Below are 144,179 nucleotides of genomic sequence, written 5' to 3'. Positions count from 1 at the left end.
GAACTCCTCCCAGACTCGAGTTTTTGCCTCTGTGACCGCACGGGCTGCGGCACGCTTGGCCTGCCAGTACCTGTTAGCTGCCTCCGGGGTCCCACCTACCAACAAAGATAAGTAGGACTCCTTCTTCAGCTTGACGGCATCCCTTACTTCCGGCGTCCACCACCGGGTTCCACATCGACAATGGAGGTGGAGAACATGGTCCACTCAGACTCCATGTCTCCAACCTCCCCCAGGATCTGGGAGAAGCTCTCCCGGAGGTGGGAGTTGAAGACCTCGCTGACAGAGGGTTCCGCCAGTCGTTCCCAGCAGACCCTCACTATACGTTTGGGCCTGCCAGGTCTGACCGGCTTCCTCCCCTCCCTGTGGATCCAACTCACCACCAGGTGGTGATCGGTCGACAGCTCTGCCCCTCTCTTCACTCGAGTGTCCGAGACACCTGGCCGAAGGTCAGGTGATACGACTACAAAGTCGATCATCGACCTCTGGCTCAGGGTGTCCTGGTGCCACGTGCACTTATGGACACCCTTGTGCTCAAACATGGTGTTTGTGATGGACAAACTGTGACTAGCACAGAAGTCCAACAACTGAACACCACTCGGGTTCAGATTGGGGAGGCCGTACTTCCCGATCACCCCCCTCCAGGTCTCACTGTCGCCGCCCACGTGGGCATTGAAATCCACCAGGAGAACAATGGAGTCCCCGGTCAGAGCTCTATCTAGTACCCCTCCCAGGGACTCCAAGAAGGTCGGTGAGAGACCTGTCCCCAACTCAAAGGCGTAGGGACGCGACCCTCTCGTTCACTGGAGTGAACTCCAACACATGGCGACTGAGCTGGGGAGCAATAAGCAATGTGACCCCAGCTCTCTGCCTCTCCCCGTGGGCAACGCCAGAAAAATGAAGTACCCAGCCCCTCTCCAGGAGTTGGGTACCAGAGCCCAAGCTGTGCATGGAGGTGAGCCCAACTATCTCTAGTCGGTATCACTCAACGTCCCGCACAAGCTCAGGCTCCTTCACCCCAAACGAGGTGACATTCCACATCCCAACAGCCAGGGGCTGTGAGCATGGACCGGGCCGCCAGGCCACCCGCCCTTGACCGCCACCCAATCCACTCTGCACCCGACCCCCATGCCCCCCTCTGCAGGTGGTGAACCCACAGGAGGGCGGGCCCACGTCGCTCTTTCGGGCTGAGCCCGGCCGGGTCCCAATCCAATCAATCAATCAATCAATCAATCAATTTTTTTTATATAGCGCCAAATCACAACAAACAGTTGCCCCAAGGCGCTTTATATTGTAAGGCAAGGCCATACAATAATTATGTAAAACCCCAACGGTCAAAACGACCCCCTGTGAGCAAGCACTTGGCTACAGTGGGAAGGAAAAAACTCCCTTTTAACAGGAAGAAACCTCCAGCAGAACCAGGCTCAGGGAGGGGCAGTCTTCTGCTGGGACTGGTTGGGGCTGAGGGAGAGAACCAGGAAAAAGACATGCTGTGGAGGGGAGCAGAGATCGATCACTAATGATTAAATGCAGAGTGGTGCATACAGAGCAAAAAGAGAAAGAAACAGTGCATCATGGGAACCCCCCAGCAGTCTACGTCTATAGCAGCATAACTAAGGAATGGTTCAGGGTCACCTGATCCAGCCCTAACTATAAGCTTTAGCAAAAAGGAAAGTTTTAAGCCTAATCTTAAAAGTAGAGAGGGTGTCTGTCTCCCTGATCTGAATTGGGAGCTGGTTCCACAGGAGAGGAGCCTGAAAGCTGAAGGCTCTGCCTCCCATTCTACTCTTACAAACCCTAGGAACTACAAGTAAGCCTGCAGTCTGAGAGCGAAGTGCTCTATTGGGGTGATATGGTACTACGAGGTCCCTAAGATAAGATGGGACCTGATTATTCAAAACCTTATAAGTAAGAAGAAGAATTTTAAATTCTATTCTAGAATTAACAGGAAGCCAATGAAGAGAGGCCAATATGGGTGAGATATGCTCTCTCCTTCTAGTCCCCGTCAGTACTCTAGCTGCAGCATTTTGAATTAACTGAAGGCTTTTTAGGGAACTTTTAGGACAACCTGATAATAATGAATTACAATAGTCCAGCCTAGAGGAAATAAATGCATGAATTAGTTTTTCAGCATCACTCTGAGACAAGACCTTTCTGATTTTAGAGATATTGCGTAAATGCAAAAAAGCAGTCCTACATATTTGTTTAATATGCGCTTTGAATGACATATCCTGATCAAAAATGACTCCAAGATTTCTCACAGTATTACTAGAGGTCAGGGTAATGCCATCCAGAGTAAGGATCTGGTTAGACACCATGTTTCTAAGATTTGTGGGGCCAAGTACAATAACTTCAGTTTTATCTGAGTTTAAAAGCAGGAAATTAGAGGTCATCCATGTCTTTATGTCTGTAAGACAATCCTGCAGTTTAGCTAATTGGTGTGTGTCCTCTGGCTTCATGGATAGATAAAGCTGGGTATCATCTGTGTAACAATGAAAATTTAAGCAATACCGTCTAATAATACTGCCTAAGGGAAGCATGTATAAAGTGAATAAAACTGGTCCTAGCACAGAACCTTGAGGAACTCCATAATTAAATTTAGTCTGTGAAGAAGATCCAATGATGACATGGATTGAACATGTCATCAATTACTGAACTGTGCGGAAAACAAGGGACAAAGTGGGAAACCTTTGGTATCAAATGTTAATTTGATGCTTCTGTTACAAGTCTGTAAATAAAATTGTCGAATAAGTTCTCATTTCAAAAACTTGTGTACAATCAAAAAATGGCAACATTTTATTGGCCCACCCTGTGTGTGTGTGTGTGTGTGTGTGTGTGTGTGTGTGTGTGTGTGTGTGTGTGTGTGTGTGTGTGTGTGTGTGTGTGTGTGTGTGTGTGTGTGTGTGTGTGTGTGTGTGTGTGTGTGTGTGTGTGTGTGTGTGTTGAAAATAAAACCAGGATATGTTGTGTTGAAAATTCCTTGCTCTGTCACTTGGGAAAATTTTGAAGAAAACATTAAATGTGATAAGGAAGCTAATAATTTTGTCTTTTTTGTCCTTATCTGTATAGCCACGTACGTATACGTGATGCAGCTTTTACTCTACTTGGTCCCATATGTTTACAAAAATGCAACACAAGTATCTCCACTCCAAGTACCTGCTTTGTTTTTCCTCTTTGTCCTGATAGCTCTTTGCAATTAAGCAAAAAGGTCATTAATTAATCCCTGCAGGCGACAAGACAGATGAGGAGTTAATCAGGCTGGGTGGATGGACTGCTGGGATTACGTGACACACAGGTGCGCGGGTAATTCTACGGTAATAGGGTTATAATCAGGGCAAATTTTTAATGGTAAGTTAAAATATGACCAGACTTTGTGGTTACCGTAGAATTGCCCACACATGCTGCATGCACATGCCCACTGTTAGAAAGTATTGACATGTGTGAGAAGTGAGGGTCCAGTAAGATGTGAAGAATAAAATTACAGAAAATGTAGCTGACTTGTGTTGTGAAACTCCTCTTACAAGGAAACTTTGGTTGAAACATTGCCTCAGGTGATCAAATTTCTGAGCATTTTATCCCCCCCACTGTTGCCATAACACACAGATCAATTGTCTCGACTGAAGACTGCTGACGAATCATCTTCATAGTGTGTACAAATAAGTCTGTTGATGAGGAGCCCACGCAGCATTCGTAAATGCTCTGTCTGTACTGACTGAAGTGGTGTGATCACCACAGGGCTGGTACCAGGCGCTTCCAGGCACAGTGCTGAGACATCACTTTGGCTGTTGAGACAAAGACTGATTGTCACCGCAGATGTACAACTTTGATATTTTCTGGTAAAAGGTATATTTCTCTTAAGACATACAAATTTTTCTGTCTTCCTCTCTGATACGTTCTATTCCTGTGGTTTGTACAATATGAGCAGTGACAACACTGACCCTGGGCTCCTGATATTATGCCAGGATGACAAAAGGTACTTTTGTTCATAAAAATCACAAAATGAAACCTTTTGATGTTGGATTATTCTGTGGTGCCCTACAGTCATCACCCAATCAATAATTTAACAAGAAATGTAGTGTAGTGCAAGTTGTATGATGAAGACTAAGATTCCAAGCATTCAATCTGACTCACCTCATTACTAAGAGCGATATCTCTAATAATCATCAACTCACGACCCATTGGAAGCACACATCATAGGTGTCAACCTGACTCCAGAAAGGGCAAAGAGGGTGCAGGTTTCCGCCAACTCCACCAGACTATTTCAATGATGAGCTCATCCTGACTGCTGTTAATCAGTGAAATCAGCTGGTGGAGTTGGTGGTTTCAAAGAAACCTGCACCCTCTTTGCCCTTTCTGGAGTCAGGTTGACACCTATGATGCATGTTATTTAAAAATGTTTACCTCTGCTATTTACAGTTGCTGACCAGGAATGCAACCTCCTCCACCCCACCACCACCAGCTGGTGTCCGTCTGATACCTGCGCTAGGCTCTACCCCTGCCTTCTTCCAACAGCAGGATTTGAGGTTACCGTATCCTATTACTGTCGTGACTGACACCTTCCTTACAATATCAGTGTGGAATAAATGTTTAACTGGTAGAAATGCAGCGCAGCATAAATGCTCAGATTTTTAAATAGTCACCAAGAACTGGATAATTAACATAAGCTTTATCTAAACAAAGAAGGTGTTTCCATTATTCATCAGCTCTCAACCAACAGGAACCACACACATTCCTTAAAACTGGCGTGCCCAACCAGTTGATCGATCGCGGGCTGAGTTCCAGTTTTTTTTTTTTTTTTACCAAAAATAAAACAAAAACCACATTCCTGCCATGAGCAACTGCTGAGTTTGAAATAACAAAAAAGTCCTGTAATTTCCAACGGTACCTGAATGCAGCAGCATTCTGCGTGACGTTCACATGGACTGATCAGTTTACTGCTCCAATGATATATTCAGTCATCTTTACACTTATCTCTATTACCCTTTTGACAGTTTTGTGTTATAAATCTATATATATGGCTTAGTAATGTAATACAATTGATACAGGAGCCGCCACGGCACACAGGCGGGGTTTTTTCAGGTCCAGCCCTTTCTGGAATGGTCTTTTGCCTGAAATTAAAGAATTTCTGAAACGTTCACATCATGCTGAATATACACAGCTTTTGGATTTGAAAGCAAGTTTAAAAGCAAATTACACGTGCTATCAAGCAGGTTGCAACAGTGTGACCTGCAGAACTTTCCACACATGAACACAGAACTTAAGCACCAGGACAAAGACTGTGGAGCCTGAGAGTGCACGTTATGATGATCACGTGCACATTTTGTCAGAATTTGACAGGCGCTTCACTCACTTTGCATCCAAAGAGCCTGTTGCCTCTGTTTTCCATTTGGGGAAAATATAGATGTGGACTGTATATCGTCCAAAGTGGCATCACTCTTCATCCTGGATCCTCACACTGAAAAATGACAATGAGCTCAAATCCAGAGCAACACCTGACATGAATGTCCAAATCTGGAATAGAGAGTGTCTGAGTGCCTGCTTATGGCTGCACTCAGCTCCTACTGTCCGCCCTATCAGAGACCAGCTTCCTCCTCTCAGGGCCAGAAGTCCCACTAATCCCACAACTTTTCCAATTTGAGGCCAATCCTAGGCCTACTTGTGCTTATTCTTTTCCACCCTACACATTTACTTCAATGATGCATCGTTATCGTTAAAACCTGCCAGAAAATTGTGTTATTATATTGGTGCACAATATATTGCGGCTACGCTGTGGCGTTCCATATGGCTTGGTAGATCTCGATACACTGTCAACTTTAAAAGTAGATTGCCCTTGTAGCACTTTGAGGTTTGGTATCAAACAAAAAGTGCAATAGAAATAAAATTTATTATTATTATTATTATTATTATTATTATTATTATTATTATTATTATTATTATTATTATTATTATTATTATCTCAGTTCAAAAAGGCTGGGCACCCCTGCCTTAAAACATCAGTATTGTCACTCACCTCTCCCTGTTTAGAGATCACTGTCAGGACATCCCCTCCTCCACCCCACTACTGCCATTTGGTCCCCAGTTGGTCCCAAGCAGGCTCCACCCCTGCCATTTCACCATCTCAGCTTCAAATCTAATTCACCACAGACTATAACTTTCTGTGCATTATCTTGTCCATTAAAATTATTAACTTTAATTTCCTTTCTGAGTCCTTCTGGTGGAACGTATATGACAAGATTTGCATACCTAAATCAAGCATCCAAAAAAAAGAAGAAACATTGCTGAATAGCATCACATACCATATTTTACAGAGAATAAAATGCATTTTTCCCCTAGTTGGGAAGGCAAGACCTGCATCTTATTATTAATAATAATTGTAATAACAATTTTATAGGGCTTTTCTGGGAATCAAAGCACTAAACAAAATAAACTCCAATAAGAAAAGAAGAAATGCCAGTAATTAAAAGCGCACAACAAAAATCCCAAATTAAAAAGCAGATGATAGAGAAAAAAGGTGCAACTTACATTCCGAGGCCACTTACATTAATTTTAACAACTATTCAACATGATATTTAAAAAAAAAAATCAGTAATTACATTATATCACAGATAATATTAAATGGAGAAAGTGGTCTTAGTGTCATGATTTGAATAAAACTGGGACCTCCTGAGTAGGATGGTGAGTGAAAAATTCTATTTTCCAAATCCAAGGACACTGTAAATGGGACATGGACTGCATTTATGTAGCGCTTTTTCATTCTGCATCAGATGCTCAAAGCTCTTTACAAATAATACCCCATATTCACCCCGATGTGATGGTGCTGTCATACAAGGCGCTCACTACACACCGGGAGCAACTACGGGATTATGGACCTTGCCCAAGGGCCCTCACTGATTTTCCGGTCAGGCTGGGATTTGAACCAAGGATTCTCTGGTCTCGAGGCAAACGCTTTAACCACTAGACCAGGGGTGGCCAAGTTCGGTCCTTGAGAGCCACCTTCCTGACACTCTTATGCCGCGTTCACACTGGGCGCAACACGACCAAATGCAGCCACAGGTTGCCATGTAATCCCTATGTAAGGACACGTTTTGGTGCCAAACCACGCAGCGCGACGCGATGGATGTGAGTGAAGCGATTTTGAGCATTTTGCGCATTTGTGGTGTGATATTGTGTGGCATCACGTCGCGTTGCCCTCCTCCCCAAGTTCAGAAATCTGAACTTTTTCATCTCTTCATGCCGCGATGACCAATCAGGGACTGAATATGTAGTGATGTGGAGATGTCTGGAGTTTGACTAAAGATGTGAACATGTCCTGTATCTGGTAGCAGCCTGTGAGCAGGACTTATGTCTCTTTTGTCCTTTATTTCACAATTATGACAGAGTTTTTGGAGCGAGCAGCAGCCCCACAGCAGCGGGGAGTGGAGTTTTTTCCTTTCCTTTACTTTACGTGCGCGCGCGAGCAAATCGTCTGTGGAGAATATTTTATTAATTAACTACACAGATGTATAATAAAACAAATGGTGACTGGTTTCTAAAAACAATTATGACAGGTTTTTTTTGGAAAGATCGAGGAGCAGCCCCGTGGAGTTTCTTTTTCTTTTTTTGATTTTACGTGCGCACGCGAACGAATCGTCTGTGGAGAATATTTTATTAATTAACTACACAGATGTATAATAAAACAAATGGTGACTGGTTTCTAAATACAATTATGACAGAGTTTTTTGGGGGAGGAGCGAGCTGCAGCAAGCAGCGGAGTTTCTTGTTTTTTTTTTTTTTTTGTTTACATGTGCGCGCGTGAACTGGACAGTTGGTCCTCAAACTGGGTCCCTCAGAGGCAGAAGGACCGCTGAAAGTGGCCGTCATCCAGATGCAGCTCCTGCAGCAAATAATGATACTCTCTGTATTGGGAGATTTTCACAACAACTCGCTCCGTGTGATCAAGGTCCGTCATGATGACTTGACGCTGAGTGGAATGGAAGCTCCTCCTATTTGATGACGCATTGGAGTGAATTTTCACTGCGAAAGTCCACCCAAGCAGAGTGACACACCGGGCGAAGGAGGCGCGTCCGTCGCCTGGCAATCCCCGCGAATTTGTAGCATCTGATCGCGCCCGGTGTGAACGCGCCATTAGTTGTCTCCCTGCTCCAACACACCTGAATCCAATGAAAGGCTCGTTAGCAGACTTTTAATGAGCCTTTCATTGGATTCAGGTGTGTTGGAGCAGGGAGACAACTAAAAGTGTCAGAAAGGTGGCTCTCGAGGACCGAACTTGGCCACCCCTGCACTAGACAATCACCTCCCATGCAATCAATCTGAGAAATCATGAGGTTCTACGATGGAAAAACACGGAGGCAGGTCCATGTTACAGGCAGGAAATCAGTTCACAGAAGCCTACCAGACATCAGAGTCCAAAGGAGCAAGCTAAAACATGAAGTCAGGGAGAGATAGGCCACAAGAGCATTACACACAAGACGTTCTGGCACAGGGGAGACACAGAGAAGGTCTTAAATACACTGGAGAAATAATCAGGTTAATGAGGAACATCAGTGGAGAAACAAAGGAATAAAGTGACAAAAACAGACAAGGGAAGGAAATGTCAAAATAAAACAGGAAGTGATTCAAACAGAGTGGGAGCGTGACAGTAGAGCTTTTGTGTTTTGTCTCACCAGGTGTACAGTTTCATGGCAGAGGGGCACTGAGAAAGATTTTAATACAGGAAAGCAGACTGAGTCTAGGCTTAAGTCTCACCATGTGCCTTCTGAGAAACTGTCACTGAATTTTTTGGGGAAAAAAATGGGTGACAGTTTTTGGAAGTGTCTACTTGAGACATATTTACCATACAGTACCTACTGTGTGTATTTCTTAATGATTGATGTACAGTAAATAAAGTCCAAGATATATTGTGTTATCAACTGGCTGTGATGATTTGTATGAACAACAATTCTTAGATGTAGTTTGCCCAGTGGCTTAAGGGTTCTGAAAAGCAACGACGGTGCATACAATTGGATGTGATTCCAAAATGGTTAATGTAATATTTTTTGTTAAACCCCTTGAGTTAAAGGTTAAAGTTTCCTGTTTCATTTCAACTGCACTGTCGTACAGAGGCAAGAATTGCAAAAATCATTATGGCCCAAATACTTTTGGACCTGAATGTACCATTCTGTGGATTTCAAAGGGCCACAGATGAGCTGTTTTGTTCTCCTCCAGTTCCAAGTGTTGTTTCTTACTGTATGTGGTCTCCTGAATGGTACTGATGCTTAGCATGGTTGAGAAGCTCCAAAGACAACAGTTGAGGTGTTAACACCAGTATCAGTCCAGGTCACATTTTTTTCTGAATGCCAACATATAAAAACTGTCATTCCTCCTTATCCAAGTCTCACAAGCCATTACAACTTAATACAGATCGCTTGAATGACACAACAAAGCACTGCATTTCTAATTGTAAGTATGAGGAAATTCATCATCTTCTTCTTTTATCTGCTACCATTAGGAATTGCCACAGTAGACCATCAGTTTCCACCTCACCCTGCATCTTCTATCTCCCTCCATCACACCATCGACTTGCAGGTCCTCCTTAACCACATCCATAAACCTCAACGACAGCAGATCATAATCCTTGCAAATCTACACCTACACTATGGATGACAAGTAATTGCCTCTATTATTTAAAAATATTATCTCTCATACACTCATGAAGAAAGTTACTCTGTTGTAATTTTACTTTATTTGTATTAGTGCCAAATCATGTCACCTCAAGTTAGGTCTGGACGTTACTTTACCATGTGAGCAAATATACTGGCAACAGCGGTATCGGGGGAAAAAGAAATCTTTAAACTTATTTTGTTTTATTTTTCATATTATTAGGGGGGGGGGGTTATTTAAAAAAAATGGAAATCTATAAATGTTTGCATGGAATATGGAAATATACACGGAATAAACCATAGCAGGATAAATTTTTGGTCATTTGGTTCCAAAAACCCATATGGACGGAGCCAGTGAAGATATCGGGTTCAAAAATATTGACGAAAATGTCATATCTTGAGAACTGCTGCACCTAGAGACTTGAAATTTGGCTCCAAATGTTGCTTGACCCCACGTTTATATTCAACTTCTATAGCAACAATAAGCCTATCTGGTGTTTTTTAAGGGTAATTGACAAAAACCTAATTTCAGTACATATGTTACAATCAATTGTAACAAACAAAATCTATGTAGTTTTTATTTCAGGAACATCAGTTGAGTATAATCATCACATGTAAAGAATGACATAGCCACAATGAACTAATTATAAGCAACAGAGTGGTTTTCTACGTCAACAGCACATATACGACACACGCGTTACTTGAAATTTTCAAACACTCCGTCCATATGGGTTTTTGGAACCAATTGACCCAAAATCTATCCTGCTATGGTTTATTCCGTGTATATTCCATATTCCATGCAAACATTTATAGATTTCCAATTTTTTTGAAATAACACCCCTCCCTAATATTATTGTTGTTTTTATATTTTACAGGAAGAAACCTAAAGCAGGCCAGACTCAGTGAGGTTACCATCTTCTTTGGCCATTATAATAAGACAAAATAGAATGCACAGAACAAGACTGACAGAACACACAGTAACGTCACAAAATTATATTTGAATGTTTTTTTATTAATGTTTATTTTTTCATCTTTATTGTTGAGTTAGTGTAAGCTTTACACAGTTGGTATATTTAAATGTTGCTCATAGTCTGTTTAAAGTTATGCTTCTTGAACTAAAGCTTTATCATCTGTATTTCAGATAATATAATACAAAAAGAGGAATGTGATATTTCATCCATATTCATACGTCTTGTCTCACGTGCAAAATTAATATTCAGAAACATTTTGGTTAAGGTTAGGGTTGCATTTTGGTTGAAGATTAGGGTTAAAATAATATTTGTAAAAAATAATAATGACACCACATTTACTGTTCAGTCAGATGATCCACCATCTTGTTGGTGGCTACATCATCACCATCTTTTGGTGAAAAATATGTGGGATATGTATGACGTCCTGCTGAAGAATATGTATGTACAGTATATGTCCATTATTTTACTTATGAATTTTTTGTGAGAATAGCCTGACCAGGTTGTCAGTTACCAACCCTTAAAAACGCCTTGCTACTACAGCTGCCACACCAACTTTGTGCAACAAAGACTCAACAAATTGATGCTAAAATTGTGATGCTCAGGTAAATGGGTAGCAAGCATGTTATTTAACACAGTCTAGGCAAATTGTGAGGGGGGCATATGAGATCCCAGCTAACAATCTGACGTTGCCGGAACGTTGCACAGAAGTTGCAATGACGTTGTAGCAATGTGAATTTGTAGACTCCCCACAATGTTGCTGCAACGTTGTCAGCAACGTTGCTGACAACGCTGTAGCAACGTGAATTTGTAGACTCCTCACAACATTGCTGACAACATTGCTGACAACGTTGTGGCAACGTTGTGGGGAGTCTACAAATTGACGTTGCTACAAAGTTGTCAGCATCCTTCCAGCAACGTTGCATTTACGTTGTGTGTTACCCGAGATAGACATTAATTCAAAATGGATTTTATCACCAAAAAATAAGAAACAAACAGCTCTGCCACGGTGTGGTGCCATAACTGCCACACTGGCCTTCTACAGAGTTGTTTGCAGTCCTGATCACACACAACAACTGCTAATGGCTTTTGTTCCTGCTAAATGTTTGTGTGGGGTTGCCAACTTCCACTAGTGGAAACACAGAATGGCTGTCGATAGACAGCGGCAGGGTTGCTTTGTTGAAGCGTGTTTTGTTTAGTAAGTTGCAACAAGGGACAGATTAAACCTGACTAAGCCCAAACGCTTATGAGGATCTCTGGATTCCCTGCAGCTACCAGCATCTCTGAAACTGCTCATTGTGCAGACATACGTCCAAATTTCACAACAACAGTCAACAAAGTGCAAGATTAAAAAGCAGTAAACTCACTTGCTCAAAGCCTCTTCCAAAAATGCCAGTATTATTCTGCAATACATGAATTCACTCCATTTTCTGTCCCCACTTATTCCAAATAAGGGTCAAGGCCAGCAGAGCTGGACCTATCCCAGCAGTTACTGAGTGAGAGGCCGGGTACACCTGAAACGCCAGTCTGTCACAGAGATTCTACAAGATAGTGACAGTTTATTGAGACCTCAGGACCTGAGGAGTCTTATAAACAGACAGGGAGAAATTATAGCAATCACAATCAGTTGCATAATTTTGTGTCTGTAAACCAACACACTGTAGAGCAGGTAGCTCAGTGGGATTAGGAGCTGGACTTCCAATATGTAGGCCAGGGTTTGACTCCCAATCATGCTAACTTTCTGGGTCCTTGGACAAAGACAGCTCATCTGCATTGTCTCAGTACATGCAGCTATAAATGGGTGTCAGTCTGAGGAGGGTAAGTAAGCTGCATCAGATGTCCAACAGTGGTCTCCCATGTTCCACTCAGGCAGTGATGGCTCCAGAGATTTTTTTTCTGCAGATGCTATGGGGGAGCTTGGCATTCTTATGAGGGTGCTATGGGCTCAAGTGTCAGTTGCGACGGCTCTCTGCTACGACTCTGTCACATTCATGGGCATGTGTACTCACAGCCACATTCTGATCTACGACAGTCACTAATGACATACAGAATGACCAAAATCACACACACAAACCTAGGCTGCTGTTCAATACAAATATTCACAGACCTACACATGTAGCCTATAGCCTCAGGAGCAAAATGCTAAAGGCAGGCAGAGAGAAAATCTTTCACCTACCATTGATATCTTCATAGCAGCACAATGTGCATGTTGTTGTGGTTAAGAGCAAAAGCGTAAATAATTTGGTTGCTGTCCAGAGGCCGTGTTCTCTGAGGGTTAATTGCCAGGAGTGACACCAGGTCACTGGTTTGTCTGTGCCTACTGCTGTTCCTCAGGTAGTTCTTTAGGTGACACAGACTTCACTTCTTTCCAGTTCCACTCATGGATATTTGGGCAGCAAAAACCGAACCATTTCAGCAACTTGAAACTACACTCACTACAGCACAATGTCATCATTGATGCTGGAAAAACTCATCCATGCCTTTGTCTCCTCAAGGCTTGACTACTGCAACTCCTTGCTCTCATCACCCATCCATGGCAATGCCCCCACTTACCTTAAAGACCTCCTCACTCCTCACACATCCTCCCGTTCCCTCCATTCATACAACACTAATCTTCTCCGTCCCCTTCGCACCACACTTCACACCATGGGAGACAGGGCCTTCTGTTCAGCTGCCCCTCATATTTGGAACTCCCTCCCTGGCCACCAGAGGGCTCCACAAACTGTTTAAGCTTTTATAAAAGCCTCAAGACATACCTGTTTAGACAGGCCTATCACAGGTCTCAATAATTTGAATCTGTTGTATCTTAGTCTTTTTATTCTATTTTGTTATTTTATTTTGGATTTATTATATTCTGTGACTGTTTTTATCTTAAGATTTAATTTTTTTTATTCTCTTATTTATCCTTGGTTGTATTTTTCCCTGTAGCACTTCAAGATTTGTATTAATGAAAGGGGCATTATAAATTAAATTTATTATTATGATGACATTGTTGAACGTGATGTCATTGAATGTCATGTTACACTCATTTTGTGTAAAACAATCAGTTCTGTTGATGAATGTTTATTTTCATTTATGAGTGGAATATTTATCTTAGTGGTCTCCAAACTATTCCAGAAAGGGCCGAGAGGGTGCAGGATTTCGTTCTTTGAACTCATCCCACCTGTTCAAAGGGATGTTAATCAGTGAAATCACCTGCTGAAGTCAGTGGCTGCAAATGTAATTAAATTAAAAGAATAAATTAGGAATTATTTTCTTGGGGGTGCTATGACAAATCCAGGGGGAGCTCTAGCACCCCCTAGCGGCCCCTTGGCGCCACCTATGCACTCAGGCTTCTCTTGCTTGATGGTAAGGGATATTTAGAATGGCTGTTTCAACCACTTGGTTCCAGATGTACTTATGGTTACTGTTAAACATGAATTTGAAATCACATATGACCTTTTCTTTGGGCCTATGGCCTTTGACACGGTGTAACTTTGAAAGCTGGAATTAAATTTGAATGGCTATTTTAAGGAAATGGTTACAAATATGCCAAATGGTTGCAGTTAAATATGAACATTAAGTCATATATCGAGGTCATAACTGTGTAACTCATACAGTCATATATTGACTAAACACGGTGGAAGGGTTGTGTGTTTCTCAAGTCATAATCAAATGTCAATCCCAATTAGTGCCAAATAGTCTCACTGGATGACAAAGAATTTCATTGTATGATTTGGCATCAATGCAGCGTTGTTGTATTCTGAGTGCCCATAACAGGTAATAGCTTAAGGACATTTGTTGTTATGTTTGTGGTATTTATTTAGTTTAGTTTATTTATTTATTTAATATTTAGGTACTGTGGATTCCTACAAGTACCTTGGGCCCTGGCTCGGACTGGTAATCTGTGATTTTGGGCATTTTCCCGGTGGGCCGCTGCACGTTTAGACGTGCATGGGCCGGCCCTCCGATATTCATAGAGATTATGGAAATATACAGTGTTCTCGAACGGCATGCTGCTGTCAACACGAGGAAAGTCCGTGATCGGTGAAGCTACAGCATTTAATCGGCGCAGCTGCAGAACCACTTCCTGAATTTGTGTCAAAATAAAAGTTCTGTAGTGTTTCATACATGGCGCAGTCTTATTCTAGGATTCAGTTTTGTTTCCGTTTGATCACACAACGTAGACTTACATCGAGCACAGTGATTGACATGACCAACAGCCAATGACAATGGAGAAGCATACAGGGTGGCCAATCAGATTGCAGGAAGAGCAGGCGGCCGCTCCTGCCCCTGTGAATGGATTGAGTCCTCGGTGCCTGGACTTCTCTCCGCTCTTCTACTGATTACAAGGCTGGAATCGTTTCTTTTATCTTAATTAAGTGTGCTTTACTTTTGTTAATCTTTAAATACAACAGCTACGGACTTCAGCTCCTTAATTTGCTGCTGTGTGAATCCTAGCAGTGGTTACACATTACCCCTCTCTCTCTCTCTCTCTCTCTCCCTCTTTCTCTCTCTCTCTCTCTCTCTCACTCACACACACTTTGGAGACACAAAAACTTTTTTCCGCTTGTGTGCTTTTGCTTCTGTTTTGTCAGACCCGGCGCCAGAAAAAAAAAAATCACAGGGGGCGGGGTCGCTCCCCCCCACCCCAAAAAAATAGTGCGCACCGGAGGAGACGTGCGCTCCTGGAAAGCTCGTGTATTTACGCTGCACCGTTGTAAGAGACTGACTAAGAGTGAAGAGTGATGACAGTATTTTTTTTTTATTATTATTTGAATGTATAGACACTCGGTCAAGTGATCTCCTGCATACCACAGAGCCAGTGTTCTGTCGAGATGAGGTGTGCCAACTTTCGACACTCTGAGCTGTGACGTATCTTCGCATTGTCCACTAGGAACGACCCGTCGGGCCAAAACACGGAAGACTCGTGGCAGAAACCACTGAGCTCTACAAAATGGATTGGACCAATCCGATTGGTGCAGAAACCACTGATCTGTACAAAACATTAACGTGTGACAGGACTGCTCATTTATAGAGCAGTTTTCTGAAACAAAATCATTGGAAATGTTTTTTTGTTGCTGTTACCTCAAAATTTCTGATTACTGTTAAAAAAAGTTTAGAACACTTGTAATTAAAACAGGTAAATAAATCAATAAATGGTTCTTTAGAAACCTTTCATCTGTATTAAAACCACCTGTTATTTCAGATTAAATAATTTCTTGTTTAACATAAGGAACCTCAGACATTTATTTTTAGACAAATAAAATAACATGGAAACTTGTATATTTTTTGAAGTCTGGTAGATTATTTATATCTTATTTCAACCAGAAAAACAAACACTAAATAAATACAAATGTTTATTATAAATGCAAAAGGAAATAATTTAACAATGACTGCAGTGTGATTGTAAAGCAGGATTTCTGTGACATAAACCTCATGATGTTATATATATATATATATATAATTTCGTCAAAATAGCTAATTGCCTTTAATGTTATCAGGGTGCCCCCTCGTGGCGCCGGGTCCGCGTTTTGTACTATGATCAAGGTGAAATGACAGTGAAAGTGTGTGTTTAGGTGTGTGTTCATGGTGTTTAGGTGTATAGTATTTGTTCATTGGGGGTTTGGTATGGACGGGTGGGTGTGCATGTTTGGGGGTGGATTCGTCGGGCCAATAGTGGGCTGGTCCAGAGGAAAAATGCCAGGGCCAAAATTTGTTCCCAGTCCGACCCTACCTGGGCCCACACCAACCGCCTGTACAGGAAGGAATAGAGCAGGCTGTACTGTCTGAGGAGGTTGCGGTCATTTAACATCTGTGGATGTTTTACCAGTTTGTCGTAACCAGTGTCCTCTTTTACACCGTGGTGTGCTGGGGGGGCAGCACATCCAAGAAGGACACATCCAGCCTGGACAAACTGATCAGGCGGGCCGGCTCGGGGGCTGGCATGAAGCTGGACTCTCTGGTGACGATGGCAGAGAAGAGAACACTGGACAAACTGCTGAACATTATAGACAATGCCAGTCACTCTCTGCATACCGTCATCAGCAACCAGGAGCCTCTTCAGCCACAGACTGCTCCTTCCCAAGTGCAGGACCAACAGACTGAAAAACAACATTATCCCTCAAGCCATCAGACTGTACAACTCCTCACTCAGGGGGAGGAGGAGTAACAGGAAGACAGAGGAGGGGAAGGAGAGGAACAGTCATAGCCAGTAAACTAGTATTGATCATTATTATCACTTTATCGGGGCGTTGCCAGGCCGGTAGCGTAGATTTACGTCGATGCTATCCGGCTATACCCGCCCGCTGTGCATAAACAAATGACATCATAGCATGCGCGCAACTGTCCGCAGAGGAAAAGATGAAAAGTCAAGAAGTGTGTGTTGGTCCCAAATGGATATTCCAGATGATTTTCTCATGGATAGTATGACAATGAACAGCAGCCAAAGCAGCCAGCTTGATGAGGACGCACTGGCGAATTTGGAGAGCAGCACGTGCCAGGCTATACCTGCTCGCTGTGCGTAAACAAATGACGTCATAGTGCACACGCAGCCCAACAACTGTCCACAGAGGGAAACATAAAAAGGCAAGAAGTGTGCGCTGGTACCAATATGGATATTCTGGATGATTTTCTCATGGATAGTACGAACAGCAGCCGGAGCAGCCAGCTTGATGAGGACGCACTGCCGAATTTGGAGAGCAGCACGTGCCAGCCGACACGACAAAAGTTAAAGTGAGCCAACTCTTTATGTACACGTTATGTGTTGTGTATCTCAGTAAAGTGATAATAATGCAAATAACATGCTGTTGTCGTGCGGTATGCATTTTCAGAGTCCCTCTGTCCATGCCGTCACCCATAATGACAGATATTCACTCGAGTTAGACGAGTTAGATGGGCGACTGGGCGTGGACGTCGGGCCTCTGAAAATGCATACCGCCCTCCAAAAGTATATTATTGTGTTAATATATCTGGTATTAATATTGTGTATTTATATTACAAACTGTTTTTCTTTTTCATTTTCACTTTTGATACTCTGTGTGCTTCTTATCCTGTGTGCTGCTATGCAATGCTGCTGGAACCTCAATTTCCCTGAGGGAGTCTTCCCAAGGGATCAATATAGTTCTATCTCATCTAATCTAATCTATAAAGATACAGAAAGAAATGTGGATGTGACAAGAAGTTTGCCACTACCAATCAGAAGCAGCCTGCTGTATCCTTGACTCTCCAGTTCTTCTTGTTCATGGATTGGTTCAAACATATGTGGTTGCAATGCTGTGGGGGGTTTCTGATTTCTCCCAGGGTTCACAGTCCCAGCTGCCATGTTAGCACACAGCCATATGCATGCTGTCACACCTTGTGGAGGAGGGGAGTGGGGTGAGCACGGGTTCATTATCATCTCGTTGCAGTTAACTGTGAAAATCTGCACTTCATTCACAGCTTGTTTCATTTCAACTCTGTTGGTGGTGCACAGAAGCAAACTTACACCAGAAAATTCAATGTCCGAATATTTATGAACCTGGCTGTATGTATGTGGATTTGCTCTGTAACTGTGATTTTATCTCAACAGCTTCCAGGTGCATTCTGTGTAGATGCATGAGGGTGAAAAATGAATACTTGACTGTGTCTCCCCTCACCAACACAAATACATAAAAATGTGCAAATTTATGCAAAACCACTCGAAGACACAAATCTGCTCCAAAACACTGCTTTACAGAATTGCACAGAATTGCTTTGTGTGTCAAAGAGGATCGATCGCAGTGACCAATGGAAGCTGTGGAAAACTTCAAATACATCCCTTGAAAACAAAAGTATTTTTGATTTATTCATTACAATGCTTTAACGGTGTCTCACCAGCAGATAGCAGAGTTTTAAACATTCAGGCACATAAGTTTATTCAGTGCTGAGTTTCAACCAGAAGACGTGACGCAAAACATCAAACAAAAGTTCAACTTTCATTGTCATCAAGTAGGTGCAGGCACCGGATCATATGACATCACTTCCTTCCCACGCCAATGTACTTGGAGGAAAGGTTGTTTTTCCCTGGAGATCACCGCTGTTCCTCTAACTGTGCAAACTTGTCAAAGACATTCTTTTGCTATGTACCAGCAGGAAAAGACAACCATTAAGGGTGAGACAGCCATCCTGCATCCAAGCAAAAGACAAGATATGGCAGACATAACAATGATACAGGGTGAGAGGTGTTTTTGTCCACCTCATTCACATCAGCCAGGTGGAAACCAACAACAATGAAGGGGATCCAGCGAGGTGAACAGACACAGTCATGTGGAAGTCACAAGTTTCACCTGTACAAACCTCAATCACTGTGACTGTGTAGTGGATATACAAATATACAAGCTGCCTGTGTTACACAGACTATACAGTACCTCAGCCTGTAGGGAGGTACTGTGACTCACATTCTGATGTAGAAGGTGGCAGTAACGCACAATTAAGCTGGATACCAACTGCTGTAAAACAAGAAGAAGGCCTGGTTGAAAAAAAACACCTTTGAAGGATGTGATTTGGCACCAAATATTGACCTGAAAAATGTTCTGAAGAAGAAGAAGCGCATGAACTCAGCCACATGGGGTGTGCAGCCAGTACATTCTGAGTGCAGGTCACAGGCATGGATACATGAGTAGGATTGTGTCAGGACAGGCTTCCGATGTAAAACAAGCCAAAATAAAGATGCAGAGTTCAAATCAGATTTCCATATCAGATCAGTCGAGGCCTGGGCTAACCACGACTGCCACCGTTGCTGTTGCCCAACAGGGTGCCAGCCTACTGCTAGGCAAAGAAGAAGAGAAGGAGGAGAACGTGTCCAGAGACAGTAGGAGAAGAGGGAATCTAGAAGGGTGGAAGTGAGAATCGGAACACTGAATGTTAGCAGTGTGACTGGTAAAGAGAGAGAGCTACCTCACATGATGGAGAGAGGAAGGTAGATATATTGTGTGTACAAGAGACCAAGTGGAAGGTAGCCCAGGTAGGCCAGGAGGATAGGCGGGGGGTTCAAGTTGTTGTATCATGGTGAGGATAGGAAAAGAAATGGTGTTTGTGTAATTTTAAAGAGTATGTGAAGAGTGTGTTGGAGGTTAAGTGAGTGTCTGAAGCGGTGATAATGAATATCATCAGTGCATATGCCCCACAGGTAACCTACCTGTGAGCTGAAGGAGAAAGAAGATTTCTGGAGTGTGTTAGATGAGGTGGTGGAGAGTGTGACCAAGCACGAAAGAGTAGTGACAGAAGCAGACTTCGATGGGTATGTTGGAGAAGGGAACAGAGGCAATGAGGAATTAATGGGTAGAGATGGTATCAAGGACAGGGATGTGGAAGTGCAGATGGTAGTTGATTATGCAAAAAGAATGTCAATTAATGTGGTGAATACCTACTTTAGGAAAAGGGAAGAGCACAGGGTGACATATAAATGGAAAATGGACTGCATTTATACAGCACTTTTCCATCTGCAGAAGCTCAATGTGCTTTACAATGATGCCCCACATTCACCCATTCACACAGACACACACACACACCGATATGTGCGTGTGTCTGTGTGAGTGGAGGAAGGTGCACACAGGTGGACTACATTCTTTGTAGGAGATGCAAGCTAAAAGAAAGTGGAGAGGGGAGAGTGTAGCTAGACAGCATAGGATGGTGGTTTGTAGGATGACTTTAGAGGTAAAGAAGAGAGAGAGTGAGACCTCAACAAAGATGGCGTCAGCCGAAGGAGGAAGACTATTGTGTGAAATTCAATGAGCAGGTGAGAGAGGCATTAGATGGAGGAGATGTTATGTGTCGGACGCAGGACGGAGAACCGACCAGCGTTTGAAGGACCCAGTATAAAATAAGCAGAGCACGGTACAAAGGATAACTGAATTTAATAACATAACAGTGATGTGCTACAATATAACAAATGAGTGCGCAGTCTGGCGTGGTGGAATGACGGTGCGCTCCCAGCAGCACAAACGGTCCGGAGCCAGAAACAGTTCGGACCCAAGGACCCCGCCGACACCCCCCAGGTGGCCGTGACAACCGAGTCTGTGAAAGAAGAAACCATCATGTGAGTCCACACTCCACACACAGAGAGACCACTCAAAGGTGTACATAAACAGCAAACACTTCCTGGCTTAATCACTAATCAGCTTCCCACCCTGCAGGCATGGAACACCCAGTTCACATTATCCACTGCAGTGGAAGCTGATTAAACGACTAACATAACAGCTCAATATAATAAGGTGTGAGGGACACCACATTTACTGACTGTACTAATGTTACTCACAAAACCTAAAGTACCTCAGGAAGTGTGCTGACCTGCATGAGACCTCACCCCCTCCTCTTTCACAGACCATGGCATCAAACCTGGATGGTCTCTGCATCCATGATGATGAGATGGCTCTCAAGACGACGATCTCACCCGTCTGGTCACAAGGTCGAGTCTCTGGCAAATACACACTGTGTACTCCAGACTTAAATGCCACCATGCCCCAATCCATGTAGATGCACCACAGCTGTGAGTCCTGACGAGCTGCACATGACCAGCCTCAGGTGATCAGGGTGAGGTCCTGATAGCTCAGCCACACAGCCACTCAGTCCTGAACACAAGCCACCTGGAAGGAAAAACAAAAGACAGAACAGAAGACAGAAACAAAAGGCAGCCAGGCACCCCCAGCCATACAACAGGAGAAGCAATTTTGGACAACTGGAAATGCAGATGTTTTGACGGAGACAGCTAGGAAGGTATTGGGTGTGACATCTGAACAGTGGAAGGAAGCCAAAGAGACTTGATGGTGGAATGAAAATGTTCAGGAAAGCACAAGAAGAAAGCGGTAAAAAGAATTGGGATAGTCGGACAGATGAAGAACGTAGACTGGAGTATATGGAGATGTGGTGTAAGGTGAAAAAGAAGTGGCAAAAGCTAAAGAAAAGGCATATAGTGAACTGGACAAGAGGTTGAGCAGTAAGGAAGGAGAAAATTACTTGTACTGATTGGCCAGACAAAGGGACAGAGCTGGAAAGGATCTGCAGCAGGTTAGCGTGATAAAGGATACAGATGTTAAGTACTGACAAGTGAGGGAGGGTGTTGAGAAGGTGGAGGGAATATTTTGAGGAGCTGATGAATGACAAAAATGAGAGCGAGAAAAGGCTGGATGATGTAGAGAGAGTAAATCATACTATGATGTTTGCAGATGACATTGTGACAAGGATGGACAGAATTAGGAATGAACATATCAGAAGGACAGCTCAGGTAGGACGGTTTGGGAAGGAGCACAGAAGAAGATGGAGGCCAAAGAGGATCTATATGGATTTGGTGAGGGAGGACATGCAGGTGGTTGTTGTGACGCAAGAAGATAAAGAGGACAGGGTGAGATGGAAACAATTGATCTGCTGTGGCAACCCCTAACAGGAGCAGATGAAAGAAGAAGTCCATATCTATCCCACTTTTCCAACGAGCAAATGCTCAAAGTGCTTTACAATGATGCCTTCCGAGCTAAGGCAATCTAGTTTTATAGCTGGGTGGATTTTGTCTTATATAAACCAAGTAAATTTAATAATCATGTTCCCAAACTGAAAGATCATGCTCTGGTGTCCATAATGAGCCGATGAAATTCATTTTGCTTCTTGTTGCTTGAAGTGGTAGCACCATTTTTCAAAAATTAATGCAACTTCTATATGTTCTTCCCTCTTCATGATGCCATTTTGAGCATTGAGACATATCGTCCAAAAAAATACAGAAACTGCCTACACATCCAACTGGATGAACACATTTCAACTCACAGAGGAACGAGGAAGAAAATAAATGTCGTGTACTGTGGTTATTGACTAAATTGATTCATTAGCTTCTGACTATACTTTTGTAATCAAATTTCCCTCCTTCATTAGGATAATTATTCGGAGTCTGGGCCCAGACCAGCTGCTATAATTTAATTTGTGACTTTGTTTGGCTGAACTGAAGCTGCAGCAGCAGCACACAGTGTTCCCACTCATACGAAAGCCAGTACAAATGATACATGCAGTAGACTGTGAGCATTATATGTGTTATATGTGTGTGAAAAATGTATCAGAATAATATTTTTGCGAATTTTGTGTATGTTGTCATTAGAAACTGTTTTGAAATTCAAGTGACAGATACTGCATATAAAATAAACATGGGAATTGTATGTCTGTTTTGCACTAACATGATGGAGTCACATTAAAATCATTAACAAAACTGTAATTGACAGAGTTCAATCCACAGTTAAGCATTAACTCGACAGACACGTCTTGTGGCGGTTGATTGTCACATGCTGCACTTCATCATATCATCCAACACAATGAAAGTGTACACAAATAATAACAAGTAATAATATGGACACAACATTTGTGTACATATTGTATATACTTTTTATTTATTTATTTATTCCTGTAGCACTTGGAGATTTTTATTAATGAAAGGCACATCATAAATAAAATTTATTGTGTGTGTATAACTATATATATAAAACAATAAAATGTATTGTTTATATATATATATATGTTACTATTGTTTATTTATTTATTCCTGTAGCACTTCAAGACTTTTATTAATGAAAGGTGCATTATAAATAAAATGTATTGTTTATATATATATATATATATAATATATATATATATATATATATGTTACTATTATTTATTTATTTATTCCTGTAGCACTTCAAGATTTTTATTAATGAAAGGTGCATTATATATATATATATATATATATATATATATATATGTTACTATTATTTATTTATTTATTCCTGTAGCACTTTGAGACTTTTATTAATGAAAGGTGCATTGTAAATAAAATGTATTGTTTATATATATATATATATATATATATATATATATATATATATATATATATATATATATATATATATATATATGTTACTATTATTTATTTATTTATTCCTGTAGCACTTCAAGATTTTATTAATGAAAGGTGCATTATATATATATATATATATATATATATATATGTGTGTGTTACTATTATTTATTTATTTATTCCTGTAGCACTTCAAGATTTTTATTAATGAAAGGTGCATTATAAATAAAATGTATTGTTTATATATATATATATATATATATATATATATATATATATATATATATATATATATATATATATATATATATATATATATATATATATATATATATATATATATGTTACTATTATTTATTTATTTATTCCTGTAGCACTTTGAGACTTTTATTAATGAAAGGTGCATTGTAAATAAAATGTATTGTTTATATATATATATATATATATATGTTACTATTATTTATTTATTTATTCCTGTAGCACTTCAAGATTTTTATTAATGAAAGGTGCATTATATATATACATATATATATATATATATATATATATATATGTGTGTGTGTGTGTGTGTGTGTGTGTGTGTGTGTGTGTGTGTGTGTGTGTGTGTGTGTGTGTGTGTGTGTTACTATTATTTATTTATTTATTCCTGTAGCACTTTGAGGTTTTTATTAATGGAAGGTGCATTATAAATAAAATGTATTGTTTATATATATATATGTGTGTGTGTGTGTGTGTGTGTGTGTGTGTGTGTGTGTGTGTGTGTGTGTGTGTGTTACTATTATTTATTTATTTATTCCTGTAGCACTTTGAGGTTTTTATTAATGAAAGGTGCATTATAAATAAAATTTATTGTTTATATATATATATATATATATATCAAATCAAATCAAATCAATTTTATTTATATAGCGCCAAATCACAACAAACAGTTGCCCCAAGGCGCCTTATATTGTAAGGCAAGGCCATACAATAATTACGGAAAAATCCCAACGGTCAAAACGACCCCCTGTGAGCAAGCACTTGGCAACAGTGGGAAGGAAAAACTCCCTTTTGACAAGAAGAAACCTTCAGCAGAACCAGGCTCAGGGAGGGGCAGTCTTCTGCTGGGACTGGTTGGGGCTGAGGGAGAGAACCAGGAAAAAGACATGCTGTGGAGGGGAGCAGAGATCAATCACTAATGATTAAATGCAGAGTGGTGCATACAGAGCAAAAAGAGAAAGAAACACTCAGTGCATCATGGGAACCCCCCAGCAGTCTAAGTCTATAGCAGCGTAACTAAGGGATGGTTCAGGGTCACCTGATCCAGTCCTAACTATAAGCTTTAGCAAAAAGGAAAGTTTTAAGCCTAATCTTAAAAGGAGAGAGTGTCTGTCTCCCTGATCCGAATTGGGAGCTGGTTCCACAGGAGAGGAGCCTGAAAGCTGAAGGCTCTGCCTCCCATTCTACTCTTACAAACCCTAGGAACTACAAGTAAGCCTGCAGTCTGAGAGCGAAGCGCTCTATTGGGGTGATATGGTACTATGAGGTCCCTAAGATAAGATGGGACCTGATTATTCAAAACCTTATAAGTAAGAAGAAGAATTTTAAATTCTATTCTAGAATTAACAGGAAGCCAATGAAGAGAGGCCAATATGGGTGAGATATGCTCTCTCCTTCTAGTCCCTGTTAGTACTCTAGCTCCAGCATTTTGAATTAACTGAAGGCTTTTCAGGGAACTTTTAGGACAACCTGATAATAATAAATTACAATAGTCCAGCCTAGAGGAAATAAATGCATGAATTAGTTTTTCAGCATCACTCTGAGACAAGACCTTTCTAATTTTAGAGATATTGTGCAAATACAAAAAAGCAGTCCTACATATTTGTTTATATGCGCATTGAATGACATATCCTGATCAAAAATGACTCAAAGATTTCTCACAGTATTACTAGAGGTCAGGGTAATGCCATCCAGAGTAAGGATCTGGTTAGACACCATGTTTCTAAGATTTGCGGGGCCAAGTACAATAACTTCAGTTTTATCTGAGTTTAAAAGCAGGAAATTAGAGGTCATCCATGTCTTTATGTCTGTAAGACAATCCTGCAGTTTAGCTTTTTGTTGTGTGTCCTCTGGCTTCATGGATAGATAAAGCTGGGTATCATCTGCGTAACAATGAAAATTTAAGCAATGCCATCTAATAATACTGCCTAAGGGAAACATGTATAAAGTGAATAAAATTGGTCCTAGCACAGAACCTTGTGGAACTCCATAATTAACCTTAGTCTGTGAAGAAGATTCCCCATTTACATGAACAAATTGTAATCTATTAGATAAATATGATTCAAACCACCGCAGCGCAGTGCCTTTAATACCTATGGCATGCTCTAATCTCTGTAATAAAATTTTATGGTCAACAGTATCAAAAGCAGCACTGAGGTCTAACAGAACAAGCACAGAGATGAGTCCACTGTCTGAGGCCATAAGAAGATCATTTGTAACCTTCACTAATGCAGATGATCAGTTAGCTGTTTATATGTATATATATGTGTGTGTGTGTGTGTGTGTGTGTGTGTGTGTGTGTGTGTGTGTGTGTGTGTGTGTGTGTGTGTGTGTGTGTGTGTGTGTGTGTGTGTGTGTGTGTGTGTGTGTGTGTGTGTGTGTGTGTGTGTTACTAATATTTATTTATTCCTGTAGCACTTCGAGATTTTTATTAATGAAAGGTGCATTATAAATAAAATGTATTGTTTATATATATATATGTGTGTGTGTGTGTGTGTGTGTGTGTGTGTGTGTGTGTGTGTGTGTGTGTGTGTGTGTGTGTGTGTGTTACTAAATAAGTTACTAAATAAAATGTATTGTGTTTATATATATATATATATATATATATATATATATAAACAATACGTTTTATTGTTATACACACACAGTGTCCAGAAAACACACAAAAAAAGGACTATGCAGGTTTTTTTTTATTTTTTATCTTTGCTAAGCATTGAATGCAAATTCATTGTGAATAGTCATTTTCTCCATTAGGGGGTGCTGTGGCACTTTCATAAATATTAAAAAGTTAATCCACTACCCAATGTTGGATATAAAGCCACTCCAAATAACATGTCTCACGTCTTCCCCCTTGTTTGTTTGTTTGTTTTGTTTTAACACCAAACCGGAGTCACTTTGCTATATTTAGACAGTACATGAGCAAATAAGATCACAAGCCACTACAGTAAGCAATTCCACTGTGTTAGACTCTTATGTGGGACTGAAGGTCAAGTGCAGTATTAGAGTACAGCTACCTACAAGCATGTCATTAAATGAAAACCTTCTGACTCAATTTTCTTTTGAACAGCTGCAATAAATCAGAGAAGCACCGCCGCTGAGCTGAGTGTGCCTCTAACTCAGGGTGTGCCGGTTCTTCCCGGCCTGGTCAGTTAGTTCTCTATCGATTTGCTGTCCTCCTGCAATGGCACTGTAACTATCTGACCTATGAGCTCACAGCCTGAAATCCAGCGCACGCTAGCAGCAAAAGACAGTTCGGCGGGGGGACACCACGAGATAAAATATGCCGCTCACCTTTTGGGCTCCATTTATACTGCTCTCACTCGTGCACCTCTGCTGGGGCCTTGACTTGCTGTTGGAGTTCACCTACAACAACACATCTAAGGATTTCAATGAAATTACATTGGCAGTGAAGGTGGCAATGCAGAGAACCACAATGAAGAAAGGTTGAACACCAGGTCTCCTCTGGTTGATTGGTCACCCAGAGGAGAGCATTACTAGAATTACTGGATTACTACATTGCTTGTTTGGGGAAAATTGTTGCTTTGTGGGGGACCCCTAAACAATGTCAAATTACAATAAAATTTGACATAGATCTTTTATTTTATTAGTGGAACAAGAACAACATGTGGCCCAAAAGATTTTGTAACATTTGACATTTTGAAAAGGTCTAATGGACTCTCATCAATTGTTGTTGTGTTGTGTTGTGTTCTGTATTGTAAACCTTTTTGGTAGAATGGCCTAAGCAGAGGGTCACCCCTTTGAGTCTGGTCTGCTTGAGGTTTCTTCCTCAATATCATCAGAGGGAGGTTTTCCTTACTGTTATCGCCTGTGTAAGGACCTTACTTGTGTGAAGCATTTTGAGGCAGCTTTGTTGTGATTTGGTGCTATATATACTAAATAAATTAATTAAATTGACTGAATCTAAAACAGAATTAAATAATGAAGAGAACCTTTATTAGGCAAATGGTCCCAAAATGTTTCATCGGTACTGGAATTTCATGACGACTAGCTCAAAACACTCCTCAACATTTCAAAACGATGTTCTGAACATTGTTCCAGCGCCCGCTTTAAAAAGAAGAAATAATATGTTGTGATGCCACTCGATGAACACTGGCACCTGCTGGACAGTTTAGGAATTTGTATTCATATCAAATTAAAGGGTGCAGTCAAATCTCAGTCAGTCTGTGCAGTAGCATGTGTCTTCTTGTTTATATAGTTATTATACCATAAAATTATTATCATGACTTTATGACACAGCAGAAGCAGCCATCGGAATGTCATAAGGCAATAACCATCATACAAGGCAGCACAAAGCTCTTGTCAAATGTAGCCATGATAGAGATCAAATCAAATCAAATCAAGTTTATTTATATAGCGCCGAATCACAACAAACAGTTGCCCCAAGGCGCTTTATATTGTAAGGCAAAGCCATACAACAATTATGGAAAAACCCCAACGGTCAAAATGACCCCCTGTGAGCAAGCACTTGGTGACAGTGGGAAGGAAAAACTCCCTTTTAACAGGAAGAAACCTCCAGCAGAGCCAGGCTCAGGGAGGGGCAGTCTTCTGCTGGGACTGATTGGGGCTTATAAAGACCTCAACTGGACACAACCCATAAGGAAACCCGAAAGAGAGACGTTCATAACTCATTGTGTTGTTTAAGATGAAGCGATGGCGCACTAACAGGTTCCTATTGATTTACACTCCACGCTTGTCTAAATGTCAGTAGTGATGTAACGATTGACATTCAACCCCCACAATGTGTTGAGTAATGATGGACATAATCTGGTTCGGTTTTATCTGTGCCCCTGCACAGAAGCTTGCATCAAAAAGACACATGGCTGATGACAAATGAGACCTTGTGCACTGTGGAGTCATACATCCGTTTCCTTCCTTGCTTCCAGTTTTTAGCATGTTGCTTGTGAACATTACTGGGAACTTGACAGCTGCTGATTGAATCACAATATTTTTCCCTACAGTACTTATCTGAGACAAATAGGTGTGTCATGCAACCGTTTGTACGAGGTCTGTGAGAAAAGTAACAGACCTTATTATTTTTTTCAAAAACTATATGGATTTGAATCACGTGTGATTACATCAGACATGCTTGAACCCTCGTGGGCATGCAAGAGTTTTTTCACGCCTGTCGGATACGTCATTCGCCTGTGGGCAGTCTTTGAGTAAGGAGTGGCCCACCCTCTCGTCGTTTTTTTCATTGTTTAGGAATGGCTCAGAGACTGCTGCTTTGTTTGATAAAAAATTTTTCAAAACCTGTAAGGCACAACTGAGTGGACACCATTCGATAAATTCAGCTGGTTTTTGGTGAAAATTTTAACAGCTGATGAGAGATTTTAGAGTTTTACTGTCGCCGTAAGGAAGGCCCATGGCGCCTGATGGCGATCTGCGCTCCAAGGCGGTGTCATCTCGCTGTTTCAAGCTGAAAACTTCCTAATTTCAGGCTCTGTGGACCCAAGACGTCGTGAGATAACAGAGAACTTTCGGAAGAATTCGGGATCAGGAGTTTATGCGGACATTCCACTGTTAGATTTTGTAATGAAAGAACGTGCGGACAGATTCGCATGTCGGGCCGGACCCGACCGAGGGGGGTCGCGACAGGAAAAACACCTCCGTTGGAAACCTTAACGGACAAGTTGGAACATGCCCAAGCTGTTAAACAATTTCTCAGATACTCACTTGTTGAAAGCCATCAAAAGCCGCCTGAATTTTACAAATGGTTTTCAACACAGAGGTGTTTTTCATGTCGCAGCGCAGAAGGATTTGCCATATCGTCACGGATCCGACTCGGCAAATTCGTCCACACGTTCTTTCATTACAAAATCTCCTTTAACAGTGGAATGTCCGGGTAAACTCCTGATGCCGGCTTCTTCTGAAACTTCTCTGTTCTCTGACGACGTCCTGGGTGAACAGAGCTTTAAATTAGGATGTTTTCAGCTCGAAACAGCCAGACGGACGCCACGTCCGACCACGCCGCGCCGAGCTGCTTTGTGGGCTATGCTTAAAGCGAAAGAAAATCCACAATCTCTCATCAGCCGTTAAACTTTACACCGAAAACCAGCTGAATTTCTCGAATAGTGTCCAAAAGGATATCCCTCACCGGTCCTGAAAAAATTTGATAAAGCAACGCGCGCCGTCTCCAGCAGCGTCTAAGACAAAAAGATTCCGACAGGAGGGGGAGTCCACACCTCACTCAAAGCCTGCCCACAGGCAAATGACGTCATCGACAGGCATGACAAAACTCATGCATGCGCACGAGGGTTCAAGCTTGTCTGACGTAAAAACATATGAATCAAATCCATTTATTTTTTGAAAAAAATAAAAAGGACCGCTTTTTATATCACAGACCTCGTATATTTTTTTGTTTCCTCTGTTCCACTGTTTTTTGGGAGTACAGGGGGGCTGGAAGTTTATTACTGCAGTATGAGTCTAAGATGACTCCAATGTGTGCAATTATTTTTTTAACTGCATCTTAATTTTTTCTTTATGCTGGAGGCTCAGCACCATAACTGGCCTGACAGCACGGCATCAAGCCCACCCGTAGGCCAACACACATTGTCCAGAAAGCCTGTCAACCTGACTTATCTTTTAAAGTAGACCTGCACTGAAATAAATGTGGTCAGATCTCAGAAAGAAATAGCTGATATGTATTTATAAGAACCTTATAAATGCAGTAAAGTAAATCTGCAAGCCCAAATTTGTAATTCAGCGGAGAAATCTTCATTTAAAAATGACAAATTTGAAGCTAAAATTTGTCCCTCCGCAAAAACAGTTTGTACATCCGGGACATTGCCGTGACGTGAGGGAGAAGACGGCGCGTGAGCGCATTCAGTCCGATCCCACATTGAAATTGATTTTATCTGTTAGTAATGTTACTGTTATACACATCCTGGTTTCAACATCCAAAATTAAGCTGCAATAATGCGAGATACAGCTCTGCATGCTCAGATCAGCGGCGACATCGACAGCGGGCGACGTTCTTCCCGACCCTTACGTCTTGCTCTCACTGCCTCGGATGCGCTTACCAAGTCTGCGGGCTCGGCAAACACCGCAGCGGGTCACTCACACCGCCCCCGTGTCTGCTGTGCAGAGCTGCGGCCAACTCCGGCACCACCTCCCTGTCTACTGAATGGAGGTGTGGCCAACTTGGCAACAAGTCCAGAGACTACGCTCGCTGTTTTGATGCGGAGCACTGCGGCCGCCCGCAAGACTTCTTGCGGAAAAATCCGCAGCGCTGCAAGGTCTCGTAATCACAGCCGCAGAGCTCTGTGGCCACTGAGAGAGGTTTTTTTATCTTTTTAATGACTTGGATTTTTTGCCGATCCCGCATCTGTACCCCGCAACAGTAGCACAGGAGGCTAAAGACAGTAGATTTTCAATGCGACACCACTCAATCAAATGGGCGTATGAAAAAGTCCCCAAAAATCATTTTCAGGCAAAAATAAAAGAAATGTACACTCACCAAACATACCGCAAGACAATATGAAGTTACATTTTGTTTAAAAAAATCACAACAGTTGTATGACATTGAATACCCAATTATGTTTTGATTATTTTACTGATATTTTATTCAGAGATATTTTAAAACATTAGAAAAAACGTTTCTTTACCATTCATTTTTATCATTGAAGATCAAAAGTCTGGGTGTGGGACAAGCACAAAACGGCAATATTTGCATATAATGATGCTGAAAAAAGGTGAAAAAGTCATATATATATATATATATATATATATATATATATATATATATATATATATATATATATATATATATATATATATATATATATATATATATATATATATATAATAGCCAAGTGTGTGCATGTGTGTGTGCATGTGTATGAAAATGAAAATGAAAATGAAAATGAAAACTGTTTATTTCGAACATTTGATACAACAACAAATACAAGATAGAGCAGTGAAAACAACAACAAAAAAGTTCCTACTGTGTACCCAACATGTCCGAAAAGGGGTAGGGTGAAGCATCAGCTTATTTATCCCTACCCCTTCTTCCCCACAACCAGTAATACCCTTTGCCACATATACACATAGGCTTCAATTACACAAAATTGAGGAGAGCTGATATTTGCCGTTTCGCAGGCTTATGTATTTTCGGTCAAGGATGAAATGTAAAGTTGATTGGACAAATATTTTTGATAAATTTGCAATTTTAGCTCACCAATAAACAATGGATGTTGTGCTGTTATGCACCATGGGAGTTTGGGGTTTTGAGGTTTTTGTTATTGTGGTTCATGTTAGTTTCACAGTGTTGTTAGTGTTAGTGATTTATTGCGTTTTTGTAGCTCAACTGGTTTTGTCAGTTTACACAAGTCTCATGTTGCTGTTACCATGAGTGACTTAAGTTTCATGTTGGTACCATTAGTGAAATGTTTAGTGGTTATTATGTCTTCAGCCAGTGTCTTTGTTTGTCAAATTAAAACCACCTGCTTACATGGAATGCTGCCATGGAGTGGCTCCAGCAGATTGCAGGCAGAACGTCAGAGGTCGCTCTCCAGAAGAGTGTAGTCCGAGGAACAAGTAAGATACAGCACAGAACCTTCAAACACCCAGGCCTCTATGAGAGGACTTGACCTTAAAGGGCATATCCAGATTAATCATTACTTCCAACTCTTGACCTTGTGCGAGTTGTGATGTAGCTGATAAACATAAAATTAGCCATACAGCATCTGAAAAATGCACACAGATTCAGAGCTATTTTAACCATAAAAGTGATGTAACCTCAGGTTCTGAATATTACCTGCCTGAAGGTCACTCCCCCACTTCATGAGTTACTCCAGGGTTTTGTTTTTAGTTGTTGTTGTTGTTTTGTTTTGTTTTTTGTCTCAAAATGTAATATGGCTTTAATATATGGCCAGTTCAATCAATCAATCAATCAATTTTTTTATATAGCGCCAAATCACAACAAACAGTTGCCCCAAGGCGCTTTATATTGTAAGGCAAGGCCATACAATAATTATGTAAAACCCCAACGGTCAAAACGACCCCCTGTGAGCAAGCACTTGGCTACAGTGGAAAGGGAAAACTCCCTTTTAACAGGAAGAAACCTCCAGCAGAACCAGGCTCAGGGAGGGGCAGTCTTCTGCTGGGACTGGTTGGGGCTGAGGGAGAGAACCAGGAAAAAGACATGCTGTGGAGGGGAGCAGAGATCGATCACTAATGATTAAATGCAGAGTGGTGCATACAGAGCAAAAAGAGAAAGAAACAGTGCATCATGGGAACCCCCCAGCAGTCTAAGTCTATAGCAGCATAACTAAGGGATGGTTCAGGGTCACCTGATCCAGCCCTAACTATAAGCTTTAGCAAAAAGGAAAGTTTTAAGCCTAATCTTAAAAGTAGAGAGGGTGTCTGTCTTCCTGATCTGAATTGGGAGCTGGTTCCACAGGAGAGGAGCCTGAAAGCTGAAGGCTCTGCCTCCCATTCTACTCTTACAAACCCTAGGAACTACAAGTAAGCCTGCAGTCTGAGAGCGAAGCGCTCTATTGGGGTGATATGGTACTACGAGGTCCCTAAGATAAGATGGGACCTGATTATTCAAAACCTTATAAGTAAGAAGAAGAATTTTAAATTCTATTCTAGAATTAACAGGAAGCCAATGAAGAGAGGCCAATATGGGTGAGATATGCTCTCTCCTTCTAGTCCCCGTCAGTACTCTAGCTGCAGCATTTTGAATTAACTGAAGGCTTTTTATGGAACTTTTAGGACAACCTGATAATAATGAATTACAATAGTCCAGCCTAGAGGAAATAAATGCATGAATTAGTTTTTCAGCATCACTCTGAGACAAGACCTTTCTGATTTTAGAGATATTGCGTGACATATCCTGATCAAAAATGACTCCAAGATTTCTCACAGTATTACTAGAGGTCAGGGTAATGCCATCCAGAGTAAGGATCTGGTTAGACACCATGTTTCTAAGATTTGTGGGGCCAAGTACAATAACTTCAGTTTTATCTGAGTTTAAAAGCAGGAAATTAGAGGTCATCCATGTCTTTATGTCTGTAAGACAATCCTGCAGTTTAGCTAATTGGTGTGTGTCCTCTGGCTTCATGGATAGATAAAGCTGGGTAAAGCTGAGTCCACTGTCCGAGGCCATAAGAAGATCATTTGTAACCTTTACTAATGCTGTTTCTGTACTATGATGAATTCTAAAACCTGACTGAAACTCTTCAAATAGACCATTCCTCTGCAGATGATCAGTTAGCTGTTTTACAACTACCCTTTCAAGAATTTTTGAGAGAAATTTTTGAGAGAAAAGGAAGGTTGGAGATTGGCCTATAATTAGCTAAGATAGCTGGGTCAAGTGATGGCTTTTTAAGTAATGGTTTAATTACTGCCACCTTAAAAGCCTGTGGTACATAGCCAACTAACAAAGATAGATTGATCATATTTAAGATCGAAGCATTAAATAATGGTAGGGCTTCCTTGAGCAGCCTGGTAGGAATGGGGTCTAATAAACATGTTGATGGTTTGGATGAAGTAACTAATGAAAATAACTCAGACAGAACAATCGGAGAGAAAGAATCTAACCAAATACCGGCATCACTGAAAGCAGCCAAAGATAACGATACGTCTTTGGGATGGTTATGAGTAATTTTTTCTCTAATAGTTAAAATTTTGTTAGCAAAGAAAGTCATGAAATCATTACTAGTTAAAGTTAATGGAATACTCAGCTCAATAGAGCTCTGACTCTTTGTCAGCCTGGCTACAGTGCTGAAAAGAAACCTGGGGTTGTTCTTATTTTCTTCAATTAGTGATGAGTAGAAAGATGTCCTAGCTTTACAGAGGGCTTTTTTATAGAGCAACAGACTCTTTTTCCAGGCTAAGTGAAGATCTTCTAAATTAGTGAGACGCCATTTCCTCTCCAACTTACGGGTTATCTGCTTTAAGCTATGGGTTTGTGAGTTATACCACGGAGTCAGGCACTTCTGATTTAAAGCTCTCTTTTTCAGAGGAGCTACAGCATCCAAAGTTGTCTTCAATGAGGATGTAAAACTATTGACGAGATACTCTATCTCACTTACAGAGTTTAGGTAGCTACTCTGCACTGTGTTGGTATATGGCATTAGAGAACATAAAGAAGGAATCATATCCTTAAACCTAGTTACAGCACTTTCTGAAAGACTTCTAGTGTAATGAAACTTATTCCCCACTGCTGGGTAGTCCATCAGAGTAAATGTAAATGTTATTAAGAAATGATCAGACAGAAGGGAGTTTTCAGGGAATACTGTTAAGTCTTCTATTTCCATACCATAAGTCAGAACAAGATCTAAGATATGATTAAAGTGGTGGGTGGACTCATTTACTTTTTGAGCAAAGCCAATAGAGTCTAATAATAGATTAAATGCAGTGTTGAGGCTGTCATTCTCAGCATCTGTGTGGATGTTAAAATCGCCCACTATAATTATCTTATCTGAGCTAAGCACTAAGTCAGACAAAAGGTCTGAAAATTCACAGAGAAACTCACAGTAACGACCAGGTGGACGATAGATAATAACAAATAAAACTGGTTTTTGGGACTTCCAGTTTGGATGGACAAGACTAAGAGTCAAGCTTTCAAATGAATTAAAGCTCTGTCTGGGTTTTTGATTAATTAATAAGCTGGAATGGAAGATTGCTGCTAATCCTCCGCCCCGGCCCGTGCTACGAGCATTCTGACAGTTAGTGTGACTCGGGGGTGTTGACTCATTTAAACTAACATATTCATCCTGCTGTAACCAGGTTTCTGTAAGGCAGAATAAATCAATATGTTGATCAATTATTATATCATTTACCAACAGGGACTTAGAAGAGAGAGACCTAATGTTTAATAGACCACATTTAACTGTTTTAGTCTGTAGTGCAGTTGAAGGTGCTATATTATTTTTTCTTTTTGAATTTTTATGCTTAAATAGATTTTTGCTGGTTATTTGTGGTCTGGGAGCAGGCACCGTCTCTACGGGGATGGGGTAATGAGGGGATGGCAGGGGGAGAGAAGCTGCAGAGAAGTGTGTAAGACTACAACTCTGCTTCCTGGTCCCAACCCTGGATAGTCACGGTTTGGAGGATTTAAGAAAATTGGCCAGATTTCTAGAAATGAGAGCTGCTCCATCCAATGAAAGCTGCTCCATCCAGTTCCATGCTTTCAGGAGAGGAAACACACTTTGTTAAGAGTTCACAATGGGAAAGGATAAAATCTCTGTTTAGTTTTTGGTTTTATGAAGACCATTCTCACACTGTGGTCGGCTTCACATCTGCTCTGTCGCGGAGAGACTCCTTTAAAAAATATCTCTTTCCTCTCAATTTCAATTTCTTTTCATTTATATAGCACCAAATCACAACAAAGTTGCCTCAAGGCACTTCACACAAGTAAGGTCTAACCTTACTAACCCCCAGAACAAGCACACAGGTGGCAGTGGTAAGGAAAAACTCCCTCTGATGATTTGAGGAAGAAACCTCAAGCAGACCAGACTCAAAGGGGTGACCATCTGCTTGGGCCATGCTACCCACACAATTGACAATACAGGAAATTATACAGGAAATTTTGGGAGATTTTGGGAGTCCATGCTGGTGCACAAGATGGGAGACCTGCAGAAGAAGAAGAAGAAGAAGACACCCACTCCCATGCCTGGATGGAGCTGCACCTCAAACAAAGAGAAAAAACAGAATCAGACAACAGAAAGACAACAAATACAGTATAATTTGTCAGCATTAAGCAACAAGAAAAACAGAAGAAATTAGGTGACTAAGGTGGCCACTAGTCCTAACCTTCACTAAAACACCCAGACTTTAGATAAAGTTGAGGCCACGGCCCGCTCAGTTACCTAATAAAATTAATTTAAAATGGTAGGAAGCATAGTACCATACTATGCCAGTATGCAAGCCATACGAAAGGGAAAATAAGTCCTTCTTAAGTCTGGACTTGAAAACCTCTACAGAATCTGACTGTTTTATTGATGCAGGGAGATCATTCCACAAAGCAGGTGCACAGTAAGAGAAAGCTCTGTGACCCACAGATTTTTTATTCACCCTAGGGACACAAAGTAGTGCTGCACTCTGAGAATGCAAAGCACAGGCCGGTACGTAGGGATTAAGTAGGTCATCTAAGTAGGGAGGTGCTAGTCTGTCGATAATTTCATTGGTTAATTACAGAACCTTAAAATCTGTTCTCACTGGGACAGGAAGCCAGTGAAGGGACGCCAAAATGGGTGTAGTGTGGTCAAACTTTCTGCTTCCTGTCAAAAGTCTGGCTGCAGCATTTTGAACCAATTGGAGAGCCCTAATGCTGACTGTGGTAATCCAGAAAATAGAACATTGCAGTAGTCCAGTCTAGAAGAGACAAATGCATGAATCATGGTTTCACTATCAGCCATAGATAGGATGGGATAAATCTTCACTATATTTCGCAGGTGGAAGAAAGCAGTCCTCATAATATCTCTGATGTGGAGGACAAAGGACAATGTAGGATGAAAAATTACACCAAGGTTCCTCACTTTGTCAGTGTGATGTAAGACACACAAGCCTAGGCTAAGCGTTATCTCGTCAAATTAATGCTGATGTCTCACTGGACCAAGAACTATCATTTCAGTCTTGTCAGAGTTTAAATGTAGGAAATTGTCAGACATCCATCTTTTCACTGATGCAAGGCAACCTTCTAAGGATTTTATGTGGATGAGATTACCAGCAGTTATCGGCATATATAATTGAGTATCAGCAGCATAGCAATGAAAAGTAATCCCAAAATGCCTCAATATGTGCCCAAGGGGTGCTACACAAAGGGAAAAAAACAGGGGGCCTATGACAGACCCCTGTGGAACCCCAAATTTCATGTCACTAAAGTTAGTGGTAGTGTTATTGTACAAAACACAGTGACAGCAACTGGTCACGTATGATGTCAGCCATGCACGGACACTCCCAGTAATCCCAAAATGATTCTCCAGCCTGTTGAGTAGAATATGGTGATCCACCGTATCAAACACAGCACTAAGATCTAACAGCACCAGAACTGTAGTGGTGTGCAAGCAGAAGATCATTCACCACTTTAGTGAGCTCCGTCTCTGTGGAATGATATTTTCTAAAAACAGACTGCAGTGGCTCAAAAAGATTATTCTCAGTAAGATAGTCCACAAGCTGCTGTGAAACCACCTTTTCCAGAATTTTAGAGCAAAATGATAGATTTGATATCGCCCTCTTCAAAATATTATCTTTGGAAAATCTGTCCACCTAATAAGCAACAATAGTCATGTGACTCCATGGTGGTTTTATTTAGTAAATTCATTGTAAGTACATAATATAATTGTAAATATATTAAAAATGCATGGATGATATAAGAAAGTAAAATCACTTATTTCCATTGTGGTCCATTTAAAAATCAAATGACAAAACAGAAGTAATAATAAAATAAAATAAAATAAGAATAATACTGATGATAATAATAATCATAATGCCGCATTCACAACGGATGCCACGCGAGCAACGGCAGCAACAGGTTGGCATGTAATCCCTATGGAAGGACACGTGGCGCCACAAAAGTTCAAGCCACGCAATGCGACGCGATGGACGCGAATCAAGCGACACGAATGAAGCGATTTTGAGCGATTGGCGCGTATGTGGCACGATATTGCATTGCATCGCGTTGCGTCGCCCTCTTCCCCTAGTTGAAAAATCTGAACTTTTTCATCTTGTCGCACCGCGATGACCAATCAGGGATTTATTTAACAAAATTATGACAGAGTTGGAGAGGAGAGCGAGGAACTGCAGCAGCAGCAGCCAGTTTTTTTTTCACGTGTGGTGCGAACAAATCGTCCGTGAAGATAATTTTATTAACTACACAGATGTATAATAAAAAAATGGTGACAGGTTTATAACACAATTATGACAGAGTTTGAGGGGAGAGCAATGAACTGCAGCAGTGGCCAGCATTTTTTTTTCTTTGTTCACATGTGCGTGTGCGAACGGGACAGGAGGTCCTCAAACTGGGTCCTGGAGAGGCGGAAGTACCGCTTAAAGCGGCCGTCATCCAGACGCAGCTCCTGCAGCAAATGATTAATTTGTGGCGTCGCGTGGGGTCCGGTGTGAACGCAGCTGAAGCAGAGCGACACACCGGGCGATGGTGGCACGTCCATCGCCAGGCAAAGGATGCGAATTTGTGGTGTCGCATGGCGTCCGGTGTGAACACGGCATAATAATTATGATAATAGCGTGCATATGATAATAAGAGCTTAAACAATTTATAAATACATTAAGACAGTAAATTAACATTTTTAAAAATTACATACTTAACAGGAGAAAAAAAACTGTTGAGGTCTAAGGTTCTAAAACATTCTGGACTCACACACCATTCCAACTCATTGTCGAAACTTTGTATAATTTATTACCACCCTTGAAAAATGTCAGCTCTCTATTTTATGAACACTAACCAATCTAGAGCCCGTGGATCCCCACGCTAGTATGATAAGAATGAGAAATAAACAGAGTCAGGATTCTGACTTGCTTGAATGGCTGGATTGTGTCGCTGTGATGAGGATGAGTTTAATGCAGAGGACACATTTCATTGTTGATGTGTACGGTGACAGTGAAGGCTCTTCCTTTATATGACTCATGTTTACATTTATAACAAGACCTCAGGAGGAAAGCAGTGCCCGGGAAACAGACTCCGAGCATCTGAAGCAGCTGGGGAGGTTCCTGAAATTTCAGTGAGGTATCACAGAATTTGCCCTATAAGCGATGTAATTGTATACAACCTCACTTTGATATATATTTAAATGATGATACGAGGCACAGTTTATAGAGGAATATAACAATTCAGTAAAAATATTGCCTTGCCACTACAAAACAAGAAGACAAGCCAATATCTTTGCTCTTTTTATTTAAAAACACCTATCGAGGTCCAGTTAGTTATTCTTTCTTTATGAATGTGATATTGTTGGTGCACATTCACTATAATGTACCAATTAATGTGTGGTTCAATTCAATATTTAATTTATCATATCTATAAGAACAAATGTGGTAGGGGTGGCGGTCAAGCGGTTAGTGCACTTGTTTCCAGTGTGGAAGTTTCCTGCTTCAAACCCACCCCTGCACATCCTTCATGTAATATAGAGTTGCGTCAGGAAGGGCATCCAGTGTAAAACTTGTGCCAAATCAACATGCAGATCCACCAGGGACCTGCTGTGAAAACAAAGGAGCAGCCTAAGAGATGTACCTATGGACAGTGAGGCAAATACGTATTTGATCCACTGTCGATTTTGCAAGTTTTCCAACCTACAAAGAATGGAGACGTCTGTGATTTTTACCGTACATCCACATCAACAGTGAGAGGCAGAATCTAAAAAAACATTTTAAAAAATCAGAAAATTACATTATACAATTATAGACTTTTGATTTCGGTGTACCCGTGATTATGCGGACCTGGTCAGGATGGGGTTCACCTGACCAGGTCCGCATAATCATGGGTACACCGAAATCAAAAGTCTATACCTGCTTTATTATATGGTAAACAAGAAAATTGGGAGTTTGTCAAATATACTAAAACTGAAAAATCAATCTCTAGTTTCAACTCTTTGTTATTAGTCATACTGCACCAACTGACATCCCATCGATCAACTGGAGATGCCTCTTAAGTCCGTGACGAAGAATCATCGGGCTTGTTTTCTTATAAAGTTCGCCATTCCCCTGTCTAGCTTCCAAGTAAAATCGACCGAGTACTTCATCAAGCATCCGTCTGTCATAAAGTTGTTTCAAAGTTGGGCGCATTTCCCTTTTCAGTGACGTACTTGCGAAACAGGTTGGCTGCTCACTGTGTATTTCTGCAGACACATTCTTCATATCTTTTTCATGTAAAATTTGTTTTAAGTCAGTGCCGCTAACAGACGCAAACCTGTCTTCTGCCATCTTCTCAACAAACTGACAGCCAAAGTAGGCGTCGTATCGCATTATCTGATTGGTTGTTATTGATAGAAGGCGTTGCTCGATTAGCTAGCGCTACGCTGCACGCGAGGTGTACTCGTTTCGCACGCGCGGTCTACTCTGCTCCACCAGCGGTCAACTCGGCATGTGGTACAGCCCAGAAAGTAGCGAATGTGCCCATCAGAAGTTGGCAAAATTCCATACCATGTAATAATGTATGTGGTGGTCAGTAAATCTCACTCACCAACAGCTAAAGGACTCTCTGGCCACAGAGGCCAGAGCCAAGGTTTTAGCTTTCTGGTTAGAAGCTGGTCCACCTCTCATGCTGAAGATCGTGATTTTGCAAGTTTGAAGTGAGACATGTACATGAAAATTCAGTAAGGTATGTCTTCTATAATGCATTCCAATTCTAAGGTAGAACTCTACTAGTGTATCCTAAGATATATCTAAATATCTAAAAAAAAGAAGAAGAGTAGAATATTAATAATTAATAATAATAAAATTCATGATTTCAAAATCTTCACGAATGAAAGGTATCAGAAAGGTGATGCATAGCCTGCACACAGATATAAGTCTATATTATGAATTACTATAAATCCTTATTCTCAGGAGTACATGCAGTGAGCTATGATTGTCAAGGACGGTTTTTTGTTTTATTTTTTACTACATGATTTCATATTATGACATGTTTTTGACTTACACCAATCAATCATGAGTATTTTACTCATCAACATAAGCTTTTCATCAATTCTCTAGCCAAACTGGTAGCAGAGATATTAGGGGAAGCAGTTTTTTTTTTTATTGTTGGGGATAGAGGGTGGTTTTACATGACCTTGACTTTTGTTCCAAAAGCGAATCATCTGGAGACATTAAGTATTATACAACGGCTGAGTGGATCCTTGTCATTTGATTGGTGCTTTGTATGTCACATGACATGGATTAATTCATCCCATTTGTGTTGCATTGCATTTAGAGTGTGGCTTGGTTCCATTTAGAGTGCAAATTTGGTTCCATACATTTGGTACCATTGCACTCTGCACACACACACGCGCACACATCTTCGTGCATGCAAGCACACGTGAAAATGTAAGTCCCTTTTCTGCAGTTTATAAATTAATAACATATCAAATGACAAGGATCGATTTTAGCTTTTATATAAAATAAATAATTAATGTTTTTACATTCTTTCAATGGAACAAATATTTAGAGGCGAAGCCTCGTTGAATGGTATGTTCCAGCCTTCACCGAATTAAATATTCATACCATTGAACTCATAAACATTCATTATTTGTATAATATCCACTTATATACGTGACAGGAGGGGTGAATTCTCAAACCTGGGGAAGAATATTGTGCTGAAGTTTTTTTAGATGTAAATATACCCAACTTCCATAACAAATGTGATTCAAGTCACTGACAGTCATTTTTGGGAAGTCAAGCACAGGAGAAACTAAGTGAAAAGTTTGAAGGGCAGAGTGAGCTGTAATATGACATTTGTGAATCAAATTTAAAAGTGCGGAATAGTTCAAGTTTGTACTTTGTAAGCGGCAGTATTACAGAAAGAACTGGGGGAAGAAATAACACATACATGAATAAAATGAATCAAACCAGTGCATCCTGACCCCACTCACATCTGATTTACTATCAGTGTTTTTCCAGGTATATTCAGCTTATGAAGAAACTCAAAGACGATGAATGCACCTCAGTTGGGATTTCGGAATATGACTGTTAGATTTACAACGGACGTGGAAAAAACATCCATCAAAATATGACGTACGTGAACAGAATTCCATCAAATTTGACATACGTGAAAGCATGCAGATAAATTTTTCTGATCTCCTAACAAAATGTGTCTGCCAATTGAAAATGTAAAATGGACACATTTAAAATATTTGTTCTACAGAAATCTTAAACAACGTACCTCTTTTCCTGTGTGAAAATTTGCATTGAAAACATCACATACAGGGTGAGCCAATAAAATGTTACCACTTTTGTAATCCAAAGAAGAGGAGCGTGAATTGAACATGTCATCAATTATTGAACTGTGCGGAAAATAAGAGACAAAGTAGGAAACAAATGTTAATTTGATGCTTCTGTTACAAGCCTGTAAATAAAATTTTCGAATAAGTTCTCATTTCAAAAACTTGTGTACAATCAAAAAGTGTTAACATTTTATTGGCCCACCCTTGTATGTTACAATTTGTTTGTCAGTTTTTGGACAGAACCATGTGTGTGTGATGGTGGCCTTTGCAGAGGTTCTTCACAAAAACTGATGACATTATCATGTTGTGTGCACATTGAGCTCCAATCCTGCTGAGTCATACTAGCATTTTCCTGCTTATGCACTTGATAATAAAGATTGTGTTCACATATGTTAAATCTTAAAGGGATTTGGAGGTAGTAATTTGCAGTGAGCATTAAATATTGTTCCGGCTTAGGTATGTTGAGGAGAGGATTGGACTTTATTTCTAAGTATGTATCACTGCAATATTGATAATCAGACTACTAGATTTGGGACAACTTGGATTTTGAGATATTTTTTGACAGAAATTAAACATACCCATGAACATCAATCAATCAATCAATCAATCAATTTTTTTATATAGCGCCAAATCACAACAAACAGTTGCCCCAAGGCGCTTTATATTGTAAGGCAAGGCCATACAATAATTATGTAAAACCCCAACGGTCAAAAACGACCCCCTGTGAGCAAGCACTTGGTGACAGTGGGAAGGAAAAACTCCCTTTTAACAGGAAGAAATCTCCAGCAGAACCAGGCTCAGGGAGGGGCAGTCTTCTGCTGGGACTGGTTGGGGTTGAGGGAGAGAACCAGGAAAAAGACATGCTGTGGAGGGGAGCAGAGATCGATCACTAATGATTAAATGCAGAGTGGTGCATACAGAGCAAAAAGAGAAAGAAACAGTGCATCATGGGAACCCCCCAGCAGTCTACGTCTATAGCAGCATAACTAAGGGATGGTTCAGGGTCACCTGATCCAGCCCTAACTATAAGCTTTAGCAAAAAGGAAAGTTTTAAGCCTAATCTTAAAAGTAGAGAGGGTGTCTGTCTCCCTGATCTGAATTGGGAGCTGGTTCCACAGGAGAGGAGCCTGAAAGCTGAAGGCTCTGCCTCCCATTCTACTCTTACAAACCCTAGGAACTACAAGTAAGCCTGCAGTCTGAGAGCGAAGCGCTCTATTGGGGTGATATGGTACTACGAGGTCCCTAAGATAAGATGGGACCTGATTATTCAAAACCTTATAAGTAAGAAGAAGAATTTTAAATTCTATTCTAGAATTAACAGGAAGCCAATGAAGAGAGGCCAATATGGGTGAGATATGCGCTCTCCTTCTAGTCCCCGTCAGCACTCTAGCTGCAGCATTTTGAATTAACTGAAGGCTTTTTAGGGAACTTTTAGGACAACCTGATAATAATGAATTACAATAGTCCAGCCTAGAGGAAATAAATGCATGAATTAGTTTTTCAGCATCACTCTGAGACAAGACCTTTCTGATTTTAGAGATATTGCGTAAATGCAAAAAAGCAGTCCTACATATTTGTTTAATATGCGCTTTGAATGACATATCCTGATCAAAAATGACTCCAAGATTTCTCACAGTATTACTAGAGGTCAGGGTAATGCCATCCACAGTAAGGATCTGGTTAGACACCATGTTTCTAAGATTTGTGGGGCCAAGTACAATAACTTCAGTTTTATCTGAGTTTAAAAGCAGGAAATTAGAGGTCATCCATGTCTTTATGTCTGTAAGACAATCCTGCAGTTTAGCTAATTGGTGTGTGTCCTCTGGCTTCATGGATAGATAAAGCTGGGTATCATCTGCGTAACAATGAAAATTTAAGCAATACTGTCTAATAATACTGCCTAAGGGAAGCATGTATAAAGTGAATAACATTGGTCCTAGCACAGAACCTTGTGGAACTCCATAATTAACCTTAGTCTGTGAAGAAGATTCCCCATTTACATGAACAAATTGTAATCTATTAGACAAATATGATTCAAACCACCGCAGCGCAGTGCCTTTAATACCTATGGCATGCTCTAATCTCTGTAATAAAATTTTATGGTCAACAGTATCAAAAGCAGCACTGAGGTCTAACAGAACAAGCACAGAGATGAGTCCACTGTCCGAGGCCATAAGAAGATCATTTGTAATCTTCACTAATGCTGTTTCTGTACTATGATGAATTCTAAAACCTGACTGAAACTCTTCAAATAGACCATTCCTCTGCAGATGATCAGTTAGCTGTTTTACAACTACCCTTTCAAGAATTTTTGAGAGAAAAGGAAGGTTGGAGATTGGCCTATAATTAGCTAAGATAGCTGGGTCAAGTGATGGCTTTTTAAGTAATGGTTTAATTACTGCCACCTTAAAAGCCTGTGGTACATAGCCAACTAATAAAGATAGATTGATCATATTTAAGATCGAGCAGCCTGGTAGGAATGGGGTCTAATAAACATGTTGATGGTTTGGATGAAGTAACTAATGAAAATAACTCAGACAGAACAATCGGAGAGAAAGAGTCTAACCAAATACCGGCATCACTGAAAGCAGCCAAAGATAACGATACGTCTTTGGGATGGTTATGAGTAATTTTTTCTCTAATAGTTAAAATTTTGTTAGCAAAGAAAGTCATGAAGTCATTACTAGTTAAAGTTAATGGAATACTCAGCTCAATAGAGCTCTGACTCTTTGTCAGCCTGGCTACAGTGCTGAAAAGAAACCTGGGGTTGTTCTTATTTTCTTCAATTAGTGATGAGTAGAAAGATGTCCTAGCTTTACGGAGGGCTTTTTTATAGAGCAACAGACTCTTTTTCCAGGCTAAGTGAAGATCTTCTAAGTTAGTGAGACGCCATTTCCTCTCCAACTTACGGGTTATCTGCTTTAAGCTACGAGTTTGTGAGTTATACCACGGAGTCAGGCACTTCTGATTTAAAGCTCTCTTTTTTAGAGGAGCTACAGCATCCAAAGTTGTCTTCAATGAGGATGTAAAACTATTGACGAGATACTCTATCTCACTTACAGAGTTTAGGTAGCTACTCTGCACTGTGTTGGTATATGGCATTAGAGAACATAAAGAAGGAATCATATCCTTAAACCTAGTTACAGCGCTTTCTGAAAGACTTCTAGTGTAATGAAACTTATTCCCCACTGCTGGGTAGTCCATCAGAGTAAATGTAAATGTTATTAAGAAATGATCAGACAGAAGGGAGTTTTCAGGGAATACTGTTAAGTCTTCTATTTCCATACCATAAGTCAGAACAAGATCTAAGATATGATTAAAGTGGTGGGTGGAATCATTTACTTTTTGAGCAAAGCCAATAGAGTCTAATAATAGATTAAATGCAGTGTTGAGGCTGTCATTCTCAGCATCTGTGTGGATGTTAAAATCGGCCACTATAATTATCTTATCTGAGCTAAGCAGTAAGTCAGACAAAAGGTCTGAAAATTCACAGAGAAACTCACAGTAACGACCAGGTGGACGATAGATAATAACAAATAAAACTGGTTTTTGGGACTTCCAATTTGGATGGACAAGACTAAGAGTCAAGCTTTCAAATGAATTAAAGCTCTGTCTGGGTTTTTGATTAATTAATAAGCTGGAATGGAAGATTGCTGCTAATCCTCCGCCCCGGCCCGTGCTACGAGCATTCTGACAGTTAGTGTGACTCGGGGGTGTTGACTCAGTTAAACTAACATATTCATCCTGCTGTAACCAGGTTTCTGTAAGGCAGAATAAATCAATATGTTGATCAATTATTATATCATTTACCAACAGGGACTTAGAAGAGAGAGACCTAATGTTTAATAGACCACATTTAACTGTTTTAGTCTGTGGTGCAGTTGAAGGTGCTATATTATTTTTTCTTTTTGAATTTTTATGCTTAAATAGATTTTTGCTGGTTATTGGTGGTCTGGGAGCAGGCACCGTCTCTACGGGGATGGGGTAATGAGGGGATGGCAGGGGGAGAGAAGCTGCAGAGAGGTGTGTAAGACTACAACTCTGCTTCCTGGTCCCAACCCTGGATAGTGACGGTTTGGAGGATTTAAGAAAATTGGCCAGATTTCTAGAAATGAGAGCTGCTCCATCCAAAGTGGGATGGATGCCGTCTCTCCTAACAAGACCAGGTTTTCCCCAGAAGCTTTGCCAATTATCTATGAAGCCCACCTCATTTTTTGGACACCACTCAGACAGCCAGCAATTCAAGGAGAACATGCGGCTAAACATGTCACTCCCGGTCCGATTGGGGAGGGGCCCAGAGAAAACTACAGAGTCCGACATTGTTTTTGCAAAGTTACACACCGATTTAATGTTAATTTTAGTGACCTCCGATTGGCGTAACCGGGTGTCATTACTGCCGACGTGAATTACAATCTTACCAAATTTACGCTTAGCCTTAGCCAGCAGTTTCAAATTTCCTTCAATGTCGCCTGCTCTGACCCCCGGAAGACAATTGACTATGGTTGCTGGTGTCGCTAACTTCACATTTCGCAAAACAGAGTCGCCAATAACCAGAGTTTGATCCTCGGTGGGTGTGTCGTCGAGTGGGGAAAAACGGTTAGAGATGTGAACGGGTTGGCAGTGTACACGGGGCTTCTGTTTAGAACTACGCTTCCTCCTCACACTCACCCAGTCAGCCTGCTTTCCCGGCTGCTCGGGATCTGCCAGGGGGGAACTAACGGCGGCTAAGCTACCTTGGTCCGCACCGACTACAGGGGCCTGGCTAGCTGTAGAATTTTCCACGGTGCGGAGCCGAGTCTCCAATTCGCCCAGCCTGGCCTCCAAAGCTACGAATAAGCTACACTTATTACAAGTACCGTTACTGCTAAAGGAGGCCGAGGAATAACTAAACATTTCACACCCAGAGCAGAAAAGTGCGGGAGAGACAGGAGAAGCCGCCATGCTAAATCGGCTAAGAGCTAGTAGCTACGCTAAGCTAGCGGATTCCTAAAAACACGCAAAGTGAATAATGTGTAAATAATTTAGAGGTGATTCAGCAGAAGGAGTGCTTTAGTTAAGGCACGTAAAGATTACACTGGGAAACAAATCGTAATCTAGATAACTAGATCAATCTAACTGCGCAGATTAAACAGCTAACAGATACAGAAAAACACCGCTGTGCTCCGGAACAGGAAGTGATACAATACCGCAGTGAGAGCCAACCACCAGTAGAGGCAAGCAAGTGATCAAAATATATGACCTTACAAAAAACAAACCAAAGCCAATATACCATTCATTTAGCAATTAATAGATTTGTATGATCCATACAGTATCTGTATAAATATAAACTGTATCCATTTAACCAGACCAACTAAATGACTCAACTTTGAAGCTTGAAAATTGGGTGTCCAGGTATGTCACAAAATAAACATGTCTGAGTACCTTTTTTTTCAAATGTTTTTGTTGTGTGTTCGGGGGTTTGGCTGGATGTTTTTGTGTTGTTTTCTTTTCTTTGCTCTCCAGGTGGTATGCAAACTGGTTTTTGTCTGTGGAGAAGGTGCTGGCAGAAGAATCCTTCACCCTCATCAACATTATTGGCTGCACTTGTGGCGGATGTTCACGTACAGGCCTAATGACTCGCAGCACCTGTGGATGATGCTCACGTGCAAACTTAAAGACTTTCAGCTGAAGCAGATAATGAGATGGCGTTCTGCATTTAAGCCATGAGTGATTCAAGCAGAATTGCCGGGAACTCGACCTTGTGACGTTCGTTTGTGAGACGCTGAGGACCGCGCCTGGGTTTGACACATCATGCCTGTGAAGGAGAACGGGTGAGGGACACATGCTGTCAGCACACATCAGAGGTGATGATTGTCTGAATAAGTGTTAATAGTAATTTGGTATTTTGTTACACAGTATATTTGAACATTGATGAGAATTGTGCAGCTCGCTTCTCACGGCCGTGGCGTGCAGAATGATGATCCTCCACCTGTTGTGAGAAGCTGCTCATTTACATAAAGCTTAAATTCAGACCTGAATGTGTTGCTGATAGTGTGTGCCTTTGAAGGATGTTAGTTGTAGCTGTTGACTTACCTCACCTCTTCTATCCTTCACAGAGTCAGTTTGTCGTGTCCACCTGGGGGGTGTTTGGCGGTGAATTTGAGTCCAGAAGCGCCGGGCTTCGATCCCTTTGGGCGCTGGAGAGCGCGCCGTCCTTCACTCCGCCAGACAAACCATATATTATGTTGTACACAATTATTGCACAGAAAGGGAAATAAATGTTTTGTTTTTGGAACCGCTTTCTGGTTATTTAGCACTGGGTTCAGTCAGACGCAGGTCCGCTCCTCAACCCGCGTCGGCACATAACAGTTTTGTTAAAATAAAAAGCTATGAAAGATTCTGAGGCAAGACTGTTTCTGTAGATATGCAATATAAAACTGAAGAGATAGACTAAAAGAAATATATTTTTATTTGAAGATTATTTACAGAAGCATAGCACAAAATAACACATTAGCAAATTGTGACTCATATACAGTATATATATATATATATATATATATATATATATATATATATACTGTATATATAATACGTACATATATTTAAACAAGTTTTTGTGGTGTATAAGATGTCTTGTTTTTCTTTTTTTTGTGGTGTAAAGTAGCTCTGCGGGAGCACCCACAAGTTCAATTCAATTTTAATTCAATTTATTTCCTTTATATAGCGCCAAATCACAACAGAGTTGCCTCAAGGCACTTCACACAGGTAAGGTCTAACCCTACCAACCCCCAGAGCAACAGTGGTAAGGAAAAACTCCCTCTGAGGAAGAAACCTCAAGCAGACCAGACTCAAAGGGGTGACCCTCTGCTTGGGCAATGCTACAGAACAATTCATGGATGAATATACAAGAATTGCTGTTGGTGCACAGGACAGGAGGGTCGCCAACACAAAGACAACTCCTATCCCTGGATGGAGCTGCACCTTAAACAGAGAAAAAACAGAATCAGGCAACAAGTTCATTGTACTTCCCCCCCCACCGTACAATGACAATAAAGACTTTCTATTCTATTTTATTCTATTCTATTCTATTCTATTCTAATGTAAGTTTAGTGAAAATCTATCCAGAGGAGCGATCATAATAACCTGCTAGTGCAGCAGCACACAAGATATAATTATTCTGTGTGCAACATACGTCCACTTATAAATAATTGAATGTATGTTGCATTTGTTTCACTCACCCATTATTTTGGACATGAGTGTTAACAAAATTTGATTTCAAAACAAGAAAACCCAAACCCCAAAAATCTTTATGACTAATTACGATTACGAATTACGACAGCAATGACGCAAATGAAAATAATCATCTTTAATTTCTGGAGGCCATAAAGTTGCATTTCTGTGTTTGTTCAGTCAGGCCTTTCTGGGACAATGATGATTCAGCACACGGTGTGTGAAGATCACTTCCTCTCCTCACCTACAGTCAAAGAGGACATTTACTATTACGAACATAAGACTGCTCAAGACAAACTCACACACACACACACACAGAGAGAGACCCCAAAACACATGTTCATAAAGTTGGCCTCATTTTGAGGAATTTATTGCATTCTAAGCATCAATGTGATTTAATACAGCAAGTAGTATTATGTTTTACAGAACAACTTAATCCTGCAATCTGTAAAATTGTATAGAAAATATACATGAAGTACCACAATCCCCACCACCAAACAAAGAAATAAAACTAATCTGTTGCCCTCTAATTTACAGAGGATCACACTGTATGAACAATATGTACCCATGTGGGAGTACAGAGGCTTTCCTGACAGATTGGATGAAAATAATCCCAAGAAAAAAACAAAATGTGTGGAAGACTTGCTCGAAATTAACAATTTGTGCCATTTACACAGTAACATTCTGTTTAGAAAAAGGAATGTATTGCCTTATTCAGGACAGATCACTTAACCTTTTTTCCTGAACCAGTACACATAATAATGATAACAGTGATGAGGATCATTTTCTGCAATCCAACGCTCCAGATGCATAATTTACAGCTCCGACAACAGATATAGAATTCACATTTTGTTCCGCAGAACTTTGTCCATCACTGAAGCGGGCATGATGGGCTTTCTAAAATATGATTTCATGTAAAGTGAATGTAACCTAAAATAAAGTAAAATATAATAATAATAATAATAATAATAATAATAATAATAATAATAATAATAATAATAATAATAATATAAAGCATTAAAACAAATGTCATTTAAATTATATGTTCATTTATCTGATCTATTTCAACTATATATATATATATAAGTAGGTATTTTTACATTTGACTAGAAATTTAACTACAAATAGTATCTCTGACTATGTTGAACACTCATCCCAGTGCTATGTGCATCATGCCACATTTCCAGTACAGGGCGTGTTCAATAAGGGCATGTTCAATCGTTACAGGCTGGAAAGCTCAAACAATAAACTGCATTGTCATAAAGACACGGCAAAATCCTTTGGCCCAATTCTTGTGCTGTGAATTTAATGAAATTTCTGTTCTTCATGTAAAACTAAGTTGCAATATACAAGCGATTTTGAACGCTACTGGCTATTTTGAAAGCCGTTTCAAACAGATGTTTAAGTGTTCTGGTGCTGTGCCTCCCTAACTAGTGGAGGCTTAAATGTGCACTCTATGCAAAACAGGTTCAGAGTGTATTCTCGCGACCTCACACTAACACACCCTCTAATTACTGCAAAGACAGGCCCACGACAAAAAATATAATGCATGCAAGCTATTCACCCTGGGTCCATTTGACATTCAGATCATTTTTGATATTTCATTTCATCATGACTGCAATGATTTTCTTTCATCACAATTTGACTCTTGTGTTTCATTATATCCCAGAAAAACAAGTCCAGTTGTTTCACTCAGGGACTCTGGGTCGACAACGGTTTGTCATGGTCACCGTTGTTCATAATCGAACAGCCTCGGCTTCTCCCTCGAAGGCCCTGTTGTCATAGTGATGCTCTGGGTCAAGGTTTGATGTGTCAGTCAAGGGGACTTCATAAATGGCATCGCTGGCTGCAACCGTGATCACAGTGACATCTGGTGGTGATGAGAAAGTAGTGTTCTCTTTGCTCTCCTCTTCTACCCCCAAAGACTTCAGGATGTCACACTTGCACATGGGGCAGGTCCTCCTCTCCAGCAGCCAGGGCTCGATGCAGGTCTTATGGAAGAAGTGGCTGCACGTTAGCACGGTCATAACATCGCCTGCCTTGTAGGATTCGATGCACACAGCACACATGTGAGAGTCAGAGTCGATTTCCATGTCGCTTTGCTTCAGTGTGCGCATTTGTAGCTGACTGATCGCCTTCTTAGCCTCCGATTTAAGCCGTCTGTTGGCGCGCCTCTGCATGCGCAAGCCGTGGAGACGATGCGCGGAGATGAACACAAAGTAGGTAATCGATGCCACTGTCACAATGAAGAAAGCGATGGAGAGAAAATACAGCCAGTATGTATCTATCCACGGCCCGTGAGCAGTGCCTACTTCAATCAGCATCTGCACATCCAAACCACGCTTGATCAGGTTGACAATTTTCATGCCCTGGATGTTGCCAATCATGATAGCCACAATGTCAGGGACCTCTGGATGTGACATAGAAGAGGTGCTGTTTCCACTTCCATCTAAATTATACACCACAACACCAGCTGCTCCATGTTGTTTGGCGACAAAGAACTTCTCACTGAACGTGCAGTTGCCCCTTTTAACCAGAGCTATCCAGGGTGGTGAGCTGGAGTTGCGGTTGTAGAAAGAATCCAGGCTACAGCCTCGGGGGTCCCCGGCAGGAAGTGTAGCGATGCCGGAGGCACTTTCCAAAGGAGAGTTACGACCGTACACACCACAGTCACAGTACTCGTCCACAGTCTTGTTGTAGTCTAGGTTTGAATAGCTTATTTCCACCACAGACGTCCAGAATATGAACGCTGCTGAACATTGAAACAGCCCTGACAAAAACAGCGACAGCAGCAAGTACTGTTGTGTCTTCTTACCCATGGTAACGCTCTTCTGAAAACAGGAAGCACTGTTCAGTCTTTTAGTACTCCTTTCTTAGTTGCTGTTCCTGGTTGTTTGAGCAACAGCGACCTGAATACAGCGGCAGTTTCACCCAACCTGCTGTCAAAGGTAATTTGAGCCGAGTCTTTGGTAACACAACTCGAGGTATGCGTCAGCCACTCACCTCTTGTTATCTTCCTGAACCTTGAACACTGAGCCCTCCCCGTAGAGGGCAGGGTGCTGGCATTCAACAAGTTTAAGTACACAAAAAGTACAGACCTCTGCTGTTCTGAGAGCCAAGGAACAGAATACAAGAAGGTAAAAGCGATAAGAAAATGATAAAGATAATACCATGGGCATAGGTCAGTAATACGGTGTAAACACATGAAATAATAAAAAAAAAAAAAGTTGCTGACTGACTCAACCTGTTTTTCTAGTTGGACTTGAAATTTATCATTTTGGTGTAACTGAGTTGGCGCTAAGACCAGCACGACTGGTACACCCTGCCTGTGTTTATTCACCCCGCAAAGCAAAATGCAGTGTTGACCTTGTCAAACAGTCTGCTCTCACACATACAACCACAATACGGATGCATTATAAATTAGATTAGTTCTTTACAGATCAAAGGAAGGACAAACACAGCAAAGGTTTGCTGTGCGCAATACACAGAGAGAAGATCTGTTTAGCCAACACAGCCTGCATATCAGCGAAAACTGAGACGCAACAGGCTGTGGTCAAGTTTCCACTGTATCTTCTTACATAGTAGTGAAAGCACATAGGTACAGATGAAGGGAGAGACTATGAAATGATGGAAGTGACAAGGTCTCTGGCACAGCTGCTATTTTATTTCAAATTTACGTTGCACACAACCACAAACGGTAATTTCCAAGTCAAATTATCAGCTGATACCTGATACAGACTGAATGCCAACTTTTTTAACGCTGGTTAGAGCAATGGATGTGGACAGCAAAAATGTCAAAAAAAAAAAAAAAAGTGGGTCAGTAGGCACGTGATTTAGTTAATCTCAACCAACTAAGAAAAACAATGAATGCCACTATCTTATAAATCATCAAATTACAACAAGAGTGTTTCACACTGCAAAATCCAGGGATAAGCATCAGGATCAATCGCCTGTAAAGCCTATATAGGACTTCTTCATCGTGCGTTCATCACTCCATTACACCCAACATTTTAACATAGCAACCATGGAGAGAAACATGCTGTCTGCTATGTGAGCAAATAAGGGCTGAACTTCATTCATTTTTTTATACCCGCTTACTCCATTGAAGGGTCGAAGGGGAGGACCGGAACCTATCCCAGCAGATATAGGGCAAGAGGCAGGGTACACTCTAGACAGGACACCAGTCTATCGCAGGGCGACATATCAGATTAAACACATTCACACCTGCATGCACACCTACGGACAATTTAAAGTCTCCAATTCACCTAACCTGCATGTCTTTGGATGTGGGAGGAAGCTGGAGCACCTGGACACAGAAGAGTCCCAGGTGGGAAGCGATCCCAGAACCTTCTTGCTGTGAGGCAACAGATAGAACAGACTGTTGTCAAGTTTCCACAGTATCTTCTTACGTACATAGTAGTGAAAGCACATAGGTACAGATGAAGAAAGACACTATGAAATGATGGAAGTGACAAGGTCTTTGGCACGGCTGCTATTTTATTTCAAGTTTACTTTGCACACGGACACAAACTTCAATTTCCAAGTCTAAGTGTCAGCCGATACCTGATACAGATTGAATACCAGCTTTTTTTCCCACTGTTTAGAGCAGTGGGCATGGACAGCAAAATTGTCAAAACAAAAAAAACTGGGTCAGTTGGTACGTGACTTAGTCGATTCCAGCCAGCTTGTGTCAACAATAAATCAAATCAAATCAATTTTATTTATATAGCGCCAAATCACAACAGTCGCCCCAAGGCACTTTATATTGTAAGGCAAAAGCCATACAATAATTATAGAAAAACCCCAATGGTCAAAATGACCCCCTATGAGCATATGAGCAAATCAAATCAAAATCAAATCAATTTTATTTATATAGCGCCAAATCACAACAAACAGTTGCCCCAAGGCGCTTTATATTGTAAGGCAAGGCCATACAATAATTACGGAAAAACCCCAACGGTCAAAACGACCCCCTGTGAGCAAGCACTTGGTGACAGTGGGAAGGAAAACTCCCTTTTAACAGGAAGAAACCTCTAGCAGAACCAGGCTCAGGGAGGGGCAGTCTTCTGCTGGGACTGGTTGGGGCTGAGGGGAGACAGTCAGGAAAAAGACATGCAGTGGAAGAGAGCAGAGATCAATCACTAATGATTAAATGCAGAGTGGTGCATACAGAGCAAAAAGAGGTGAATAAAAAGAAACACTCAGTGCATCATGGGAATCCCCCAGCAGTCTAAGTCTATAGCAGCATAACTAAGGGATGGTTCAGGGTCACCTGATCCAACCCTAACTATAAGCTTTAGCAAAAAGGAAAGTTTTAAGCTTAATAATAATAAGAAAAACAGTTAATACCACTATCTTATAAATCATCAAATTACAACAAGAGTGTTTCACACTGCAAAATCCAGGGATAAGCATCAGGATCAATCACCGGCAAAGCCTATATAGGACTTCTTCATCGTGCGTTCATCGCTCCATTACACCCAACATTTTAACATAGCAAGAAACATGCTGTCTGCTATGTGAGCAAATATGGGCTGAAATTCATTCATTTTTCATACCCGCTTTCTCGATTCAAGGGTAAAGGGGAGGGCTGGAACCTATCCCAGCAGATATAGGGCAAGAATTGGGGTACACCCTGGACAGGGTGCCAGTTTATCGCAGGGACACATATAGACAGATAAACACATTCACACCTGCACGGACACCTTTGGACAATTTAAAGTCTCCAATTCACATAACCTGCATGTCTTTGGATGTGGAAGGAAGACGGGGCACCTGAACACAGAAAAGCACCAGGCGGGAAGCGATTCCAGAACCTTCTTGCTGTGAGGCAACAGTGCTAAAAACTAAGCCACCATGCAACAAAATGTGAAAGTAAAACGGGAACTAAACAATGACTATAACATGGCGGTACTGCAAATTATTGATGGCTAACGTGAAACACTGATTCGGATTGTATCAAAACCTTTACAACCTTTGTTTTGGGAATGAGTGAGTGAGTGAGTTATGCTAGCTTTTGTAATCAAGAACTCATAAAGAATAAATGCGATCATCTTGTAATTCCAGCAAGCAGTAGGTGTATTACGGGCAGCACGGTGGCTATCTGGTTAGCACTGTGGCGTTACAGCAAGAAGGTCACGGGTTTGATTCCCACCTGTGGCCCTTCTGTGTGGAGTTTACATGTTCTCCCCATGTTTGCGTGGGTTCTCTCCAGGTGCTCCGGATTCCTCCCACATTTAAAGACATGCATGTTAGGTGGATTAGAAACTTTATAATTATCCAGGTCTCTCTTGCAAAAGAGGTCTCGATCTTAATGGGACTAACCCAGTTAAATAAAGCTTAAATTAAATTATCATAGTGTTGTAATGTTATCATTTTTGTTGTGCTCTTATTCCAGGGTAGAACAGGCAGCTGAGTGTATAATTAGCTGGCCTGCTGATATGTAAGCCTGGGTTTGAATCGCTGCTACTCGTCTCAGTCCACGCAGCTAGAAATGGAAAGTGGCCAAGTATGAGGAAGTAACGTGCATCAGACTGGTGTCCCCTGCAACAGGAGTTGCAAATTCTCATCCGCTTCAAGCTACGGAATCCAGAGAAAACCACTGACTGGGCCTCAGAACTTATATAGGACTTACTTAGTCCAGTGAGTCCTGAACAAATCAAGGAATTTATTAAATCCTGGGAAAACAAGGAGCAAGTCACAAAGAAAATGTGCTTTCAAACAATTGTGGCAGGGAGTGACCTGACCTGTATTAGTTTACCAATTTTTACATATCTGGAGCAAGTATTTCGACCACGACATAACTATTGTCATTTCACTGCCTTTGCACTATTAAACTGTATGTGACAAACACAGTGTGACTGGAAAGTATTCACAGCGCTTCACTTTTTCCACATTTTGTTGTTACAGTCTTATTCCAAAATGAAGCAAATTCATTTCATCAAAAAAATTATCCCAGGTTACACTTTATGGACAAACAAGATATATACAGTGCACCACTTTTCCCACATTTTATGTTCCTACCTTATTCTAAAATTGAGTCAATTCATTTTTTCCCCTCAGAATTTTACTCACAATACCCCACAATGACAACATGAAAAGGTTTTTTTTTTAATTTTTGTAAATTTATCAAAAATAAAAACAACTAAGAAGTCACATGTACGTAAGTATTCACACCCTTTGTTGATGCATCTTTGGCAGCAATTACAGCTTCAAGTCTTCTTGAATATGATGATATTCAAGGAAGCTTGGAGCACCTATCTTTGGACAGTTTTGTCCATTCCTCTTTCAACACCTCTCAAGCTCTATCAGGTTGGATGGGGAGCATCGGTGCACAGCCATTTTCAGATCTCCAGAGATGTTCAATCAGATTCAGGTCTGGGCTCTGGCTGGACCACTCAAGGACATTCACAGAGTTGTCCTGAAGACACTCCTTTGATATCTTGTCTGTGTGCTTAGGGTCATTGTCCTGCTGAAAGCTGAATTGTCACCCCAGTCTGAGGTCAAGAGCACTCTGGAGCAGGTTTTCATCCAGGATGTCTCTGTACATTGCTGCATTCATCTTTCCCTCAATCCTGACATCAGACCAGAGAATTTTGTTTCTTATGGTCTGAAAGTCCTTTAGGTGCTGTTTGGCAAACTCCAGGTGGGTTGCCATGTGTCTTTTACTAAGGAGTGGCTTCCATCTGCCCACTCTACCATACAGGCCTGATTGGTGGATTGCTGCAGTGGTGGTTGTCCTTCTGGAAGGTTCTCCTCTCTCCACAAAGTAATACTGGAGCTCTGACAGAGTGACCATCAGGTTCTTGGTCATAACGCCAAACATATCATATGTGATACATGATCTTTTTAGCCCACCACATGAGCAGTGGTACAATTTTTTCCCTGAAAAACCCAATGTATATAATGAGGTACATGCAGTGCACGGATAATTCAACAGGGGGCAGTAATTCGTTCACTAGAAGGTTTTCCAGTGATGCTAGAAGATTGCTACGTATTAGCAAGGAACAGGACACAGGTGGTTTTTGACGAAGAACTTTGCCAATTTTGAAAAGGTTAAGGTAAGCAAATGATGATTTTTTTTTTTTTATGAAACATCAATAGGAACAGTTACAGGGTTGATGTAACGTGAAATTACTTACTATTTCATGATTTGTGTTTTAGTAAAACCGTGTCGAAAATTACGTAGCAAATTTGATACAGCCAGTATATAAGGTCATGTAACTCTAAATCACTCGGTTGTTACTTTATTGTATTTCATGCATCATACATTCCGTTTTACTTACTGATTTTCACTAAAAACTGACCAATTCAAAGAAAAAATACACAATAATCTGTTTTTGTGTTTTTAGATGGCAAAAAAAATACAATGTTGAAGATGTTCTGAAGATGATGGATGGGAATTCAAGTGACATGGAGCAGCTAGAGGAAGATGATGATGATGATGATGATGAGGAGGAGGAGGAGGAGGAGGAGGATTGGGGAAAACCCAGCTAGCAATGATGATGAGGAAGAGGAAAACCCAGATAATAGTGATGATGAAGAGGAAAAGCCAGATAATAGTAATGATGATGAAGGCTCAGAAGAGGACACAACATCAAAGCAGTCTGCAAGGGACAAAGTGAAAAGGAAGGAGTATCTGTGGAAAAGAAAACAGTTTGAACCTCCATCTGTTGAGTTTGTGGAATGTGTTGCGGAAGACTCTGAAGAGAGGCTTGACTGGACACCATATAAGTATTTCAAAGACTTTGTGACTGAGGAAATGCTACAGGAAATTGCAGAAGAAACAAACTTGTACAGTATGCAGAAAAATGGAAAATCTGTGAACACAAATGCCCAAGAAATTGAGCAAATTCAGGGAATGTACATGCACATGGGGTTAGTGCAGATGCCCAATGTACGAGCTTACTGGGAAATGGAGACAAGGTACCCCCCAGTTTGTGATGTGATGTCACGGGTCGATTCCTGAATTTGCTGACGCTGATTCACTTTCAGGACAACCTCAATGTCTGAGGATGCAAAAAAACATAAATTGTGGAAAATCAGGCCATGGTTAGAGTACCTACGTCAACGCTTTCTTTGCATACCTCTGAAAGAATGTCACGCTGTTGACGAAATCATGGTGCCTTTCAAAGGAAAATCACATTTATGGTGCTACATGCCAGGAAAACCTCACAAGTCGGGGTTCAAGATGTGGGGACGTGCTGGGCAAAGTGGCTATCTCTATGACTTTGACATGTGTCAAGGGGGAGAAAATCGTGACAAAAAGAAGTCTGATGTTGGTGGTACAGGAGATGTTGTCCTGAAAATGACCTCAACCCTTCCAGCAGGAAAAAATCACAAAGTTTTGCTGACAACTTCTTTACATCAGTTCCATTGGTAGAGCGCTTGAAACAAAGAGGAATCTACTACATAGGCAGTGTCCGAATGAACAGGGTGAAGAACTGCCACCTGATGGATGAGAAAGAACTGAAGACAAAGGGAAGAGGGTCTCTGGATTTAAGAGTAAACCAGGAAGACAACATAATTGTGAAATGGTATGACAACAAAGCTGTGAGCCTGCTCTCTTCTTTTGTTGGCATTGAACCACTGGGCAATGTGAAGCGTTGGGATCGGAAAACCAAAACCTACATAATGGTTCCCAGACCAGCCATTGTTGACACATACAACAGGTTCATGGGAGGTGTTGACCTTCTTGATATGCTATCTGCACTGTACAAGTTCAACTTCAGATCCCGAAGATGGTACATCTACATTTGATGGCACACCGTTACAGTGGCAGTAATCAATGCATGGATCCGCTACAGAAGAGACCTGGAGAAACTGCAGCCCAGGCAGAAACCCATGCCCCTGCGAAGATTTCAGGCTTCTGTTGGCATCAATATTAACATCATTTTGAGCAGGTGAAATCAGTTAATCAGTGAAATCACCTGCTGGAGTGGGTGGTTGCACAGAAAGCCTGCACCCTCTCGGCCCTTTCTGGAACCAGTTTGAGATCTCTGCCTTATAGACAGGTGTGTGTCTTTCCAAATCATGTCCAATCAACTGAATTTACCCCACGTGGATTCCAATTAAGCTGTAGAAACATCTCAAGGATGATCAGTGGAAACAGGAGGCACCTGAGCTCAATTTTGAGCTTCATGGCAAAGGCTATGAATACTTATGTACATGTGATTTCTTAGTTGTTTTTATTTTTAATAAATTTACAAATTTAAAAACCTTTTCATGTTGTCATTATTGGGTACTGTGAGTAGAATTTTGAGGGGAAAAATGAATTGACTCAATTTTAGAATAAGGTAGGAACATAAAATGTGGGAAAAGTGGTGCACTGTATATCTTGTTTGTCCATAAAGTGTAACCTGGGATAATTTTTTTGATTTATAAAGAAACACGATTCTGGACCACATGACTTCTTAAAAACGAGATCAACATTCAGTCCAAATACTTCTCCTTCACCTTCATGGAGTACCTCATTTCTTTACAGAGTTGAAGGCAAATGGTAGTCTTGCCCTGCCCATAGACCTCCAAACAGAGGGATTTCAAATGCAGGCTTCACACCAAGTTTACGAACAATCCCAGAATGCTTTTTGTGAATGGAATCGCTCATAAAATGAAGACGCCCATTGGTGCTGTGAAATATGCCCATAAATGTAAGTGACTATGGCAAATAACTGCAAAAAATAAGAGTAAAAAAGAATATCTTTCTTTAATATTGATGCATTTCATGTTTAATTTATTTGTCACAACATGCACGTCAGAGAAATTGTTAATCAAGATGTCAATAGAACTTTGTGCAAAGAAAGATTTGTGTGAGACAGTACGAAGCTGGTTTAAAATGAATCTAACATCAGTGTTCTGCTGCTTCCTTGTTCTTCTGATAACAGCACAAGGCGGAAAGTACCACAGGCAGCCCTTTACTGTAATAGCCTGTGTGTTAAGTAAGGATTAAACAACTCAAAGCCATGCATTATACGGTCTGAATGCACAACGTGGAGTCTAAAACACCACGACACGAAGCGGAGTGCATTCAAACCGTATAATGCACGGCTTCGAGTTGTTTAATCCACTTGTACCATGGTCCCACACAGTGAGCTAACACACAAATATTTATTTAACAGAACTTGATAAAAATGCATAAGTATTTGGGACTATTTTATGCCAGTCTCAAGATATTTTCATCCTTGGTAACCGTTCTCTTCTTTCCCGTCTTCAGTGTTGTCCAGTTCATCCAATGTTAAATCTTTATGCTGTTGCTTTTGCTGTTCTTCTCGTTTGCTCTCCTCCTCTTCCCATTCCTCAAATATTTTATTTTGGCCAAAAATATTAAAATTCACGTGGAAATCCATGTTTTATCACGTTTCTGTCACTCACCTGTCAAAACACAGCTGCTCCGCGCCAACTGATTTGCGCGTTGCTATGGTGACGACCAGAGTGGAGTGATATTACAGTGACTTAACTCGCCGAACTACGTGTGCGTATACACGAAAATAATGCACGGCAGTTAGACATGGAATTCTCACTGACCATGGTATAAACTAATATAAATACATCCAACTTGTTTTTTTTTTTAGCTTGTTAAGATTTTAATGAAAGCAAGTAACACAGCAACATGATATCATATATTAACATACAGTACGCTAACACACCTATCAGCTCAACAACGGTTTGACTTATCAAGTTATTACTTTCAAAATCCTTCAAAGTCAGAAGGTCATTTAAGTTTCATTACACTAGAAGTCTTTCAGAAAGCGCTGTAACTAGGTTTAAGGATATGATTCCTTCTTTATGTTCTCTAATGCCATATACCAACACAGTGCAGAGTAGCTACCTAAACTCTGTAAGTGAGATAGAGTATCTCGTCAATAGTTTTACATCCTCATTGAAGACAACTTTGGATGCTGTAGCTCCTCTGAAAAAGAGAGCTTTAAATCAGAAGTGCCTGACTCCATGGTATAACTCACAAACTCGTAGCTTAAAGCAGATAACCCGTAAGTTGGAGAGGAAATGGCGTCTCACTAATTTAGAAGATCTTCACTTAGCCTGGAAAAAGAGTCTGTTGCTCTATAAAAAAGCCCTCCGTAAAGCTAGGACATCTTTCTACTCATCACTAATTGAAGAAAATAAGAACAACCCCAGGTTTCTTTTCAGCACTGTAGCCAGGCTGACAAAGAGTCAGAGCTCTATTGAGCTGAGTATTCCATTAACTTTAACTAGTAATGACTTCATGACTTTCTTTGCTAACAAAATTTTAACTATTAGAGAAAAAATTACTCATAACCATCCCAAAGACGTATCGTTATCTTTGGCTGCTTTCAGTGATGCCGGTATTTGGTTAGACTCTTTCTCTCCGATTGTATTGTCTGAGTTATTTTCATTAGTTACTTCATCCAAACCATCAACATGTCTATTAGACCCCATTCCTACCAGGCTGCTCAAGGAAGCCCTACCATTATTTAATGCTTCGATCTTAAATATGATCAATCTATCTTTGTTAGTTGGCTATGTACCACAGGCTTTTAAGGTGGCAGTAATTAAACCATTACTTAAAAAGCCATCACTTGACCCAGCTATCTTAGCTAATTATAGGCCAATCTCCAACCTTCCTTTTCTCTCAAAAATTCTTGAAAGGGTAGTTGTAAAACAGCTAACTGATCATCTGCAGAGGAATGGTCTATTTGAAGAGTTTCAGTCAGGTTTTAGAATTCATCATAGTACAGAAACAGCATTAGTGAAGGTTACAAATGATCTTCTTATGGCCTCGGACAGTGGACTCATCTCTGTGCTTGTTCTGTTAGAGCTCAGTGCTGCTTTTGATACTGTTGACCATAAAATTTTATTACAGAGATTAGAGCATGCCATAGGTATTAAAGGCACTGCGCTGCGGTGGTTTGAATCATATTTGTCTAATAGATTACAATTTGTTCATGTAAATGGGGAATCTTCTTCACAGACTAAAGTTAATTATGGAGTTCCACAAGGTTCTGTGCTAGGACCAATTTTATTCACTTTATACATGCTTCCCTTAGGCAGTATTATTAGACGGTATTGCTTAAATTTTCATTGTTACGCAGATGATACCCAGCTTTATCTATCCATGAAGCCAGAGGACACACACCAATTAGCTAAACTGCAGGATTGTCTTACAGACATAAAGACATGGATGACCTCTAATTTCCTGCTTTTAAACTCAGATTAAACTGAAGTTATTGTACTTGGCCCCACAAATCTTAGAAACATGGTGTCTAACCAGATCTTTACTCTGGATGGCATTACCCTGACCTCTAGTAATACTATGAGAAATCTTGGAGTCATTTTTGATCAGGATATGTCATTCAAAGCGCATATTAAACAAATATGTAGGACTGCTTTTTTGCATTTACGCAATATCTCTAAAATTAGAAAGGTCTTGTCTCAGAGTGATGCTGAAAAACTAATTCATGCATTTATTTCCTCTAGGCTGGACTATTGTAATTCATTATTATCAGGTTGTCCTAAAAGTTCCCTAAAAAGCCTTCAGTTAATTCAAAATGCTGCAGCTAGAGTACTAACGGGGACTAGAAGGAGAGAGCATATCTCACCCATATTGGCCTCTCTTCATTGGCTTCCTGTTAATTCTAGAATAGAATTTAAAATTCTTCTTCTTACTTATAAGGTTTTGAATAATCAGGTCCCATCTTATCTTAGGGACCTCGTAGTACCATATCACCCCAATAGAGCGCTTCGCTCTCAGACTGCAGGCTTACTTGTAGTTCCTAGGGTTTGTAAGAGTAGAATGGGAGGCAGAGCCTTCAGCTTTCAGGCTCCTCTCCTGTGGAACCAGCTCCCAATTCAGATCAGGGAGACAGACACCCTCTCTACTTTTAAGATTAGGCTTAAAACTTTCCTTTTTGCTAAAGCTTATAGTTAGGGCTGGATCAGGTGACCCTGAACCATCCCTTAGTTATGCTGCTATAGACGTAGACTGCTGGGGGGTTCCCATGATGCACTGTTTCTTTCTCTTTTTGCTCTGTATGCACCACTCTGCATTTAATCATTAGTGATCGATCTCTGCTCCCCTCCACAGCATGTCTTTTTCCTGGTTCTCTCCCTCAGCCCCAACCAGTCCCAGCAGAAGACTGCCCCTCCCTGAGCCTGGTTCTGCTGGAGGTTTCTTCCTGTTAAAAGGGAGTTTTTCCTTCCCACTGTAGCCAAGTGCTTGCTCACAGGGGGTCGTTTTGACCGTTGGGGTTTTACATAATTATTGTATGGCCTTGCCTTACAATATAAAGCGCCTTGGGGCAACTGTTTGTTGTGATTTGGCGCTATATAAAAAAAATTTGATTGATTGATTGATTTAACCAAAAGAAAGGTGATTATAGGATTTCATATTCATGTTCAATAGTAATTATAGTTGTATAGTCAATTCCTTTGACTATCTATTCTAAATATTCCTTATATATATATATATATATATATATATATATATACTATATTTTTTCAAATTTAAATCATGCTGTTATTAGGATGGTAGGAGAAATTTTGTTGTGTCTATAGTCAATGACAAATTATTATATATCACATTCTTCATCTGGTTTAAAACACATTCTCTCTCTTCCCAGACTTTGAACTGGTTTCCTGCTGGGAAGTTTCTATAGTCGTATCTAGAAACACAGGTAGAGTTTGAAGGTTAGTGTGACTTTAGGAAACTATAACAGGCCACAGAGAGGAGATTAGAAAGCCTACCAGGTTTGGAATCCAGCCATTTAGTGGTGGAAGTTAAAGCAGGAAAACCACCCTGGTGATAGTGTTGGATATGTGAAAAAGAGGGACACTTTCATGTTAGGACTGTGTTCATAAATTGTCCACTGGTCAAAATGATAAAAACCTAAAATCAGACACTCAATTGTCATTAAAACAAATTAGATTCCAAGCTTGACTGCATCACCCACCAAATCCAGCAGGATTCATGTAAATTAAAGTGTATGTGACACCAAAAAATGTGCACAAATAATCACTAAAAATGATGAAATGTTGATAATAAAAAAAAAATCCTGAGCAATAAAAGTTGACGATAAGTGCGCGGATGAAGGCTGAACTGCAGCTGTCTGAAGCCTCACTCTATTTCACCCCATTCAACCCTCAGCTGTGGTCATATTGTTGCTACGTCATCACCAAAATAGCACCTGCTGATTCAAAGCCAAATCAATTGTAAACACGGCGGAGGTCAAACTGTTTTCGGACAATTATTTTTTCTCATGTGGAGCTTTTTTTTAAAAGTCCAGTCTGAAGGTGTTTCTGAAGCAGCTGTGGGGGACACAGAGTTTAAGCCTTATTTAGATGACAAGAATCTTTGGAGAAAAACCTTCAGTCTGACAACAGTGACGATATTGGCAGAGTTCCGAACACAGAATGATTATAATAAATAAATAATACAGGTGATTTTTTTCATACAGGTGGAGATGATAAACTGTTTTGTTTTTTGTTTTTTTGCCAGCTCTTTGGTCGTAAACAACTGATAAAAAAAAAAAAACAGTTTTGCTATCTGTGACATCAGAACAAAAGTTACGAGGAAGTGTGGATTTTCTTTATGTTTTTTCCTTAGAAACAATTTTAAATCTGAAAAAAATGTCACGAGGGACTGAAAATATCAGCTATTTTTAAAATAAATATTGTTTCCTTCTCAAATACATTTAATGTACTGTACATTAGCACTGTAACATGTTATTATTAAATATTAAAACCATTCACACAAGAAGTAAATAATATAGTCTTACCTGTCCATTTCAGTGAGATCATCTTTATACTTATCCACCTTTACAAAACAACATCTGAAAATAATATAATTCCTTCTGTCTTGGCTGAAGAAAAGTCCATTTGTCACATGGGAGTTTGGTGCCAGGTTACAACGCCGGCTGTAATCCATTATTGCGGCTGATGGATTGAGTTTTTGCTCTTAAGCCGCTTTGTGCTGCAAGTTAAAAGACTCGCAGCGCCTCATGTGCTCATAACGTCTCAGTCTGCACGTGACGACATTATCCCATGATCCAGAAAACAATAAAATAATCTGAAAATACTCAGTTTTGTCTGTTTTTTTTTTTGTTTTGTTGAGTGGAGAAGCCGCGGACACCTGCAAGTGCGCGCTCGTCATTATAAGTGTTCTACCTGCCATTCTGCCGGCCAAAATGAACCATTCTGACACCGTAAACAGAGTGCAGGTCTGACTCGAACCACTTGGTGGAAACAGGGCTGTCAGTAGCCTGTAAAAATCCATGAAATAATCCATAAATTAATGGGACTTTTAAGATAATGGTTCTGGAGCAGAAACCACTTCCTCCTCCTTCTTGTCTAATGTTGGCACGCCGAGACGTTCCTGGTTTTTAGTGGTGTGCACTTCAAAATCAGAATATTTATCTCTTCAAGAACTGTGCTCCAGGAAAGGATCAATTTCAAACTATTGTTTAATTTTAGTCTTAAATAGTCATGAAAATATGGCATTACGTGTCACCTACACTTTAAATGCTTGATCACTGCTCGTAACTCCCCTCAGCTGCTCCTTTGGTTTAATTTAGGGTCACTGCAGCAAAACCAAGGTGAATCTGCATGTTGATTTGGCACACGGTTTATGCCGGATGCCCTTACTGACACAAGTCCACATTGACACAACTGGTAGGAACGGGTTTTGAATCGGAATCGTTCCCCACTGAAACCAAGTGCACTAGTCTCTTGACCATCAATGGTGATTCTGGAAATTTTACAAGCTTGTTCACCTGGGTACAAACATTCATGTTAAGCCTAGTTTACACTAGCAAACATTTGTTTGCAAACACCACCAAACTTCATGTTTGGTGGTGTTTGAAAAGTTTTCCGAGTTTGGCAGTGTGGACGTATTGCCAAACACCACCAAACTAGTTTGCAAAAGTTTGGACATGTTCATTCTTGAAAACATGTTGGTGAAGTTTGCCAACAAACAGCCAATCAGAGAAGAGCTGGTGATCACATGAATTACTAGTTGGACAAAATGGCAGCCTCCAAGAAGGAAAGAGTGTGGGGATTTGAAGAGATACAAAATTTAATTGAGGAATATGAGAAACATCCATGCCTATACAACACCATAATCAAGTGTGTGTCTTGCATTTGTATCAGTGGCTCCACCTTCTGAAGGAGTTCCTCGAAAGCTGCCTCATCCACCCTCAGAAAGTTCTTATAACTTGGTTTGTCTGAGGACTGTATTTCTTTAAGAAGGCAATTGTAGGCCCCATACTTATATCTTTTCTTAATCCAGGATCTGCACCACAAGCGAGGCTTGTGTTGTTTTTGGCGGCGGCGGCGATGTTCCACAGCAATTACACATATTACTGCTGCAGATGCCCTGAAGAAAATGCAGCTTTACAAGGTTAATCAAGTGATTCTAAAGATGTAAATTGACTTATCTGCTTTGCTCGTTCAGAGTTGGCTGGCAGTTTAGTGAAGTGATGGAGTGTGCGCGGGTCAGTCGTCGGCAGAGACCGCTGCTCCGCTTCTTTTAGCTCCGGGTGATGGTGTTGCATGTGGATTTGCGGATTTGAAGTGTTTCCGCAGTACATGACTTTCATTTTGCAGATTTTGCACTCTGCATAAGTCAAACCCGGTGAAATAAAGTTTACAACCACAACACAGCAACCATGGAGAGAAACATGCTGTCTGATATGTGGGCAAATAAGGGCTGAGTGTCATTCATTTTTTTATACCTGCTAACTCCATTCAAGAGTCAAAGGGGAGGACCAGAACCTATCCCAGCAGATATAGGGCAAGAGACGGCGTACACCCTAGAGAGGATGCCAGTCTGTCGCAGGGCGACATATCAGGTAAACACATTTACACCTGCACGCACACCTACGGACAATTGTTCCCCACTGAAACCAAGTGCACTAGTCTCTTGACCATCACTGGTGATTCTGGAAATTTTACAAGGTTGTTCAGCTGGGTACAAACATTCATGATAGTCATGATACCAATCAGGGTGGAGCTGTTCCTTTAATCGCTAAATGTGTTTTTAGCCTAATTGCTCAAGGGATGCTAAATTTAGTTCATTTCAACACTCTCTGCTACTCTTGGACTGCTATGAGTAGTTAGCTATAATAAAAAAAAATCCATTATATTATATTTATTATATATATATTATACAGGCCTATATAGTCCAAGCCAAGGAATATTAAATCTTTTAATATTCACATCATATATAAAAAAAAATGAAACCACTTGGACAAACGGTAACAAATACATTTCCTGCAACACAAAACATCCTACTGATTTTGCTTCTCCTGAAGAGGTACACAACAACCACACAGAATATTGTTTTGCTCTCTGACGGTGATTCAGGCTTCACATGGCTTTGTATGTTTTGTGGACTTCAATACTTCTAAGTTCTATGAGTTGGACATGACGGTCAGTTAACATCAGATAGCCATCATTACATTTCTCTTTCTTTACTCATTCATTTGTTCAACCACAGTCAATAAACAGGTCAGCATAGACTTTGCTAAAACGAAGGGATGGTAAACCGTTTCAAGCCCCCTGTCTATGTCACAGCTGTAGTCACCTGCCACTGCTTTACTTCCAAGTCTTCATGGCAGCAGTCTAACAAAACCGGATAAACTTGTGCAGCATTCTCTGCATATCAAAACAAATGCATTCACTACATGAATGCTTTTGTTTTGTTTTGAATACTTCCCAGAACTTTGACTGCTAAAAAAATCCCAGGTGTTGATGATGCAATGTGAGTCAAATTTTGCAAATTTGGGATATGGAGAATTGTCCTAATCAAATAACTTGTCTTTACTCCAATGTGACTGAAATATTGACCAGTGACATTGAGAGAGAGAGAGAGAGAGAGAGAGAGAGAGAGAGAGAGAGAGAGAGAGAGAGAGAGAGAAGCCAGCAGGGGGGCTGAAACTCAAATGTAAAAAAAAAAAAAGAAACAGAACCAACAAACCACACCCTCACTCCATTACACTATTCTTGTAGGCTATGCTGATGGCTCTGACACTCAAGTTGGCTGAAAAAGAACAATAATGCACATAGCCTGCAGACGAAGCTGCACTGTGAGAGAAGTGGGGTCAGCACTGTAGGTCAACAAGGTTCTGTTCTGGGCCTTTCTTTGATTGTCATATATCCTGAATTCTTCCCCTTTTGAGTAGTTTCAAAACTGTTTCCTACTTTTTCTACAATATGCAGATGATATGCAGTTCTCATAATAGTTTGATTTGTGTGGGCGTGAAAAATTATGACCCATTGTGGATTAATTGGTCCCAGTGGATCAAACTAATGATAGCTGCTAAAAGCGCTAACACGGTTCACATTAATCTCAGGTGGACCAAACACTATTAAATAAAAAATGGTATTTACTCTGACTGTGAGCTTCAACGTATAAATTTGAGAACAGGAACAATGGTGCTACTTTGACCTATAAATTCTCGAAACTCAAATATTACAAGCAGGAAAAAAATAAGTCATTGTGAAATATTAAACCTATATTTAAACTAAAGAGAGGAACTGTTCCTCATCTAGTCTGACGTCTTGTCTAGCAAGTACCTTTAATCAACAAAAAAAATCTCTGCGCATTTCTGCACCAATACTGGCACCTACTGGTCAATATAGGATCTTGTGCACAAAAAAAAAAAACTGCTATAGTAAAATTAGGTAGATATGTTGTTGCTTTAAAAAAAGTAAGAGTTATTTATTACACTTTATTTAACATTGCAAGGTTTTAGGTCATGTTGTCAGTGCTGTTTGTCTGTTTGTTTGAGTGTTATGCGAAAACTACTGAACCGATTGTCTTAAAGCTTGGTTGAAGGGTGTACTATAGGCGAGTGATGAAACCATTATCTGTTGGAGTGGATCTGATGAAGAGGATTTATTTATTTTTATTTTTTTTCTGTAGCATTGTGAGATAGGATGACCTGCTTCCTCACTTGGTTTGGGTGAGTATAAGATAACAAAATGCTACAAACATGCATCACATATTGTGTCAGCATATAAACATAATATATATTTATAATATTTATTTATTAGTTAAACCGCTTCCAGGTTTCAGCTGTGGGCACAGCTAATCAAAAAGGTAGCTTCGATAACCATTAAACCACTAACTGAAAAGTGAAGTTTTATAACACTAAACTGATAAATAGCTACAAAATTTAGCGGAAGTTACCGCTAACCACTAACTTTTAGTATTGACGTGGTACACTGTCGGCCACTGATAAGCCACTTTCGAGTTTAAGCATCACAGGGGCTGCTGGGTAATTTCAAAGGCGATCACAAACGCAAAAGGAACACACGAAAAATAAATAAAAAATAAAACCCCAAACACTGTCATCACCTTTATCAAAAACAGTAAATCGCAGTATTAGAAGTCAGTTTATCTCTATATTATATATTTATAAATGGTTAACAGAATTACAGCTCACCAGCGTTCACAAGCACAAAACCAATGTACAAAAAAAAAATGCATAATAAAAATATGACATTTGAGCTGCTTACATATTGTTTTTGTCCACAGTGTAACTTGTCTTCTTACCAGCGCTTGTGTGCTTTGACCTGTGAACTAGAAGTGTTAGCTAGCTCTCTGCATTCATAAACAGGAACTAACATGTATGATTTCAGGGTTTACAAATATTTTTGACCGTTAAATTTACTCACTTTACCAGCAAAAAGAAAAAAATGTTAGCGGACTGAAAGTTAGCGGAATTAAATTTAGCAGAAGCTAATTGATCCTCTGGTTTTCAAAGTTAGATGAAAAGCTAATTCATGAACAAAAATGTTTGCTTCGCTAATTAGCAGTTAGCGGATTAGCAGAACTGTGCCCACCACTGCCAGGTTTAATACTTGGTTTAAGGAAAGGCTGTAAATGATTTTTTTCATTACTCTCTTGACTATATTTACAACTACTTATTCTACAAAATAAAAATAAAAAAAAAACATGCTGAGATAGAGTGATGACTGAAATGGAAAATATAATCTCTCAATGGAAGCATGCTGAAATTGTGGTTGTGATATCATATAGGTTGGGCCAAGGTAGTAAAATGTGGAAGATAACAGCAGACTGTTCAGCACTGACTGTTAAGTACATACTACAAAACACTAATTAACATGAGGAACCATGACAGGAATATAAATGTTTCTTTGCCAAGAACTAGTGGCATACACTGAAGACACACTTTTTCCCTGTTTTATCGTTAGCATTTTATATGATTGTGTGTCGTCTTTTATTCCTTTTACTTATTTTATTCCTTTTACTTATTTATGTTTTTAATTTTTCATTGTGTTTTTAATCTTCATTTCATTTTATTCTGCCTTTTAAATGATGTTTGTGAAGTGCCTTGAGGCGACTTGTCATGATTTGGCGCTATATAAATTGATAAATTTGATTTGATTTTGAAATTTGAAATTTTGATACACCTGAACTACAAAATTAAGCTCCCTTCGTAAATGTCGAACAGTGACAACCAGGCTCATGTTTTAAAATGTGCTCCAAATGACACATTCATGGTGTAAAGTTTTCCATCATTCAATACTACTGAGATATAATGGACCCCAAAACATCATGTTCCCCTCATAAGTATGCAAATCTACAGACATAGGCTCCAAAATCCTAATTAGCTCATTTAATTCTTAAGAATAAGAGCCTTTATTATATGGCTGTGACGCTACGCGTGCTCTGATTGCCTGATTACAGGTCGACTATTTTCCCATATCGTACCGGTTACCATGACAATCGGTCTGCAACATGTATTTTCGTTGCAAACCAGGAAGCAAAAAACACAATTAAAAAAACCAAGTCAGACATAAACATACTCCATAAATATCTAAACAGCATCTGAAAAAAACACACAGATTGAAAGCTTACCAGCTAACAACCGGTGTCGCCGACTAAACCCCAAAAAATCGGTCCACCCCACCTTCACTGCGCGTACGTCATTTTCTGTGCGTCAGTCGCGCTTCACTGATTATCAGCTCATTTAAATGCACTCCAGTTATCATCTATCTCAGCGACAGATATCTGAAGCTTTTTTACAACAATCATTTCCACATAAATTCAGCATTATTTCATAATAAAAGACGGAGGAAGCGATCAGAGCGCAGCAGCCAGTTCACTGTGCCTCCGTCATTTCAAAGTGTCAGGAGTGACTCACCGATTATCGCCTCGTTTCTGCTTAAAACAGCCTCGTTTCTGCTTAAAACTGACTTTAGAATGATTTAAGAGGTTTTACCTTGTCATCTCATGGTTAATAATCACATTATTCCCTTTGATCGCTTTGGATGTCATGGAGGTGAAGCAAACAGGTCTGACTACAAGCCGCCATTAGCTTTCATATTCAAGCCATACTTTGTGTGTTTATATGTGTATATACATATATATATATATATATATATATATATATATATATATATATATATATATATATATATATATATATATATATATATATATACTATGTACACTGACATTTGTCATCTGCATTTTACCCTTCCCAATTATAGTTAGACACAATCCAACCACTAGGAGCAGTGGGCAGCCACAGTGTGGTGCCCGGGGATAAAATCTGGGTCTTGGTTAAAGCTATAGGACCACTACGCTTTTAAGATTGAAGGCATAAAAATAATTTTTACTTGCACCACCAGAATTTTATTTATTAGCCTTTAAATAGGGAATTTATAATATGACATTACCAAAGAGGATCAAAATTGGCATTATCAAGAAAAAATTTATACAAAGTTCCCCTGAAGGGTAAAATAACAAAGTGCTTTGCAATTATGCCTTACAATCACCCATTCACACTCACCAATATCAGGGTACTAGCATGTAAAGGGCTCATTACACACTGAGAGCAACCAATCTGTCTATCGATCTCACTTACAACTTACCCCCACTTGTGAACAAGACCCTGAGATACTTAAACTCCTACACTTGGGGCAATAGTTCTCCCCTGAATCAGAGGGGACAATCCACTATTTTTCAGCAGAGAACCAAGGTCTCAGATTTGGAGGTGTTGATTCTCATCCCAGTCACTTCACACTCGGCCATAAACCTGCTCAGTGTGCATTGGAGGGCACCGCCTGATGAAACCAACTGAACCGCACCCTCCTGTCTTTGACAGCTCCTTTCCATAAACATCACAAACAGGATTGGCGACAAAAGGCAGCGCTGACAGAGTCCAACACTCACACACAACAGGCCGCTGAGAATGCTGAGAACGCGGACACAGCTCCTACTTTACATCAGATTAATGAAGAATGGCCTCCCACATACAAGACGAGAAAAATACTCTATGAGTGTGTGTGTGTGTGTGGTAGAGGTGGGCAGATCAATCCTAATATCGATAATATCGATACCAACTCTGGTATTGATATTGAATGATCCTCATGTAAAAAGGTCGATACTCAATCTTTTTTTCTCTCCCGCACGCACTGACTGCTGCGCACACAGATTCATCAAAGTCTACTCTCTGTCTGTAAGAGCAGCGCTGCGCTGTATCACACAACACAGAGCAGCACACCCTTATATTGTGGTTTGTCAGCCCTCTACCTCAGGAGATTTTAAGTTGTATTGCGTGATATTTTTTAAACAAAAATGTTTATTGTGATAATAAAGTATTTTGTTGTCACATACAATGTTTGGCGAAATTCTATCCTAGGGCTTTTGGATCCTTTGCATCTGTGAAGCTTAAATATGAAAAAGTATCGGTATTGGTATCAATATCGGCGATACTGGGCCTGGATTTATTTGGTATCGGATCAATACCAAAATTCCCGGTATCGCCCACCTCTAGTGTGTGGTATAGCCCTTTTACAAATACAAAGTAATACACAGCAAAACGTCAAACAACAATAAGCATATTAAAAGGATATACAGTGCATGCAGAAAGTATTCACAGTGCTACACTTTTTCCACATTTTGTTGTGTGCCAGCCTTATTCCAAAATGGAGTAAATTATTTTTTTCTCCCCTCAAAATTCTATTTTTTTTTTAAATTAAAAAATAAGAAATCACATGCACAAGAAGAGGACTGGGCAAAACTGCCAAAAGATAGGTGCAGCAAGCTTGTTACATCATATTCAAGAAGACTTGAGGCTGTAATTGCTGCTAAAGGTGCATCAACAAAGTATTAACCAAAGGGTGTGAATACTTTGTACATATGATTCTTAGTTGTTTTATTTTTAAGAAATTTACAAAAATTAAAAAAAAAAAAAACTTTTTTCATGTTGTCATTATGGGGTGTTGTGAGTCAATTTTTTTCTTAAAATCCTCACAGCAATGGACACAAATTTTATACATACAGAGAGAGCAAGAGATTACTAATGTTCTGTGAGAGTAAAAATAAAATATATACAGCAAAAATCCAACCTAATCTGACCACACAGGGGCGCCATTTTACCAAAGCAGGGACACTGTAGTCTTTCATCAAGACCACTACACTTTCACTATCAACAGCGCTGCTGACTCACTGTCTTTGAAGTGGACAGTGAAATATTTTAACATTTCTCCAGATTGTAGATGTGTGTTCCAGGGAACACTTGTGCTGCTAGCTGCTTTGCTAATGGAGAAAATAAGATACATGTCCAGACATGTCCACACACGTGCAAGGGCGCAATGTAGAATTAGAAATTGGGGGGATAAAGTGTGAGGCCCACAGGGCCGAAGCCCATAGGCTGGGGGTCTGGGGGCCCTTCTGGGGGCTTTAGGCCAACACTCACACTGAACATAATTTCACTTGCATAGACTGATTTTGGAGATCAAGCAATAATTGCAGATGGGCTTTCTGGGGTCCCAGATAGCTTTTCTGATTTCCTTTTCTAACTTTCAGAATTTAGTAAATTAGCATATGGTCCATTGATACTTATATGTAGACACTAGTCCCTAGAGGCAACTATTTTTGGTTTCAAATCTGGGCAAATGCAGTCCCAGAAAATTCTGAATGTGACAAACAAGAAACAGGTGTTGTAAACAAGTCAATGCTGCTAAAAATACAAACTTGCAGAAGCAAAGATACTATTCTGACATGGTTTTGCATATAAGACTGGCATAGCATGTTTCAAGTACACACATATATGTCAGAACGTGGGGGAGGGGGGCGTACCATATTCTGTCCCCCCTGGTTGAAAAGGTGGGGGGGACATGTTCGCCCTATCCCCCACCAAATTGCACCCATATTATTCCTGTGAAACATTGACCAGTTTGGCCTCACATTACAACTGAAATAATCCTTTTTTTTTACTACTAACATTTTGAAATACTGTATATTTTAAATATTCTGACAAGATGTTTCCTTTGTGAACACCTCTGCTACCTTCTCATTACGTTACCTCTGAAATTCCTCGTGTCAGATGAAGAAAAATGTCTTATCCACCTTTCAACGCTCAATGTGTGAGCAATTTCAAATTTTACGTGAACTTCATCCACACCTCAATATCACACCACTGGAATGACCATTGCATTGTGGGTATATATTCATTTTCTGGGGTTTCTGCAGTCACAGCCACATAACTCCTTCGTAGTTATCACAGGTGTCTTGGTGGCTTCCCTCACTAGTCTCCTTCTTGTACAGTCACTCAGCTTTTAAAAACTGTCTACATCATTCATCGTTCATTTGCATTTCTTAATTATTGATATAAATGAAGTCCAAAACATATTAAGTAGCTTGGAAATGTTCATGTGTTCATACGCTGACTTGTCAAAAGAAAACTGGCTCCAAAAGTGATCATTTGTACTAACAGTAATCCTAATCTAATTTGTTCAGGTACACTGATTGTAGCCTCTGAAAAATAGAGGTACTGTGTATATATTATTAGTTGTAATTCCTAAATGGTTAATGTGATATTTTGCTCATGGAAATGGGGAGTGTTCTTCACAGACTAAGGTTAATTATGGAGTTCCACAAGGTTCTGTGCTAGGACCAGTTTTATTCACTTTATACATGCTTCCCTTAGGCAGTATTATTAGAAAGCACTGGTTAAATTTTCATTGTTACGCAGATGATACCCAGCTTTATCTATCCATAAAGCCAGAGGACACACACCAATTAGTTAAACTGCAGGATTGTCTTACAGACATAAAGACATGGATGACCTCTAATTTCCTGCTTTTAAATTCAGATAAAACTGAAATTATTGTACTTGGCCCCACAAATCTTAGAAACATGGTATCTAACCAGATCCTTACTCAGGATGGCATTACCCTGACCTCTAGTAATACTATGAGAAATCTTGGAGTCATTTTTTGATCAGGATATGTCCTTCAGTGCGCATATTAAGCAAATATGTAGGACTGCTTTTTTGCATTTGCGCATATCTCTAAATTAGAAAGGTCTTGTCTCAGAGTGATGCTGAAAAACTAATTCATGCATTTATTTCCTCTAGGCTGGACTATTGTAATTCATTACTATCAGGTTGTCCTAAAAGTTCCCTGAAAAGCCTTCAGTTAATTCAAAATGCTGCAGCTAGAGTACTGACGGGGACTAGAAGGAGAGAGCATATCTCACCCATATTGGCCTCTCTTCATTGGCTTCCTGTTAATTCTAGAATAGAATTTAAAATTCTTCTTCTTACTTATAAGGTTTTGATAATCAGGTCCCATCTTATCTTAGGGACCTCATAGTACCATATCCACCCCAATAGAGCGCTTTGCTCTCAGACTGCAGGCTTACTTGTAGTTCCTAGGGTTTTAAGAGTAGAATGGAGGCAGAGCCTTCAGCTTTCAGGCTCCTCTCCTGTGGAACCAGCTCCCAATTCAGCTCAGGGAGACAGACACCCTCTCTACTTTTAAGATCAGGCTTAAAATGTTCCTTTTTGCTAAAGCTTATAATTAGGGCTGGATAAGGTGACCCTGAACCATCCCTTAGTTATGCTGCTATAGACTTAGACTGCTGGGGGGTTCCCATGATGCACTGAGTGTTTCTTTCTCTTTTGCTCTGTATGCATCACTCTGCATTTAATCATTAGTGATTGATCTCTGCTCCCCTCCACAGCATGTCTTTTTCCTGATTCTCTCCCCTCAGCTCCAACCAGTCCCAGCAGAAGACTGCCCTTCCCTGAGCCTGGTTCTGCTGGAGGTTTCTTCCTGTTAAAAGGGAGTTTTTCCTTCCCACTGTCACCAAGTGTTTGCTCACAGCGGGTCGTTTTGACTGTTGGAGTTTTTCTGTAGTTATTGTATGGCTTTTGCCTTGCAATATAAAGCGCCTTGGGCAACTGTTTGTTGTGATTTGGCGCTATATAAATAAAATTGATTTGATTTGATATTTTTGTTCATGTCTTTGATTTAAAGCTGAAAGTCAACACACAAAGCACATCCTAATTGTTTCATTTCAACCCCATTGTGATGGTGTGCAGAGAGGTTCCAAAGATTGGGTGACTGTCCAAATACCTATGGACTTTATGCACACATGTATTATGTGTCCAAGCTTTTTTTTTTTCTTACAAATTTATTGTCCCGTTCAATTTCGTGTCCCATTCAGACCATCTTGATCTTGACATTTGACTAACCTACTCCAAAATCTAATCACCTAATGAAATAGACGGGATCTGTGACCTACCCAACTAAGATACCCATAATGCACTGGGCACAGCATCTCCACACTAAAACCTTCAAAATTAGCGCATTACTTTAAAACTAAAACATATATCTGATATTTTCACTTCATAAAACTTCAGACATGATGTTAATTTAAATAACTTGTGCCGAAATTTGTTTGGTTAAAATTTTAACCGTGAGTTAAAACTGTATGCCTCTGGATGACTTGGGTGATATTGCCAGCCTATCAGTATGGTCAGTATGGGGTCAAAAGAAATGAGGTCCCCCCCACCCCACCCCACCCCCGACCAGTTCTCCTTTGCCTGCAGAGAATAGAGCGGTTTCCTTTAGAACCAGCTCTCGTCTGTTTACGGAGGATAGAACAGGTAGGTACTCACTGATTTTAGATTTCATCAATGTTTGTCACTATTCAGTTTTGTTTACCCACGTCTGCAAAAATATGTTAGCGGTCTAAAAATTATCGGACCAAAACTTATTGGAAGATAATTAGTCCAATAATGGTTTTCAGAGTTATCTGAAAAGCTAATCTGAAAATGAAAACATCTTCAATAAATAGCGGAAATGTGCCCACCACTGCCTGTGGCACAAGAGCCAATATAGCTTCATGCCTCTCTTCAGCTTCTCTCATTTGCTTATGGAGGTCCAAGACCCTCAGATGTGCAGCGTAATGTCAACAGCCATTGGTGCCATCAGCCATAATCCTGTACTGTGCAGTGTGTGTACATTTTTTTGATACGGCAACATTCATGAAAATCATTCAGTATTACAATAAAAATGCCTTTTGTAGACATGACTCATCCTTTTGTTACGAGCCTTTGTTTCTTATTGTTACATGGTAAACAAGGTACCAGTAGATTCAGTAGATTCTCACAAATTCAACAAGGCCAAGCATTCATGATATGCACACTCTTAAGGTTATGAAATCGGGCTATTAGTTAGTAATTAGCTTTTTTAGTAATCCTGTGAATCACTAAACTAGTATTTAGTTGTATAACCACAGTTTTTCATGATTTCTTCACATCTGCGAGACATTAATTTTGTTGGTTTGGAACCAAGATTTTGCTCATTTACTAGTGTGCTTGGGGTCATTGTCTTGTTGAAACACCCATTTCAAGGGCATGTCCTCTTTAGCATAAGGCAACATGACCTCTTCAAGTATTTTGACATATCCAAACTGATCCATGATACCTGGTATGCGATATATAGGCCCAACACCATAGTAGGAGAAACATGCCCATATCATGATGCTTGGCACCACCATGCTTCACTGTCCTCACTGTAAACTGTGGCTTGAATTCAGAGTTTGGGGGTCGTCTCACAAACTGTCTGCGGCCCTTGGACCCAAAAGAACAATTTTACTCTCATCAGTCCACAAAATATTCCTCCATTTCTCTTTAGGGCAGTTGATGTGTTCTTTGGCAAATTGTAACCTCTTCTGCACATGTCTTTTATTTAACAGAGGGACTTTGCGAGGGATTCTTGCAAATAAATTAGCTTCACACAGGTGTCTTCTAACTGTCACAGCACTTACAGGTAACTCCAGACTGTCTTTGATCATCCTGGAGCTGATCAATGGGTGAGCCTTTGCCATTCTGGTTATTCTTCTATCCATTTTGATGGTTGTTTTCCATTTTCTTCTACGCGTCTCTGTTTTTTTTGTTTTTTTTTTTCCATTTTAAAGCATTGGAGATCATTGTAGATGAACAGCCTATAATTTTTTGCACTTGCGTATAAGTTTTCCCCTCTCCAATCAACTTTTTAATCAAACTACGCTGTTCATCTGAACAATGCCTTGAACGTCCCATTTTCCTCTGGCTTTCAAAGAGAAAAGCATGTTCAACAGGTGCTGGTTTCATCCTTAAATAGGGGACACCTGATTCACACCTGTTTGTTCCACAAACGTGACGAACTCACTGACTGAATGCCACACTACTATTATTGTGAACACCCCCTTTTCTACTTTTTTTTACTAATAGCCCAATTTCATAGCCTTAAGATCATGAATGCTTGGTCTTGTTGGATTTGTGAGAATCCACTGAATCTACTGGTACCTTGTTTCCCATGTAACAATAAGAAATATACTCAAAACCTGGATTCATCTTTTTAGTCACATAGCACTACTATTATTCTGAACACTACTGTATTTCTTCCTCTTTGAATGAAAACTCAGATTCTCAGCAACCTACTCATATTTTATATATGTTTTATACACTTCATATATTCATATTCTTGCAGATTTCTGTCCTGCAAAACAAAAGCCAACACTTAAGGAAGTGCGTAAGTAAAACTCTTGTTGCCCCTCAGGCTGGAGTGTGTTCAAGTCAAACGGAATGACTCACAACTCGTGATCCCCCATTCTTGGGAGCAGCAGACCTTGAAAGATCCCCCCCACAGTAATCTCTGTGCAGCTTGTAGTGTTCGATCAGGCTTGGCAATCTTTGGCAGCTTGAGAGGTCACATGACTCCTTGGAATAATTCCTAATTCCACAGTTTTGACTCAGATGACCATGACTAACTTTGTAGTTGTGCAGAAACGGACGAGAAAATATTTTATTCCTTACTTTCTAGGATTTGTACTGTTTTTGTATTGTACAGTTCAGATTGTATCATTCGCTGCGAAAGCAGCTCAGGGGCCCCACTCTGCCAGGGCACGACGGGCTTTAGGTAAGTTGATGCGTCTGAGGTAGTTTGGAGAATTTTTCAGACCCATTTCATGTGTAAATTGTAAATGTCACAGCTCTTTGTGTGTGAAAGATCAGTTGTGCCTCACCGCCTGTGTAACTCTGGGCTTTTATTGGCATGAAACACTTTGTAAAAGTCATTAAGAGTCCAAACACTGGTGCTGATGTTAGAAAACGACACGTCGGTTATTGAGGTTGATTGACACTGATCAGTGTGTCCTGCTGTTTCAGAGAATGAGACAGAGTGTATCTCGCCGCCGTCGTCAGAGTTTCCCGAAGGCTTCTTCACGGTGCAAGAAAGGAAGGATGGAGGGCTCGTTCTTTATTTCATGCTCATTTTCTACATGCTTTTGGCCATTTCATTTGTTTGTGATGATTACTTTCTGCCATCGTTAGAAGTGATCAGTGAGCGTAAGTGATATTTTTTTGTGATGCTGAGGGAGGATTGATGGGGTATTTATGGTGACTCGTTCTCACATGGGATTTCATCGTGATGTTTTTGTGTTCTGAATATAGTGTAACTACAGAAATGTGCAAGATCATTTAATGTGTCTCAGAACTTTTCTTCCTACCGCATATAGAAAAACTCGAACCCATAATGTATTGAGTCGTCAACATCCCGTTTATTTTAGTCAATCAACACACTTCTGGAAACGTTAATACAGTGGCGATTTTTGCTTAGCGGCACCTGGCTAATATGCTTTATTTTGTAATTATTTTGTGTTTATTTACTGTTACTTTCACATGTTCATTCATCTTCTACCGCTTAGTCCAATTAAGGGTTGCAGGGGGCTTGAGCCTATCCCAGCAGCCATAGAGCGCGAGGCGGGGTACACCCAGGGCAGGACACCAGTCTGTCGCAGGGCCACAAACAGACAAACAAACACAGACCCACCCACACACACACACCTACGGATAATTTAAAGATTCCAATCCACCTAACCCGCATGTCTTTGGATGTGGGAGGAAACTGGAGCACCCAGAGGAAACCCACGCAAATACGGGGAGAACATGCAAACTCCACACAGAAAGGCCACGGGAATTCAACCCATGACCTTCTCACTGTGAAGCAATAGTGTTAACCACTAAGCCACCGTACTTTCACGTGTTAGCTCAAAGTCATTCGTCATGGAGGAGCGTGAAAATTTCAGGAATATGACAGTCCTGCAGCTGATAAAATGTATCCCTGTAAGGGCTGTGCATAGTGGCTTAGTGGTTAGCACTGTTGCCTCACAGTGAGAAGGTCATGGGATCGATTCCCACCTGTGGTCTATCTGTGTGGAGTTCGGATGTTCTCCCCGTGCTCCGGGTTCCTCCCACATTTAAAGGCATGCAGGTTAGGTGCATTGAAAACTTTAAATTGTCCATAGGTGTGTGTGCGGGTGTGTGCAGGGTTGTTTGTTTGTCTGTTTGTGGCCCTGCGACAGACTGGTGTCCTGTCCAGAGTGTACTCCCCCTCACGCCCTATGACTGCTGGGATAGGGTCCAGCCCCCCGCAAGCTGATCTTGCATAAGTGATTGACGATGAATGTGTGTGTGTGTGTGTGTGTGTGTGTGTGTGTGTGTGTGTGTGTGTGTGTGTGTGTGTGTGTGTGTGTGTGTGTGTGTGTGTAAGGGCTGTTCTCTGCAGTCGAAAGCTAAGCTGGGAGCTGGTGAATCTTGCATTTATCAGTTTTTGGAGAAGTATGACCACAAAGAGTCAGAGAAAGAAAGTGATGGCAGGTGTGGACAGCAGACAGCTCTGTTTGCAGTCTCAGCGGGAGAACTGCGACGTGGACACGGGACCTGAAACGGCGCCCAGCCGTTCGTGTTAGCAATGTATATGCTTCCCTGTGTATTGACTGTGGATGGACAAATGAAAGAATTAAACACCGTCAGTGGCGGCACCAGGAGATTTTTGTTGGGGGGGCTGAGGGGGGCTGGGGTAAAAGTTGGAGGGTCTCCACAAAATGTCGTCGAAATGAACAATATATAGTAAATTGCTTTATAAATACCAAGGTATATGTTTTAGTCACCCGTGCTCCTCTAAAATGTGGTATCAATGCACACACACATCACTTATAATCACGTGCTTTGTGATCCACAAACACAAATTTCTGATTTGTAACTTGTGTGTGGGTTTTTACAAATAAATGTTTATTTGCAAAACTGAAAATTCTATTTGTGAAGGGTGATTCAGCATTGGTGGATCACCAAACACACGTATTCATCACTTTGCTCAATTACGCAATATTGAGACATTCTCAGCGCAAAACTGCAGTTGAAATCCACAAATATGTCAGTCGCTATTCACATTATTGGCAGAATTATTGGGGGGGCTAAGGGGGAGCTTGGCTCATTATTGGAGGAGCTTAAGAACCCCCAAGCCCCCCCCCCCAGCGCCACCACTGAACACTGTAAATGTGACAATAACTATTGGATGTTTACCATCACGTGGAGCTCGTGCAACTTGTAATTTAATTTCGTTTATTTATAAAGCGCCAAATCTCAACAAAGTTGCCTCAAGATGCTTCACACAAGTAAGATCTAACCTTAGCAACCCCCAGAGCAAGCACACATGCGACAATGTTAAGGAAAAACTCCCTCTGATGATTTGAGGAAGAAACCTCAAGCAGACCAGACTCAAAGGGGTGACCCTCTGCTTGGACCATGCTACCGACACAATTAACAAAACAATTTAAAACTTGGAAGTATCAACAACTTTGTTTCCATACGAGAGGTAAAATCATCCGGAAGCAGATGTGTTTATTACGACTTAGTTTCTGCTTATCCAATTATATTTCAATGTATTTCTAGTTTGTTTTGTTGTTTTTATAAGTTATGCTCACGCTAGATTTCTGAATACACTGCGAGTTACAAAGGAGTCAAAGCCGGAAATACATCTCTAGGCAAAAGAAAATCTAGGAAAAATCATATAGTGCGCCCCCTATGTAAGCACCTATATGCGGTTGGGAGAATTGAAAAGTTGCAAAAAAGTGAATTTTTTTTTCTCAAGCACTCAACTGCATTGTTATTTTTCACTTTCACAAAACACACAATTTCTTTTAGGAGGTCGCCTGCAGTTTATAAGATAAGAACATTGTATTTAATCAGATTTGTACAATCACTTCATTGTTGAATGATCACTGACAAATGTGTTCATGCTGTCATGAACCAGGCAGTGGACCGCCAATGAAGTCATACTCATAAAAATTGAAAATGAGGACTGTAATTTGATGATTGCAGTCATTGCCATCGTTATTCATTATTCATATTATTAGCAGTAGTAGTGTTCCAAGACATGTAACCTATAAAATACGGCCAGTGAATAGATCAACAAATGAATGGCATCAGGGCACTAATTCAGAAACATAATTGTTATAATTTTGTACATGTCCAGATTAAACAGCAGCTGCTCCCATTAGGCATTTCCATCTCACACTGTCCTCTGCGTCTTCTTCTGTCACACTAACTACCCATGCATCCTCCCACAACACATCCATAAACCTCCTATTTGGCCTCAGTCTTCTCCTCCTACATGGTGGCTCTGTCCTCAGCATCCTTCTCCCTATATACCCTGGATCCCTCCTCTCCACATGTCCAAACCATCTGAGATGAGTCTTTAATCTGGATTTAAATAACTCCACAGAATCAGAAAGCAGACTGAATTGATATATGTTTATATTTACGTGATCTTTAAAAAAAAACATATATCAATGTCAAATACTTACACTTCTTATAGACACAAGATTTAAGAGCATCTTTGAGTTCTTGTGTGGGTATTGTTGGTGGTGTTTTACAATTTCACTTTTACTCTAGCGTAGGACCCGTCATTGGTTATACTTTCTTTATAACCTATTGCGTATACTTTCAGAAGGTGGATAAATAATATATCTGTTCAGCATAATGTAATCAAATCCATGTGTTGGTGATAATTGCTATTATTGTGGTTTGTTGCATTGTATGAACTGTGTTTATTGTGTGTTTCTGTTGTCTGTTTCAGGTCTGGGATTATCTCAAGATGTAGCGGGAGCTACATTTATGGCAGCAGGGAGTTCTGCACCTGAACTTGTCACAGCGTTTCTGGGTAATTAGTATAGTGTGGTAACTATTTGTAATGATGCAGTATTAAGGCATTTTGGATCTGGTTACTGCAAGTCAACAATGTGACAATATATCATGATTCTACAATATAAATGACAATATTCGATGAGGAGGGCAAGTTCAGGATTAACTGAGTCAGTCAGTGAATCTGCAAAATATCTAACACTGTAAAAGCAACTGCAATATTTAGTTCAGGGATATTGTGGGACTTTTAGCTACGGTTAAGGACCAGTGGACCTCTGATTTTGTTATCTTGTTGGCATCTTTTAGTCTGTGCAAACAATCAAACATGCAAACCAACTAACAGGTTAATTTTAAGATTTAACGTAAGGATTTCTTTTGTCATGATAGAAAAGTAAAGCTGCGTGCACTGCTGCCTGTGTGTCACTTTTACTATGATTATGTTATGATGATATTACCAGTTATCAAGTTGTTCACCAATGAATATGGATTTTTGAAGAAAACCATACACTACTTGATAATGATTTTATCATATACCTATAAATGATAAATGTTGTATGGTTTTCTGAAGGGTGTAAAAAGCCATATTCATTGGTGAACAACTTGATAACGATTTTATCATATACAGTGGTCCCTCGTTTATCGCGGGAGTTACGTTCTAAAAATAACCCGCGATAGGCGGAATCCGCGAAGTAGTCAGCGTTATTTTTTACAATTATTATAGATGTTTTAAGGCTGTAAAACCCCTCACTACACACTTTATACACTTTTCTCAAACAGGCATTAACATTTTCTCACTTTTCTCTCCTGTGTAACACTCAAAGTTCAAACCTTAGTAGAAAAAAAAAGAGAACGTTTTCCTATAAATAATTATGATGGCTTTTAGAACTAACAAATTTAATTTTAACGATCAACCTACAAGGTTGGACACGTAAGAAATTATTAATAGTGACTCACCAGTATTTCACAGTTCCTCTGACTGCGTCTCTTCGTCAAGGCGCCGTTCCGCTGTCCGGATTGGCTGATTACTTGGTTGGTATGAAAAATATTACCCATCCACGAAAAGGGTGTATTGTTATTTATTCTTTAGTGTTTTATCCAATCATATTGGCGTATCATTTATAGGTATATGATAATATATAGTATTGTAGTAGCACAGCATTACATCAACAGCACATCCAATTCACTTGTGTACAAATAAAAGTTACTAGTTGCTACTTGCGCGGACGGCACAACTCCTTTGCCTTCAGACGATTTTCTTTGATTCCTCTCTGATTCGATCGTTTCCCGGCATACTCGGGAGAGAAACAAACACATGTGGGACACGTGGGTTTTTCCGTTTGACATTGTAAGATGAATCTGCTTTCTCACAGCTGAGATGTGCATGTGTTTATATGTTAGGTGTGTTTGTGACAAAGGGAGACATTGGCGTCAGTACCATAGTGGGATCTGCCGTCTACAATCTCCTCGGAATCTGTGCTGCATGTGGACTCTTGGCCTCTGTGGTACGTATTTATACTTTTCACTTTCCATCTTCCTGTAGCATCACCTTTATTTGATTGAATCGGAAGGACGGCTGTGAACATTGTACCACACGACGAGCTATAAACTTATTTTTGTTGCTTTTATCAGGCGGGGCATCTGACCTGTTGGCCCCTGTTCAGGGACTGCCTGGCATACGGTATTAGTGTCGCAGCTGTAATTAGCATCATCGCTGATAACAAGGTGTACTGGTAAGTGTGTGTGCGCACACACATGTACATGCTTGAAGGCTGTTTAGCTGCAGGGTGCATGTCCAAACCAAAGTTTAGTACAGGTGGTTATTGTGTTTGTGTAACAAAAACAGAACATCAACCAAGCAGCTCTATTTTACTCAATCGTGACTCTGTAAATGTAAAAAAAAAAATGGCAATAGTAGGAATAAGCATTTATGAAACATTTCCACACTGTAAAACTATTGGAAAACTATTTTTATTAATATCAGATGGAATCACAATTTGCAGTTAGATTTTTTTTTATCTCTTTGTCGTTTTTAGGATGAAACAGCACACCGATTCAACTATGTACATAGAGATAATAGTAAAAACAAACTAATTCAATACAAACATTTAAGCATAAAGAAAATGTAATCTGTTAATAATGTTTAAAATGTTTTAAGTTTAAAATGTAACGTGTCAGAGATGTAATCTACTAAATAATGGTCATAATTATGAAATAAGTCAGTGGCATGTGACAAGTCAAAGAAATGCAATCTGTTAAATAATGACGCTGGATATTGAAAGATTGTATTGTAAAAAGGGGCAGAAAACATAAGACTTGTTCTTCTCTCTGCTCCTTTTCATTCAGGTGATTTGTGATGCTTTATTTCTGCTTTTCTGTTTTGTTTTTTTTCTTTTAAATGAATGAAATAAATATTAAAGAAAGAAAGAAAAAACTATTATAGAGGACTTATTTATACAATAAATAATAATCAAAGGGAGAGCAAAATTTAAAAAGAACAGGTGGCATCCTGGCTCATAAGACAGAGTGCGGATATACATAGAAGCATCTGTCAGAGGGCAATCAGTCAGTGTGTGAATAATCAAGTTACTCCTTTTGGCAAGGTTTGTAAGGTGAGTAGATAGGTCAAAAATGTTATATACCACAGGTAAAATAAGTACTGAACACAGCGACATTTTCTCAGTACATATATTTCTAAAGGTGCTATTGGCATGACATTTTCACCAGATGTTGGTAACAATGCACGTAATACCCACATAAAAATAAATCAAACCACAGATGTCCATAAATTATGTGCAATAATGTGAAATGGTACAGGGAAAAAGTATTGGACACCTAAAGAAAAGGAGGTGCAAAAAGACATGGAAAACCAAGACACCAGCTGAAATCTATCAGTAATTAGAATGCAATCCTGCCCCTTATCAGTGCAAATTAATATCAGCTGGTTTAGTCCCAAATGATGACCTATGGCCTATAAAAAGGTGTCTCATAACCAAGGTGTCACACAAGAAACAACCTATGATGGGTAAACACAAAGAGCTTGCTAGTTACACTTTGTGCCCTTGGTGCTCACGGCCAATGGATGGGTGTCCCACATTGGTAAATTCAAATGTTGGCAGGTATGCAGATAACCAATCTTCTGTGAAAATTATCTGAAAAATAATTCAGAAACTGAAAAAGTTGAAAAAAATAAAATAAATCTAACACCACCACACCAAAAACTTTGATTCAAGTGCATGAAATAAATGCATACTCCTGACATTTGATCATATCTACTTTAGCTTAAGAAAAGTCACTTCTAACAGGACTTTGAGCTTGAAAATTTTTTCCAAGGTGAAATTGTCTGGAATGAGAAACTACTCTTGGCGGAGGCTGCTCTAGTTGGAGTAAGCAGTTGAAGATGAGTGAATGGCATTTTGTAAAACATTTACCATGTGTTTACAGAGTGTTAATCTTCTTAAGTACTCAAACACTTTGAGGCAGCTGATTAGTACCGCCAATAAATTAACTTAAATCATTTTTAAAAACCTACAGTTATTCAAATTACAATAACTGAATAAAATTGGATATATATACTGATATGGAGGGGATTAAACACACAAAGTAAATAGTAGTTTCTTTTATGTTGTGGCTTTTAATATCTTCAAGTACACTGTGTGGATTGTGTTGTGTGGGCCGCTGAAGAGGAGGTACTGCTGGCCCACCACCAGAGGGCGCCCTGCCTGAAGTGCGGGCTTCAGGCACGAGAGGGCACTGCCACCTCACGGGAACAGCCAGGAGTGATAGCTGTCACCATTGGAGGTAATTTCCTCAGCCTTAATCTGTGCCGTATCGCACGTAATCATTGTCTGATTCTCTACAGGAGTTCCTGGTAGCTTATGTCAGCTGGAGGCTGAGCTGGTCGCGGACGACAGGGTGACAAGCTGCACTCTTCCCGACCCGTGAAGACAAGCGTCTGTATCAGATCTGTAGAAAGACTGTATTCGTATTTGCGGAGTTGGAGGTGTAATTCCCACCTGCATTATCTGAACAGGGGGCGTAAATGAACGGACAATAGATGAGCCAAAAATACAACACTTTACTGTTGTGAAATGTGCACAACGAAATACAGACAAATGCAGAATTTGGATTATAGTCAAATGTACAAAGGTGACGTGTGGCCAGGCTCGAGGATAGGAGACGTCCGTCCAGAGAAGAGCCGGATCCCACACGATTTCCACTGCCACCGAACCCAGAGGATACTGGAGCCGCCAAGTCCGGAGTCCCCAGGTGGCCACCGTCTCCGGCTGTCGGATGTGGTACTGCTGGCAGGAAACAAAAACAGAAAACGAGGTGAGTGTGGTGACACTCAGCAACTCCTCGCACACGGTTCAGATAATGCAGGTGGGAATTACACCTCCAACTCCGCAAATACGATGTGTAAAAAGCCATATTCATTGGTGAACAACTTGATAACGATTTTATCATATACAGTGGTCCCTCGTTTATCACGGGAGTTACAGTCTAAAAATAACCCGCGATAGGCGAAATCCGCGAAGTAGTCAGCGTTATTTTTTACAATTATTATAGATGTTTTAAGGCTGTAAAACCCCTCACTACACACTTTATACACTTTTCTCAAACAGGCATTAACATTTTCTCACTTTTCTCTCCTGTGTAAACACTCAAAGTTCAAACCTTAGTAGAAAAAAATAGAACGTTTTCCTATAAATAATTATGATGGCTTTTAGAACTAACAAATTTAAACGATCAACCTACAAGGTTGGACACGTAAGAAATTATTACTAGTGACTCACCAGTATTTCACAGTTCCTCTGACTGCGTCTCTTCGTCGTGGCGCCGCTCCGCTGTCCGGATTGGCTGATTACTCGGTTGGTATGAAAAATATTACCCATCCACGAAAAGGGTGTATTGTTATTTATTCTTTAGTGTTTTATCCAATCATATTGGCGTATCATTTATAGGTATATGATAATATATAGTATTGTAGTAGCACAGCATTACATCAACAGCACATCCAATTCACTTGTGTACAAATAAACGTTACTAGTTGCTACTTGCGGGGACGGCACAACTCCTTTGCCTTCAGACGATTTTCTTTGATTCCTCTCTGATTCGATCGTTTCCCGGCATACTTGGGAGAGAAACAAACACATGTGGGACACGTGGGTTTTTCCGTTTGACATTGTCAATCAATCAATCAATTTTTTTATATAGCGCCAAATCACAACAAACAGTTGCCCCAAGGCGCTTTATATTGTAAGGCAAGGCCATACAATAATTATGTAAAACCCCAATGGTCAAAACGACCCCCTGTGAGCAAGTACTTGGCTACAGTGGGAAGGAAAAACTCCCTTTTAACAGGAAGAAACCTCCAGCAGAACCAGGCTCAGGGAGGGCAGTCTTCTGCTGGGACTGGTTGGGGCTGAGGGAGAGAACCATTCATTGTAAGATGAATCTGCTTTCTCACAGCTGAGATGTGCATGTGTTTATGTGTTAGGTGTGTTTGTGACAATATTTCGTTGTGCACATTTCACAACAGTAAAGTGTTGTATTTTTGGCTCATCTATTGTCCGTTCATTTACGCCCTCTGTCGTGGGTCCGTGTCACTACACTTTCCCAACAGGATATCTCGGCCAACGTCATGGATTCCGAGGGGCATCAACCATCGAGTGAACAACCAATGGAAGAGCAGGGTGCACAGGCGCCAGCAGGAGGCGTGGTAGGTGAGTTGCAGCAAATCCTCACCGCCTTCACTGCTCGGTTAGATTTAATGACCGAACAGAACGTCATACTCAGTCGTAGGATGGAGGCTCTCATCGCTCAGGTGGAAACGCGCACAGGGCGCAGCTGCAGCTCCTCCTCCTGCTGTCCTGGTGCCAAATACAGACATTCCACTGGTCGTTCAACGAACTCCCCCCCCCCCCCCCCCCCCCCCCCCCCCCGTCCCCTGAAGCATTCATAAGTCCCCCGGAACTGTACGGAGGCTGTGTGGAGACATGCGCTAACTTCTTAATGCAGTGTTCGCTCGTCTTTGCACAGCGTCCTGTCATGTATGCGTCAGAATCCAGCCGGGTGGCTTATGTCATCAATTTGCTTCGAGGTGAGGCACGCGCCTGGGCTACGGCGCTTTGGGAGCAGAATTCATGGCTCCTAACGACATATTCTGGGTTTGTGAGGGAGTTCAGAACAGTTTTTTATCCCTCAAAGAGAGGCGAGACCGCTTCAACAGTGCTGCTGTCTTTGAGACAGGGGCGTCGGAGTGCAGCCGAGTATGCGGTCGACTTCTGCATCGCGGCTGCGAGGTCCGGCTGGAATACTGCTGCACTCCGCGCCGCCTTCATAAACGGACTGTCATCGGTCCTGAAGGAGCATCTGGTGGCTAAGGATGAGCCGCGGGATTTGGACGGGCTTATCGATCTAGTTATACGATTGGACAATTGGTTAGAAGAACGCCATCGGGAGTGAGACGAAGGACGTGGCCGGGCATGCGCCGTCCCTCTCCCTTCCAAGTCCGAAAAAGTTCCGCCCTCCCCACGCTTCACAGCCTCAGTGCTCCGTGCAACAACAGCTCCCCCTGCTGACGATGCTATGGACACGAGCAGGGCTAAATTTAGAGCTTCCAATAAACAGAGGACACTGGCCGGTGGGGATTGCTTTATCTGCGGCTCGAGCGAGCATCAGCAGATGGTTAAACACCAACTCCCGCTCTTAGAAACTGGGCTAAGAGTGGGCCAGGAAATTCACGTGGGACACACACGCATTTCTGCACGGCTCCCAGTTATGATCCTGAGTGGGGATCTAACCCTTCAAGCCCAAGCACTGGTGGACTGGGGTCGGCTGGGGTCGGCAAGGGAAGTAGGACTCCCTCTAGTGGCGCTCCCTTCACCACTGAAGGTACGGGCGCTAGATGGCACCCTTCTTCCCTTAATTACACACAAGACACAACCAGTAACTCTGGTAGTGTCTGGGAATCATCGGGAGGAGATAGAGTTTTATGTAACTCCTTCTACCTCCCGTGTAATTTTGGGCTTCCCATGGATGATAAAACACAATCCCCGGATTGATTGGCCATCTGGGGTTGTGGCTCAGTGGAGCGAAACCTGTCACCGGGAGTGTTTAGGATCCTCAGTTCCCCCCGGTTTGACTGCTAATGACGAGGTTAAAGTCCCCCCAATCTGACGGCGGTGCCTGAAGAGTACCACGATCTTGCTGATGTTTTCAGCAAAGATCTGGCACTCACTCTTCCCCCTCACCTGCCGTACGATTGTGCCATTGATTTGATCCCGGGCGTTGAGTACCCGTCCAGCAGGCTGTACAACCTCTCACGTCCTGAACACGAATCAATGGAGACCTACATCCGGGACTCGTTAGCTGCCGGGCTGATCCGGAACTCCACCTCCCCAATGGGTGCTGGTTTCTTTTTTATGGGCAAGAAAGACGGCGGACTCCGTCCATGCATTGATTACAGAGGGCTGAATGAGATCACGGTTCGCAACCGATACACTCTGCCCCTGTTAGATTCAGTGTTCACGCCCCTGCATGGAGCCCAAATCTTCACCAAACTTGATCTTAGGAATGCGTATCACCTGGTTCGGATCCGGAAGGGAGACGAGTGGAAGACGGCATTCAACACCCTGTTAGGTCATTTTGAGTACCTGGTCATGCCGTTCGGCCTCACTAACGCCCCCGCGACGTTTCAGGCTTTGGTAAATGACGTATTGCGGGACTTCCTGCACCAATTCGTCTTTGTGTATCTAGACGATATACTCATCTTTTCCCCCGATCCTGAGACCCATGTCCAGCATGTACGTCAGGTCCTGCAGTGGTTGTTGGAGAACTGGCTGTTTGTGAAGGGCGAGAAGTGCGAGTTCCACCGCACTTCTTTCTCCTTCCTGGGGTTTATCATCTCCTTCAACTGCGTCGCCCCTGATCCGGCCAAGGTTGCGGCGGTGAGAGATTGGCCCCAACCCACAAGCCGTGGAAGCTGCAACAGTTCCTCGGCTTTGCAAACTTTTATAGGAGGTTCATTAAGGGATATAGTCAGGTAGTTAGTCCCCTGACAGCCCTGACCTCCTCTAAAGTCCCTTTCACCTGGTTGGACTGGTGCGAGGCCGCGTTTCGGGAGTTGAAACATTGGTTTTCGACTGCACCAGTTCTGGTGCAGCCCGATCCTAGCCGCCAGTTTGTGGTTGAAGTGGATGCCGCTGACTCAGGGATAGGAGCTGTGCTGTCCCACAGCGGGGAGTCCGACAAGGTTCTCCACCCATGTGCCTATTTTTCACGCAGGTTGACCCCGGCTGAACGGAACTATGACATGGGCAATCGGGAACTCCTCACGGTGAAAGAGGCTCTTGAGGAGTGGAGACATCTGTTGGAGGGAGCTGCGGTACCATTCACGGTTTTCACGGACCATCGGAACCTGGAGTATATCAGGACCGCCAAGCGGCTGAACCCCAGTCAAGCCCGCTGGTCATTGTTCTTCAGGCATTTTGACTTCCAGATCACCTACCGCCCCGGGACCAAGAATCAAAGATCGGACGCCTTGTCCCGGGTTCACGAAGACGAAGTCAAAACAGAGTTGTCGGATCCGCAAAAGTCCATCATTCCTGAGTCCACTATCGTGGCTACCCTCACCTGGGACGTGGAGAAGACCGTCTGGGAGGCCCTGGCATGGAGCCCGGACCTAGGAACGGGCCCGAAGAACCGCCTCTACGTCCCGTCAGAGGCCAGAGCTGCAGTCCTGGACTTCTGTCATGGTTCCAAGCTCTCCTGTCACCCAGGGGTGCGAAGGACCGTGGCAGTGGTCCGGCAGCGCTTCTGGTGGTGTCTATGGAAGCCGACATCCGGGATTATGTCCAGGCCTGTACCATCTGTGCCAGCGGCAAGGCTGATCATCACAGAGCACAAGGACTCCTCCAGCCGTTACCTCTGCCTCATCGCCCCTGGTCCCACATCGGCCTGGACTTTGTCACAGGCCTCCCGCCGTCCCAGAGCATGACGACCATCCTCACGGTAGTCGACCGATTCTCCAAGGCGGACCACTTCGTGGCCCTCCCGAAGCTCCCAACAGCCCAGGAGACAGCTGACCTCCTGGTCCACCACGTCGTGCATCTGCATGGGATACCAACTGACATTGTCTCGGATTGTGGTCCTCAGTTCTCCTCACAGGTCTGGAGGAGTTTCTGCAGAGAACTGGGGGCCACCGTGAGCCTCTCATCCGGGTATCACCCACAGACGAATGGACAGGCAGAGCGGGCCAACCAGGAACTTGAACAGACCCTCCGCTGTGTGACGTCTGTGCACCCGATGGCCTGGAGTGACCATCTGGCCTGGATCGAGTATGCACATAACAGCCAGGTGTCTTCTGCCACCGGCCTCTCCCCGTTTGAGGTGTGTCTGGGGTACCAGCCCCCATTGTTTCCCGTGGTGGAGGGAGAGATCGGTGTGCCCTCGGTCCAGGCCCACCTGCGAAGATGCCGTCGGGTGTGGCACACCGCCCGTTCTGCCTTGTTGAAGCCCGGACAAGGGCTAAGGCCCATGCAGACCGCCGGCGTTCCCCGGCCCCTGCATACCAGCCCGGGCAGGAAGTGTGGTTATCTACAAAGGACATTCCTCTCCAGGTGGACTCCCTGAAACTGAAGGACAGGTACATTGGCCCCTTCAAGATCCTCAAAGTCCTCAGTCCAGCCGCAGTGAAGCTCCAACTCCCAGCTTCACTGCGGATCCACCCAGTATTCTACGTCTCCAGACTCAAACCACACCACACCTCACCCCTCTGTGCTCCCGGACCAGCGCCGCCTCCTGCCCGGATCATCGACGGGGAGCCGGCTTGGACGGTGCACCGGCTCCTGGACATCCGTCGAAAGGGCCGGGGGTTCCAGTACTTGGAAGGGGTATGGACCTGAGGAATGCTCCTGGGTGAAGAGGAGCTTCATCCTGGACCCGGCCCTCCTGGCCGACTTCTACACACGACACCCCCACAAGCCTGGTCGGGTGCCAGGAGGCGCCCGTTGAGGGGGGGGTCCTGTTGTGTGGGCCGCTGAAGAGGAGGTACTGCTGGCCCACCACCAGAGGGCGCCCTGCTTGAAGTGCGGGCTTCAGGCACGAGAGGGCGCTGCCGCCTCACGGGAACAGCCGGGAGTGACAGCTGTCACTCATCAACTCATGACAGCTGTCACCTATCTCCACATCATCAACCACTCCATAAAGGCCGGACGACATCTCCACCCCGCTGCCGAGATATCGCCTACCATTGGAGGTAATTTCCTCAGGCTTAATCTGTGCCGTATGGCACGTAATCGTTGTCTGATTCTCTACAGGAGTTCCTGGTAGCTTGTGTCAGCTGGAGGCTGAGCTGGTCGCGGACGACAGGGTGACAAGCCGCACCCTTCCCAACCCGTGAAGACAAGCGTCTATATCAGATCTGTAGAAAGACTGTGTTCGTATTTGTGGAGGTGGAGGTGTAATTCCCACCTGCATTATCTGAACTGTGTGCGAGGAGTTGCTGAGTGTCACCACACTCACTTCGTTTTCTGTTTTTGTTTCCTGCCAGCAGTACCAGATCTGACAGCCAGAGATGGTGGCCACCTGGGGACTCCAGACTTGGCGGCTCCAGTATCCTCCGGGTTCGGTGGCAGTGGAAATCGTGTGGGATCCGGCTCTTCTCTGGACAGACGTCTCCTATCCTCGAGCCTGGCCACCTTTGTCGTCACCTTTGTACATTTGACTATAATCCAAATTCTGCATTTGTCTGTATTTCGTTGTGCACATTTCACAACAGTAAAGTGTTGTATTTTTGGCTCATCTATTGTCTGTTCATTTATGCCCCCTGTCGTGGGTCCGTGTCACTACACTTTCCCAACAGATTGGTGGTAATCCATCTGAGCCCACCTCACTGAAGCTAAAGGGCTGCGCGTAGAGCTGCACAAGTCTCATTGCTAGTGTACCACCATTTCTATCATCATTGTAAGATTTTGTTGTTGTTGTTTGCTTGTTTGTTTGTTTGTTTTTCCTGAGTTTGCTGGTGGGAAGTGTTGACACTTTGGACACAAAACCACAAAACCTTTGATTTCTGAGTGCAACATATTTGGTAGTGTTTATAAAATAGGTAAAGACATTTTTCAGGGGTGGTAATAAATTATGCAAAGTTTCTATAATGATTTGGAATGGCGTGTGAGTCCAGAATGTAATTGTCTATTGTGCACTGTTGTTTTGTAATATATCATTCCACAGAGACGGCTCTCACTAAAGTGCTGAATGATCTTCTGCTTACAATGGATTCGGACACTACTACAGTTCTGGTGCTGTTAGATCTCAGTGCTGCATTTGATACAGTCAGACAGATCATCATATTCTACTTGATAGACTGGAAAATCATTTTGAGATTACAGGGAGTGCCCTTGCATGGCCGACGTCGTACTTGACCAGTCGTTCTCACTGTTTTCTACAGTAACACTATCTCTAACCTTAGTGACATGAAATTTGGAGTTCCACAGGGGTCTGTCTTAGGCCCCCTGCTTTTCTCCCTTTATATAGCACCCCTTGGGCACATATTGCGGCGTTTTGGGATTACCTTTCACTGCTATGCTAATGATACTCAGTTATACATGCCGCTAACTGCTGGTCATCTCATTCACATAAAATCCTTAGAAGAGTGCCTTGCATCAGTGAGAAGTTGGATGTCTAGAAACTGCCTACTTTTAAACTCTGATAAGACTGAAATTATGGTTCTAGGTCCAGTGAGACATCGGCATCAGTTTGATCAGTTAACACTTAGCCTCGGCTCGTGTGTCATACATCACACTGACAAAGTGCGGAACCTTGGGGTAATTTTTGATTCTACATTGTCTTTTGACCTCCACATTGGAAATATTACGAGGACTGCTTTCTTCCACCTGCGAAATATAGCAAAGATTTGTCCCATCTTGTCTATGGCTGCTGTCTATTTCAGTTTCAATTTCAATTTATTTTCATTTATATAGCGCCAAATCACAACAGAGTTGCCTCATAGCACTTCACACAGGTAAGATCTAACCTTACCAACCCCTAGAGCAACAGTGGTAAGGAAAAACTCCCTCTGAGGAAGAAACCTCAAGCAGACCAGACTCAAAGTCTGAAGGTCACAGAGCTTTCTCTTATTGTGCCCCTGTTCTGTGGAATAATCTCCCTGCGTCAATAAACAGTCAGATTCTGTGGAGACTTTCAAGTCCAGACTTAAGACACACTTATTTTCCCTTTCATATGGCTACCATACTGGTATAGTTTTGTTTTACGCTTTTTACTCTTTTAATTCATTTTATTAGGAAACAGAGCGGGCCACGGCCTCAACTTTACCTAAATTCTGGGTCTTTTAGTGAAGCTTAGGGATAGCGGCCGGCGATCACCTTAGTATTTCCTGTTTTTCTTGTTGTTTAATTTAATTTAATTTCTAATATTTAATTTATGTCTGTAGCATGGCCCAAGCAGAAGGTCACCCCTTTGAGTCTGGTCTGCTTGAGGTTTCTTCCTCAGAGGAAGTTTTTCCTTACCACTGCTGCTCTGGGGGTTAGTAAGGTTAGACCTTACTTGTGTGAAGTACCTTAATTCATTTTAATAGGAAATGGAGCGGGCTGCGGCCTCAACTTTATCTAAATTCTGGGTCTTTTGGTGAAGCTTAGGGCTAGTGACTCAGACTCAGACTCACTTTTATTGTCACTCGACCCTGACAGGCAGAACGAAATGCAGTTTCTCCAGGTCTTGGTGCAGTTAAGTGGGACATTTTTTTTAACCTAACCTATTGTATAAACCTTTGCAATATAAACTTTTGCAATGTACAATATGCGCACCCCTGTGGCCTTAGAATATATATACAAGGCACGTCGGCAGCAGTGTTAGAGTATTAAGAAGGTGACAATGTGCATGTAGTGCAATGTTCACAGTTTGGTGGTGAATGTTGAACTGTTCAACAGTCTGACAGTATTCGGGTAGAAGCTGTTTTTCAGTCTGGACGTTTTTGCCCGGATGCTGCACAGCCTCCTTCCAGAGGGAAGGGGTGTGAACAGACTGTGCACAGGGTGGGTGGAGGCTCGGAGGATGCAGGTGGCTTTGTTGAGGATGAGGATGTTGTCTCTGCACCACCGTGTCAGGTTCTCCACTTCTCACCTGTACGCTGTCTCGTCCCCTTGGCTAATGAGGCCGATCACTGCTGTATCATCTGCAAACTTAATAACAAGATTATTCTTGTGCTGGGCTCTGCAGTCGAAGGTCATCAATGTGTACAGCAGTGGACTGAGCACACAACCCTGGGGTGAGCCAGTGTTCAGGATGATGGTGGAGGATGAGGTGGTGTTGATCCTGACACTCTGTGGCCTCCCAGTCAGGAAGTCCAGGATCCAGTCGCACAGTGCTGAGGGGGCTCCTAGTTCAGCCAGCTTGGAAACCAGTTTCTGTGGGATGATGGTGTTGAACGCAGAAGTGAAGTCCAGGAACAGCAGCCTTGCATAGGAGTCCTTGTTCTCTGTGTGGGAGGGTTTTGCCTGTATGCGTACTGGTGATAATCTACAGTCACATTGATGGTCTGCTTCAGGCGCCTCATCACCAGCCATTCAAAGAACTTTGTGGTGATGGTGGTGAGTGCAACTGGCCTGTAGTCTTGGCCTGCAAATGCTTTTTTGCATTTGCGCAATAGCTCTAAAATTAGAAAGGTCTTGTCCCAGAGTGATGCTGAAAAACTAATTCATGCATTTATTTCCTCTAGGCTGGACTATTGTAATTCATTATTATCAGGTTGTCCTAAAAGTTCCCTGAAAAGCCTTCAGTTAATTCAAAATGCTGCAGCTAGAGTGCTAACAGGGACTAGAAGGAGAGAGCATATCTCACCCATATTGGCCTCTCTTCATTGGCTTCCTGTTAATTCTAGAATAGAATTTAAAATTCTTCTTCTTACTTATAAGGTTTTGAATAATCAGGTCCCATCTTATCTTAGGGACCTCATAGTACCATATCACCCCAATAGAGCGCTCAGACTGCAGGCTTACTTGTAGTTCCTAGGGTTTGTAAGAGTAGAATGGGAGGCAGAGCCTTCAGCTTTCAGGCTCCTCTCCTGTGGAACCAGCTCCCAATTCAGATCAGGGAGACAGACACCCTCTCTACTTTTAAGATTAGGCTTAAAACTTTCCTTTTTGCTAAAGCTTATAGTTAGGGCTGGATCAGGTGACCCTGAACCATCCCTTAGTTATGCTGCTATAGACTTAGACTACTGGGGGGTTCCCATGATGCACTGAGTGTTTCTTTCTCTTTTTGCTCTGTATGCACCACTCTGCATTTAATCATTAGTGATTGATCTCTGCTCCCCTCCACAGCATGTCTTTTTCCTGGTTCTCTCCCTCAGCCCCAACCAGTCCTAGCAGAAGACGGCCCCTCCCTGAGCCTGGTTCTGCTGGAGGTTTCTTCCTGTTAAAAGGGAGTTTTTCCTTCCCACTGTTGCCAAGTGCTTGCTCACAGGGGGTCGTTTTGACCGTTGGGGTTTTTCCGTAATTATTGTATGGCCTTGCCTTACAATATAAAGCGCCTTGGGGCAACTGTTTGTTGTGATTTGGCGCTATATAAATAAAATTGATTTGATTTGATTTGTAGTCGTTGAGGCAGGATGGTGCAGAGGTCTTTGGCACAGGGATTATCCTTGATGTCTTAAGGCACGACGGAACTCTGGCTTGGGACAGAGAGGTGTTGAATATATCGGCCAGAACCTCAGACAGCTGGTGTGCACAGTCTTTAAGGACCCTCCCTGGTATTCCGTCAGGGCCCGGGGCCTTTTGGGGGTTGATCCTCTGCAGTTCCTCACCTCAGCTGTAGTGATGTTGCTGACTGAGGGGTCTTTGGGGGAGGGAGGGACTCGGGAGGGGGTGGTGGTGTTGGATGCCTCAAAACACGCATAAAAGGTGTTCAGAGTGTCCGGGAGCGCTGGGTCTGCAGAGCACTGTGCTACATTGTTTTTGTAGTCCATGATGCATTTGATGCCCCTCCACGTGCTCCGTGGGGCGTTAGATTGGAGGTGGCCTTGAACCTTGAGGGCATACGTGGACTTAGCTCTTTTTATTCCCACCGACAGGCTCCTTCTGGCTGCTCTGAGTGCTGTTGCATTGCTTTCTTTGCATGCAGCATCACGAATGTTCAGCAGGGAGCGCACCTTTCCGGTCATCCAGGGTTTCTGGTTTGGCCTGATGGTGATGGTCTTGGAGGTGGTCACATTGTCTATGCAGCTACGGATGTAGTAGTGCACAGTCGATGAGTATTCCTCCAGGTCCACATTGCTCCCTGTTGTTGCAGCCGCTCTGAACATTTGCTAATCGGTGGTCTCAAAGCAGTCTTGAAGCATGGACACAGCACCAGTTGGCCACACAGAGATGGTCTTTGTGATGGTGTCCCTGCTTTTCGACACTGGACTGTAAGCAGGAAGCATGAGGAGTGAGATGTCCAGCATGTTTTCCCCTTATGTGGCGATGTTTACATGCTGGTGGAATTTGGGGAGAATATCTTGCAGGTTTACGTGGTTGAAGTCCCCTGTTACTACATACAGCGCATCTGGATGTTTATTTTGATGCAAGCTGATGGAGTTATGTAGCTGCTTCAGAGCGTCGTTAGCATTAGCTCGTGGGGGGACATAGATGGTCACAATAAACACTGCTGTAAATTCCCGTGGCAGATAGTGAGGGGCATTTTACTGTCAGATATTCTACAGCTTCAGAGCAGTTTGTGCACCAACCTTTGTTAATGTAGATGCTCAGCCCTCCTCCTCTGGTTTTACCGGAGTGCTGATGGTCTCTGTCCGCACGGAAGAGTATCCACTCGTGTAGCTCAAAGACAGACTCCAGCATGGTGTTGTTGAGCCACGTCTCCGTCAGAACATAAACACTGCAGCTCCGCATGTCCCGCTGATGTAATCTCAGTTGTAGCAAGTCCATTTTGTTATCCAGTGCACGGACGTTGGATAGAAACAGTGACAGCATAGCAGGTCTTCCGCCATTAGCTTTTATCCTGTTTAGCAGACCTCTGCGTTTTTCCCATTTTCGCCCGCGTGCGCAGCGCTTCCTCTTGGGTCTGAGCCGGCTCCAGCTGCAACTCGCTGTCAGGATCGGCAATCTGCCGAGCGATGCCTTTAGGTCTGGGTGGATTCGGACATGACGGCAGTTGTTGTTTAGCTCAAGCAAATCTTTGGAGCTGTATTTTATGCTCGTTGTGTTACTTGGAACACTACAGCTGCTAACACTGCTAAAACTACTATTTTTACTAAGGACTACACCGGGAGCTAGAGAAGCCGCTGCGTCGATGCACGCCACCATCTTATCTATCTAGTGGCCAGCAATCACCTTAGTATTTCTTCTGCTTTTCTTGTTGCTTAATACTAACAAATTATACTGTATTTGTTGTCTTTCTGATGCTTGATTCTGCTTTTTTTCTCTTTTCTCTCTGTTTGAGGTGCAGTTCCATCCAGAGATGGGTGTGGGATCTGTTCCGGAAACCATCCTGTGCACCGGCAACATTTCCTGTATGTTCGTTTTGTGAATTGTTTTGTAATTCATGTCTGTAGCATGGCCCAAGCAGAGGGTCACCCCTTTGAGTCTGGTCTGCTTAGGGTTTCTTCCTCAGAGGGAGTTTTTCCTTACCACTGCTGCTATGGGGGTTAGTAAGGTTAGACCTTACTTGTGTGAAGCGCCTTGAGGCAACTCTGTTGTAATTTGGCGCTATATAAATGAAAATAAATAGAAATTGATTCCAACATTACATGCTATATATATATATAAAATAGCATACTGAAATGTAACCCAAGGATTGTTAAAACAGCTCAACACTGAAAACAACAAAAAACACCTGCTGCCTGCTGTTCCACCCTAAAACCTGCTCTTAGTCTATTTCTATGTTAAGAGGTTTTGGCATTATGGAGAGTGATGTTGTTGGCAGTCACCTTGCTTCTTACACACTTGATGCCCTGCACCTGGGTTAGTGCATGAAACAGAGTGCAGATACAGAAGTGTGCATTGTCATGAATCACACTATCTAATTTGGTCACACTTAGAATGCTAGACTGTGGCCGATATGTTTGACACAGATTCATATAAATAATTTCTTTGTGATTCAACGATGCTATAATATAAGGTTGTCTGTGTGGCTTTGTCAGTTGATCATTTGCATCAAAAATTTTATCATTGACTATCACACAACCTGTCCACCATGTTTAGTTGAGATTGGCCCCAAACCTTTATGACTTTGAATTTGACCTTGCAATGTTACTGAAGGGCAAAGCTTCACTTTCCCCACATTTTTTATGTTACAGCCTTCATCTAAAATGATTTTTTTTTCCTCAGAATTCTATACACAATACCCCATAATGACAATGTAAAAAATTTTTTGGAGGTTTTTGCAGATTTATTAAAAATTTTAAAACTAAGACATTACGTGTACGTAAGTATTCACACCCTTTACCATGAAGCTTAAAACTTAGCTGAGGTACATCCTGTTTCCACTGATCATACTTAACTGGAGTTCACCTGGTGTAATTTTTTTTTTTTTTTTGCCAGCTTGCACTCGACTGAGACGGAAGCACTTTTCTCTTCTCCCTCCCTCCTTATCTTTCCTGCTTCTGTGGCGTGTTGTCTGTGAGGCTGCAGCTTTGCTCTTCTGGAAAACGACAAAAATGGATCTGTTAAAGTGGTCTCTGAACGCAATTGACACTATTTTTTCTACAAGACATTCGGGGGCGGAGGACCCAACCTGTCCTGCCGGGACGCATGTGATGGGTTACATGATGGACTCGCAGGTCATGTGCCTTTACACGCTTTCTGTGGAGGACGTCGAAGATGTGTACATATTGGTGGTGACTGGCTTTCTGCTGTGTGGAGCGGGCACTATGCTGGTTTAACGGAAAATCAAGAAAGTGGAAGCAGCTTTGATTGGTCCTTCCAGGCTGCCCTACATGATTGATTCGATTGGGAAGGCAGTGGCTACGCAGCATTGGAAAACATCTAGAATAGAATCGCAGCCCTGGAAACCCACTCTGACCGTCTGTGAAGACCACATTCTACATTCAGATGCATTGAGAGCCACTCTGTTCTCAGAACTGTGGAATCTTTCAGGCGTCTGCTAATCTGGCTATTCATTTGGCTTCCCCAAATACAGCTGCACTTCAAGGTCGCTGTGATAAAACCTCCTCAGAAGATCAACACTTAAGCCTCGCTCCCTGGTCTTCCCCCCTCCCCTCAGCTTCTCCAGCTCTGACGTTGACTGTGCTCAGGACTGCTCAGGACTGCTTAGGGCTGCCCCTCCCCCTCCAGGATTGTCGGACAAGGCCATGACGGCGCCAAACAGGCTGCCTCCGGAGTGTTCTGATAAACTGGACCTTTTCATATCTCGGTTGTCATCCTGTGTCCTTGTTTTTGTCTGTGTGATTATTGTTTTTCTGTGCTGATGGGGATTTTTTTCCTCATTGCTGCTGTGTAATGCAGCGGCTATGAGGGGTTTTTTTTCTCCTTTTCCCTCGTGTTTTGCTTTTCATATATATGTTTATGTACCGGGCCAGCCTATGTGTTGTGTGTTGTGTGTGTGTGTTGTTTGTTATAGGTCGGTGTTGGTTTGCTCAGCCCTGCTGTTGACCAAGGCAGGGATGTACATCTGGAGCTGGTCCCCGGGCGCCTAATGGCGACTTCTGCTCCTACTGGCAATTAGGCTGGGTTAAATGCAGTAGACACATTTCATTGTGCAGGGAACATGTTCTTCTGTGCATATGACAATAAAATTCCTTTGAATCCTTGAAATTCAGTTGATTGGACATGATTTGACACGGCACACTTCTGTCTACATATAAGGTCCCACGGTTGACAGTGCATGTCAGAGCACAAATCAAGTATGAAGTCAAAGGAATTGTCTGTAGACCTCTGAGACAGGATTGTCTCAAGACACAAATTTGGGGAAGGGCAGAGAAACAAACAAAAAAAATTATGTTGTCATTATGGGGTGTTGTTAGTAGAATTTTGAGGGGAAAAATGAATTTACTCCATTTTGGAATAAGGCTATAACATAACAAAATGTAGAAAAAGTGAAGTGCTGTAAATACTTTCTGGATGCACCAAATGATGATCAAGAGAAATGCTGTATATGATGTCATATAAGTGATTTTAAGAATAAATATAGGTGTATTTTCAACATATTCCTAAAAATAGCCTGTCTAAATCTCACCTATGTACTGTACTGTATAGGCTGGCCATAAATCATAAAGTTTTTAAATCAATGACTACAAGCACAGCAGCAAAAAAAAAAAAAATTGAAGCAGGGCAATTTTAGAACTGCAAATCTAATTTAAAAATTGGTATCTGAGGAACTCACCTCTACATGTGTGCAGGTACGATGCTGCCTGTCTGCTGTTGGTCTACAGCGTCTACATCGTTGTTCTGTGCTTCGACCTTCGCATCAGTGAGTTTGTCCTGAGGAAGCTGAGCCCGTGCTGCACGTGCCTGAGCACCGGGTCCGAGGAGCACACTGAGAAGCAGCCTCTGACAGGCTGGAAGGATGACACCACACTGCGGGTCCACAGCTTCTCCAGAACAGACAGCGGGATTTTCCAAGAGGACTCCGGATACTCTCACCTCTCCCTCAGCCTGCATGGCTTAAACGAGATTCCAGAAGGTACAAGGTGCACCATAAATGGAAATACTTTACACAAGTTTGCCAGCATGTGTTTGACCTTTCTGACCCATGATGATGGGACACCTACACACATTTGTCTGCTGCTTCACAGACCACGAAAGTGTGTTTGCTGTCCCGGAGAATGACCTGAAAAGGATCCTCTGGGTTCTGTCTCTGCCCGTCATCCTTCTACTGTTCCTGACCGTCCCTGATTGCAGGAGAAGGTTCTGGAAGCAGTGGTTCATGATAACCTTCTTCATGTCAGCTGTCTGGATCTCCGGTTTCACATATGTGCTGGTGTGGATGGTCACTGTCGTGGGTGAGAGCAATGCTGTTCTCAATATACACTCAACAAAAATATAAACGCAACACTTTTGGTTTTGCTCCCATTTTGTATGAGATGAACTCAAATATCTAAAACTTTTTCCACATACACAATATCACCATTTCCCTCAAATATTGTTCACAAACCAGTCTAAATTTGATAGTGAGCACTTCTCCTTTGCTGAGATAATCCATCCCACCTCACAGGTGTGCCATACCAAGATGCTGATTAGACACCATGATTAGTGCACAGGTGTGCCTTAGACTGTCCACAATAAAAGGCCACTCTGAAAGGTGCAGTTTTGTTTTATTGGGGGGGGTACCAGTCAGTATCTGGTGTGACCACCATTTGCCTCATGCAGTGCAACACATCTCCTTCGCATAGAGTTGATCAGGTTGTCAATTGTGGTCTGTGGAATGTTGGTCCACTCCTCTTCAATGGCTGTGCAAAGTTGCTGGATATTGGCAGGAACTGGTACATGCTGTCATATACGCCGGTCCAGAGCATCCCAAATATGCTCAATGGGTGACATGTCCGGTGAGTATGCCGACCATGCAAGAACTGGGACATTTTCAGCTTCCAAGAATTGTGTACAGATCCTTGCAACATGGGGCCGTGCATTATCCTGCTGCAACATGAGGTGATGTTCTTGGATGTATGGCACAACAATGGACCTCAGGATCTCGTCACGGTATCTCTGTGCATTCAAAATGCCATTAATAAAATGCACCTGTGTTCTTCATCCATAACAGACGCCTGCCCATACCATAACCCCACCGCCACCATGGGCCACTCAATCCACAACATTGACATCAGAAAACCGTTCACCCACACGACGCCACACACGCTGTCTGCCATCTGCCCTGAACAGTGTGAACTGGGATCCTCCAACATGCCAAACGCCAACGAATGTGAGCATTTGCCCATTCAAGTCGGTTATGACAACGAACTGGAGTCAGGTTGAGACCCCGATGAGGATGACGAGCATGCAGATGAGCTTCCCTGAGACGGTTTCTGACAGTTTGTGCAGAAATTCTTCGGTTATGCAAACCGATTGTTTCAGCAGCTGTCCGATTGGCTGGTCTCAGAAGATCTTGATGAAGGTGAACATGCTGATGTGGAGGTCCTGGGCTGGTGTGGTTACACGTGGTCTGCGGTTGTGAGGCTGGTTGGATGTACTGCCAAATTCTCTGAAACGCCTTTGGAGACGGCTTATGGTAGAGAAACGAACATTCAATACACGAGCAACAGCTCTGGTTGACATTCCTGCTGTCAGCATGCCAATTGCACGCTCCCTCAAATCTTGCGACATCTGTGGCATTGTGCTGTGTGATAAAACTGCACCTTTCAGAGTGGCCTTTCATTGTGGGCAGTCTAAGGCACACCTGTGCACTAATCATGGTGTCTAATCAGCATCTTGATATGGCACACCTGTGAGGTGGGATGGATTATCTCAGCAAAGGAGAAGTGCTCACTATCAGATTTAGACTGGTTTGTGAACAATATTTGAGGGAAATGGTGATATTGTGTATGTGGAAAAAGTTTTAGATCTTTGAGTTCATCTCATACAAAATGGGAGCAAAACCAAAAGTGTTGCGTTTATATTTTGTTGAGTGTATGAAAATGTGCATCAAATCTCTACGTCTGTCTGTATTTGTCCCCCGGTCAAATACAGTCAGATAGGGAGGGTTAAAACATCCATTTGGGTGAGTGGTGAAACATATCTAGGGACAGTTTGGACCTCACTGCTGCCAAATGCCGCAGAACACCAATTGCATCATTTCCCAGGCAAAGTAGATCAAATGTGCATAGCCAAGCCATTAGGAAGCTTGGCAAGTCGCCACACCCACCATACCATGGAACCGTCTTAGCTTCTAGGTGGCAACCACCCTGGTAGACAACCAATCCATCCCCACCTCTCAAAAGTGATGGAAGAGGTGGGTCATGGACCAAGAACCCAATACATTTTGGCTATAGGACATTGTTTTCTCTTTCATCAACACTATGAAATCAGGTGTTTCTGTCAGTTTCTCAGACAAAACTGCATGGACTTCAATTTTGAAATGGTGTGTCACTTCATTATGAAGACATTCAGGTCAATCAATCAAATATTGTTTGCTAATTAATATATGCTTTTGATCATCCATCTAGGCTTCTTGGTTTTGGGGATATACCAAAATAGGTGTTCCTGATTTTTGTCTCAGATTTGAACTGAACACGTCGTTTGAACTGTGGACTAATAATGAGGTTCAGGTTGTTAAAAGCGGCATTTCTCCTTTAATTCGGGTTGCCTTATATATGCATTTGTCTCCAGTGATTTTTAAATGAGCAGGCAGCTGTAGATTAAATAACTTCTTAATTTTGGTGTCTGAAGCCCCCCAGAAGCTGAAAGGTTTTTTGCCATGCTAATGCTCCCCTGATGCATTTACTCAAAAAAGTCTGAAGGACCTAAACGACATAGTGAGATGCTGAAGAGTTTCGCTCATTCATATACATATTAGTTAAGATCATTGACAGACTTGTGCTATGGCAGAACAATGTTCTTACACATAATCCTGTTTTTCTGAAAGTATAACACAGCTGATCACTTAACCTTTGAAGCATTTGATACTTATAGAGTAAAATCACATGTTGGTCTGCTGCTAATTCCTGAGATGCCATTGTGCTGGGAAGCAAAGAGCGTATTGTAACACCACTGGACCATATGCCTCCTCAGCTGCAGATGGATTTAGATGATGATTTGCCCCTAGTCGTGGTCTGATTGTGTTATCTTTATGTACAGGTGAGACTCTTGGCATCCCTGACACGGTGATGGGACTCACTCTTCTTGCTGCTGGAACCAGTATACCGGACACTGTAGCCAGCGTGATGGTGGCCAGAGAAGGTAACACTGATGTCATGTTTATCCACTGCTGAAAAGAGTCCTGGCTGTTTGTTTTTAGTATTTTTAACACTCTGAAATAGAACAATTTAGCAAATATTACACAATTTCCCATAAATTAATACATAGACCATCATGAAAAACATCAAGTATTCACATTATGAGACACTTCAACAATATGATTTATTTGGTGCAGATACCGATAAAGATCTGGATCTTTCATTGCTCTAATATGAATTTTAAGGGGGTGCATTTACATTGTGTAAGATAAACTGGACTAGAAACCTCAAACTCTATTTTTTCACATATTCTGTGAGCATACAAACATAGACATTTTATCATTTTGTTGTGTTCCCTCCATCAGAAATAAATATTATGATTAATCAGACGGGTAACACATAATTTAAATCCTATGCCGTTATTAATTTTAATTACATTTTTAAAATATTTTAAAGTAATTTTAAACTTTATTACAAAATTGAAGGTTTTAGTGGTCTTTCATGTCCCACATATTAGGAATCACTGGTCTAAGTCATAGGAGTATGTTTTTAGACTCATAATGACAAGGTTACTGTGTATCCATACTTGTAACATATGCTTATGTTGTCTCACACACACATATATATTATAATAATATATATTAGATATATTACATACACACATTCAACTACTGATTTTCTGAGGCTTTTTGGCAGTTCTTCACATATGATTGCAAGTATATATATTTTTTAATCTTTTTATTTGGGGCTGTAATGTGTATTACGTTCACATAAATCCCCCCCCCCCCTTTTTTTTTTTTTTTTTTACAGGAACAAACTTATAACCAAACCAATACTCAACGGAGACAGAATAATAATAATAATAACATGAAATCAATTTGAATATCATATATATTGACAATGTATATGTAACATTACTATCACTAGGTCCACAGTCCAAAATCACAAGTCAGAGGGCATGTCAGTTTATGTGAGATTTGTTTTGCTTAAAACCGGTTGCCAAATGCCCAAAAATCCATCAGTGTTGTCGTGAAGAATATGCAATGTATGTGAGTCTCTCAAGTGGGATTATCTTCAGAACCTCTGTGTACCAGTCTTCAATTGTAGGGCAGTCACTGGAAATCCAAAATTTCAAAATGCTCTTTCTCGCTACATAAAGGAGAATGTCAATTTAGAGTTGTGTTTGCCCTTTGCCTTATCTGCTCTGGCAGTAAGAACGCATAGAAAAGCTGAAAGCTCCAGATGGTATCCCAATATTGTCGACACTTCATTTTTAACATCAGTCCAAAATTTTTGAATCTTTGCACACGTCCAAAACATGTGTACCCAGTTCAGTGTTGCATTTATAGTATGGTGAGCTCAGACCCAGTCTGCTTCTCAGTAAAAGTGTAAAGTGGAGTCTGTGTGGGGGCTAGTAACAAAAATGATTTTTAACTTAAAAGATAATAGCATTTTATGCCATGTGTTAAAAGTGTTTAGTACAATGAAATTGTTCTGCAGTTCTAATTTTGTCTTCTTATGTGTAAAGGGGCCCAATATTTTAGCAATACCATACCACAACTGCCAGATTCCATGTCAATCTGTGTATTAGATACATCAGGATTCACCCATTCATAAACGGAACGCATTTGTGCAGCACAGTAATAGAGACAGATATTTGGAACTGATAAACCTGCCTGATCGTTATTTCTCTGCACTTTCTAACCCCTGCCATATATATTGGGTTGAGAACCAAGAATTTGGAGTTTGGCAACATTTGTAGCTGATACATGAGTCTTGGGAGTGTATTCATATTGAGTATGCTTAATTGTCCCAGCCAGGACACAGGTAACATTTTCCATCTATCATTTGGCACTATATAAATAAAACTGATTTGATCTATCCAAGTCCTCTTTTATACGTATTAATATTGGGTTTAAATTCAATTTAAACAATTTTTCAAGACAAGGGCTTACCTTTATACCAAGATAGGTTATTTCTTTTGGTGCCCAACGAAAAGGAAAGCCCAAGGGTGGTTCTGAGCCTGCTAGTGCCCCTATTGGCATTGCTTCTGTTTTTAATATTCACCTTAAACCTAGATATATTACACTTAAGCAAGTATATCATATTTTAAACATTTTGTGTGTGAAAATAAACATACAGAAGTGAACTTGTACAAATGCATGTGTAACCTTCCCCTTAATAACTGCAGTCTGCCAGCACAGCCATTGGATTTTTCCCCAAGGTTTTGTGTGACGTTAAGGTAAAACACAAAGCAATTCAGCTGGGAACGTGTCTTATGGGATCTGTCCCTTCATATTTAAGAGCGAATTTATAAAATCCAGAATTCCACAAGATTGTCAATAGTGTAGCAAAATATCTTTCAATAGTGCTGTTCTGTTTAATAGTCGACCATATTTTACTTGATCCTTAATGCAATCTGACAAATAGTTTTGCCTGTTTTCTGTTCTATCCTCTAAGTTTGATGTTTTTAATTACGTGTCATTTTAATGTGTACTTTGGTAATGACAGATTGTATATTTGTGTGAGGACCCTACTGGAAAGATGTTTATTGAGACAACTCGAGATATTGTGTACTGTGCACATAATTGGGCCATCTTGAATATATTCATTCCTCAGAAGAATCAAATGATGTGCTCGTCAGAGTGTCTTTAACACTGCAGAGGAACTGACTTTTTTCACCCCATCATTTTAAACTTACTGTAATCATCCAGTTTATTCACATCAGTTATCAGAACCCTTCTCGGGTGCTTCAAATACAGCAATTCTGACACTGATGGAGAGACGAGGCTCACATCTTTTTTTTTTTTTTGACAGGGAAAGCTGATATGGCCATGTCCAACATCGTGGGTTCAAACGTGTTCGACATGCTGTGTCTGGGCCTGCCCTGGTTTATTAAGACAGCCTTTGTGGACACCCACAACCCCGTAGAAGTCAACAGCAACGGACTGGTTTCCATTTCCATCACACTGCTCCTTTCTATCGTCTTCCTGTTTGTAGCTGTTCACTTAAACAGGTGGAAGTTGGACTGGAAGTTGGGGCTCGTGTGCCTCGTTTCTTACATCCTATTTGCCACTCTGTCCATCTTGTATGAACTCGGAGTTATTGGTAACAACCCCATAAAAATGTGCGGTGACTGAATAAACGTGCCCCAAAAAGCAAGTACAAACCAACAGAATGTTTTCTCACTTATCAACAAAAAGTGTCTTGGACGGTCATCCTCTGCAAGTGACTGTGCTTAGTAATGCATGTTACATATTCCTGTCAACATCCAGGCCAGAACATATTGTAAAGTGATGACTTTGTTTTTTAATCAGGTCATTAAGTCTTTCATCCGACTCTGTTCAGTGGATAATAAATGAAAAATGGGGCTGTCACAGGGTGCAGCTGCTCACTTCAAATAACCCCAGAACAAGTAAGAGTTCCAGGAAGTTGTAAAGTGGACTCAAGCAGGCTTCTTCATTCTAATTAGGTGAGTGAAGGCAAGAAGATCATCAGAGCAATTCTAAGTTTTAATGGCAAGTTCTTATGGACAAGTCCATAAACTGCCACCAGAAATGGAGACAATGCCCATATAAAAAGAACAAAGCCAACCTTTCCTCATTATGTCCAAGATGTGGGATTCAAATAAAAAAGTTCAGGTGTGAATTTAGTTGCCTTAACTGTTTCTGCGCAGCACCATGAAAGCAGTAACGCCGTAGCTTCAGCAACAACTCAGGCTTTCATCACAGACTTTACAACCACCAGGTTTAAAAATTAAAAATTTTATTACCTCAAACCACCTCACAAATTAAAGCCATTTTCCAAAACAAAGGTAAAGGACCTATGAAGTATACAAAAAAAAAAAAAAAAAAAAAAAAAAAAAAAACCACATGGCAGACACGAGGCATGAAATAACTGTTTTTAAAACAAAACAAAAGGTCACTGGCAAGAGGACTGAATATGGAAGTGTGTTAGTGTGACTTCTACAAAAGCTCTAAGCGTTGCGATCGATGCGCACATCCACCTCGCGGCCGTTTATCTTCGTTCCGTTCATCATTCTGCAGGCCTTCTCTGCGCTCTCGGGAGAATCAAATCTCACCGTTCCACAGCCCTTCGACTTTCCGTTCTCCATCTTGATCTCTGCGTACATGACCTGGCCTGTGGTACACAAAAACAAGTGTTTTAAACACAGACGTTTTGGTTATTCATGATGTGTTAACTGGTACGCTGAACTCGTACTTACCGCAGTGACTGAACTTCTCTTTAAGCTTCTGCCAAGTAAGATCATAGGACAGCTGCAACACAGACAATTGATGTTTTCGACTGATCAATGTTAAAAGCAATTTGATGTCAGAAAAGGCAGCTGCAACGCGCCAAAAATAACCAACTCCCATTCTGCTCAGAGTCGTTGCAGCAGATACGGTGTTCTGACACGTTGCAACTTTTACACTTTTACGCCTTTCCTGACATGACTACACATGTATAAGGAGAAGCGGGGGGGGTCTTGTTGAGAAGCAAGCAGTTTACACTATAATTAATATAAAAATGGGAACTCTGGTATGTTTCAACCTCCACTTGATTTCAGTTCATCTTTTCACTTTCAATAAAAACTATTGTAAATGGTGCAATATTGATTTAGAACACAAACATCATTATAGGCCAACAACTTCACAACTGTATGGGGTAAGCCCAAAAATACTCAGCGAACTGGTTCTTTTGATCTTTGAACACGCAAAAACGTCTGACGTGTCCAATAACACAGAGAGGATCACTATGTTGGCAAAAGTGCACATCCTTACCTCACTAAATGTAAAGAATCAATGATTAGGAATCCAATCAAGGCATTTTTCTATTTATCAGTATCAGATAAGTTAAATAAGTCACCAAATCAAGGCACATTCTGCCTGGTTTGGCTTCTTAAACGCAGCGCCAGCGGTTCAAGCAGGCAGCACATGTTTTAAAAGCACACTGACACGTTCCTTCACTTCAAACATGCAAACAAGTCTATTTTAGCCACACAAATGATCATCAGTACGTGTTCAGTCTCACCACTTTCCCCGAAAGCGCAGTGTCAACCGGTGCATTCAGAAAGCATATTTTGATCTCCTTTGCTTCAAATGTGAAATGTGTCGGATCCTGACAGTAACATACCTGAAAGTCATCTTGCCATCGAACGAGGCCACTGGTTTTTTTTACACAAGTTTCTCTTATCATCTTGCATGTACCCAAAGTACACCCACCAACCTAAAAGTCCATTTTTTCACACCTAAAATAGCACAAAACTAAGTGGAATTCTTGGAATTCGTGGAATGCAAGCATAATATCTAGGATACTCAATATTAAATGACTGATCGTGATTGGGGCCAAAATAAATATGATAAACAGTGATCGGGACATCCCTATGTTATTCAGTTAGCTGCTTACCTTAGCCTCTTGGCCAGTGGTCTCAAACTCATTCCAGAAAGGGCCAAGAGAGTGTAAGTTTTCTTTACAGTCACCCACTCCACCAGGTGATTTCACTGATTAACTGATTCCATCTGCTCCAAGTCATGTGAATCAGTGAGATCACCTAGTGGAGTGGGCAGTTGCAAATAAAACCTACACCCTCTTGGCCTTTTCTGGAATGAGTTTGAGACCTCTGCTCTTGGCCATTCAGCAGTCTTTCATGACAAGTAGACTGTTGGTCGTGCAGCAGGAACAAGCACTTGACAGCCGACTTGATACTGAGTGTTGTCAAAAGAGGAGGCTAAGGTAATCGTCTAACTGAATTTTTTTCACATTTAGTACGGTAACCTTGCACACACGTACCTTGCAGGGATCCTTTCCATGCTACCTACAAAATTTTAATTGGAGGACACCAGTTCAAAAGCCATTAATGACTTGAGAGCTCTCAGACGTACCACTTCAACAACATTCTTAACTGAATCTTGAACTTACATTTCGCACAAAGATCTGACATCCTCCTTTAGACCCAAAGCTTCTGTCGGACATGCTTCCACTCATGTGGCCTAGACCCCCGCCTCCAAAGCCTCCAAAGCCACGGTTCATGTCCATTCCTGACATGCCCATGCGGTCAAAGTTGGAGCCCATTCGGTCCATCGCGGTGCCGCTCATTCCACCACCTGAAATGCCAGCGCACACTTATAGAGTAATTTAAAGTACTATAAGGCTGAGATTCTTAAAAAAACAAAAACAAACACTTTAACATCATTATGACACACTAAATTAAATGTAACATAAGTGCTAACAACTAATTTTCCTTCACATCTTTACAATAAAAGTATTTTAACATCACAGCAGTAGTTGTACAGTTAAGACTTTTACTGTGAAGTCAGTCATTGTGGTCAATGCTGGCAAACTGGGACCAAAGGACAGCATGCACGTTGGCAATGCTGCGGCAAAAACAATTACAAATAATCAAATAACAGCGACTTTTTGATTGACTGATATGCAGCCCTCCCAAATCTCATATTACAAATGCTGCATGGGAAAACATGATTGGCTGCATGCCACACTTCATCCAATGCATCCAGCTTGAAATGTAAAAATACACAACCAACGATGGAGCCAATGGAGGAACTTCTCACAGGCCAAGTCCACAATTAGACAGCGCAGTCTCGTTTGAGGGCGGGCACTAAAGGGTTAAATATGACGCATATGATAGAATTTTTCTACTTCCAGGGACAGAAACACAGCACTTTCTCTGAATTTTTGGGCAAATTACACGGAAACAAAGGCGAGAGAACGCAGCTATTCTGGTTAGCTGTGTAGGCTAACACCGACACGACGTCTCACATTTGCCTCGTCTTCCCTTCTCCACTGGGAACCGAAAAACTGCACTTTTTGCAACTGCTTCTGTGATTGCAGTCAAAAATAAAACTATACCATTTTCCCGTGTGAAGTTATGCTGTGTATATAGTGCGCAATGGGAGCGGCTATTCCCATTAAGTGGTCAAATCCCGTGATATCACGCAGGCTTCAAACGAGACTGCCCTGCCCTATTACAAGAAACCGTATGACGTGCGCGATTGCTTGTTAAAAAAAAAAAAAAAAATCCACTCTCAGGGTTTGACATAACGCCATTCACTACACAAACTGAAAACAGAGATACAACTGCCTGTACACTGTTCAAGATGGTGCCAACATGCTGAAAACTGCCTTTAACAAGCTTTCATGAAAACAAACATTTTGATATTTTTGCCAGTAAACCACTGATTAAAAAGACTACACCACGTGGGCCAATAAAGGAGAATAAATGTCATTAAATGATGTTTTACTTCTTGGAGCTGAGATTCAAGAAGAAAAAATAAAGTGCTGGAGTGAAAATACAGATGTTTTCTAGTTTGGATAACTTCCAGAAAGTAACAAACTTAAATTATGTTTTCACTGTCAGTGTAAAAGTCTTCGGTTAACAAAGCATTTAGCTGCTTCAGCACTGGAACATACAGAATTATAACCTGGTTGGGATGGAGAAATGTCTACTTTTCACTTCAATTTTAGGTGATAAACCTACATAAATTGCCATTGGTTATGCAATCTGAACAAATTCTGTCTTTAGATGTGTAGTACTGCAGCCTGCTCCTTGTATTTGGCTGGAAAGCCTGTGTTTTGGTCTGAGATGCTGGTGTCATACTGGAACAAAAACCATCTGGATGATCTTTTTTAATAATTCTATCTGCCATGAAAAGCCGAATTTCCTTTTTAATTTTCATTCAGAGAACTACCTCAGTTACCTAAATCTTTATCATTATCTCAACAAATCACATACTATGCAGCCAGGAGAATGTTTTCCCAATTAATCTTTAAAGGAGCTGTGAATTCTTTCTGCCACTAGATGTAGTGTTACATTCAGGGTGGTGAGTTCTCCCTCTCACCACCATGTGACTCCTCCTTCTCCTCCCCAGCCCCACCACTCCCGCGAACTGTACAGAGGGAGTGCTGCTTCATTCTTATTGAGTAACTAAATCTTGACCACTATATTAACAAATCCAAGTAACGCTTAAAGTCACCATGAACGACAACATTAATGTCAACGTCAGTTAACAATGGCACTGCCTGTTCGCTCCAACCCCACCCTCAGTCCTGGTCTGAGGATAACAATTATTAACAATCAGTATAGAGAGCAAAGTATAGCTTGGAATGACTGAGATCCTGTGCATATCCACTGGTAAAGATATTCAGACTGAGGTGATAAATACACACATAACTCTTGCTGGCATATGTTTTATACCTAATCCAGTTCCCATGTGCCCCATGTTACCACTAGACATGCTTCCTCCAAAACCTCCACCTGAAAGAGAATAAAAGCTGCTGCACATTAAGCCATAAAATGATGCTGAAAGAAAGAAATGTGAAACAAGACAGCATACTGAACTTACCCATTCCTCCAAAGGAATCCCCAAACCCTCGATTCATCTGCATGTCACTGTGCCCAAAGTCACGATCCATTCCTGACCTGTACATATCTGGTAGAAGGGAGAATTTAAAAAAAGAAGTTAGACAGAACATCCCGATGACACTTAAAAGCATCTCAATAATCAGTGTGTGACATCAGATCTAGCTCACCACTCATCCTCCCAATTGATGCCATGTCTCTACCGCCAAAGCCACCCATGCTGCCCATGTTATCCATGCCCCCAAAACCCCCACTACCGCCCATTCCTGCCAAAGACATCATCAACCGTAAATTATTCTGCAAATGGTCAAATGTGTCCAAAAATATATAAAGTAGCACAAGTCTTACCTCCTCCAAGTCTGTTCATTCCACCAAAACCTGGAACATCCATACCTGTTGCAGAAGTGTAAGAAATGTGGAATATTCTGCACTATTTACATCTAATAAAGACACACATTTACAAAAAAAACGCATCCATCCATCCATTTTCTTCCGCTTTATCTGGAGTCGGGTTGCGGGGGCAGCAGCTCAAGCAAAGCAGCCCAGACCTCCCGATCCACACACACCTCCTCCAGGGGAACACCAAGGCTTTCCCAAGCCAGCCGAGAGATGTAGTCCCTCCAGCGTGTCCTGGGTCTTCCCCGGGGCCTCCTCCCAATGGGACGTGCCCGGAACACCTCTCCAGCGAGGCGTCCAGGGGGCATCCGGAAAAGATGCCCGAGCCACCTCAACTGACTCCTTTTGACATGGAGGAGCAGCGGCTCGACTCCGAGCTCCTCCCGAGTGACCGAGCTCCTCACCCTATCTCTAAGGGAGCACCCAGCCACCCTGCGGAGGAAACTCATCTCGGCCGCTTGTACTCGCGATCTTGTTCTTTCGGTCATGAGCCAAATCTCATGACCATAGGTGAGGATCGGAACATAGATCGATCGGTAAATCGAGAGCTTTCCCCCCTACTCAGCTCTCTCTTCACCACGACGGTCCGATACAGCGGCCGCATCACTGCAGATGCTGCACCGATCCGTCTATTGATCTCACGATCCATCCGTCCCTCACTCGTGAACAAGACCCTGAGATACTTAAACTCCTCCACTTGAGGCAAGGACACTCCACCGACCTGAAGAGGACAAAGCACCTTTTTCCGGTCGAGAACCATGGCCTCGGATTTGGAGGTGCTGATTTCCATCCTGGCCGCTTCACACTCAGCTGCAAACCGCCCCAGTGCACGCTGAAGGTCCTGATTTGACGAAGCCAACAGAACCACATCATCCGCAAACAGCAGAGACGAGATTCTGTGGTTCTCAAAGCAGACCCCCTCTACACCCTGGCTGCGCCTAGAAATTCTGTCCATAAAAATAATGAACAGAACCGGTGACAAAGGGCAGCCCTGGCGGAGGCCAACGTGCACTGTAAACAGGTTTGACTTACTACCGGCAATGCGAACCAAGCTCCTGCTGCGGTCGTACAGGGACCGGATAGCCCTTAGCAAAGGACCCCGGACCCCGTACTCCTGGAGCACTCCCCACAGGGTGCCCTGAGGGACACGGTTGAACGCCTTCTCCAGATCCACAAAACACATGTGGACTGGTTGGGTGAACTCCCATGAACCCTCGAGCACCCGATGGAGCGTGTAGAGCTGGTCCAGTGTGCTGCAACCAGGACGAAAACCACACTGCTCCTCCTGAATCCGAGGTTTGACCATCGGTCGAACAAACAACCAAACCAACAAACAAAAAACCTCCTTGACGCATAACTTACACATTAAATGAGGACATGGGTTTACTGATTTATAATGGTCAAGACTATTATGTCCTGAACAGAAAACATAACTGCTACAGATTTTCACATTCATCTAATCTGCTTTGTCACAGTCTACACAGCTGTAAATGGTTATGGTCTTTGGCTAGGAAAGAAATCTGTGTTGGAGTGGCTTAGACTTGATCGACTTCACGCCACAGCATCTGGAGATAGCTACCAGCATCAAGGGGCCTCAGCGCCTATATAAGACTTACTGGTCAGAGTTCCTGGCATCTCCAAAGTTTTAAGTACAGTATTTAACTTTTGTCCAGAAAACATGCAAATATCAGAATACTAGGGAGAATGTGCAAAATTAGAGAGAGCACAAGAGAGGACGAGATTTACAAGTGACAGTGACTGAATCAGAAAAACAGCACAACATAAGAAGCGTTGTTCGGCCCACAGAAAACTTTGAGTGTTTGACGTCCAGGGAGGCATTCTGGAGGGTTTTTTCTTCACGGCTATTTTCTCACCCTGATCCCCCTCTATTTATTTGTACTGCTTAATGTGGGCTGTATCTGTATTTTCTTTTGCACATTTTCACTTTTTCTTCGCCTTTAACCAAAACTGATATCACAACTAACATGTTTGTTTAATGAGATTACTAACCACAAGAGCTGTAATCATTTTCATATTTTTGGCTTCACTCATCCAAACTGACCTGATTTTAAAGTTAGAACCCCAAACAGACCCAGTAGCGCCCAAGCTTAGACATTACATTAAAAAAAGATATTGCTTCATGTCCCACTGTAGTTATGCAGAAAAGTTAAATTAAGTAAACTTAAGTTTATATGGCTCATCAATTAAACTTAGTCCAGAACTTTGGTCAAACCTGGGCTCAGATTAATACTGATTTAAACATTTTAGTTGTTAAAACTATTACTATTATTTTTGTAAGAAGTGGTAGTAGTGTCAAAAATGTCTTCAAAAGTGGACCTTTAACTGAATGGTGTTGTGCAGGGCAGTGTACTACATGTTTCCCATCTGACCTTTTTCTCCTACTGAGTGATTCCTCGGTGGCCGGACTGAACGGTGCTCTACTATTTAATACAAGGTTGTAATAGTTTCTTTTATTTCAGTTACATGTACATTACTTTTGGTAGTCTTTCAGTTCATTACTTTACTCCTGTATGAATCTTAGGAGTGGTCAGCTTCTTGCTTGCGCTAATGAGTGCAGGGTTCTCCCCAGACAATGGAACAACGGCGTTATGCCATTATAGCGTTATGACAGCACCGTTATACTACTGTGCTCTGCTCTCAGGTGGTTTTCTAAAATCCAGCCAGGCTGTCTGTGCTGAACTGCCCCCGCTCGCCCCTCTCCTCTGTTCTGCTCGGCTCTCTGCCGCTGCAGCTCAGAGTGAGAGAGCACAGCATCTCACAGTGGAAAAACAAACTGCATCAATGTCTTTGGATAAAAACAGCTCTGTCTGCTTGCATAGCTCCAGAAATTCATTTATAGGCTTTATTTTACAGTTGAAAGCCTTCAAGTTTCCAAAGTTTGCTCAAATACAGTGTGAGAGTGACGAGTCTCTCGTTCCCTCACAGAGAGAGGAGGAGCCAGCGGGACAGGAGAGGAGAAAGAAAAAGAGAGAGAGATGGGGGAGGAAAATGTGTGAACAGCAGATGCTACAACACTGTAAAAAAGCAGCAAAGCAATTTTAATCAACCATCAGCTTCACACCCTCAGTGAAACAGTAAAGTGTGAAAAACTGAGTAAAAGAGCAGATTTACTCTTTTACTTCATCCAGAATTTTTTTTTTCATTTTCTTTTTATTATTGTTGTTTATGCACCAATGACACCAGATCAAATTACTTGCATGTGAGAACTTACTTGGCAATAAAATTGATTCTGATTTGACAATCAAATCAGTCCAGATATATATATAAAGTATGCAATCCCACTAAAAAATGTTGGGAAAAAGTAAACTGTCAACATGACAGAAAAACTCTGCCCGTCTTACAGTAATTTTTAAAGAAGAGCGCAAATGCTATGTCCACCCAATATTAATGTGTTTTTAAACTTTTCAATGTTATTTATTTTCTTAACTTAGACAGAAAAATGCAAAACAGCACTTTGATATTACAACGTAAGTGTCATTTTTGTCTATTATTCTTGCTTTCGATGCATCTAAAACCAGTCAAAATGACGCACAACGCCCACCGCCTCGGGTGACAAATGCCAAGAGCACCGCTATACTAAAAGTTTCTGGGGAGAACCCTAGAGTGGTTTAAGCCATTGATTATATGTTATAGCTACAACACACATGACTAATGAGTTGGCTTAATTCAACTACCTTGCACCCAGCAATACTGCACGGTGCACAAATAGTATTGTGTTAGCAAGCATGCTCCAAATCCACCTTCTGCATGCATTACACATCCAGTCTACCCATCCAGTCAACTGAATTTACAACAGCTGGACTCCAAAAAAGGTCTACAAATGCCTAAATGTCAGATACAGGAGCAAATGTCGGCACAACTGTGATGTAACTAACCTCCAGCCCCCATGGAGCCCATGCCTCCTCCTCCTCCTCCTCCTCCCAAGCGGTTGGCATTGATAGGTTGTCCTCCTGGTCCTAGTCCCATGCCAACACCACCTAGACCCCCTGCATTCAAATTCACAAGAGATGAATAATTTGACTATGGCATTAAAACAATAGTAATTTAAGAAGAGAAAATTATTGCAAAAGATATCAAAAAGAGGCAAGTAGAGATAAACAAGTAGAAATCCACAATAAATCTGCTCCATATCTGAAATCCTAAATCCGAATCTCCAAATCACAGAACCACTGTATCATTTATAACTGTTCACTACAGCAAATAAGTTATAATGAGGGTTCCCCTACTAGGCCCAGTAACACCCAGCTATTGATTTTTTCTTTTTTCAGAAAAGTCACCTTTGATGGATGTAAAGTTAAACAGTAGTGCTGAGAACCCCTCTTTCTGAATGTGCGATAACAAAATGAGTGGCAGCTGTATGCCAAGGCTTTACAGCAAATTAACTTTTGTCAATTAAGATTATAGCTTATAACTTAGTGAATGTTTTTACCCGTGGCTTTAAACTACTCCCAGAAAGGGCCACATTATGAAAAAAATAGGACCATCCCTTTGCTCCTACAACACCAAACCTATTTAGCCAGCAATTTTGGAAGCCATCTTTAATATCTGTTGTGAAGCGAGGTTTTCTTGTCAGGAACATCAGAATTGTGTTTTGCAAGCATCTGTGAAATATGAAAGTTTTTTGCGTTTAGCCTTTCAACATAATGCATAAAGTATATACAAATTTTAAATGGCAGTAGTTTCAAAACTATTCCAAATGCAATACTTTTTTCTTCTTAGTATAGGCACAGTGTGGATTTTTTTTTAGGTGAGGGAGGGGGGATTTCTACTAACATATTTCAAATTCACAGAACCACACATGAAAATCAGTGGTGACGAGGATGGTCTAGTGGTTAAGCATTGGGCTTGAGACCAGAGGATCCTTAGTTCAAACCCCAGCCACGCCAGACAATCACTAAGGACCCTTGAGCAAGGTCCTTAATCCCCAAGTTGCTCCTGGTGTGTAGTGAATTCCTTGCATGGCAGCGCCCTGACATCAGCGTGGGAGTGCTTGTGTGAATGGGTGAATGTGAGGCATTATTGTAAAGCGCTTTGAGCTTCTGATTCAGATGGAAAAGCACTATTTAAATGCAGTCTATTTATCAGTCCATTCTTCAGGTTGAAGATGGGGTGTTTTAAGGATTTTATGAAGACCTTCTTCCATAAAGGATGACACGCTGTTGCCATCAGCATGCTGGAAGTCCAGGAGCGAAGTGGTGGTGATTTTCTTCTTGACTCAGTCAGAGCAGGCTGAAAAGCTTTCCATCCATTCTGTACACGATGCCAATTAATTATGGCGCCTTGTCCTTGATCAAGAGGAGAGTTGTTGCCACAAAAATGATGAAAGCGTAGGGGCAATGACACAGCCCTGCTTTACTCCTGATTAAACAATGAAAGCTTCAGTTTTTGTGGCATTTACCAGGACTGTGGGGGACATGTCATGGTGGAGAAGCCTCAGGATATCGATGAATTTTTCAGGACAACTCATTTTGCTCAAGAATTTCCACAGAAGTGGGCGTGATATGGTGTCAAATACCTTTATCAATTTAATGAAGTCAAGGTACAATGGATGGTACTGCTCTCGATACTTTTCTTGCAACTGGCTGACAGTGAAGCTCATATCTGTTGTCCCTGTTGGTGGTCAGAAGCCACTCTGGGTTTCAGGATGGGTGTTTTCTGCTAGTGGTGATTGGCAATCCATGCAAGAACCTTTCCTGCAGTAGACAGCAAGGAGATTCTATTATAGTTTCTACAGTGAGGCATGCATCCTTTCCGCTTGTAGATAGTGATAATCATCAAGTCTTTCAGGTCTGCAGGTATTTCTTCTTTAGTCCAGATTTTGAAGATGAGTTGGTACAGTTGGTGTTGGAGAAAGGGACCTCCTTTACAGACATCAACAAGAATGCTGTCCTCACCAGGTGCTTTGTTGTTTTTAAGGGCAATGAATGTTTCTTTTCGAGAGTTGCAATTCAGCTGAGTTCTTCAATGATGTCATCTCTTGGTAAATGACTGAATAAATGGTAAATGGACTGCATTCACACTGCACTTTACACATCAATGCCTCACATTCACCCCGATGTGAGGCTGCTGCCATGCAAGGCACCCACTACACATCGGGAGCAACTAGAGGATTAAAGACCTTCGGCCCTTAGTGATTTTCCGGTCAGGCTGGGATTTGAACCGAGAATCCTCTGGTCCATAGCCCAGAGGATCTAAGCACTTCCTTCTCCTCCACGTTTGAGTTGGTTTTCAAGAGGTTTTCAAAGTGTTCTTTCCATCGAGCACTGATGTCATCTCTAGCTTTCAGCAAGCTCAGTTCATCCGTGCTTCAAAGAGGTGCTTGTCTTTGGGTGTAGATTGCTTTTGTAGCATTGAAAAAGCCTCTTCTATCATTTCTGTTGGCAAGGGCTTAGATTTCAGCAGAATGTTGACCACTGATTTTTCAGTTTGCTAGTTTCACTTTTTAGAATCACTTTGTTTTGCTGGAGTCAAGATCTTTTCTCTTGCTTGGTCAGATCTTTCTGGAGGTCAATTAAAGGTTTTCACTTTTGGTTCACAAGTTGTTGGAGAACCTGGTTGTTCTCATCGAACCAGTCCTGGTGGTTCCTCTTATGGTATCAGGCCACCTCTTAAGGTGAATGTTCAGCTGGATCATGGGTCAGATCAGATGATGGTCTGTCCAACAGTCATCTGCATCAGTCAATGTCCTGATGGACAGGACATCTGTCTGGTCACATTTTCGAACAATAATGTAGTCGAGCAGGTACAGAATCTTGTGCAATATCCCGTGGTTATCAGACTTTGACTTCCAGTCACATATACACTGCACTGGAACCCCCCCACCCCAAAACTTTTTTCATCTTATTTTACTGTGACCATTACTACAGATAAGTTTGATACTGAAGACTAATAAAGGAACTCCAGTGTACTCACTTGGTAACTGGGGGGCTTTTTCTGCTTGACGGAAATCATCAGGAGGAAGAGATTTTTCATCCTACAGAATTGAAAGAAAACACAAATGTAACTACACATTCTATGAAAATAAAATTTTGCAAAATTGAAGAATGACATACCACTTTCACATGCATCTGTCTGTCAAAAAGCATCTGTCCATTGAACATGGCTTAGGTCAGAGTCAAAGGGAAAATTCACTCAGAAATTGTAAAGCATGGTTACAGCTAATATTTAATATTTGTTCTTATCATGTCAGGATACAAATTGCTTGCACAGCCTCCAGTGGCTGCTCAAAAGTAACGGTTCCCATTCCACGACTCTTGCCATCTTTATCCTCCTTCACGTCTGCTCGTTTCACCACACCAGCCATACTAAACACCTCCTTTAACTTCTTCCAGCCCACCTTGAAATCCAGCTGCAAATCAAAGAAAACACTGAACTTATTTGTCACAAATCAAGATAACTGTGGCAAAGTGGTTGCATTCCTGGAGAATCTGCCAGTACCCCTAGTTTCCTTGTGCATCTGGCATTGGATCAGAAAGGGTATCGTAACTTCTACCAAATCAGGTGTAGTGACCCCATAGCAAGTGGGAGCAGCCAACAAAATCACACACCCAATGGATCCAATATCCAATATTGTTAGCTTGCATTAATTTTGAGCAGCACGGTTGCTGAAACTATAAACTAATGGTTTACAACCCTAGTTAAGATTTTTATTCCCCTTTCCCTACCCCCCACTGCTGATTTTGTCATTAAGATGTCCTTACATTGGCCACAAACACTGTGGTGCCTAATCGTCCTGCCTGCAGTGCATGGATGACCTCAGATGGGATGTTGGGGTTGTTGGCAATGGAGGGTGGGACGTTCATACCACCAGGACCCATATCCTGCCCACGACCTCCTTGCTGCATTCCTCCTATACGCTGCAGGACACGGCGTGCATGTTCCCCATCAGGATCCTTTAAGACACAGATAATAATTAACTTGCCATTTGAGACAACATAAGTCAATCATTTACAGGACACCATTACAATGCTATCAATCCAACAAACTACAGTATTCATTGGGCTGACCAACAAATAAACCAGTATACATCCAACAATTATTCTGACAGCTCAGTGCAAGTACTGGGGTGTCACAGATCACAAATGCCACGGTTTGGATAGTTTTTTGTTTTTTTTTTAGTTGTTTTATATAATATTTTTAAATAAAACATGTAACAGCTGTATTAAATTGCAATATAAACAAAATCATGAAAAGTACAAAAAAAAAAAAAAAACTGATTTGGGTTTTAACTAACTTTTTTCACAAGAGATGAAGATGTCTATGTTATATAACAGCTGAGTGGATCCTTGTCATTTGATTGGTGCTTTCTATGTCACATGACATGGATTAATTCATCCCATTTGTGTTGCATTGTATTTAGAGTGCAGCTGGGTTCCATTTAGAGTGCAAATTTGATTCCATACGTTTGGTACCATTGCACTCTGCACACACGCACACGTCCTAGTGCACACGTGCACGCTCGCACACACACAAAACAAATCTACTGCACTGTCTGGAGGCTGTTGGGAGGAAGTTGGAATGAAAAGCTGGACTAATTTCTGATGTGATTTTTTTTTCCCGCTGCACTGAGAATGTACACAGTTTTTTTTTGTAGTACACGCGTGCAGAAGTGCTGACCCGGTTGCGTGTGCACGCGCAGGGGTAACAACGACATGATGATTGGACTGAGCTAACTGACACTGCTAATTCTTGTAAAACACACACACACACACACAAAATTCACTCCGCTGTAAGCTGTCTGGATGCATGAAGAGCTGTTCAGATGAAAAGCTGACATGATTTTTAGCTGGACTGACGAACTACACAGTCTTTTTTTTTTATGGAAGTCCAAAGTCAGTGCACAACATCACTGGACTACACGTCACAATTTGGACTTCAGCAGCAGTGGAACACCAAAATCTAATTCCCTTTTCTGATGTTTACAAATTAACAAAATGTCAAATAACAAGGATCTATTTTAGCCGTTATATAAAACAAATAATGAATGTTTTTACATTCTTTCAATGGAACAAATATTTAATTTGGTGAAATATTCGTACCATATGAACTCATAAACATTCATTAGTTGTATATTGTCTGATGAGAAGTCAACAATAATTTTCTTCATAACCCTTTCTGGATAAACTCAGAACACTTGGGAATACTCATTTTAACAAAGTTTCAGTCTCCTCAGCTATGCATGTGATTCAAGCATGACGCTCGGCTCAGTAGGCTCACAGCTGCACAGGGAACGATGACAGTCACTGTTGTGTAAGTACACAACCTCTTCATGAGGCAGTTTTTTTGTTGTGTTAAACAGGCCGTGTGAGTGCAGAGCAGCTGCATTTCTCCCACTCAGACTGTAATTTTACCACAACTGCATCAAAATTAATGCAGTTATCACATTAGAAACAAGTCACCAAAACACAACATCAAACTCATGTAAACTCTGCAATTAAGATGAAATTCACATGCGTTCCTAACCACGGGGGGCAGTCCATACGTATTACAGCTCAACTGTAATCCATCACACCACTAGCAAGTACTAATAACTACTTCCAAACTTTCAAAGGAATAAGCAGTCATATAAAATTATCATAAAAACAAAATGAACCTGGGTGGTCAACCACGCTTACACTGTATTTTATGACAATGGGAGGTGATTTAGATTTTTGGAATAAGTTGACCAAAAGTACATTTTTGTTGTAAACTTTAAAGCTGTACAGCCTTTCAAAGTTCACAAAACTGGCAACTTTTAGTTTCTACCAAAATCTAAGCGTTAGGTTCTCAGTTTACTTTTTTAAATGTGCTGCAAAATTACAGCTCATTTTAATGAAGAGAGCATACAGAGAGAAGATCGGAAGTGAACAATTTTGGATCGGTACATCCCTAAAAACAACAAGTAGTGGCCATTTTGGAAAATGGCTGCCTCTGAGATGCCTCTATAGCCAAAAATTATCTTTTGGGTATGCTCAAACACTGTGCCAAATTTCATGCTTTTATCGTCAAAGCCACGATTCATCCACATATCTGCTCCGCTAATTAGTAATAAAAGGGTTACACTGAATTACGCGCAAGCATCAATCAGGGACACCCAAATGTACAAGCATGATAATTGGGCAGTTCAGTATTAGCCAAAAGCACTGGCAAAACAACTGACCCCTTCAAGCAGTAATATTGTTAATACTCCTTACAATATTTTTTAGTATTTCATACCATTTACCCTGTGCACCAGCAAGCCTGCCAAATGGACATTGCAATCTTCCAGAATGACAATCCACATCTCGTAGGGTATCTCACCAATGCACTCTGCCTTGCTGTAACAGTACCACAGTGCAAAGTCTTCTCATGGTGGAAGCCGACAAAAAGTTGACAGTGGTCACATCAGAGACAATCTTTCAAGGAGTTTTCAAAGTGGCCATCCACTATAATAAATTCATCTTCCCATCACATAAACTGATCAGCACGGTTTGGATTTGTCTTACCTGCTGTCAGCTTTCCGTGGCGGAATGCCAAGCTTCTCTACCTTAATAGCGGGCTCTGCTAATTCTGCAGTTTTGTAGTTAATTGTCATGATATTTCTTTTGTTCATATACACATGAATGTCTTTCAGTGATTGTTGATGAGGACAGTTGTCACTATGCTGTATATACAGACATTTATAACACAGAGACAAACAACTTCTGTGCTCTTGGTGAATGCTGAAATTTCCTGGCTGGCGTGACGCACATCCAGGTATCTCTGGCTTGACACAATTAGTGCGTTTGCTGCTCTACTTTGAAATTCAAAATTGCACCTACCTCCTTGATGTTGAGTGGCCTTCCATTTAGATCATGTTTGTTCATAGTTTCTACTGCCTTCTTCACAAACTCGTCATCTTTGAACTCCACCACACTGTTGAGCCAGACAAGTCAGACATGGCAAATGAGATCATGCAAGCCTATCTAGAATGATGTGTTTAAGAATGTAATGCAGTTTCTTACCCACAACCCTAACCAGGGAGGAGTCCAGGTAGTACAGCATGCATCCAAAGTAGACGAGTAAACAAATTACAGTTACAATCAAGATAATGGACTTGAACATTATACAAATTAATGTATCGACATACTTTAAGTATTTCACATAGTTTTTGCTAAAAAAACAAAAACAAAACAAAACCAAAAAAAAATCCAAACATGTATGGTTCTCCAATGGTATTAACTGTGGACTTTTGTCTGTAATAAAGATATTTTCATTTGAAGGAGCTTTGGTAAAGCTAAAAAACATTTACTGTACTTACACATAGCAATTTACCTTAAGTGAAATGTTTAAAAGGTTTACACTTGACAAAAACAGCAATAATGCAATAATAGTCTTGTATAGTGCAGCTGAGGCCGTAGGTTTACATATATCTTGGCTAAAAACTTTCAAACTCCATTTTCTCCAACAACACATTTCATGTTACCACACGATTCATCAAAGTCAAATAGAATGTCGACTTCATTTCCATAAAGCTTTTAAAAATAAGTTACAAGATCACCTTAATTCAATACGTACATCAGATTTTGAGGAATTAAAACTTTACATAGGCAAAGTTGACTGCCTCTTAAAATGAGAATGGAACATTCCAGAAGAATTCACATATTGACTGAATTAATCTTTAACTTAAGTGCGTGCGTGCGTGTGTGTGAGAAGGGGAGGGGGCACACACAACTAAATTCTGCAACTCCAAAAGCACGATTCTTCACAAAAAACTTCAAGCAACCGTTCAATCTACACTCAACAAAAATATAAACGTAACACTTTTGGTTTTGCTCCCATTTTGTATGAGATGAACTCAAAGATCTAAAACTTTTTCCACATACACAATATCACCATTTCCCTCAAATATTGTTCACAAACCAGTCTTAATCTGTGATAGTGAGCACTTCTCCTTTGCTGAGCTAATCCATCCCACCTCACAGGTGTGCCATATCAAGATGCTGATTAGACACCATGATTAGTGCACAGGTGTGCCTTAGACTGTCCACAATAAAAGGCCACTCTGAAATGTGCAGTTTTGTTTTATTGGGGGGGGGGGGGATACCAGTCAGTATCTGGTCTGACCACCACTTGCCTCATGCAGTGCAACACATCTCCTTCACATAGAGTTGATCAGGTTGTCAATTGTGGCCTGTGGAATGTTGGTCCTGACTATGCGAAGTTGCTGGATATTGGCAGGAACTGGTACACGCTGTCGTATACGCCGGTCCAGAGCATCCCAAACATGCTCAATGGGCGACATGCGCGGTGAGTATGCCGGCCATGCAAGAACTGGGACATTTTCAGCTTCCAAGAATTGTGTACAGATCCTTGCAACATGGGGCCGTGCATTATCCTGCTGCAACATGAGGTGATGTTCTTGGATGTATGGCACAACAATGGGCCTCAGGATCTCGTCACGGTATCTCTGTGCATTCAAAATGCCATCAATAAAATGCACCTGTGTTCTTTGTCCATAACAGACGCCTGCCCATACAATAACCCCACCGCCACCATGGGCCACTCGATCCACAACATTGACATCAGAAAACCGCTCACCCACACGATGCCACACACGCCGTCTGCCATCTGCCCTGGACAGTGTGAACCAGGATTCATCCGTGAAGAGAACACCTCTCCAACGTGCCAAATGCCAGAGAATGTGAGCATTTGCCCACTCAAGTCGGTTACGACAATGAACTGGAGTCAGGTCGAGACCCCGATGAGGACGACGAGCATGCAGATGAGCTTCCCTGAGACGGTTTCTGACAGTTTGTGCAGAAATTCTTTGGTTATGCAAACCGATTGTTTCAGCAGCTGTCCGAGTGGCTGGTCTCAGACGATCTTGGAGGTGAACATGCTGGATGTGGAGGTCCTGGGCTGGTGTGGTTACACGTGGTCTGCGGTTGTGAGGCTGGTTGGATGTACTGCCAAATTCTCTGAAACGCCTTTGGAGACGGCTTATGGTAGAGAAATGAACATTCAATACACGAGCAACAGCTCTGTTTGACATTCCTGCTGTCAGCATGCCAATTGCACGCTCCCTCAAATCTTGCGACATCAGTGGCATTGTGCTGTGTGATAAAACTGCACCATTCAGAGTGGCCTTTTATTGTGGACAGTCTAAGGCACACATGTGCACTAATCATGGTGTCTAATCAGCATCTTGATATGGCACACCTGTGAGGTGGGATGGATTATCTCAGCAAAGGAGAAGTGCTCACTATCACAGATTTAGACTGGTTTGTGAACAATATTTGAGGGGAAATGGTGATATTTTGTATGTGGAAAAAGTTTTAAATCTTTGAGTTCATCTCATACAAAATGGGAGCAAAACCAAAAGTGTTGCGTTTATATTTTTGTTGAGTGTATGTTAAAAAAAAGCGTGAGAATCGTCAGAACACCCAGACTTTAGATCAGTGATGAATGTGGCTCAAATCTAACACCCAGGACCAATAAGAATTTACATTAATGTAAATTATGCTGTATGTCTGTTTAAGCAACCTTTGGCAGATAAACAATACCCACCCACACACTGTAAGATATCCACCACAGAGGTCTACTTAGGAAAAGATGTTTGGTCCCGTGTTCTGCCTTTAAATACAATAACGGTGTCAAAAATGGAAATAAAGTGGACATAACTGACTTAACATACACACTGCTGGGGGGGAAAACTGTTTGAATACTGTTAGCTAAGGTGCATGTAAACGTATAACCTCAACTGTGCATCATTTAGGAATTACCAGTTTTACCACTGCAGAAAAAAAATTGTGCAGTACACATGAAAGACTACAGGATCTTTCCAGTCTGTTTTGTTCCATTATAGAAAGAGCTATGCCATGTAGCTGAAATGTAAGGTACAATTTTGAGACATAAGACAAATCTAACAATCCACATCCCCCTTTGGAAAATGTCCAAACAATCAAACTTTTACACCAATTGGAATGACAACAACAAAAACAAAATCGTACTCTTAGATGAGTTCATTAGGCTACTTTCCCCAATTCAACAGGACATCTCCATTTCAAGTGAATATCAATCATTAGCTGACTATCAGGCTCTAAACACAACCTTTCTCCAATGGTAAGACCCAAAGGATCAGAACCTTAAAGAACACTTAAATGATGAGAGCCTGCTGAGGGCATTTAAAACCTCGTGCAGCGAGTTCACCAATTCACTTACCCTTGACTTTCCTTCTGCATCCTTAAAGAGCTCCACGTATGTAACCTCACCAACTACATGAGACATACAAAGGAAAAATACCAAAAGAACAAAGGAATTTAAGTCACCAAGTCTTCACGTTGCCGTCTGCCTTGGCAATGCCGCTACAGATGGAGACGTCCCATTTATGATCAACAGTCAGCCCAGACTAACATCGCACCAGACAACACCACGCCATTCTGGGCAGTGACTGAGACACCAAAAAGCCAAGGCCAGAGAGAAACACGGCTACATCAACCTGGGAAATTCAAAAGACTTCAAGATTGAGCAGTTGATCAACAGATTCCATTCATGGTAGTTTATATTCTGTCCTCTCACCTTTTAAAAGGCTTCTTGAAACCCCATAGTTCATTAAGTAGAACATAAAAAAAGTTTAATTCATATCAACAGTCACCTTGCAAGAGAAACAACAAAAATCATACAACAATCAAATCTGCTACTGGTTTGAGGTTACATTTTGGAGCTGAAGATGCCATAAAACATATGACAATATCACTGAAAACATTTTCCTTTTCTCACAGACATATCAGCCCAAACTACTTTAGTGTCCAGCCAAAAATGTTATTAAAACTCCAGTGACCTTGTATCACACTATTCTGGTTCCATGCCATACGCACTAGCTACATCCAGAGAAGGAAAGAAACATCTATTTGACTACTACAAGCAGAATGAACCATGTGATAAAGAAAAAGAGGTCACCAACATCTGGTCAGCTTAGGAAAAACAAAAAAGTATGAGAACGGGGGCATTTCCACCCCCGCTACTGAAATCATTTACCTTTCTCACGCATTAGATCTTTAATTGCCTGCCACTTCATATCATAGGGGATATTGCTGATGAACACTCGGCTCCTGTGAGTACCCTTCCTTTCTCCACCATGTTTTTCCTTGTAGGGATGGAAACGGTTTCCTTGTTTGCTTCTAGCAGACTTTTCTTTACCATCATTCTTTTCTTTAGTGGTCTTGCCTTCTTCAGCGTCACTAGAAAATGCCAGCAAAACAGAAAGAAAATCCAAATTATCACAAAAAAATTCAATGATGGATCCTGACCTTAGGAGCTAATTACAAGATGAAATCAGTGAGCGTCAAAACTCAATAATGAAGATCATCACTAATTGAAGAAAATAAGAACCCCAGGTTTCTTTTCAGCACTGTAGCCAGGCTGACAAAGAGTCAGAGCTCTATTGAGCTCAGTATTCCATTAACTTTAACTAGTAATGACTTCATGACTTTCTTTGCTAACAAAATTTTAACTATTAGAGAAAAAATTACTCATAACCATCCCAAAGACGTATCGTTATCTTTGGCTGCTTTCAGTGATGCCGGTATTTGGTTAGACTCTTTCTCTCAGATTGTTCTGTCTGAGTTATTTTCATTAGTTACTTCATCCAAACCATCAACATGTTTATTAGACCCCATTCCTACCAGGCTGCTCAAGGAAGCCCTACCATTATTTAATGCTTCGATCTTAAATATGATCAATCTATCTTTGTTAGTTGGCTATGTACCACAGGCTTTTAAGGTGGCAGTAATTAAACCATTACTTAAAAAGCCATCACTTGACCCAGCTATCTTAGCTAATTATAGGCCAATCTCCAACCTTCCTTTTCTCTCAAAAATTCTTGAAAGGGTAGTTGTAAAACAGCTAACTGATCATCTGCAGAGGAATGGTCTATTTGAAGAGTTTCAGTCAGGTTTTAGAATTCATCATAGTACAGAAACAGCATTAGTGAAGGTTACAAATGATCTTCTTATGGCCTCGGACAGTGGACTCATCTCTGTGCTTGTTCTGTTAGACCTCAGTGCTGCTTAAATTAAAGTTGACTATGAGGTTTGCAGGAGGTACGTTGTACAAGTGCTTTACTGCCATCTCGTCCCACTTACCATCTTATCCCACCTCTAAAACCAAGTCACCCCATGCACTGACTAACTCACTCCACTGAATAGTTGAAGAAAGATAATGATGTAATAAGTACAAATTACACAAAAAAATCGTTACAGTCAAAGTTATCAAACATGCATTAATCTTGTATAAATATCTAAATTCTGGGTATCTATAAATTTGTGCAACAAATTACAGGGTTAACAAAAAAAGGAATGAAGCAGAAATCAGAAAAGGAACTACCTAATGGAGTATGTCAACTCTCCAGTACAGTGTGCCATAGCAAGATTGAGTTACTGAACATTAATAATTAGACTAGTGCAGGGGTTTCCAATATGGCAGCGTGAGGTAAAGTCGGACCGGAGAGTGGCGGCGCTTAATTTTATGACTCCTGCACTTACAATCCACTGAGACGCGGCAAGTCCGGCATTTTTTCACTGCTGAACCCACGATGAGCATCAATAGCTATTTTTTCAGACCGTCTGAGAGCCGGCAACGTAATAAAAGTCCTGCAACTGACACCGCAAACGATCCCGACAGCGAAGCTAACGCAGATGATAGCATGCTAGCTAGCGGTAGCGGAGCAATGAACCCAGCTCTCCAAGAGGTAATCGGCATTGTAACATTAAACCTCACGATGGTGAAGTTCGAGCCAATTTCACAGTTCCTGCAGTCACAACAGGAGCAACTACAGAGCCACGAAACGCGAATCACCAAGGCCGAGACACGGATATCAGCCATAGAAGACGCCTCAGCTCCCATGCACAGTAAACTCAAGGCACTAGAGAAAAAGTTATCGAGCGTGCAGACGAGCTAGAAAATACAGGTAGACGCAAGAACGTAAGGATCCTTAATCTACCAGAAGGTGCGGAGGGCAACAACCCCACGTTGCTCTTTGAGAGATGGCTCCCTACACTTCTAAACACTGAGACGAAAACGGGCCGTATTAAAGTACAGAGAGCGCATCGTACAGGACCGATCTCTGCTCGTGACCAAAAGCCACGTCCTGCAATTGTGAGGCTTCACAATTATCAAGACAAACAAAAGATTATGAATGCATCATGGGAGATAAGCAAGAAAAAGCAGCAATTGAAACATGGTGATGCCACTGTGATGATCTTTCAAGATTTCTCGGCTGCTGTTGTCCGTAAGCGTAAAAGCTTTGATGCCGTAACGAGGCGACTCAAGTCTGTGGGAGTTGTTTACAGGATGCTGTACCCCGCTTTCCTGAAGGTTACTCACCGCGGGATGACGAAGATGTACTCGGATCCCGACGATGTGGACAAATACCTGGGGTCTCTGGAGCCAGCTACCCTAAACAACTCTACCCCACCGGATTAAAAACTGCCCAAAAGTGTGGATGTTTCTTTTGACCTCAAGCCGTGAGTAATTGTCGACTGCGCAGATTGTTACTGAACTTCAAATGGTTGCATATTCCGACAAGACATTTGTTACTTTCACGAGTGGATTACATACAACCCCTGGCAATAATTATGGAATCACCGGCCTCGGAGGATGTTCAGTCAATTGTTTAATTCTGTAGAAAAAAAAGCAGATCACAGACATGACACAAAACTAAAGTCATTTCAAATGGCAACTTTCTGGCTTTAAGAAACAGTATAAGAAATCAAGAAAAAAAAAACTGTGGCAGTCAGTAACGGTTACTTTTTTAGACCAAGCAGAGGGAAAAAATATGGACTCACTCAATTCTGAGGAATAAATTATGGAATCACCCTGTAAATTTTCATCCCCAAAACTAACACCTGCATCAAATCAGATCTGCTTGTTAGTCTGCATCTAAAAAGGAGTGATCACATCTTGGAGAGCTGTTGCACCAAGTGGACTGACATGAATCATGGCTCCAACACGAGAGATGTCAATTGAAACAAAGGAGAGGATTATCAAACTCTTAAAAGAGGGTAAATCATCACGCAATGTTGCAAAAGATGTTGGTTGTTCACAGTCAGCTTTGTCTAAACTCTGGACCAAATACAAACAACATGGGAAGGTTGTTAAAGGCAAACATACTGGTAGACCAAGGAAGACATCAAAGCGTCAAGACAAAAAACTTAAAGCATTATGTCTCAAAAATCGAAAATGCACCACAAAACAAATGAGGAACGAATGGGAGGAAACGAGTCAACGTCTGTGACCGAACTGTAAGAAACCGCCTAAAGGAAATGGGATTTACACACAGAAAAGCTAAACGAAAGCCATCATTAACACCTAAACAGAAAAAAACAAGGTTACAATGGGCTAAGAAAAAGCAATCGTAGACTGTGGATGACTGGATGAAAGTCATATTCAGTGATGAATCTCGAATCTGCATTGGGCAAGGTGATGATGCTGGAACTTTTGTTTGGTGCCGTTCCAATGAGATTTATAAAGATGACTGCCTGAAGAAAACATGTAAATTTACAGTCATTGCTGATATGGGGCTACATGTCAGGTAAAGGCACTGGGGAGATGGCTGTCATTACATCATCAATAAATGCACAAGTTTACATTGATATTTTGGACACTTTTCTTATCCCATCAATTGAAAGGACGTTTGGGGATGATGAAATCATTTTTCAAGATGACAATGCATCTTGCCATAGAGCAAAAACTGTGAAAACATTCCTTGCAAAAAGACACATAGGGTCAATGTCATGGCCTGCAAATAGTCCGGATCTTAATCCAATTGAAAATCTTTGGTGGAAGTTGAAGAAAATGGTCCATGACAAGGCTCCAACCTGCAAAGCTGATCTGGCAACAGCAATCAGATAAAGTTGGAGCCAGATTGATGAAGAGTACTGTTTGTCACTCATTAAGTCCATGCCTCAGAGACTGCAAGCTGTTATAAAAGCCAGAGGTGGTGCAACAAAATACTAGTGATGTGTTGTAGCGTTCTTTTGTTTTTCATGATTCCATAATTTATTCCTCAGAATTGAGTGATTCCATATTTTTTTCCCCTCTGCTTGGTCTAAAAAAGTAATCGTTACTGACTGCCACAATTTTTTTTCCCTGATTTCTTATAGTGTTTCTTAAAGCCAGAAAGTTGCCATTTGAAATTACTTTAGTTGTGTCATGTCTGTGATCTGTTTTTTTTTCTAAAAAATTAAACAACTGAATGAACATCCTCCGAGGCCAGTGATTCCATCATTTTTGCCAGGGGTTGTATATAGCGCTGCCACTCCCCTACTGTTCTTTTGTGTTTTTTATAGTGTGGATAAGCGTTTACTCTTGCTGTTAGGGAACCCTTTCACTATTACTGCTCCTACTGGTTGGTAGTACGATAATTACGTTCGTGCCAATGTTAGGCTTTTTTTTTGTTGTTTTGGATAGTTCTTCTGTTCAGTGTGTTTTACGGCTCTTTATGCACGTGAACAACTCGTGGAAACATGCTCAGATAATACTTTGCACCATATAAGCTAGAACAATATCATGGCAAGTATAAACATCTGTACATGGAATGTAAATGGCATTCATGCACCAATTAAACGGAGAAGGGTCTTGAATTATCTTCAGAGGGAACAGGTTCATGTAGCTTTGTTACAGGAGACTCATTTAGAAGCCAAAGAGCATGAAAAATTGCAGCAGGGTGTTTTTAGCCAAATATATTTTTCTACTTTCTCAACCCAAAGCAGGGGAGTAGCCATTTTAATCAGGAAAAATTTGCCTTTCAAATTGGTGGACTGTGTAAAAGACACAAGGGGGCGCTATGTAATTGTAAGAGGTGTCTTATTCGGTGAGGAAATCACATTCATGAGTCTATATTGTCCTCCTGGCCAGACGGGGGTTTACATAGGTACCTGCACTTACAAAACTTACTAACCTAAATACTAAAAATTCAATTGTTGGAGGAGATTTAAACTGCCATTTGAACCCACTGATGGATAAATCCCAAATAGGTAAAGCACACCTTCTGCCTGTGGCCAAGATCATTACCACACTGTGTGAGGAACTAGCATACGTTGATGTGTGGAGAGTGCAGCACCTTGCAGATAAATAATTCTCCTTTTTCTCAAAAGTTCATTCATGTTACACTCAGATTATTTTCTTGTTCCAAAATGTATACTACCATCAATTACATCTAGTTCTATAGGTAATATAGTTGTATCAGACCATGCTGCAGTCTTTATTCAGTTGAACACAGGGAGTACGTCTAAACGAACCAAAAACTGGCACTTTGGACCTTCTATATTGTACGATCAAAAGTTTACAACATACTTTGTTGAAGAATTTAAACATTTCCTATCTATCAATACACCTTCCGCAGATAACTTATTCATTACTGTGGGAGACTTCCAAAGCCTACTCCAGAGGTCTAATTACTTCTTACACAAAGAGTAAAAGACGAAGACAAGCTGAACAGAGAGAGATAGAGACCAAATTAAAAAGAATGGAACAAGATTACTTTGTCAAATCTTCACCTGATAAACAAATTTCTGCGATTTGGTCAGCATTGGACTGTTTGTTAACAAAGGAGGCAGAGCGTAGTGTTAGATTTGCCAAACAAAAATGATATGAACATGGCAATAAGCCTGGAAAGTATTTGGCATAACTAACTAGAAAGAAATCAGATTCACAAAACATTGCTTCAATTAAAGACACAAACGGTACCCAATTCTTTGACACAGTAACAATTAATGAGATATTCATAAGCTTTTATGAGAATCTATATAACTCACAGATACATATGAATAATTCAGACTTAATGGATAACTTTTTCTCTAGTTTCAACCTTCCTAGGCTAACAGAAAACCAGAGATCTACTTTAAATTCTCCAATAACAAGGAAAGAAGTGATGGATTCTATTAAGGCATTACAATCTGGAAAGGCAGTAGGACCCGATGGTCTTGGCTCCGAATTCTATAAAGAATTCCAAGAAATATTAGTCGATCCACTCCTAAACATGTATAACAACTCATTTAGAAAAGGTCTACTGCCCATGTCTCTGAGAGAAGCCAACATTTCATTGACACTTAAAAAAGGAAAACCACCGGAAGATTGTGCTTCGTATCGGCCAATCTCTTTATTGAACGCTGACTTAAAAATTCTCTCCAAAGTGCTAGCAAGACGTCTCGAAGGACTACTCCCTTTCCTTATAAACCAAGACCAAACTGGTTTTATTAAAGGCCACAATTCATATAACAATATGCTCCGACTGCTAAATGTGATCCAAATGTTTGAACAGAAGTCAATGCATGGTCTTGTTGCCTCTCTTGATGCAGAAAAGGCATTCGACCATGTGGAATGGCCTTATCTATTTTACACCTTGGATTAATATGGTTTGGGTGACAACTTTATAAGCTGGATCAAACTTCTTTACAGTTCACCCTGCTCAGCAGTTCTAACAAATGGTTTGAGGTCTTCAACTTTCCAGGTTCGAAGGGGTACACGCCAGGGCTGTCCCCTTTCCCCTTTGCTCTTTGCATTAGCCATAGAGCCTCTGGCAGAGGCAATAAGGGTTAGGGAGGACATACATGGTCTAACTGTTGGAGAGAGGCATCATAAAATTACACTTTAAGCCGATGACATCCTTATTTTTTTTTTTACTCAACCTGAGGTGTCCATTCCCTCTCATCAAAACTATTTGTAGATTTAGTGCTATTTCAGGTTATAAGATAAATCTTAACAACTCTGAGGTGATGCCCCTTGGTGCTCTAAAAGATAAACCTAACGTGCCCTCTCCATTTCCATTTAATTGGTTACCAGAGGGATTTGTATATCTAGGAATCAAAATAACACCCAAATTTGAAAATATGTATAAATGTAATTTTGTTCCCCTCTTTGATCATGTCAAGTTGGATTTTGATAGATGGAAAATGCTGCCTCTCTCCTGGTTGGGCCGTATTTCACTCCTGAAGATGAATGTCCTACCTAGATTGCTGTACCCAATTCAAATGATCCCAATAATTTTTTCACATAAGACAATAAAGATTTTGAATGGTTGGATGAGCTCATTTATTTGGAACAGGAGGAAGCCGCGTCTGAAAATTCTACACTGTGTCTTCCAGCCTCAAAAGGGGGCCTTGACCTCCCAGATATAAGGAAATATCAACTTAGTGCCCACATGCGTGCTGCTGCCGACTGGGTGCGTGAACCTGTTTCCCTTTGGCTTGACATAGAGGGCTCCATGTTCAAATTTCCTTTGAAAAATTTACTATTTCTGGAAAAAAAATAAAAATTTGAACATGTTTTGCAGTAATCCACTTTCAATTGTGACTGTTAAGGCATGGCTAATTGTTAAAAAATTCCAAGGCAGATCTCATCTGACTTCACTATTCACGCCGCTGTGTAGGAACCCTCTCTTCCCACCTGGAATTACTGATTCAGGTTTTCAGATATGGGCAGCTAAAGGGATCTCTGTTCTCTCAGATCTAATGGATGAGCCCTCCATGTTGTCCTTTGAGCAAATAATAGATAAATATGACATAAAGAGACAGGATTTTTTCTGTTATTTACAAGTGAGGGATTTTATTCAGAGAAAAACATCTCTACTCTTTGATCAATTTCTGACTTTGAAAAACTGGTATTTCGGCCAAAACTTAAAACATCCATAAAGCTATCTTATAATTTACTGAAAAAAACAAACAATACCACTGCTCATCTAAGAGGCCTATGGGAGAAAGAATTGGGGATGGAAATTATAGATGAAGACTGGGACAATGCATGGAATAACATTAATTCGCTAAGTGTTTGTAATCGGGTTAAACCTCTACAACTTAAAATTCTACACCACGCACATATCTCTCCCTCCCAACGTCATAAATTTAATTCAGACCTTTCTCCGTTATGTCTCAAGTGTAAAACAGAACTAGGCACTCTAACACACTGCTATTGGTCCTGCAGAAAATTGCAATACTTCTGGAATATGGTTAAATGTGAACTGGATAAAATATTCTCTATTACTACTACTACAGTTTGTAATCCATTGACTATGCTGCTTGGAATAACAGATGGCACTATACCTTGAAAACACCAAAGGCAACTCTACAGGATACTTACATTTTGTGCCCGGAAGTGTGTTCTTTTGAACTGGATCACAGAAAAAGCACCATCCAAAAGTCAATGGCATCAAACTATATTGGAATATGTGTCTTTGGATTATTTAACCAGCAAGGTGCACAAGAGAGATGATGTGTTTCACAAAATTTGGGACCCATTTATGACTTACATTGGCCTAAATATTTCTTCCATACTGTATAGAGGCCTAATTTGAACTACAGGTTGCACCCCAGGCCCACATCGAATTGCTGAGCTTTGTACATGTCAACTGAGCCGGAATGTTCAGTCTTGTTTTTTTTTTTTCTGCGTTCTTTCCCTGTTAGTTTATTCAGCTGTTTGTTTTTTCTAATATGGAAAAATTTAATAAAAATAATTAAAAAAAATAAATAAATAAATAATAAATAATAATTAGACTACTGCAACCCTTGACATTACATCCATTACTACCACGCCAACATCATTAACATTATTGAGACAATGTGCCACTACCGACTTTGGTGTGCTATGATTATTGCAAAATGTACAAAGCAGTTGTTTCATTTTCTAAAACACAGTCCGATTATGAATAAATGCACCAAGTATTTGATTCATTTTTTTTGAAAGAGTTGAATTTATTGTATAAACAAACTATGCAGTGTACAAAATAACAGTCTGAAAACTGACATGCAAACTCCTGCTAAATTAAACACTCTGAAATTAAAACTGTGAAATCTAGATGAAAACATTGTACATAACTTTAGCATGATCATGAAGTAAAGATTACTAAAAACAACACGACTACTATTATTGCTTATAGTAATTATTAAAACAGATGAAAAAATGACATTGAACTCCTGCTGACTCACAACAACAGTCATTCACCATCAACATCACCTTCTGTGTTGAGGTCACTCCTGTCACTGTGTTGGCTAACAGCAGGAGTTTTGGGTCTAGGGGTTCAGGCTCCCGCAAGTCCAGAAAATATTGCAGAAATGTTAAAGTTTGTGGCAGTCATGTTAAGGAGGGAATCAGGGGCCTGGAATGGATAAAATGGAGAAGCTGTATCATAGGCCTGCCGAATCAGATTACTGGTATGGCATGGGTCAGACGGTGTCATTAGGGTAGGAGCACTGTTTAATGGCAGGTTCAGTAGATGAGCTGCTTGGCTGTGGAGGGGAGACAACACAGCCAAATTGAAATGGGTCTGCGACAGCTGTGATGTGGACTTCTGAGCCTGTGATGAACTGTGCTGGTGGGCCTAAGATGGATCAGAGTAAATTAGTAACTGGTGATTATTGTGGAGCCTGGAAGGGTTGCGGTGGAGGCAGGGAGGGTTGCGGAGGAGCCTGGAAGGGTTGCGGAGGAGCCTGGAAGGGTTGCGGAGGAGCCTGGAAGGGTTGCGGAGGAGCCTGGAAGGGTTGCGGAGGAGCCTGGAAGGGTTGCAAAGGAGGCTGGGAGTGCTGCGGGGGAGGCTGGGAGTGCTGCAGAGGAGGCTGGGAATGATGTGGTGGCAGCTGCAACTCCTGCTGGGTTTGCTGTCGTTCTTGATTCTTCATGATCTGGAGACTTCTGAAGTGATTAAGTTGCTGCGTTGCCCCTAGATAGTAAGCATTCCAGACCTCCTCATCCATTTTGCTGGTTTCATGAAACACCAACTCTGCAAACATCCTTTGACTCTCGCAGCCCCTTTCCACATTCATAGCTTTGGTTATGGTAGCCCTGGTGGAACTGAGCTGTCTTGACAGCTGAAAAGACACAATCAGGAGTAATGAGTGACTTGGATACTCAAACATTGGGTGTTCGCTTATAATATGCAGAATCAGTATACCTTGGTCAAATCTGATGAAATGGAGATACCCCCCTTCTTGCGTGACCTTCCCTTGTTTCCGGATGGCTTGCTGGAAGCAGATGGGCAGCGTGGCCTGGGTCTGGAGTCGTCAACAATTTCTGTGACCTCTTCTTCATTGTCTTCGACTGACTCAGCCTCATCACTGTCATCATCTTCATCGGGTTCTCCTCTTCCTCCTGATGCACCTTTCTTTAGTTTCTGAGACAGGGAAAAAGTAAGGCATGCCATTCGGTTATAATGACATTAAATACAAGACATAATGTACAAAAGACAACTGTTGACTCAATGTCAATTGCACCCTTATGACAAGCGCAATATATATATATACATATATATATATATAATTTATTTCATTATATATTTTGAGAAAATTTAGTGGAAGAAGTTATTTTTATTATTATTATTTTTCAAAAATGTTCACATGAACCTTGGCAAGAAGAGGACATCACGGAAAAATGAGTGACATGGGACATTACATTCATGTAAAAATTTCTATGACTAAATTTTTATGCTATAACAAAAGGAGATAAGAAGATAGTCAAAGCAGAAGAATGCCATGTACTTACCAATCCAGCAACACTGGGGGTTCCAATGTTCTTGACGTTTCTGAACTGATGGATCCAGCCAAAGCGTTTGAGAAACCGAACATTCTCTGCTGTTATCCCGGTAGTTCCACTTCCTGACACTTCTTTGGACAGCTTCATTAGCCTGCCTACTTTATCTCGTTGGGTTTTCACCCACGTCTGCAGACGCAGGCCTGGTTCGTCACCTGTGCCAGCTACTCCCAACTCCCTGGCCTTGTCCTGATAGAGCTGCTTCTTGGTCTCCTTGTTATTGTAGTCATCGCATGCTTTGTCATAGAGCATGGGATGTTGCTGAACCCACTCCATAAGGGTCACCCTATCCTTGTCTGACAAAATATTCAAGGGTGGAAGCTTGGCCTGCCTCTTCTTCCTCTTCCGTGGTTTTGAAGCACAGCCAGCAGCATCATGTTCAGATGGTGGGGCAGATGATTCCTCATCTCTACTGGAAGCATGCGAAGAAGGAGCAGGAGAAGATGTTTTCCTTCGTGGCATTTGGCTGTAATCAGCAGCAACAATGGTGTCCGGCACGATAAAGTAGTGCACCCACAGAATCCGGCACGATATATATAACTCGGCAGCAACAATGGAGACCAGCGGAATGCATAAAATGGCGTCGGGTAGCGTGGTACGGCGTAGGCGTGGCGTACGGTAGTGTCGTTTCTGCTTCCAGTGTTCTACGTCGAAATGGACGAAATGAAATGTTTAATTTCTTGTGTCCTTTATGCAGACCGCCACACTGCGTGCTTGAAGGACGTAATAAACTACAAAAGAGAGTAGTGTAACACCGCCAACGATCGGGCAAAGGCACGCTGTGTTTGAACAGATTTGTGAGGGGCAACAGCCGACTCGTTAGCAGGGAAGCACGGAGCCATTTTGCAGCTAATCCTGCGGCGCTTCAAACCGCCACATTAATGTGCGCTGTGAGACTCATTTGCTGTTGTTTCAAATAAAACGACAGAGAAAACTTGCCAGATTACGAGGAAATAAAATCGAATCACGTCAGCTAGCGTTAGCAATAGCTAGCTTCCTGGCAAAAGGCACATAAGCAACGAGAACAAGTGAAACTCGATGAAGGTAGTGCGTCATTTTTCCACCACAAATAAAATAATCAAACGGTCGCACTAGTGCGAACCAGAGCATTTAAGATCTACCCGTGGACCTGAAACTAGCTTTAACCTTAAGTGCAACATGGCGCAGCTAACAATAGTTAGCACCTCATGACTCCATTTTAAGATAGCTAAGAGCGGCACACGACAAAGGGGCTTTTCACTTACGTTTTCACGCCGTTGGGCGTTTCTTGAGATGTCTCATCCGTGTCAGATTTGTCGGATATGATAAATTCTTCTGGTTTTACTTCATCAGTACTCATCACCTCTGCCATGTTTTAACCAGGGTTGCAACAAACAATGCAAGATTCTGGCCGATCGTTACGCAGCTCAAAATGTGCAATGGCGACTTCGGCCTCCAACGCGAGACTTGGCGCGGTTGCTAAGCGACGCCAGGGAATTGATTGTTGTTGTTGTTGTTTGTTTTTTTAAGCGCGTCCCTCGCCCAAACTACACTTATACAGTAATTATTGGTGCATATGTATCTTTTTCATATAATTTTTTTTTATTTATTTATGAGCCCCTGCTTTGCCTTCCGAACTGATTAACTACATTAATTATTCATGTACTTAAACATTCATGTAAGGACAACAATGGAAATGGGTTTTTACGCTTTATTGTGTTATATTTTCGTGCTGTATTTTATACATTATTCTATGAAATATATGGGGGGGGGGGCACCAATTCCACAAGGTGCTGGAAACATTCCTCATAGATTTTGGTCCATATTGACATCATAACATCACAAGATTACTACACAGAATGGACAGCAACTTCTGAGCCTACGATGTTGTGGCATAAATAAAGACTTGTCACACCAACCACTATTTTTCCAATCATCCGTTGTCCATTTCTGGTGAACCCTTGCCCACTGCTGACTCGGGTTCCTGTTATGACAGGAATGGTCTTCTGCTGCTTCAGCACATCTGCGTCAAGGTCTATTTGACTGGGCATTCACTGTGCACATCGGCGAAGCAGCGATTGTAGGGTGTCCTTTTCACTGGTGTGAGCATGTGTGTCTCTGAACACGATAACTCAAAAATAGCTAGACGAATTTCCTTCAAACTTGGTGGAAATTTTACTTTGATGGATATCTAGAGGTGATTAGATTTTAGAGTAGTTTGGTTCAAGATCAAAGGTCAAGGAAACAGTCAGAAAAAAACACCTATTTAATATCTCAACAACCAAGAAGCCTAGATGGATGACTGAATAGCAAAGTATCTGTGATTGGTTGATATGAATTACTTCATAATGAAGTCACACAGAAGTCATATATGATGAAGTGATATAAAATACAAATTATGTTTATGAGTTCAATAGTATGAATATTTCATGAGGTGAAAGCTGGAACACAGAAATATTCATTCCATTGAAAGAATGTAAAAACAACAATTATTTGTTTCATTAAAAGATGTTTAAAATGACTAAAAGAGACCAAGTCCTTAAGTTGCAGCTCACATTTTCAGTGGGCAAAGGTCTGGACAGGCCAGTCTAGTACCTGCACTCTTTTACTACGAAGCCACGCTGTTGTAACACGTGCAGAATGTGACTTGGCATCGTCTTGTTGAAATAAGCAGGGACATCCCCGAAAAAGACGTTGCTTGGATGACAGCATGTGTTGTTCCAAAACCTGGATGTACCTTTCAGGATGTTGGTGCCATCACAGATAAGTTGTTCATGCCATGGGCACTAACACACCCCCATACCATCACAGATGCTGGCTTTTGAACTTTGCGCTGGTAACAATCTGGATGGTCTTTTTCCTCTTTTGTCCATTTCAAATGAGCTCGGGCCCAGAGAAAGCGGTGGCTTTTCTGGTTGTTGTTGATGTATGGCTTTCGCTTTGCATGGTAGTTTTAACTTGTACTTGTAGCGATGAACT

General features: G+C 41.4%; 3 protein-coding genes across 4 annotated transcripts; 1 reads left to right on the top strand and 2 right to left on the bottom strand.

The window, feature by feature from the left end:
- Positions 1-50,126: 50,126 nt before the first annotated feature.
- Positions 50,127-52,814, bottom strand: rnf128a (ring finger protein 128a). Its single transcript, XM_034194252.1, has one exon. It carries the CDS (start codon positions 52,600-52,602, stop codon positions 51,520-51,522), a length of 1,083 nt encoding a protein of 360 aa, XP_034050143.1. The 5' UTR covers positions 52,603-52,814; the 3' UTR covers positions 50,127-51,519.
- Positions 52,815-79,759: 26,945 nt separating this feature from the next.
- Positions 79,760-110,877, top strand: slc24a5 (solute carrier family 24 member 5). The gene is made up of 9 exons (XM_034194249.1): positions 79,760-79,987; positions 80,236-80,415; positions 83,987-84,070; positions 85,450-85,553; positions 85,681-85,781; positions 103,424-103,707; positions 103,820-104,026; positions 106,815-106,916; positions 109,730-110,877. The coding sequence occupies exons 1-9, from the start codon at positions 79,825-79,827 to the stop codon at positions 110,050-110,052; spliced, it is 1,548 nt and encodes a 515-aa protein (XP_034050140.1). The 5' UTR covers positions 79,760-79,824; the 3' UTR covers positions 110,053-110,877.
- Positions 110,661-142,658, bottom strand: myef2 (myelin expression factor 2). 2 transcript variants are annotated; one of them, XM_034194232.1, is made up of 17 exons: positions 142,466-142,658; positions 130,683-130,885; positions 129,867-129,919; positions 126,668-126,675; positions 126,485-126,578; positions 123,407-123,598; positions 122,901-123,054; positions 122,759-122,808; positions 122,619-122,679; positions 119,582-119,692; positions 115,638-115,685; positions 115,460-115,555; positions 115,273-115,359; positions 115,125-115,184; positions 112,832-113,016; positions 111,138-111,189; positions 110,661-111,052 (listed from the first exon to the last, which is right to left on the bottom strand). In XM_034194232.1, the coding sequence occupies exons 1-17, from the start codon at positions 142,570-142,572 to the stop codon at positions 110,889-110,891; spliced, it is 1,725 nt and encodes a 574-aa protein (XP_034050123.1). In that variant the 5' UTR covers positions 142,573-142,658; the 3' UTR covers positions 110,661-110,888. The 2 variants fall into 2 exon arrangements, with proteins under 2 accessions (XP_034050123.1, XP_034050130.1); XM_034194239.1 differs by having other exon boundaries at positions 115,638-115,682.
- Between the last annotated feature and the right edge of the window lie 1,521 nt (positions 142,659-144,179).

The sequence above is a fragment of the Thalassophryne amazonica genome, chromosome 2 (assembly GCF_902500255.1).
Source record: "Thalassophryne amazonica chromosome 2, fThaAma1.1, whole genome shotgun sequence".
Lineage (NCBI taxonomy): Eukaryota > Metazoa > Chordata > Actinopteri > Batrachoidiformes > Batrachoididae > Thalassophryne > Thalassophryne amazonica.
This window is presented reverse-complemented; position numbering and strand designations above follow the sequence as displayed.

What these genes read in the sequence shown, in the direction of transcription:
- slc24a5 (XM_034194249.1), top strand. Translation starts at nt 79,825, where the DNA reads ATGACCATGACTAACTTTGTAGTTGTGCAGAAACGGACGAGAAAATAT. An exon ending in CAGGGCACGACGGGCTTTAG is followed by an intron (nt 79,988 to 80,235) that starts GTAAGTTGATGC and finishes CTGCTGTTTCAG; the next exon opens with AGAATGAGACAGAGTGTATC. An exon ending in GCTGATAACAAGGTGTACTG is followed by an intron (nt 85,782 to 103,423) that starts GTAAGTGTGTGT and finishes ACATGTGTGCAG; the next exon opens with GTACGATGCTGCCTGTCTGC.
- myef2 (XM_034194232.1), bottom strand. Translation starts at nt 142,572, where the DNA reads ATGGCAGAGGTGATGAGTACTGATGAAGTAAAACCAGAAGAATTTATC. An exon ending in ATCAATTGGGAGGATGAGTG is followed by an intron (nt 115,360 to 115,459) that starts GTGAGCTAGATC and finishes CCCTTCTACCAG; the next exon opens with ATATGTACAGGTCAGGAATG. An exon ending in GTCAGATCTTTGTGCGAAAT is followed by an intron (nt 111,190 to 112,831) that starts GTAAGTTCAAGA and finishes TCTGTGTTGCAG; the next exon opens with CTGTCCTATGATCTTACTTG.
- rnf128a (XM_034194252.1), bottom strand. Translation starts at nt 52,602, where the DNA reads ATGGGTAAGAAGACACAACAGTACTTGCTGCTGTCGCTGTTTTTGTCA.